Source organism: Erinaceus europaeus, chromosome 1 (assembly GCF_950295315.1).
Source record: "Erinaceus europaeus chromosome 1, mEriEur2.1, whole genome shotgun sequence".
In the NCBI taxonomy this organism is placed as follows: Eukaryota; Metazoa; Chordata; class Mammalia; order Eulipotyphla; family Erinaceidae; genus Erinaceus; species Erinaceus europaeus.
Window position 1 is genome coordinate 11,196,324 of NC_080162.1, and position 121,896 is coordinate 11,318,219.

The 121,896-nt window shown below is 41.7% G+C and overlaps 1 protein-coding gene across 9 annotated transcripts; it reads right to left on the reverse strand.

The window, feature by feature from the left end:
- Positions 1 to 29,125: 29,125 nt before the first annotated feature.
- SLC16A9 (solute carrier family 16 member 9) lies at positions 29,126 to 99,822 on the reverse strand. Of its 9 annotated transcripts, none has more exons than XM_007517388.3 (6): positions 99,562 to 99,822; positions 71,593 to 71,822; positions 54,608 to 54,751; positions 43,335 to 43,430; positions 32,060 to 32,959; positions 29,126 to 31,273 (listed from the first exon to the last, which is right to left on the reverse strand). In XM_007517388.3, the coding sequence occupies exons 2-6, from the start codon at positions 71,786 to 71,788 to the stop codon at positions 31,095 to 31,097; spliced, it is 1,515 nt and encodes a 504-aa protein (XP_007517450.1). In that variant the 5' UTR covers positions 71,789 to 71,822; positions 99,562 to 99,822; the 3' UTR covers positions 29,126 to 31,094. The 9 variants fall into 9 exon arrangements, with proteins under 9 accessions (XP_007517450.1, XP_016041169.1, XP_016041170.1 ...); XM_016185683.2 differs by lacking the exon at positions 99,562 to 99,822 and adding an exon at positions 95,973 to 96,144; XM_016185684.2 differs by lacking the exon at positions 99,562 to 99,822 and adding an exon at positions 89,427 to 89,465.
- Between the last annotated feature and the right edge of the window lie 22,074 nt (positions 99,823 to 121,896).

Here is a 121,896-nt window from a genome sequence, read left to right on the forward strand (position 1 = left end):
TCACAGCGGTAGACAGAGACAGAGACAGAGACTCAGGGGCACACGGCTGGGCCGAGAAGCTGCAGTTTAATCTTTATTCACGAGCAGGCAAATCACCACACCATGTGCTTCCCCATCCTTCTCCTTCAGCGGCTGCTGCTGGAACCCTGGACCTCCTTAGCATGGGGGCAGGGAGAAAGAGGGGCGCGAAACTAGCAGGGGCCAAACCAATTCTCCTGGTGGGGAAACCGACAATTCCCGACTCACTGGCACACCCTTGGACACTTTGCACAAAACTAGCAGTTTCCCTGTATGCTGCTGGGTTTCTGAAAGACTGACTGCAGCCAGCTGCCTTGGGACTCTAGGCCATACCCCCGCCCCCATGCTAGGTAATGCCCACAGAGAAAAAAAAAATGCCCGTTGAGGCAAGTAACGCCCCCCAGAGGCAAAAAAAGGTCCCCCTCAGGCTTTCCCTTGGCAGCACACTGGTTCTTGTTGCCCACTTACATGTTCCTCCATGTTTGTGCCAGTTTCTTTTTTGAAAATGCCTGTACGATATAGGTTTCTATTCACCCCACACCCCTGATACTGTGGTCATTTAGTTAAAAAGAAAAGGGGGAATATGTTGGTATTCTTCATATTGGTTTGGCCCCCTTCCCCCACCTCTGGGAGATTGTGGTTTAGCCCTGCTAGTTTCCTGGGGCCCGCTTGTCCCCGCCCCAGAACCCCTACGGATTGGCAGACTTGTTGCGGCGACCGCAAGAGAAGGATGCAGGACAGATCTGTGTGGTGATTAGTTTGGTTTAGTTTATGAATCGTTGTTCGTGAATAAAGAAATACAGCTTCCCGGCCCAGCCGTGTGTCCCCAAGTCTCTGTCTTCCGCCATGAAGCTAGCCCGGCCTGCTGGCACCCTGAACGTTAATGACAATTTTTCAATTTATAAAATAAAAAATATTGCTTCCCCAGAGCCCTGCCCCACTAGGGAAAGAGAGAGACAGACTGGTAGTATGTATTGACCTGTCAACGCCCATGTTCTTGGGGAAGCAATTACAGAAGCCAGACCTTCCACCTTCTGCATCCTACAATGACCCTGGGTCCATACTCCCAGAGGGATAAAGAATAGGAAAGCTATCAGGGAATGGGAGGGGATACAGAGTTCTGGTGGTGGGAATTGTGTGGAGTTGTACCCCTCTTATCTTATGGTTTAGTCAATGTTTCCTTTTTATAAATAAAAAATAAAATAAAATATATCGACAAGAACATAAGATAAGGGTGCTCCACAGTTTTCTTTTTTAATTTTTTTATTTATAAAATGGAAACACTGACAAGACCATAGGATAAGAGGGGTACAATTCTACACAATTCCCACCACCAGAACTCTGTATCCCCTCCCCTCCCTTGATAGCTTCCCTATTCTTTATCCCTCTGGGAGTATGGACCCAGAGTCATTTCGGGGAGCAGAAGGTGGAAGGTCTGGCTTCTGTAATTGCTTCTCTGCTTAATATCGGTGTTGGTAGGTTGATCCACACTCCCAGCCTGTCTCTCTCTTTTCCTAGTAGGGTGGGGCTCTGGGGAAGTGGGGCTCCAGGCAGGACACATGGTGGGGTTATCTGCCCAAGGAAGTCAGGTTGGCATCGTGGTAGCGTCTGGAGCCTGCTGGCTAAAAAAAGAGTTGATATATAAAGCCAAACAAATTGTTGACTAATCATGAACCTAAAGGCTGAAAAATTGCACATGAAGGCTTTGGGGTCTTCCACTTTGAAGATAGCTAATAGGCCTATTTTAGTTATATTCCAAAGGGCCTATAACTATACTAGTTTTTCCTGAGCCTCACATCTGATATGCAGGTGGACCCAAGTTATTGTCTGGGGAGATGATGTCATGGCTGGAAAAAGGAACAGAAAGCTGGATCAGGGAAGAGAGTAGCTCCCAAATATGGGAAAACATGACCTACTAAGTATAACATATTCACCATCTGAATGTTATAGAAAATTTCAACTATAGATAATAAAAATATGAAAATTAAAGTGGTTGCACATGATTTTATTTGAATCTCTCAAACCTTTTTTGTTTGTTTGTTTGTTTGTTTGTTTGGCTTGTTTTTCCCATAGTAACATTGGGTGAAGAAAAATAGTTTTGAAATATTTAAGTAAGCAGAAGATTTTAGTCCAACGTGATGATGATCTGTTCACTTTAATTTCCACACACTCTGTTTATTAGAAAGAGCCAGCGCCAATCATGCTCTTAATTCCTGAGCTTCTTGTGTCTAGAGTAAATTAACTGCAAGTTATTTCTCTGGAAAATTTCCCCTGAGGCTGGTGGTGTGAGAGTGAGGGAACTGGTACCTTCTCATGCTTTGGTGGCTGTAGGCTTTAAGGTCAATCTGAACCTTTAAGAAAAGGCACAAGAGGCAGCTTATTTAGATGAAATTTTCTGATGGAAAATTTAGCTCCCTGTCAATTATCTTCAGCTTCTGGAGCACTGAGACTTATTATTTAGAAGACTTAATGTTTTGTATGTTAATATAATTTAATATGTTGTAATATGTATATATTTAAACTAACTTCTTTTTAAGTTACATATAAATTATTTTATTTTGTGTATTTATTTAACCAGACCACTGCTTAGCTCTGGTAGTGTGGGGGGATTCAGCCTGAGACCTTGGAGCTTTGGGAATGAAAGTCTGTTTGCATAACCACTATACTGTCTCACCTATCTTTATGTTTTTTAACTGATAATTTTTGTATATAGATAGCAAGAGTGGCAGTGAGGAAGAGATGGGGGAGAGAGAAAGGAGGAGAGAGAGAGAGAGAATGACCACAGAAGGACCAAAGCATCCTTCAGCGCATTGTGGACCGAGTTCAAACCTAGACTCATGAGCATGGTTAAGAAGTTCATGACTACATCCAAATGAACTACATTGGCCCCGCCCCCTTTTATTAAACTGATTTAACATTGGTTTATACAACTGTAAAATTTCAGAGAATATAGCTTTATACATCTGCAGGTAGGTAAGACTCACTATACTGATCACCAAGGCATAGATAGATAGATAGATAGATAGATAGATAGATAGATAGATAGATAGGATAGATAGATAGACAGACAGACAGACAGACAGGATAGACAGATATAATCATTAAATAACCTATGAGAAAATGCCAGGAGCCATTTCTCTGCTTTGATAGATGATTAGCTTTGAAACAATGGAAGCCCTCGAGACAAGTTTCATTTCCCCCTGGGCAGGCCATTTTCCCCTCAGGTAGACCATTTATCAGAAACAGTGACACAACACATAGTTGTGGTAGCAAACATGATTTCATCCATTGTATGTTGCAAGGAACGTTCCCCCTTTGAAGATTGCTCCCCCTCCTCCTCCTCTAGCACTTCCCCCCTCCTTCCCCAAAGCCTTATAATGCCTGTGTTCACAATAAAATTTAGAGCTTGATCAGAAACTTGACTTGCTCTCGTTCTTCGCGTCTCTTGTCCCTATCATTTCAGGTCTCATTGGGTTGCTAGCCCCTGCTCACCGCCCTGCTGGCCGGGGCAAGAAAATAAAACACACTAGAGTCTATTGCTTTCACGTGTACTACTTAAATTATGTATGCATCATTTCAAAATACTAAGCTAAAGAAGCTGAGAAACAATTTACTTGTGAAGGTGAGGGATGCTCCAAGCCTGTGGTATCTCTCCCTCTCCCTGTTGTTCCATCTCTTTCTGTCTATTAGAATGAAAAAGCTGGTCTGAGAGCAGTGAAATTGCACATGCACAAGACTTTGGTTTCAAAAAAAGAGAAAGAGAAAGAAAGGAAAGAAAATGAAGGGGGGATGGAAGGAGCGACAAAGAGAGAGAGAGAAAGGAGAAAAGGAAAAATGAAACAAAATAAAAATAAAAATTTCTTAAATAATACATTTCTTATTTTTTATTTATAAAAAGGAAACACTGACAAAACCAAAGGATAATAGGGGTGCAACTCTGCACAATTCCCACCACCAGAACTCCATATCCCATCCCCTCCCTCATAGCTTTCCTAGTCTTTATCCCTCTGGGAGTATGGACCCAGGGTCATTATGAGGTGCAGAAAGTGGACGGTCTGGCTTCTGTAACTGCTTCCCCGCTGGACATGGGCTTTGACAGTTTGATCCATACTCCCAGTCTGTCTTTCTCTTTCCCTAATGGGGCAGGGCTCTGGGGAAGTGGGGCTTCATGACACATTGGTGGGGTTGTCTGTCCAGGGAAGTCTGGTTTGCATTATGGTAGCATCTGCAACCTGTCGGCTGAAAAGAGAGTTAGCATACAAAGTCAAACAAGTTGCTGACTAATCATGAACCTAAAGGCCAGGTCCCATGAGACAGGGCATGTGTTCACCTGCGTCCATAAATTAGGGCAAAATATATGCTTGAAAACAAACAAGCACAATAGTCTGCAATGTGTCAGTATACACAGTGTCAGTATACACCTAAAAAGATGCCTTAAAGTTGCTAATGAAATAGTGTCTACTTAGACTTAGATACCCTCCTCAACTACTTCATATTACACTTCCCTCAGTCACTCCAAAGCTAACCTTATGAAATTAAGGACTACAAAAGCTGAATAAAGAGTGCCACCCCAGCATGCTTCACTTCATACTGTATCCAGAGACTTCAGGAGTAGAATGACAACCCTTCAGCTTCATTACTTGGGTGAGACCTTTCCTTTCATAGTATCCTCTAATTCCATTCCAGGTGGTCCACTCCCCAATGTTATACAGGTACAAACTACTATATTTTATTTTTTTTGTTACTGCATTTTATTGTTGACTGTAAACCAATAGTCTCCTCAATAAATAAAATTAAAAGGAGAGAGAGAGTCTGAATCTGGAGTAGGGCACCAAAGTAAAAAACGCTAGCGTGAGGAGAGTGAGGCTGGATGTTCTGCTTGGGGTGGGGCGCGGGGGGGAACAATGGACAACGACACATTCTTTTGGAGGTGGGAATGGTGTTTATGTACACTCCTATACTCCTATTCATTTGCAGTCATATAAATTTGTAAAACGGAGAGAGACCTGCAGCACTATTTTACCACATGTGAAGCTCCCCCCACCCTTTGCATGTGCTGACCGAGGGCTCGAAATTGGCTCCTTGAGCACTGTAATGTGTGTGCTTAGCCAGGTACACCCATGTTATTGTTTCTTTTTTAAAACAATATTTACTTTCCCTTTTGTTGCCCTTGTTGTTTTTTTTATTGTTGTTGTTATTGATGTTGTCGTTGTTGGATAGGACAGAGAGAAATGGAGAGAGGAGGGGAAGACAGAGAGGGAGAGAGAAAGACAGACACACCTGCAGACCTGCTTCACCACCTATGAAGTGACACCCCTGCAGGTGGGGAGCCGGGGGCTCGAACCAGGATCCTTATTCCGGTCCTTGTGTTTTGTGCCGCATGTGCTTAACCCGCTGCACTACCACCTGGCTCCCATGTTATTGTTTCTTAAGATCTATCGCTAAGCTGTAAGTGATTATCGAAGTGAGAGTTGATTATCAGACTTGTATCTGGAATCCAGCAACATAGGAGAGTTTCCTCTTCCCCCATTAATGAATTTACTCTACCATTTATTCCTATAAATATGAGCTTGTGGATTTTGTATTTGAGCTATGGCAATGTTCTCTTAGAGTGTTATAAAAGACCAGCTTCCGAGAAGAACAGGAGCAAGGTTCCAGGCACTGGCCGTGCTGCTGAAGTAATCAGTGCTGTCTATTGGAACCATCTGTTTGCGCATCCTACTCAATAGAGCCTCTGGGGAGGGATCTGCTGCAGTGGAGAACAGAGAGGACTAAAAGTTGAACGCTGAGCCCAGTCTTTCTCACATGTCTGAGTTATGGTCTCTGCCTGGAATACTCATTTAAGAAATAAGAATAAAATGATAAGTCAATGAAAGGATGAGTGTCTGAATCTCTCAAGAGGACTATTTGAGGGGGCAGGAAACGCAGTAGAGAAAATTCTCCTTGGGAGACACTGATTTTTTTCATAGAACTCTTCCCCTTACTTTCCAGAATCATAGTATTGCTGACTTCCCCAGCAAAGAAGAAGAAGACATATGTTTGCCTTTGTAATTGAACTATCATGCTGACCTAAGGATCCTATGGGAAAAAGAAAAAAAATTCCTTTAAATTTTTAGTTGACTACCCCATGACCACCACGCAAATATATATTTCTTGAACCTTGGGAGGACGTTTTTAGAAAAGCAAAGGACTCTTTTCGTTTTTAATTATCTTTATTTATGTATTTATTGGCTAGAGACAGCCAGAAATCTAGAGGGAGGGAATGATAGAGAGGGAGAAAGACAGAAAGACCCTGGCAACGCTGCTTCACCATCCCAGGGTTGGTTTTCCCCCTGCAGGTAAGGACCAGGGGCTTAAATGTGGGTCCTTGTAATCTATGCACTCAACCAGGTGTGCCACCACCCGGCCCTGCAAAAGGACTCTTCTAGAGAAGGGGATTAAGACTATCAACTGGAACAACTCTTGCTTGACTGCATCTTCTCCCTTCGCACAGAGAAGAAATGTCAGTACAGGCTCAGTCAGCGATGCTGTGAGGCAGCACTGAGCAGTGTGCTGATCCAACAAGGAATACATAAATATGATAATACTTGATGAAGTGATGAAAAAGAAGAAAGACATTCTGGATCATGTGCTAGGAGGCCTGTGTTCTTGTCCCTGAATACCTTCATATTCACTTTCTGATTCGAAGCCTCAGTTTTTCTTGGGCAGGATAGAGAAAACCTATTCATTCTATTAAAAGCAAAACCATTCAATAAATTTTGTACTAGAGGGAGGGGGTAGGTAGCATAATGGTTATACAAAGAGACTCTCATGACTGAGGCTCCAAAGTCCCAGGTTCAATCCCCTGCACCACCTTAAGCAAGAGCTGAGCAGTGCTTTGGTAAATAAATAAAATAAAGAGAGGTGGGCAGTAGTGCAGGGGTTTAAACGCATGTGGCACAAAGTGCAAGGACCCGTGGAAGAATCCCGGTTCAAATCCCCGGCTCCCTGCCTGCAGGGGAGTCACTTCGCAAGCGGTGAAGCAGGTCTGCAGGTATCTGTCTTTCTCTCCCCCGTCTTTTCCCTCTTCTCTCCATTTCTCTCTGTCCTATCCAACAATGATGACAACAAGAATATCTACAACAATTTAAAAAAGGGGGGCAACAAAAAGGAATAAAAAAGAAAGAAAAAAGAAAAAAAAGAAGAAAATCCTTTAAAAATTAAAATAAAATATTGTACTAGAAGTTCTTGGGGTGAAAATAAAATACTCCAGGAACCCTCCTGAAACCTTCCTTACTAAGTGAAAGCAGCCAGGTTGATTATAACAGCATGCCAGCCACAGAAAATGTGTAATTTATCCACAATTGCCCCTCAGATGAAAGAGGAAGTGAGCATAAACCAGAAGGCAAGTCCTCACAGATGTTTTTCCAGATGTTACCAGATCTCAGCATTGGATCGACCTTCCCGTGGTGCATCCCGTGAGTACCCATTCATTGGGGAAACTGACGATCCTTCCTAGCCGACTGAATCCACATGGATCCCAGTCACTTTCAAAGCCATTAACTGGCTACGGAAGAAGGGCAAACGCTAGAAGAAGAAGCAAAATTCAGAAGAAAACAGTGTGTGTTTGCCCCTCTCTCCCTCACTTCTTGCATTCCATATAATAATGTGAAAAAACAGCCTTTCAAAATGACCTGTTACGCACAGTGACAAGTATGTAGGCATTGCAGACAATATCACAGTAAAAACTTGTCAATGTTTTAAGAACTGCAAAAACAATACATTCTTGTAACAAAGTTAACACTCGAGCGAATGTTACTCCGGGGATCCTTCTTTTCTTTTTCTCTGAATTATTGCCGCCAAGGTTATCATCGGTATTTGGCACCCGCAGTATGAATCCACAGCTCCTACTGGCTATTTATTTGTTTATTGTCCCTCAACAAGTTATCTAATAATTGGGAGTCGGGTGGAAGTGCAGCGGGTTAAGCGCACATGGCGCAAAGCACAAGGACCAGCGTAAGGATCCCGGTTCCAGCCCCCAGCTCCCCACCTGCAGGGGAGTCGCTTCACAGGCAGTGAAGCAGGTCTGCAGGTGTCTGTCTTTCTCTCCCCCTCTCTGTCTTCCCCTCCTCTCTCCATTTCTCTCTGTCCTATCCAACAACGACGACAACAACAATAATAACTACAACAATAAAACATCAAGGCAACAAAAGGGAATAAATAATAAAAAAATTCTTTAAAAAAGTTATCTAATAATTTTTAACAAAAATGAATCTCAGGTCTTTGTATCAATACCTTCACTGTGGCTTCTAAATTACTATTTCTCACTTTGCTTCCTTCTTTGAATAGCTAGTGCCTCGCCTCCTTTGAACACAAGTGTCCCAGCTACTTCTGAATTCTCAGGGTATCATATCAAAGGTCTCTTTAATCTCCCTGCTAAAATGCTGGCATCTGAATATAAAAGCATACACATGGGGGCCAGGTGATGGTGCACCTGGTTGAGCGCACACACATTACAGTGCACAGGACCCAGGTTCAAGCCCCTGGTGCCCACCTGTAGGGGAAAGCTTTGCAAGTGGTGCAGCAGGGCTGCAGGTGTCTCTCTGTTTGTTTCCCTCTCTTTCACTTCTTCCCCTCTTGATTTCTGGCTGTTTCTACCCAATACATAAATAAAGATAATACAAAAAAAAAGGCATTCACACGTACCCCTGAGGTGGTGGAGAGGGTATCTTGGTCATAAAATAGTATCTCAGAAGAGCCACAGACCCTTTGGAATAGAACTAAAATATGCCTACTAGCTATCTACAAAACGGAGACACCCCCGAAACTCTTCATCTGCACTATTCCAGCCTTTAGGTTCATGATTAGTCAACAATTTGTTTGGCTTTATATGTTAACTCTCTTTTCAGACACCAGGTTCCAGATGTTAGCATGATGCCAATCAGACTTCCCTGGACAGACATACACACCAATGTGTGCTGGAGCTCTGATTCCTCAGAGCCCCACCCCAACAGGGAAAGAGAGAGACAGGCTGGGAGTGTAGATTGACCAGTCAACACCTATGTTCGGTGGGCAAGCAATTACAGAAGCCAGACCTTCCACCTTCTGCATCCCACAATGACCCTGGGTCCATACTCCCAGAGGGATAAAGAATAGGAAAGCTATCAGGAGAGGGGATGGGATATGGAGTTCTGGTGGTGGGAATTGTGTGGAGTTGTACACCTCTTATCCTATGGTTTAGTCAATGTTTCCTTTTTATAAGTAAAATTAAAAAAATAAAAAATAGAATAAAGTAGTGTCTCTCTGTTGGACAATAAAACTCTTTGCTTTTAACTTTTGTTTGCTTTTTTTGTTTATTGGGGTTTTCTATTGGTGGAGTTAATGCATTACAGTGCATTGACACATGCTCACAATTTCATTATGTACCAGACCCCCAGAGTTTTCTTTCTCTTCTTCCCCCTCCTTCCCCAGAGTCCTTTGCTTTGGTATAACACACCATGTCCACTCCTTGCTTCACTTTGTGCTCTCCCTCCCCATCCCTACTTTGTTAAGTTCCACAAAGAAGTGATATCATTTGATATTTATCCTTCTCTTCTTCTTTTTTTTTTTTTTTGGCTTATCTCACTCAACGTGATATCCTCAAGTTTTACCCAAGAAGATGCAAAGAAGACAACTTCATCATTTTTAACAGGTGAGTGGTATTCCATTGTGTATATATGCCACAATTTTTAGCCACTCATCTGATGTTGGACATCTGAGTTGCTTCCATGTTCTAGTGAGAGTAAACTATGCTGCTATGTGCATAGGTATACATAGATGTCTTCTGACAGGTGTTTGTTTCCTTTGGGTAAATCCCCACTCAGGAGAGGAATTTCTGGGTTGTAGGATAGGTCCATTCCTAGTGTCCCAATAAGTCTCCAGATTGCTTTTCCCAATGGTTGGACCATTTTGCCCACTGGTTTTTAAATGACTGAAGGAGAGTCTCTTCAATACATGGTGCCAGCAAAATTAGATGGAAGCATGCAAGCAGAAGAAGTTGAACCATCACTCATCCCTATGCACAAAATTCAACTCCAAGTGGATCCAGGACATGGACATTAGGCCGGAAACGATCAAATACATAGAAGGAAACATGGGCAGGATACTTCATGACCTTTGTTTCAAAAAAAAGGCTTGAAGGATTCAAACCCAATAGCAAAGAAAACAAAAGCAAAAATAAACATCAAACTGAAGAGCATCTACACAGCAAAGAGTACCACCACTCAAACAGAAAGACACCCACAAGATCTTTACAGCACACGAGATCTTTATACAACACACATCAGACAAAGGGCTAATAACCAAGATACATAAAGAGCTCAGTAAACTAAACACACACACACACACACACATACACACACACACACACACACACACACACACACACACACACACACACATCATGGGTAGGACATGGGTAGAAATGTCACTGGCAAAGAGATCCATAAAGCCAATAGATCTATGAGAAGGTGCTCAAAGTCACTGGTCATCAGAGAAATGCAAATAAAGACAACAATGAGATACCACTTTACACCTGTGAGAATGAGAATGTCAAACAGCAGAATGGATAGAAATGACAAATGTTGATGAGGATGTGGAGACAAAGGGACACATCCACACTGCTGGTGAAAGCGCACAACCCAGATGGCTCTCACTGAACCTGACCTTGCTGACACCCAGACCTGAAGTTTCCAGGATGAAGAACTGTGAGCAGTTAAGTTCTACTGTTTGGAACCCCTTGGATCTGTAGTAAAGTAGCCTGAACCACGATAAATGTTATGATGTAAGTATAACGTATCATCAGCGCCATCAGCATTATTGGCAGGGTTAGGAGCAGAGCGAAGTCAGTGGAGCAGCGTGCATCCCTGACTTTCAGCGTTATGTTGTGTTTTTATTTAGCTGGGACCTTGATTCTCATCAACAGTGAACCCCTGGGAAGTGCCAGACCTTGCTTACGACCTTTATATATTATTAAGCCATTTGGCTCAAAAGAAGAAAGTGAGACACAGCGACCTCACCCACAAATATTCTGACCAAGTTACACAACTAAGGGATTTGGACTTGAAGTGTTGGTAAAGATAGGTAAACAAGTCCCCTTAGTTTCTCCCACAGCTTTACTGAGATAGACCTAGAAGGAGGCAGGTGGTGCTGCACCCGGTTAAACACACATCACACTAAGTGCCGGGATCTGCTCAATAATCAGGGTTCGAGTCCTGCACTCCTCACTCTCATGGGGGATGCTTCACAAGGGGTGAAGCAGGTCTGCAGAGGTCTATTTTTCTCTCTCCCTCTCTATCTCCCCCTTCTCTCTCAGTTTCTCTCTTTCCTGTCCAATAAAGTAGAAAAAAAATGGCCACCTGGAGCAGTGGATTCATAATACTGGCACGGAGCCTCAATGATAACCCTGGAAGGGAAAAAAAATAGGACTGGCCAATAAAATTGTATATATTTAAGATGGACAGCGTCAAATAATAATTTGATGTGGGCATGCTTTATTCAACAATCACCATATTCAAGCTAAGGTTCTGATATGAGGAGACTGGAAGTCCCAGGATTTTGACTCTGTTCATCACAATTCCATTTCCACAAAACCCTGATGACTTGTTTTTTTAGTAGAAAATTTATGGACTGAAGCAAACAATCATTATGAGTGATAAATTAGTAATAAGATCCTATCAATGACTAACACTGTGACCACAAGAAAACCAGTAGGTCTTTCTTAATAAGATAAGAAGTGGAGCCCAGGCAGTAACACCCCAGCTTAAGCACATGAGGTGCAAAGCACAAGGACCAGAGCAAGAATCCAGGTTCGAGCCCCTGGCTCCCCACCTGCAGGGGAGTCGCTTCACAAGCGGTGAAGCAGGTCTGCAGGTGTCTGTCTTTCTCTCCCCCTCTCTGTCTTCCCCTGCAGAGAATATATATTCCCCTCCCCTCTCAATTTCTCTCCTATTCAAAAAAAAAAAAAAATGGCCTCCAGGAGCAGTGGATTCGTAGTACAGACACCAAGCCCCAGCGATAATCCTGGAGGCAAAAAGAAAGAAAGAAAGAAAGAAAGAGAGAGAGAGAAAGAGAGAGAGAGAGAGGAAAGAAAGAAGGAAGGAAGGAAGGAAGGAAGGAAGGAAGGAAGGAAGGAAGGAAGGAAGGAAGGAAAAGTTCAAACCTTCCTAGCAGAAGCAATTGACAAAAAGTGAGTAGAGGTAGATACTAACAGAGAAACATGAGAGGTTGAACCCTGTCTATCATCTTCTAACGTTCTTTGTTTTCAACCTGTGCTACTCAAACCAATATATGTGAGGATATGGATCAACTGCTGTTAAGGTTGGAGAGCCAAGAAGTAGATGCAATTTCCAGGGTGTATCTATCCCCAATGGCCAGAAACTTAATTCCTAACTTTGAGCAACTGAAACCATTAGCTCCGCATTTGACCCTAACAGCAGATGGAGGTGCCAAGTTCTTTGGCTGAGCCAAGTCATCTGTGAAATGTGGACACAGTTCAATTTAAATAATAGAACAGTAGCAGGCTAGATTTATGATTCTGCATGGTTCTTTGCTTGGTTCAAATTGGACCCACTCCACTGCCTGATTTCTCAGCAGGGAATGTATTCTGCAGAAGATGTTCCATATTCAGTAACAAATCTAATTTTCTCTCAAGCTGAAGGAAACAACAAAAGCCAGATGGTCCTTCTTGACAGTTAATTATGCTCAACGATTCCAAGATGGCTGCGGCCTACTTCTGGATTTTTTTTTCTTCACCACAAGGTGGTGCTGAAGCACAAGAAATGTTTGGGAAACTTGTGGGTGTTACCTGCTGAGAAGTGGAAACTGGGAAGGCAAAGCTATCATCTCAGGTAGTGGATTAAAAAGGAAAATGGAGGCCTAGGAAGGGCCTAGCAAGGAAGGCCTCAGCACAGTACATTCCCACGTATTTTTTTAAATTATTTGTTTATTTATTTATTCCCTTTTGTTGCCATTGTTGTTTTATTGTTGTAGTTACTATTGCTGATATTGTTGATGTTGTTGGATAGGACAGAGAGAAATACAGAGAGGAGGGGAAGACAGAGAGGGGGAAAGAAAGAGATACCTGCAGACCTGCTTCACTGCTTGTGAAGCGACTCCCTTGCAGGTGGGGAGCCGGGGGCTTGAAAATTCCCAAGTATTTTAGTAGGTCCAAAAGTAATTCTAGTAGATTTGAGTTTCCAGTGCTCTAGACTGCAAATAAATCAGGTCTGAAAAGTCAGTGACATTTAAGACAGCAATTAAGTCGTGCTTTCATTTGGGAATAAAGCCAGCACTAGACAATAGGTCGGACAATTAAGGTGATTAACCTCAAGGCTGAAAGAGCCTCTCTGTCCTCTTCTTCCTCCCCTCCCTGTAAATTTTACAGCTGATTAGAACTATGTATTTACAGATGGGCTAAGCAGTGAAGGGAACCTTGGGAAGACCCTGACAAGAAATTCTAGACATCTGAGAGGACACCTCCTTCAAAACCCAGCAGGCAGAAAGGGAGAGAAAGAGAACAGTTTGTTGACAATGGCTATTGATTGCTTTCTTATTATGATTTTTATTTATTTTATGAAGAGAGAAAAAGAGAGAGAGAGAGAGAGAGAGGCTGAGATTGAGAAACAGAGGCCAGAGCACCACTTGATCATATGTGGAGCCAGTGATGAATCCAAGATGACACACACACACTTACTGAGCCATCTCTCTGGCCACAAGAGAGCACTTTCTCAACTGAGATGGGCTGTAAACCAGCTCGTGCTCTGGATTTCAAAAGATGTCTAGAATATTGCCTCAATCACTCTGTGTTCACATGGTGGCATTTTGGAGCCATGAGTGAAATAAACGCTGAAATTAATTTCTCCCATTTTACTTTTTATTTGATGTCTCATTTTTAAATCATGCAACTTGCATTCTACTTCCATTGGGTACTATGCTCCAAAAGCGAAGCAAAAGTAGAACCATATTGCTTGTGAAAAAACGCCTGCACCAGTAGGATGACAGTGCTGCCTTAACCCCCAGACCCTCTTGGTGTCCCTATTGCCTGGACTGCTCAGTCCCTCAGTCCTCCAGTGCCCTCTCCACAGCCAGCTCACAGATTGTCCCTTTGTCCTGTGTCCATCCCAATGCCCCATAGAGTAAGCCTGAACCCATGAGAGTTAGTATGTAGATTAATTCTGTCTGCTGATTTGATCCTTCCAAAGTAGCCACACTGCCATGGCTATTGGTGAAAAGCACAACTTTGCAGTGATTCTAACAATTGTCAAATATTTTTTTGCATGCATATTAGTGTCTACCATGACAGTAATTAACATGTATCCTAATTGTATGTCAGTCTCCCCAAACAGAAAATGATGTCATGGTGACAGGACAAATCGTAACCATCTTTTCACTTCCTGTTTCCAGAATAGCAGTCATATCACAAATGAAGGGGACATGAAAGATTTCTAAGTGGCATCAGGAGGGCACATAGTAGACCAGCAGGTCAGCCTTTCCCAGAGGAACCTGACTTATTCCAAAGAGAAACTGAATTCAGTTTTCTCCTTGGAGGTCAAGCTAGTTGAGAAGGGCAAGGAGCAGCAAATCCCTGAAGGGTGTATACCGTGAAGAAAGCTAAATCTAGAGTTTACTGTTTTGTCACAAACCCTCATGACATTAAAAGCTGGCCGCTTTCACACGGTGCTTCCAAGTCTCAAACAGGCTTGTCAGATCTCCACTTATTCTGCTTCTTATTTTCATGTCCGTGACTCAGAAGTTCAGGGTTCTTGGTAGGAAAGTTTTCACTTCTCAGACTGTAACTCATATAATCCTTTCAACAAAAGTACTTGAAAATGAAGCAATTTTCACTCAGCATTGGGAGAAAAGCTGACATCACCACTCTGGCTCACCCGTGAGGGATCCTTTGTAGCTTGAAGGAATAGGCATTGGATTACTTCTGCACCTGGGGGAGATCTGAGTGTGTCACTCTATCTAATAAAGTGAGAGCTGTGACACCACACACACACACACACACACACACACACACACACACACACACACACACGCCTGTACAGCCATAATAAGGATCTTATTGATGCAGAAAATAAACTCTCTAAATCACAACTGTAAAAGAGCTTGACTACCTAAATGTGTAGACTTAGTATGCATCCTGGCTCCCAGGTGTCTCTGTGAGATCGAGAAGCCAGTGCAGTAACTTATGAGTCCATTCTGACAAAAGCAGAGCGGTCTTACTCAAGTTCAAGACCAGCTTCCAATGCTCTGGGGGAAGCTTAGGTGCTTTGTGTCTTTCTCTCTCCCTCTGTCTTTCCCTGTGTCTCTCTGTCTTTCCTCCTTCCTTCCTTCCTTCCTTCCTTTCTCTCTTTTCTTTATTCTGCCAACTTTTTTTTTCTGTGTTATCTCTGGGGCTCAGCATCTACATGATGATTCTACTATTCCAAGTGGCCACATTTTTCTTTCTTTTTTAGCTAATAAATTGACAGAGAGAAAGGGAGGGAGAAAGAGAAAGTCATTCCTGCAGTGCTGCTCATGAAAGCTCCACTCAGGAAGCTCCCCCTCTGCAGGCGGGAACTGGAAACTTGAACGGGGGTCCTTGCACATGTCACCGTGTACACTGCTGATGAGCCGCTACCCAGTTTCTCCCCATGTCTCTCTCTTCATGAAAAAAGGGGTGTCAGGCAGTAGCGCAGCAGGATAAGTGCACAGGGGGTGAAGCACAAGGACCAGCCTAAGGATCCTAGTTGGAGCTGCAGCGGAGTCGCTTCACAGGCGGTGAAGCAGGTCTGCAGGTGTCTATCTTTCTCTCCCCCTCTCTGTCTCTCTTCCTCTCTCAATTTCTCTCTGTCCTATCCAATAACATCAATGGCAATAATAACAATAACAACAACAACAAGGGCAACAAAATGAGAGAAAAAAAAGACCTCCAGGAGCATTGGGTTTGTAATAACCCCACTAATAACCCTGAAGGCAAAAAAAAAAAAGTCAATATAGTGTTCACTAGAAAAGAATGTGGTATTTCCCAAGAATAGAGCACTAATAATGACCAACCTCACACCTACCTCTTCTGGAGTGACCAGAAGAAGGGTCCAGACTCCGAGCTAAGGGGATTCCTGATCTTGCTTTCTTCATCATTCCAGGCAGAATACACTATTATCACTGACTTTCATTTTGCAGATGAAAAGACTGACATTCAAGAGGATGTTAAGAAATTTGCTTAAAGACACCCTCACCTGGGTTGTCCTGGAGCCTCACGTCTCCAGAGCCCTATCCCATTGGGGAAAGACAGAAACAGACTGGGTGAATGGACTGACCTGCCAATGCCCATGTTACAGCAGAGAAGCAATTACAAAGCCAGAACTTCTTCCTTCTACACCTCCAAAAAATATTTTGGTTTGTACTCCCAGAGGGGGAGAAATGTTAGAGGAGGATGCCAGGATCTGGAGAGAGAAGAGGAAAAAAGGACATACCAAAGCAGTAACACGTGTAGGTATGACTCAGGAAGGAAGAAAAGGCAGTACCACAGGGGGGGTAAAAAAAAAAGTATATATATGTATATATATATATATATATATATATATATATATATATATATATATATATATACACATACACAGAGAGATAGTTATAGAAATAATAGTCGATCCATATCTGTAACATTGCAGTTTCCAATGGATGGAATGGGGACGCAGAACTCCAGTGGTGGAAATGGTGTGGATGTATACCTCTGTCATTCCATAATTTTGTAAATCAGTATTAAATCACTAATAAAAAAGAAAGAAACTTGCTTAATATTACACTGCAGATAGATGTTGTAGGAGTCTACAGTCTAGATTCTACTCTTGCTACATGGGAGAGACTGATTACCTAGGAAAGGGCTGTGAAAAACATAAGCCTGGCAGAAGAATCATGAGCACCAGAACCTCACAGCTAACACCTGGTGAACATTTTATAGACTCAAGGGGCTGACTTTGTGGGTTGATGTGGTGAGTATGATACCTGCGAATTGTTGAGTAGGGAAGGACACAGTTAAAAAGTATAGAGACAAAGAAAATTCATGGAAGTACTACTTTTTTTTTAAGTGAAGGAATTAATGATTTACAGTAGACAGTAAATACATGTGTTTTCTGCAAAAACCTAGCCCCCCATACTCCCTCACCATTGTGCACTAAGCCCTGAAAGCCCACCCTACCCTGTCTCAGGCCTTTACTTCAGTGCAGTATATCAAACTCAATCCAAGATCTGCTTTTGTTTCCCTTTCTCTTCTTATTTCTCAACTTCTGTGTGTGAGATTATCCCATATTCACCCTTCTCTTTCTGGCTTATTTCACCTAACATAATTCCTTCAAGCTTCTTGCAAGATGAGGTGAAGAAAGTAACTTCATCTTTTTTTTTTTTGCCACCTGATTTTATTTGGGTTTTCTCACCAGCACACATTGTTTCTTAGCTTATTAAAAACATTTTTTTATTTATAAAATGGACATAGTGACAAGACCATAGGATGGGGGGGGTACAATTCCACACAATTCCCACCATCAGAACTCCATATCCCATCCCCTCTCACGACCCTTGAAAGCTTACCTATTCTTTATCCCTCTGGGAGTATAGACTCAAGATCATTTTTAATAGCTGAAATAGTATTCCACTGTGTATATAGGCCACAACTTTCTTAGCCATGTATCTGTTGTTGGACACCTAGGTTATTTCCAGGCTTTGTCTATTACGCATTGTGCTGCTATGAACATGGGTATAAACAAACCTTTTGGGACAGATATGTCAGGTTCCCAGAAATCAGTCCCATTCACTATAGCAGCAAAAACAGCAACATTTCTAAAAAATAACCTAACAAAAGAAGTGAAAGATTTGTATACTGAAAATTACAAGTCACTATTCAAGAGAATAGTGATGATTCATGACAAAGATACAAAGAGGGGCCGGGTGGTGGTGCAAGAACCCATGTTCGAGCCCCTGTCCCCCGCCTGCTACAAGCAGGTTTGTGGATGTCTATCTTTCTCTCTTCCTTCTCTCTCTTCTGTCCCCTCTTAATTCTTCTCTGTCCTGTGAAATAAAATAGAAAGAGAAAAATGGAAAAAATAACCACTGAGAACAGTGGAGTCACAGTGCTAGCACCTAGCCCCAGTGATAACCCTGGAAGCAATAATAATAAATACATTTTAAAAGATAAAAAGAATAAAAAGATATTTCATGTTCAGCAACTGGAAGAATTGACATCATCAAAATGAATCTTCTACCCAGAATCATACAGAAATTTATTATAATCCCCATCAAGTTCTCACCAATTTTTTAAGAGAATGTAACAAAAGCTATGGATGTTTATCTGGAAGCAGAAAATACCTAGAATTACCAAAACAGATTTGAGGGGAAAAAAAAAGAAGAAGAGAACTGGGGGCATCATGCCCCCAGATCTCAAACTATACTACAGGACAATTATAATCAAAACTGCATGGTACTGGAACAGAAATAGACACACTGACCAGTGAAATAGAACTGACAGCCTAGAAATAAGCCCCTTCACCCATGGACTGGCATCCAGTGGGTTTGTTCATTGAGAGACAATGGAAGAGAGTTGGAAAGTAAGAGAGAGAAAAACTCTTCTGCTTTGGCCCAGCATGCCTGGTTCATTCCTCCACACCCGAAGCTCATAAATGCAGCCTTACTAGTCCCCAGTACCTCAGCTTGATGATCTTCAAACAGTTCTTAGAAGGGGCTCCCTGAAAACTTACTGGGATGGAGAGGTATATACAGATGGTTTAGCGGGAAATACTCATGGGAAAGACAACCGTAGGAATCAGAACTGGCTAGGAGAAACTATTGTGAAATGCAGCTCAGTGAAACCTCCACTGATAGATACTCCAGGGAGCTCAGAAGCTGAGATGGTGCTTCAGAAATGCCCCAGGTTAAGAGAGAGGACTGGACTTCTGAATCCCTCTCAGGTGGTCATTGGTCATGGTCAACCCCAGAAGGGAGTGTCACCTGAGTCAAACTATCAACTGTAGGGATTGGAGATCACCTAGTGAAAGTCAGCTAGCATTTCCCTACATGAAGATTCCTAGCTTCATCTGCTCGGTTTATCTTCCTTTGGGTTCCTGTTTATTTTAATTTTAATTTAATTTATTTTAATTTTTTTTTGTTTTGTTTGTCTCCAGGGTTATGGCTGGGGTTTGGTGCCTGCACTACGAATCCACTGCTTCCGGAGGCTATTTTTTCCACTTTTGTTGCCCTTTTTGCTTATCATTGTTGCTGTTATTATTGTTATTGTTGTTATTGCTGTCATTGTTTTGGATAAGACAGAAAACATTGTTGGATAAGACAGAAATCAAGAGAGCAGGGGAGACAGGAGGAGAGAAAGATAGATACCTGCAGACCTGCTTCACCACATGTGAAGGGACCCCCTCCCCCTGCAGGTGGGAAGCCCGGGGCTCGAACAGGGATCCTTATGCCAGTCCTTGCACTTTGTGCCATGTGCACTTAACCGGGTTCCTATTTATTAAATAATCTGTTCTGCGTTATCTCTTACCACCTTTCAGTCACCAATTGCAGACACTACTATGATTCCATCCTGACTTCCCTGGGCAGACGACCTCAACAATGTGTCCCTGGAATTTCACCTCCCCAGAGCCCCACCCCACTAGGGAAAGAGAGAGACAGGCTGGGAGTATGGATCCACCTGCCAATGTCCATGTCCAGCAGAGAAGCAATTACAGAAACCAGACCTTCCACCTTGAGCACCCCATAAAGGATTTTGGTCCATACTCCCAGAGGGATAAAGAATAGGGAAACTTCTAATGGAGGGGGTGGGACATGGAACTCTGGTGGCTGGCGAGAACTGTATGGAATTGTGTTCCTTTTATCTTACAATCTTATAAATCACTAATGAAAATGTAGAAACAAAAAGTTAATAGGCACATTCATCTCCCCATCTCTGAAAACAGGCAGGATGCAAGAACTTCCCAGGGTGCTGGGAGAGTGACTTTAAGTTCATTTCTTTCTTTTCCTTTTTTCTAGAACACTGCTAAATCCAAATTTACGGAGGAAATCAAAGGGATCAAACCAAACGTGCCTCAGGAATGAGAGACATTTCGCATAACTGCCATGCTATTTTACCATCCCAATTTTGTTGTTGTTGTTTGCTTGTTGTTGTTTGCTTGTCCACCATGGTTATTGATGGAATTTGCTGCCTGCACAACTCTAATGCTTCTAGTGGCCTTTCTTTTTTCTTTTTTTTTTCATATATATGAATGAGAGAAACAGAGGAATTGACAGGGAAAGGGGGGGTCAGGAGGGAGGGATGGAAGAAGTGAGAGAGAGAGAGAGAGAGAGAGAAGGACCTACATCACTGCTTTACCATTTGTGACATTTCCCCTACAAGTAAAGACCAGGGACTTGAACCTGGGTCCCCAAACACTGTAGCATCTACGCTTTACTGGATGCACCACCAGCTGGCCCCTTTCTTTCTTGTTCTGATAGACAGAAATAGAAAGGGAGAGAGAAAAGAGATGCCTGCAGGATTGTTCTACTGTTTAGGAAGCTTCACACACACACACACACACACACACACACACACACACACACACACACGAGGACTGAGAGATTAAACCTAGATCCTCATGCAAAGTCACATGTTGTCTCTATCACCTAGTCCCCTGTTAATTTCCTGACTCACCGGATTCCCCAGTTTCCTCATGTTTCCTATAATAAAAGTATATCTGTCAGCAAAAAAGAAAAAGTCCAAGTATCTGCCTTGTGAGCTTTATAATGTACAATCAAACAGAATTCCTCTGAGTGAACAGCTGTGTAAGCCTCTGATCAATTGTCTTTAGCTATCACCTGATTAAAAGTGCTAACATATCATGGGGAATAAATTATAGATTATCAATGACATATTAGAGAGACACCAACCTCTACTGGTCAACCACAGTGCATTAACAAGAGGGCTATCCTGGAGGCAAATACTTCCATTTGTTTTATTTTGTAGTTATTATTTATTGTTGTTACTGATGTCATCTTTGTTGGATAGGACAGAGAGAAATGGAGAGAGAAGACAGAGGGGGAGAGAAAGACAGACACTTGCAGACCTGCTTTCCCACTTGTGAAGTGACTCCCCTGCAGGTGGGGAGCTGGGGGCTCGAACCAGGATCCTTATGCAGGTCCTTGCACTTTGCGCCCCCTGAGCTTAATCAGATGTGCTACCACCCGACTCCCGAGGCAAATATTTTCTGTACCAAATCGTGTACTGTTCAGTGGCAGCTAATCCAGCTACAGCTTCATGGCTCATTAAACACGGACATCACTCAACAAGCCACCACGGTCCTGTTCCTCAGAAGCTCAAACACTTTCCAATGACTAGATTTCCTGTTGTACTTACCTACAGGGAAAAGGTGACAACCAAGGAAACTGGAAAATCTAGTTTTCTTGGCGATTGTATTTCTCCTACACATTGATAAATTGGCATTTGGCTCCTATATTCATGCTTTTGAAGTTATTAGCATTCATCAGAAATGAATTAAATTAAATGCTAATTGAATGGAGACAATGCTGAGGAATCATCCCAGCTCCACAGATTTCTGCAAGAGCTGAGGCTTCTGTTCAAATGAGCTCCAGACCCAGACGCACTTATGATGGTGTGCTCAATATAATTGTATTGAATAAACACACAACTTAACAAGTAAGGTTTTAAAAGTGGTTCTGAGAGAGGCAGGCTGGGAGTACAGATGGACCTCTCAATGTCCATGTTCAGCGGGGAAGCAATTACAGAAGCCAGACCTTCCACCTTCTACATTCCACAAGGACCTTGGGTCTATACTCCCAGAGGGATAAAGAATGGAAAAGCTATCAGGGGAGGGGATGGGATATAGAGGTCTGGTGGTGGGAAATGTGTGGAATTGTACCCCTTCTATCCTACGGTTTTGTTAAAGTCTCCTTTTAAAAATAAATAAATAAACAAACAAATAAAGTGGTTTCAGCAGATATACTAAATTTAAGATCAATCCCTTCCTTCTATTTTAACATGAACTCCTTAGGGTCAGCACCTTTCTTATTTATTCTTATCAAAATCTGTTGACTATCATTTAGGGAAAAAAATAATAAAATGTTAACTATATATAATTTATATTAAAACATTTGCAAGAAGAAACAAGATACTTTAAGACAAAGAATTCATGTATTTAAAAGTGACTAATAGGCCTTATCCTGTTTGGGATGGGATCCTAAAGAAACTGGCACTCCCTCAAGAGTAAATCTCAAAGCTGTGCTGACAAGTCACCGAGGTTTGTTCTCTGAGCTGAAGCCAATTAGTGTTGAATCAACAAGTCAAAGAACTTTGCTTTCTGACCTTCTCAAGTCCACTTTCTTTCCTCATTATTTTGTGGCTAATAGTGGGCTACAAGTAGATTGCAAGATTGCAGGGTAGAGCTGCACACCACACCCACCACGGAAGGTCTGTGTCCCCACACTCCCACCTCCCAATGATAACCCCAGAGTTCTCACAGAGTCTTAGAAGCAGTTTGCCTGCTTCTGTTCTGCTTGTCTGTTCTGCGATTTTAGGTTCTCTGGATTCCATATATAAGTGAAACCATCTGGTGGTTACCCTTTTTGTTCCTTACTTTGCTAAGCATGATCATGTCCAGTTCCATTCATCTTGTCCCAAAAGACACAGTATCATCTGTTTTGACTGTGGCAGAGAATTCCATGAAATGTATATCCCATAACTCCTTGAGCCAGTCTTGTGTCAATGGGCCTGCTTCCACATTTTGACAAGAGTGAATATTGCAACTATGAACATAAGTTCATATATCTCTTCCAATTAGTGTTTGCATGTACTTTGGATGAATGCCTGAAAGTGCTGTCGCTTTATCGTAAGGTAATGAATTCTATTTCTATTTAAGGGTTTTCCATGCAGTCTTCCAAAGGGGCAACACCTTTGCATTGCCACCAGCAGTGTAGCCAAGCACCCTTCTCTCCATCTTTGATGTGAATATTTCCCCAATATCTGATCTAATATCCAGATCCTTGACCCATTTCTTTCTTGATTTTGGTATATGGTGTGTTAGGTGGCCGTCTAGTTTCACTGTTCTACATGTGGTTATCTAATTTTCTCAGCACCATCTGTTGAAGAGACTTTCTTTATCCCCCTTGAATTATTTTGGCCCTATGTCATATATTAAGTATAAGTTGATGTGTGGATTTAGTTCTACTGATCCAAGTGTCTGTTTTTATTCCATTTCCATGCTGTTTTAAGTACTATTGCTCTGTAGTATAAACTGAAATTGGGGGGGGGGGGGGCGGGGAGACAGTGGCATACCTGGTTAAGTGCATGATACCATGCACAATGACCCAGGTTCAAGCCCTTGGTCCCCACCTGCAGGGGGACTGCTTCACTACTGCTGAAGTAGTGTCACGGGCCTCTCTCTCTCTCTCTCTTTTTCTCTCTCCCTCTCTCTCTCTCTCTCTCTCTCTCTCTCACACACACACACACACACACACACACTCTTTCTCTCTCTCCTCTCTCTATGCTCCCCTTCTCTCTCAACTTCTCTCTGTCCCATCAAACTGAATAAAGTTAAAAGAAAATCTAAAGAGGACAGGCAGTAAGTGCAGACATTACAGTGTGCAAGGACCCAGGTTCAAACCCCTAGTCCACACCTGCAGAGGAAAGCTTCACAAGTGGTAAAGCAGGGCTGCAGGTGTCTCTAACTCCCCCTCTCCCTCTCAATTTCTCTCCATCTCTATCCAGTAATAAATAAAATATATATATTTAAAAATAAAAGAAAGTCTAAAAAGATAAAACCTGAAGTTGAAGAACATGACACCATTCCCCCCACCTTTTTTCTCAGAAGTGCTTTTGCCTATTTGTGGTTGTTTGTGATTCTACACAAATTTTTGAACAAGATGTTCCTTTGCCTTGAAAAATGTCATTGAGATCTTGGTAGGGATTGCTTTGAAACTGTAGATTGCTTTTGGAAGAATGGCTGTAATTTTTTTTCCTCTCTCTCTCTTATTCCTGATTGTTTTTTATCATATATATATCTTTTTTCTTTGTGTGAGTCTAAACAATGGTTTGCCTACTTTTTTTTAAAGGACCAAATGACTAGTTTTTTATTTTTAAGATCTTTTTATGAGAAAAACAAACATCAGAGTACCACTCCATTCTGTTAGAAACAAGGGATCAAATCCAGGATCATATGCATGTGTGTCTTGTGATCTACTTGCTGAATGCAATGACTAATCTTTTTTTTAATTTTTCATTTATAAAAAGGAAACATTGACTAAACCATAGGATAAGAGGGGTACAACTCCACACAGTTCCCACCACCAGAACTCCATATCCCATCCCCTTCCCTGATAGCTTTCCTATTCTTTATCCCTCTGGGAGCATGGACCCAGGGTCATTGTGGGATGCAGAAGGTGGAAGGTCTGGCTTCTGTAATTGCTTCCCTGCTGAACATGGGCGTTGACTGGTCCATCCATACTCCCAGCCTGTCTCTCTCCTTCCCTAGTGGGGAAGGGCTTTGGGGAAGCAGAGCTCCAGGACACATTGATGGGTTCGTCTGTCCAGGGAAGTCTGGTTGGCATCATGCTAGCATCTGGAACCTGGTGGTTGAAAAGAGAGTTAACATACAAAACCAAACAAATTGTTGAACAATCATGGACCTAAAGGCTGGAATAGTGCAGATAAAGAGTTGGGGGGGTCCTCCATTTTGTAGATAGCTAGTAGGCATATTTTAGTTATATTTCAAAGGGCCTGTAGCTATACTAATGTTTTTTTGTGTTGTTGTTTATTTGTTTATTTTTTTTGCCTGAACCTGAAATCTGACATGCAGGTGGATCCTAATTATTGTCTGGGGAGATGATGTCATGGCTGGAAAAAGGACCAGAAAGCTGGATCAGGGAAGAGAGTAGCTCCCTAATAAAGGAAAGGGGTATAAGTATTGTTGACTGTAAACCCCATCAATTTGATGTGATCTGGGGCCCAGGTTTACCTATCTTATTTATCCTTTCAGAGAACCAGCTCTTCGTTACACTCATATTTTGAATCATCTTTCTGGTTTCTATTTCATTAATTTCTACTCTGATTTTGACTATTTCCTTCCTCCTATTGACTTTCAGGTCTCTTGCTGCTTTTCTGAATAGTTGGCTAAGATGTGATGTAGTGCACTTGAGATCTTTGCTGTTTGTTAATATGAGTCTGTTTCGCTGTACATTTCCCTCTTAGGACAGTTTTGCCACATCCCAAAGGTTCTGCTAATTGGTCTCTTTATTTTTGTTGTTCTCCAAATAATTTTTAACTTCTCTTTTGATTTTTTCATTAGCAGAGGTATTATCCAGAAGTATATTGTTTAGTCTCCATATTTTATTTGTATTTCCTTTTTCTTTCTGTGGCTGATTTCTAACCTCATAGTCTCATGGTCAGAGAAGATAGTTTTTTATGATTTCAATATTCACATACTTATGAATGCTGTTAATCCTTGAGAATGTTCCACGTGCAATTGAAAAGAATGTATATTCTTTTTGTGGCAGTGAAAGGTTCTGGATATACCTGTTAAGTTCATTTCATCTGTGACTTCATTGAAAGCTTCTACTTCCTTGTCGATTCTTGTCCCAATAGTCTATCTCTTGCTGTGAGTGGTGTGTTAAGATCTCTTACTATTGTTGTGTTGCTGTCAATGTCTCCCTTGAGGTCAGCAACTATTCATTTGACATATTTGGGTACACTCATTTTGGGAGTGTATATATTAACAATGGTATTAGTACGTCTTCCTGTTGGCTTGATCCTCTGACTAATATGTAATGTTCTTCTCTTGTCTCTTACCATTTTCTTTACCTAAGTCTATTTTACCTGAGAGCAGAATAGTTATTCTTGCCCTTTTGTCTGCATTATTGGCTTGAAATATCTTGCTCCAATTTACCATTTGGAGCTTTATTTGTCTTTAATGTGTGTATTTTCTGGAACCATAGAAGTGATGAATTTTGCTTTTTTATTAATATATATTTACTGCATAGAGACAGAGAGAAATTAAGAAGAGGGGATACAGAGGAAGAGAGGTACCTGCAGCCCTGAACGTGGGGGCCAAGAACTTGAACCTAGGACTTTGAGCACTTTAATGTGTGCACTCAACCAGGTGTGCCACCGCCAGGACCCTTTTTAATCCATTCAGTCATTCTGAATCTCTTGATTGGTGAATTTAAGCCATTCCTGTTTAGGGTGATTATTGATAAATGTGGTTTATTTATAGCCATTCTGATTTCTGCTTTGAGATAGTTTTACATTCTTGTTGACTCTCTTCCTGTTTGCTTCTCTTGCTACTTTGTGTAGATAATTTTACATGATTATCTTGTTTGACACCCGTTTCTGAACTACATTCAAAGTATCTTTCACACCCTGCAGCATTTGAAGTTTCTTTTTTCCCCCATATTTTTTAACTCTTAGGTGAAATGAACTCTGTGTTCTTGAATTTAACTCTGCATGCTAAGTTTAGTTTCTTGAACTGTTTCATAATGTGTTTTCAGAATTCTATTTCTGTCTTTTTTTTCCAGATCTGTATCTGTCTGACCATTTGCAATTTCAGACATTAGTGTTTGGATACTGTTTCAGTAAGGATGGTTTCTGATGTTGAGCCAACTAGCAGTGCTGTGGCTATGGTGTTGGTTTCCTTGTTTATATACTGCGGCAGGGGGAAGAAGGAGAGATTCACCTGTCACCAGGCTGGCTTAGTGCCGAGAATGTCAATATAGAGTCTTGATGCTGTAGGTCCACTCTCTGGGGAGTAAACGTACGGCAGAATTTCTTTCTCCTGAGTGCTCACAGAACAAGTACAATTTGTTTTCTTAGCTCTGTTCTGGGGCCTAAATATCCTACCCAACTTTAGTGTGCAGTTCAATATACTGTTCTCCTGAGTTCACAGGTTAAATACTCAGACATTCCCCACCTTCTTGCTGTCAACATTGTGTTCTGCTGGGAAATCGTGCAGATGCAGTCACATCTGCCATGTTGTCCCCTCAGGCTACAGCTAGTTCCCGCAAGAGTTTGGACATTCTCAGAGCGCCTGTTCACCATGTTGTGCCCTCAGGGCATTGTCTACTCCCCAAAGTAGTTGCAGTGCTTTGGTTACTCCTCCCCCTTCCCATTCTCACGAGAGTTATTATCCTACCCTGGAGTGCTATGGTTATTTCTCTCCCTTCCCATTCTCATGAAAGCTACTCCCATAAAAGCCCTTCTTCTTCCGCAACTCTCTCTTGCCAGCCCTTCACTTCAGTGGTTAGACACAGGGAAGGTTGCTGTGTGAGGCGGCCATTTTTGCTACCTCCACGTGGCCCAACCTGCTTCTCTGTCACCCAACTCTGAGGTGCCAGCGCAAATAAAGATTTGTGTTCCCTCTTCGCTCCGGATCTCCTCTCTCTCTTCTCCACGGCGCAGCTCAACAGTGCTCAGCTATGTAACTACTCAAATGGTGCCAGCTGCTACTAATGATGGCTTCTTAAGTCCTGTGAGTCTGTCCCTCACCCTTTTTCTATCCACTAGCTGCACATTCTTTCACCCACTTGTAGCTAAGTAAGATTCTTAATAAGTCTCCATTGTCATTTGTTTTCAGGTGATTTTAAGTAGTTGATTTTAAATAGTTGACCAGAGGAGTGAGATGTGGCAGCTGCTACTCCATGGCCATGTCTCAGAAAGTTGGCTGGGATTTATTTTTCTACCCAGTTTCCAGGGCCTGAGAAGACCACAGGGCTTCAGTCCTTGTGAGCAGTTCAGTTTCCTATTACGCCTGAGAACAGCTTCTTAAGTCCTGAGAGTCTCTCGCTCACCCTTTTTTCCATCCACTGGCTGCATATCTGCACCCTCTTGTGGCTAGCTGAGTTTCTACAGTTCCCAGTTGTAATTTGATTAGTTTCCAGGTAATTTTGTTGTTGTTGTTATTGTTGTTGTTGCTTTAACTAACTTATTAGGGGAGTGGCACACAGCAGCTGCTATTCCATGGCCACGCTTCTGGGCATCTCTCAGCCCTACTTTCTAAGCAGCTAAGGTGAAGAGTTCCTAAGAAAAAAAAATAATAATAATAAAGTAAAATTACTCATATTCCTTCAATTTACAAAGTGGGTTTCATTTGATTTGTAGGATAACACGTGTTTTATTTGTGTGTCTGCTTTTGAATGCCAATTCCAAAAAAAATAATAAATTGCTGAGTCATGAAATCCCTAAGATATAAGATTTTGACAAAACCTGCTTGGGAAATGGCAAGAACTATGACATTTATACAAGACAGGGATAACACAAGACTCATTTCTTTAAATTATGTTTTGGGGATTGTTCCTCATGGGGCTTTTTATAAGAATTGGTGGTTGAATGTTCTTCCCTGATGACATATTTACCCGAGAGAAAATTAGATCACCAACTGCCTCCTAGGAGGCTCATCAAAGAGGAGGTGGTTCCCTAATCAACTTACTTCCCAGCTTTTTCCAACTCGTAGTTTTGGCACTCAAGAAGTAGCTTTTGAGTCACAAAAGAAAAATTATTTTCTAAATCAATCTATTATTGTTGTGATTTAAAATGCTAATCCTTCAAAAATGAGCAAGGCTTGAATCCTTATTGATATAATCCTGATTTCTCTAGGAAAGACAGAACTTTATGACAACCTTTCCATCTAGGTCCCATATTGTAGGAGTCAAAGAGTTTACTGGAAATCTTTCTCATTTTGCATTAGGGAATTATTTGTATAACAGGCTATCAGTATCATGGCAAGCATTATTTCTTGTCACATTAAATGAAGATTGAGATTGTCATCTCACAGGACTAATATGAGAATTTCAAACTGTTGTGTGCTTAGAAAACATTCAGAAACACTAGTGATTTGTGAAACTAGTATCAAGAAAATGTCCGTTTTCCTCAAAAGGAATCTGTGAGATAATGTATTAGCTCTGTTGAAATCAATGATGCAAGTAGTTCAGTAAAATGCCTTGTGAGAATGCTGATGTTGGGTCACTAAACACTGAAGCTTGAAAAGAACATCAGCTCATGTAGACACTGTCACTGTAATCTGTACGGTGAGGGTGGGACTGGCGAAGACAAGAGAAAACAACCAGATTGATACAAAACAGACAAAAAAATATTTTATTGTAATTTGAAGTTGATTACTTAAGACAATGGATAATGGACATACCGGATGACATTAGTAGACATAGTGACGATTCATGCGGACTGTTATCCATGTTGAAAAATATGAAATAGAAAAATGTTAAAACTTTTTTTCCAGGTTATTGCATTCCCTGAAATGATGATTAGCAACAACAAAAAAAGGAAATTAAATAGAAAAATGTTTTAATGTCATCTGTTTTATTTACTTACCATGATAGTGACTATAAAGAATGAGGTACAGAAAAGCTTTTCAGAATTCTAAGTATGGAGCAGAAATCCACAGTGTCTTGGAGACCCATTATTGCATGACTGAACAGGATTAGCTCAGGGAAGAAAACCCCTATACTCCAGGTTTACTCCATAGACGAGCACTATTTGCCTACCTCACTGAGGTGTTGTGGGGATGCATCTTTATAAAGTGCTTTAGGCGCCTTCAAAGAAAGGCAACATAAAAGTATAAAATAATCTTATATATTTCAAAAGAAATGAAAAGAAAAATTTGGCACAGTGGGAAGGGTGCCTCCTATTTAAAGAATTATACTTAGTTATTTATAAAATGCCCTTGCTTCAAAGGTTTATCTTTTTTATTTTTAATTTCAGAGAATAAGTCTTTCTTCACTATGGATTTTAAACATCATTTTATATATAGACTATGCTACCAGAATCATTTGAGTATGTTAAAAATATAGGTACGTGGCCCTTATTACAGAATTATGATTTCTTAAGAGTGGTACTCAATCAACTATATTTTTAAAAGGATCTCTAAGAGATTCTGACATAGAGCAGTTTCAATAATGTTTCTTTAGAGAAAGAAAAAAAGTTGACTTAATAAATATTATTTTCCTTCCTAGAACATTTTTCCTCAGCCTGAATGAAATTGCATCAGGGTTTCAAATATGTATTGTCCATTCTCCTTCCCATGTCCCAGACAGACTCGGCACAACACACACACACACACACACACACACACACACACACACACACACACACACACACACACACCACTATTTTCTAGTTCTGCCTTTGACTAAAATTTTGGTAGTAATAAAATCTGACGGTAGCAAAGAAATGCTTCATTGAAAATATCTGCAAGGACTTGCAATTCACTCCCTCCTGTACTCCGGAGTGAGTGGACATTTCCCATTAACCAGAACGGAATGATTGAAATGCACCATTTCCAAACTGATCAGCACTTCCTGGGAAATATCAACTCAGTGGATGCTGACAATCAACAAAGTCAATGAAATTATAACAGCCGGTCGTGAAGATGCTACGGCAATCTCCTCCATTGCTGGGAGACTATCAACATCTCAGCAACACCCAAGGCGTTGAAAAGAGTTGTTGTATACAGTAGGCACCAAACTTGTGGGTACTTCATCAAGCTGGAAAGAATAATGAAAACTGGAGACCTCGATTGAAAATGTCTTGGAAAAAAATGATCAGTTTGTTCCACTGAAGTTCAGAATGCTGTCTGAATAATCAGTATCATTTCCTGAGTGGCTTCGAGTGTATTTACTACTAGTCTAACATGGAGAAGAGAGTGGTGTGTTCCCTAGAGGACTTCACACATAGCTCATCATGTGGCTTTCTTCAGTTTTTAAATAGAAGGAGCTCCCTCTGGGTGCCTTGCAATGGAACTAATGAAGTCTGCTAAGAAACTGTATTTCTTTACACACAGAAAGGCTTCTGAGATTGGCCAAAACTTTCACAATATAAAGAGCTCGTGAATAATCCAAAATCAGAATAGTCCCACTTCTCAGAGAAAGAATAACAATACAGGAGATAGAGGCTGCATATACAGTACATAGAGAGTAGGCGATGTTAAAAAATAATAATAATAATAAAAACTCATTCAGAGTCAGCCACAGTAAAAATTTTGCTATGAGGAAACAGTCTTGCATTGCCTTCCAATATTTTTCTAAACATTAGAGGCAACTTTGTACAGAAAGGTTGCTGGAGCTGGCTTGGGGAGTTTCTTGTTGCATGTACTCCAGGAGGGCAAGGCTGCCAGAAGCAGAATCAATCCTCCCAGCAGGACACAGAAACCGCTAAAATAAAAGGCAATGTCGTAGGTCTGAGTCCAGTCATAAAACCAACCTAAAAAAGAGTCAGAGAAAAATGATACAAAGTCACTTCATTTGATAGAAATCAGAGCAGTATAAACCACAAACTCTCCTTTCTGTATGTACAGATAGAAGCAGGAAAAGCATTACCCTATCTCCCTCCTTCCTTCCTTTGTTCCTTCCTTCCTCCATCCTTCCCTCCTTCCTTCCTTTTTTTTTTTTTTTTCCCTTCACGGTTATCATTGGAATTTGGTGCCTGCACTATGAATCCACAACTCCTGGCAGTCATTTTCCCCCCATCCCCCACCCCCATTTTATAGGATAGGACAGAGAGAAATAGGGAGGGGAGAGGAAGACAGAAAGGAGGATAGGACAGAGAGAAATTGAAAGGGGAGAGGAAGACACAGGAGAGAGAGACATCTGCAGATACGCTTCACTGCCAGCAAAGCTTCTGCCCTTCAGGTGGGGAGCAGGGGCTCAAATCTGGACCCTTGTATGGGTCCTTGTGCTTAGTACTACGTGCACTTAGCCAGGTGTGCAATGCCCCCCCAGCCCCCATCTACTTTCAAAGTGGTATATTGAGAGGGGAATCTCTCATGTTATTTTAGACAAGAATAAAGAGACATTGCATCTCTTCAATACAAATCCTTGAGCAAGTACAGAGAATTTTGGAATCCTACCAATGTGATTTTGAATTTACTGTTGCCATTCAAGAGTACTTCTGTATAAATCTACTTCATTATTATAATCTAAATTTCTCTATAGGGAGACAGTTTACAAAGGATAGTGAAATAGGTTGACACTGAGATAAATAACTTACCGACAATTGGTGGTCCAAGGCTATTCCCAAGTCCAGCAAAGAACATTAATATCCCATAAGCATGAGCTAATCTTTCAATTCCCACAGTCTTAGTGGTCACATATGGGAAAATGGACCAATTACCAGTAAGAAGCCCTATGATCCCAGAAAGTACTGATAATGTGACATAACTTTTGGCAAATGGAATTGCACACAAAGCCAGGCCCATGGTGATTAAGGTAGCAACATAAAGATATAAGGTATTAATCCACTCGAAGTCAGCCAGTATCCCTAAAAGGAGTTTGCCAATCGCTGTCATAATGCCGATAATTGAAATAAGAGGCATGATAAATTCCTCCTCTTTCACGTTCGAGCTGCGTGCTACATCCTCCATAAGTAGCGAAGGTGGAAAGCCTCCGATGTCAAAAAGAAAGATAGCAACAAAAAGTGCTGAAAATACTTTGTTTTTAAAGAGAGTCACAGTTTCTCCACAGTAGTTTTTACATAATTGCCACTTCCACTTGGCAAGCTGTTTGCAAAAATATGTTTGCTCTGCAACTTTCTTTCTGTATGTTTCAGTCTCTCTTGTGTGCGCCATGTCTGGGTTTTTATGCTTCCCGTCATCAGGGGCTAAAGGGCTCTTGTTCATCTCCTCGCTACTGTTTCTCCTTTCGAGCATGTTCGTGTTTTCTTCCAGGTTCTTTTCTTTTTCACTGTAAACGGAGTACCTATCTGGTATATTTTCCAGAGCTGTTTTTCCAGGCAAAGGATAATCAGAGACCTGAAGGGGTCTCATCAGACTTCCACAGGCTAATATATTTAAAGCCAAGGCACCCACAATCAGCAGGCATCCATCCAATCCATAGAACTCAATTAGCAGTCTCTGGAGAGCAGCGTATATAAAAAGTCCAACGCTTGAACCTAAAGCAGAAATGAGAGGTGTTCAGACTTAATCTTTTATAATGTGGGGTGCAGAGGACAAGCATGATTCATAGCACACCGGCATTTTTTTGTGAGTAGCCCCTTAAATCACAAGAACATTAAGGATCATGGTAACAAGAAGAAGATAGCAATTTGTTTTAAAACAAATGTGACTCTTTTTTTTTGAAAAATTATTTATGGTTCAGACAGTGTGAAGCATGTTATGTTGTATCATCTTTTTTCATTCTTTTTTAAAAAAAATTTTCCCTTTTGTTGCCCTTGTTGTTTATAGTCGTTGTTATTATTATTGTTATTGCTGTCATTGTTGGAAAGGACAGAGAGAAATGGAGAGAGGAGGGGAAGACAGAGAGGGGGAGAGAAAGACAAATACCTGCAGACTTGCTTCACCGCCTGTGAAGCGACATCCTGCCCCACCCCGCCCCTGCAGGTGGGGAGCCCAGGGCTGGAACCCAGATCCTGATGCTAGTCCGTGCGCTTTCCACCATGTGTGCTTAAGCCACTGTGCCACCGCCTGGCTCCCATCTTCTTTCATTCTTATGATAAGCTTATTGAGTAGGACCTATTGCTATTTCCAACCCACACAGGGAATGACCAAGGGCTAAAAGATTGAGAAAAGTGCCACAGATGGCAAAATATAGATGCTATCAATAAGTTTCAGAGTCTGACACTGAGAGATGGATATATTTTAGTTTAAGCATAATTCTAATGATTTTATGGTTCAAATCTATTGCTGAGTCACTAGGATGAATAATTCATATTCATAAGCCAATAAGAAAGTAGAATTTGATAGATATTTAAATAACTAATATGCCTGGTTTGAATAACCACGCATCACTAAACACCCATTTTAGCACAGATTACACTTAGCACTCTGGAATGGCTAGTGATATAATCTCAATTAATTTGCAATATTCTAAAATTATTCAGATTTGAACTTTAACTGAGTATTTAATTTTTTAAATATAATTGGAAAGAGCCATGTGACATAAGCAGACCTCCTTTTTTCAATCGTCTAAATAGGCAATTCTTGCTTCTTAAATGGCCCAGATTAAATTAAATCTGAAGCCCACAGGATGCCAGGCTTATAGAGAAAACCCATTTTATCTTATTTTTATTGATTGAATATTGATTTACAAACCTGTCAGATAACAGAGGTAGAATTCCATCTAGTTCCCATTCCCAGAGTTCTGTGTCCCATCCCCCCCCCCCCCTACCAAGGGAAACTAGTAGTTTTCCCAAGGTTATTGGATATGAGCTGATTTTATAACTTTCCTATATAGATGTATGTATATATATATACTTTTTTCTTCTCATTTTCTTTTTAATGGCTTTCACTTTCTTTCTTTCTTTTCTCTTCTCTCAGAGAAGCAAAAAATTGCCTGGCTTCCTCTGTTGTTTTCCAGGTTTGTTACCCGTTTGCGGATGGTACAAAAACTAAAGATTCTTTTTTTTTTTCTGCCTCCAGGGTTATCGCTGGGGCTCAGTGCCTGCTCCATGAGTCCACTGCTCCTGGAGGCCATTTTTTTCCCCTTTTGTTGCCCTTGTTGTGGTTATTATTGCTGTGGTTGATGTCATTGTTGTTGGATAGGACAGAGAGAAATGGAGAGAGATGGGGAAGACAGAGAGGGGGAGAGAAAGACACCTGCAGACCTGCTTCACCATCTGTGAAGTGACACCCCTGAAGGTGGGGAGCCGGGGGCTTGAACTGGGATCCTCACGCTGGTCCTTAGGCTTTGAGCCATGTGCACTTAACCCGCTGTGCTACCACCCGACCCCCAAAACCAAGATTCTTAGTGATGAACACTTCAGGCCCTTGTGGAATGAGGGTACAGAGCCTTCTGGTTTATGTCGATCATTTATGTGCCCGGGAAGTATGGACCAAATATTCTTTTTGGAGTGCAAAAGGTTGCCGGGCTAGTTTCGCAGGTGGGAGAGAGATGACCAGGGACTCATGGCTGAGCTGGGAATGCAGTTCAACCTTTATTGATGAGCGGGAATGCAGTGCAATCTATCTAATCTCTCTTCATTAGAAAATCCTGTCCTTTATATCAAGCTTCCATCTAACCAGTGGGGATTAAACCAATGTCCTGTAGGCAGGGTGGGTCTCAGGTAAAGCAGTGATTATGTAAACAGACCACAGCATTAAGCAATGCAAGCAAACCTAATGTGATGATTTAAACAGAAGGGGTCTTAGAAGCAGAATTAGAAGCAGACCTAAGAAAGTGGGGGTTTTGCCTTCTAGAATTGCTTCTATGCTGGACATGGACATTGGCAGGTCAATCCATACCTCCAGCCTAGAGAAAACCCGTTTTATTAAAAAAAAATAATAATAAAAAAAAAACATTTTACAAGGGCCAGGCAGTGGTGCACTTGGTTGAACACACATGTTACAATGCACAAGAACCTGGGTTTGAGCCCATGGTCCCCACTACAGAGGGAAAGCTCTGTGAGTGGTGAAGCAGGGCTGCAGGTGTCTCTCTGTCTCTCTCCCTATCACCCCCTTCCATCTCGATTTCCGGCTGTCTCTATCCAATAAATAAATAAAGATAAAAATAAATAAATAAACAAACACTTTAAGACACTTATTTAATTTAAAAGATAAAGGCACCACTCTGGCAACGTGGGGAGTCAAACTGTGGACCTCACACATGCCATTCCTATACTCTATATGCTGAATCATCTCCCTGGCCAAAAATTCTTCAGATTATCAGATGGCTCTATCTTAGAATGATAAAACCTTTTTCCTTAGAACAATGGTTATTCTTAATGTTTTAAAAGTTAATTCTATTTCCAAAGGAAAAATATCTTTCCGTGCAAATGCTAATAACTATAGTTTATATGACAGCACCAATAGTATCTTTTTAATGTTTATTTGTTTTGTTTCATTTTATTTTGACACCAGACATATCAGAGGGACTTTGTGCCTGCAGGATAAGTTCACCAATTCTAGCCACTATTTATTTATTTGTTTGTTTGTTTATTTATTTATTTATTTATTTCATTCTCTCTCTTTCTTTTTGATAGAGAATGAGAGGCAAAGAAAGGTAAAGAGGGGAAGGGAGACAGTGAGAAGGCGAGACATACAAAGTGCTACTCTACAGGTCTTGAAGGTCCCCCTCCAGGTGGGGCCTGAAGTTTTGAAACTTCTTTGAGCATGGTAACATGTATGCTCTCCCTGGTGTGTCAGCACTGGATCCACTAAGTTTATTTATTTTTCACTGAGAAGAGAGAGAGAGAGAATAAGAATGAGCAAATCACCTTGGCATGGCATATGCAATATCAGTGATCAAACTTGGTACCTCACACTCATAGGTCTGAGGCTCTACCATCAGCACCAGCACTTAGACCTCAAAGTAATATCTTTATATGCCTTCATTTATATATATATACAAACTATGGAGTGGTTAATGGTTTACAGTACAGTTATTGACACATGGGTACAATTTTTCATCTCTCCATGATACACTGTCTGCAGAAGTATCTCACCCCCAACTCAGACCCTTTTCTACCACCCTGCATCTTACAGGAGAGTATTCTTTTGCTGACAATTTAGATGTCATCATAGTGGACAAATTTAATCCTTCATCTTTTTTATTGTTGTTAACAAGCATCATTAACCCAGGGCAGTTTTTCAGATAGAAGCGGAAAGACAGAGGGAGAAAGAGACCAAAGCACCATAGCTTCCTCTGGTGTGCCGGGCATCCAGGCTCAGAGTCTGAGCACCTGCACATGTGTCAGTCAGAGCCGGCGCACTGTCTCCTAGTACCCTGCATCTCTGCCAAAGTGGGTCATACTTTCAAAAGCTAAAAGCACTTTGGGAAATAAACTGGGAGAACAAAATAGGAAGAATATTTCATTGCACTGCATTAACATCCATTCACTTTAAGTCATATATATTTTTTTAGGCACAAAGATCAATAAAATAGAACCATAAATAAATAATAATAATAATAGCCCATAAACAAACTCACCCATATCTGAACAGTTAATTTATGGCAAAGATACCAAGAACACACAGTAGAGAAAGAGAACTATGTACAATGAATCGTTTTGTGAAAACTGGACATTAAAAACTTGGGATAGTATTCTAAAACCCCCCACCTCTCCAGAGCCCAGCCCCACTAGGGAAAGATAGAAACAAGACGGGGGTATGGATCCACCTGCCAATGTCCATGTCCAGCGGAGAAGCAATTAAAGATGCCAGACCTCTCACTTTCTGCACCCCCAAAATAATTATGATTTATACTCCTAGTGGGGGTGGAAATGATAAGAGGAAGATGGCCAGAGGTCTCTGAACTCCAACTCCCTCAGGAACTAGAGGGAGAGGAGGGGAAAGGGAGAGACCTTTTCGGATGTAGTAATAGGCATATGAGTGACTTGGACAAGAAGAGAAGACGGGACCATGAAAAAGAGACAGAACTGCCGCAGCTTCCAATGGAGAGATTGAGGGTCCAGAATTCTGACAGTGGGAATGGTGGGAATATACCCACATTAGCTTGTGGTTTTGCAAATCAATATTAAATCACTAATAACAATAAATAAGAAGAGAGAAAAATCAGAATAATATCTCACACTGTACACAAAAATTAATTCTTTTTTAAAAAATTTTTTCAAAACATTTATTTATTTATTCCCTTTTGTTGCCCTTGTTTTTATTGTTGCAGTTACTATTGTTGTTATTGATGTCATTGTTGTTGGATAGGACAGAGAGAAATGGAGAGAGGAGGGAAAGACAGAGAGGGGGAGAGAAAGACAGACACCTGCAGACCTGCTTCACCGCTTGTGAAGCGACTCCCCTGCAGGTGGGGAGCCGGGGACTCCAACCAGGATCCTTCCACTGGTCCTTGCGTTTTGTGCCATGTGCACTTAACCCGCTGTGCTACCGCCTGACTCTCCACAAAAATTAATTCTAAATGGAGTGAAAACTTGGAAGTAAGGCCTAAGGCCACTCAATATAGAGACTAAAGCATATGCACTGCACTTTAAGCACTGATCTCAGCAATGTCTTTGGGAATTCAGCTCTGATGATGAGGGAAACAAAACCAAAAATAAATGATAAGACGCCATCCTACATCAAACTAAAAAGCGTCTGCACAGATTCTTGTTTCTCCCTAATCCTGCCTCCCCTAACTCTCTGTGCCTTGAAACTCAAAGTCACTTGAATTTGCCTCTATTTAAATAGACTTTCCACAGTCATTTCATTTGTGATGCAAGAGCACATCTCTCAGCATGCAATGCCTGACCTCTTCAGCACAACCAAATTCGCCCATTAAGAGAGATGTTTACAATGGTTAACATTTTTTGAATTCTTCCCTATAGACAATCTCCTTTTAGATTCCCAGTAACCTAATATGATGAGTAAGTACTATTCTCTTAGTCTTTTAAAAAATTTTTATTATCTTTATTTATTGGATAGAGACAACCAGAAATCGAAAGGGAAGAGAACGACAGAGAGGGAAAGAGAGAGAGAAAGAGAGAGAGAGAGAGACCTACAGCACTGTTTTACCACTTATAAATCATTCTCCCTGTAGGTGGGGACCAGGGGCTCGAACCTGGGCCTTGCTCATTGTAACATGTGCGCTCAACCAGGTGCACCACCACCACCAGGCCCCATGGTACTATTCTGTCCCCATCTCATAGCTCAAAAAACTGAAACTTGATTTAGCAATGAGCCAAATGAGCAAGTAACATGCTCATTTCCACTTAACTAGTGAGTGGCACGGGCAGGATTCCAAACCAAGTAGTCTGGCCACAGGGTCTATGCTAGAGACTCAGTTAAAGAACCCTGAAAAATAAACAGTGTTCAGAATAAACTTTAGTTTGCTTTTCATAACATTTTCTTCTGCCTTATCATTCATAACTTTCTGTCTTTCTTTTGCAATACTACCTGTTCTTGAAGGCAATACAAAGCCTTAAAAAACAGAATGTTAACCAGGTGTCATTAAGTGAAGTTCATTTTCATGAAGTTCTTTTTATAATTTCTTCTAATAGCTACCTAGACTATAGGTGCTAAAGCTGTTATGCCTACTTCCATGTGCCCCACCATATTTGAGAGAGAGCCTCCTGGATTCTCTACACTGAATTCCAACTGCTGGATTCTTCATCTGCTGTTTTCAAACTTTCTTCTCCAAAAAGCCATCTTCTCAAGCCTCTGGTCCTGCCAGTTCCTTTACCATGAGTCATGTTTATCAACTAGCAAAGCTTTAGTCTTTAGAGCACTGTGGGCAAGAATCCAACTGCAGTAATTCAATCTGTACATAGTTTATCACATGAGGTTCGTCTGGGGGACAAAAATATTAGTTTGGATCCTTTTGTCATTTAAGTTGATCAGTTTATCTGAAAGTCTACTTTCTGGGAATGCCTATCCATTAACAAGTAGCATTTGTAAACTTAAAAATATATTTTTTAAAAAGTTCAGATTATCTCCTAACATAATTCACAAAAGACTGACCACAAATATTTTAGTAAGCCCCTAAATATCTGAGATAGAGATAGAGAGAGAGAGAGAAAGAGAGAGAACAAAACAACTTCATCTGAAAAATGAAACAAGACTCAAAAATATCATAAAGGGCTCAGAACATTTATATTTACAATTCTCTTTAGTGACTACCTCTTGATTACTAAAGAAATAGCATGAGCAAACAGTCTGTCATTCATACATGGACATATGCCACTGAGATGTCAGTGCTTGAGAAAAGTGAGTTCAGGGCAGGGCAGTAGCACACCAGGTTAAGCACACATAGTACTAAGCACCAGCATCCACTCAAGGATCCCAGTTTGAGCCCCTGGCTCCTGGCTCCCCACCTGCAGAGGGGTCACTTCACAAGTGGTGAAGCAGGTCTGCATGTGTCTGTCTTTATTTCACCTTCTCTGTCTTCCCCTCCTGTTGCCATGTTTCATATTGGTTTGGCCCCCTTCCCCCCAACTCTGAGAGAAATGGTTTGGTCCTTGCTAGTTTCATGCCCCTCTTTCTCCCCGCCCCCTATGCTAAGGACGTCCAGAGTCCCAGCAGCAGCCGCGGAGGAAGAATGATAGGGAAGCACCTGGTGTGGTGATTTGCCCATTCGTGAATAAAGATTAAACTGCAGCTTCTCAGCCCAGCCCTGTGTCTCCGAGTCTCTGTCTCTGTCTACCGCCGCGACGCTAGCCCGGCCTGCTGGAGCCCCTGAAACATAACAACAAATGGCGCCCAACATGGGGCTGACCTGCGCATCTCTCAGATAAGTGAAGACAATTTGGCTACCTATGCACTATGGCCTTCTCTTCTGCTTGTGAAGAAATCTCCAAAGGCCTCTGCCCTTTCTTCACGAGACTGTTTTGCTGTTTCTGGAACATTTATCTCTGGACCAGTCTGTGGTTTCTGCCCAACGCCAGCCCGCAGGAGCCCAACGCCAGCCCGCAGGAGCCCAACGCCAGCCCACATGAGCCGGCTTTCCGCCGCGTGGCGCGGGGCATTGGGCATGGGCTCCCTCCATGCTGCTCAGCTGCTGGGAGCAGGGCAGGGCCATGGGGCAGGGCCGTGGTGGCCTATCATGGCCGCCACACCGGGGAACCTCAGCCCGCACCTTCTGCACGGCTGGCCCGCCCGCCCTCGTGCTATGAAGTCTGGACAGATCCCAGACCACCCGGAGACCGCAGGCTCCCTGCCGAAACTGGGCCCCCTGGCCGAGATCTCCAGCTTGGGTCTGAAGGCAGACAAGCTAGAATATGCAGAGATTTGTGCAGAGATCACAACCTACAATTCCTAGAAGTGAAGTTGACCAAGAGGCCACCACTGGACAACACACTCCCCAAACAGCTAAGACAGTACAGATCTGAATTCGTGTTTAAAATGACATGTCTTTGTAACAAAAGTTTCTCTCCTTGTGTATTAAAGACCATGTTTACGTGTGTGTTTAAAGTTTGGTAACATTAACTTTAAGGTTAAAAATGTAACTTTAAGGCTAAATTCGTACCAAAGATAAATGAAAAAGGTTTTCAACGTAATTCTCATAAAGATAAAATTAACTTACATTTAAAGTCTGAGGTAAAAATTAGTTAACAATCAATATATTTTAACTAAGTTGGTCTTAAAAAAAAAAACCTGGGCACACCTAGGGTGTGTCTCCATCTTAAATGGGTGTAACAAAAGGTTAAAAAGACGTTGTTGATATGTAAAAGTCTCAAATTCCTTCTCAATTAGAAACGTTAGATTGTGCTATGGTTATGCTAATAATTCTCATGCCTGAGGCATTTTTCTTTCTATGGTCCATGTTTGCCTTTCCACATTTTATTGTTTCAACTTTAAATAGTCTTAGAATCATGCTAGAAGGGACTTCCAATTGTGATAGAGTTATCAATTGTGGTAAACTTCTAACCTGCTACAAGTTTTCTTTCATAAGTAAGTGAATTGCAGCTGTCAAGTTCTCTACAGAAAAGCAGAATTCCGATGGCTGACATTCCCCATTGAGACAGACGTACAATTCACCCCTTGGCAATTATTCAGTGGACATCTGCTTTGGACTTCTGTCGGACTCACTGATACACCTTGGACACTTTGCACAAAACTAGCAGCTTCCATTTATGCTGCTGGGTTTCTCAAAGACTGACTGCAGCCATGCCTTGGGACTCTATGCCTCACCCTCCCCCCATGCTAGAAAATGCCCGTCGAGGCAAGTACGCCCCCAAGTGGCAGGAAATGTTTATTTTTTAAGCTGATAAAGTTTTGCCCAGAGGCAAAAACGCCCCCCTCAGGCCTTCCCTTGGCAGCACACTGGTTCTTGTTACTCGCTTACATGTTTCTCCATGTTTGTGCCAGTTTCTTTTTTGAAAATGCCTGTACGATATAGGTTTCTGTTCACCCCACACCCCTGATACTGTGGTCATTTAGTTAAAAAGAAAAGGGGGAATTGTTGGTATTCTTCATGTTGGTTTGGCCCCCTTCCCCCCAACTCTGAGAGAAATGGTTTGGTCCTTGCTAGTTTCACGCCCCTTTTTCTCCCCGCCCCGTATGCTAAGGATGTCCAGAGTCCCAGCAGCAGCCGCGGAGGAAGAATGATGGAGAAGCACATGGTGTGGTGATTTGCCTGTTCGTGAATAAAGATTAAACTGCAGCTTCTCAGCACAGCCCTGTGTCTTCGAGTCTCTATCTCTGTCTACCACCACGACGCTGGCCCGGCCTGCTGGAGCCTCTGAACTATAACAACACCCTCCCCTCTCAATTTCTCTCAGTACAAAATATTTCCCCAAAATATTGGGGGAAAAATGGCCATAGGAGCAGTGGATTTGTAGTGTAGGCATCCAGCTCTAGCAATAACCCTGGAGGCAAAAAAAAAAAAAAAGAAAGAAAGAAAGAAGGAAGGAAGGAAGGAAGGAAGGAAAGGGAGGGAGGGAGGAAGGAAGGAAAGAAAAGTAAGTTCCATGTGACCTTAAGAGCCCCCATTTCCTTGTCTTCCCATCTCTCTCAGCAGTGAGGTTATTTTAAGAGCTCTGATTCTTTTAGCAAGATTCTCATCAGGGTTTGACTTCCAATTCATAAGGCCAGTAAGTTTTCTTTTCCTATTTTATATTGAACATCTAATATCCTCAATTTTTATTTTTATTATTATTATTATTTTGCCTGCAGGGTTATTGCTGGGGCTCAGTGCCTGCACTATGAGCCCACTGCTCCTGGAGGCTACCTTTCCCCTTCTGTTGCCTTGTTGTTTATTGTTGTTATTATTATTATCTTGTTGTTGTTGCTGCTGCTGTTGTTGGATAGGACAGAGAGAAATGGAGAGAGGAAGGGAAGTAGAGAGGGGGAGAGAAAGACAGACACCTGCAGACCTGCTTCACCGCTTGTGACGTGGCCCATCTGTAGAGGGGGAGTGGGGCTTGAACTGGTATCCTTACGCTGGTCCTTGGCTTTGCGCCATGTGCACTTAACCCACTGCACTACTGCCCAACTCCTACTCAATTTTATATATGTATCTTTGGTTAGGTTACATCCACCCCATTTATGGTAGAAAAACAAACTTCCTTTTAAGATTAGGGTAAAAAGAACAGTGTTACCAGAGGGACAGCCAAGAGTTGACTGATTAAACATATCTGTACTTGGTAACTTTGATTAGAAGGTAGGGTAGTGACAATACTGTACTCAGTTAGAAAGGTACCTGCTTGGGTTAGGTGGTGGTGCACCTGGTTGAGCACAGGTGTTGCAGTGCACAAGGACCCAGGTTCGAGCCCCGGTCCCCACCTGCAGGGCAAAAGCTTCACGAGTGGTGAAACAGGACTGCAGGTGTCTCTCCCTCTGTATGTGCCCCTCCCGCTCGATTTCTGGCTGTCTCTATCCAATGAATAAAGATAACAGAATTTTTTTTTAAAAAAAGAAAGGTACCTGTTGAAATCAGGCCTAGTGCAAGGCCTCGGCGGCTGTCAAAATATTGGCAGGTAATAGTCACTGTTGCAGTGTATAATAAACCACATCCAAGACCTAAATATAAAAAAGTTACATACATTAAGAAAAATTGGATTCATCTAACACAGAAAAAGAAAACAGAATAGCAATGAAGACCAACAATGAGAGTTCTCTCCAAAAGGACACTTGTACTCAGGAGCTAGAACTGTTGAGACTATGAACTCCTAGATAACTTCTATTTTGCAGCTAACAGAAGCACATATGGCTAGCTTTGGTTCTCACTCCACACCTACCCTAAGGCCAAAGTCAAATAAAAAGCATTGAGTTTTTGATATATGAACGGAGAATACACATTTAAATGAAGACATTATGAGGGGACATAGAAAATGCTTTAAGTTGCCCAACAAACAGCAAAATTCCATCAGACCTGCCTATTAGATATTTCTACCTCTACTTTAAATCCTAGAGCTCAGTTCATACTTCAGCTTCTAATTTGTTTCAATCTACATCTGCACTTATTCAGCCTTCAGGTTCATGATTAGTCAATACTTTGTTTGGCTTTATATATTAACTCTTCTTTCTGCCACCAGGTTCCAGATGCTACTGTGATGCCAAACGGAATTCCCTGGGCAGATGACCCCACCAGCGGGTCCTGGAGCCCTGTTTCCACAGAGCCCCACCCCACAAGGGAAAGAGAGAGACAGGCTGGGAGTATGGATGGACCTGTCAGCAACCATGTTCAGCAGGGAAGCAATTACAGAAGCCAGACCTTCCACCTTCTGCATCCCATAATGACCTTGGGTCCATACTCCCAGAGGGCTAAAGAATAGGAAAGTTATCAGGGAAGGGGATGGAATATGGAGATCTGGTGGTGGGAATTGTGTGGAGTTGTACCCCTCTTATCCTATGGTTTTGTAAATGTTTCCTTTTTATAAATTAAAAAAAAAAAAGTGTCCTGGAGCTTGCTTCCCCAGAACCCCACCCTACTAGTGAAAGAGTGAGGCAGGTTGGGAGTATGGATCAACCTGTCAACGCCCATGTTCAGCAGGGCAGCAATTACAGAAGCCAGACCTTCCACTTTCTGCACCCCATAATGACCTTCAGTCCATACTCCCAGAGGGATAAAGAATTGGAAAGCTATCAGGGGAGGGGATGGGATATGGAGTTCTGGTGATGGGAATAGTGTGAAGTTCTACCTCTCTTATCCTATGGTTTTTGTTTCCTTTTTATAAATAAAATTATAAATAAAATAAAGTAAACCCATATTGTGAAAAAATATGTATTTTTTTCAATCTTTTTCATTCAAAGTGATTTTGTCAGTGCTAATAGCTTACACATCCCCAGGCTACAAAACAATGGCCCTGAAGCAAGTTCTCTGTAATTCACCAGTCAGCCTATGATGATAAACTTTATATCTGAGCACTTATCTTTCAGAGATGTCTTCTTATATAAAAGTAAAATGCCTAACAAAGAGAGTTTTCAAAGTTAACCCAATTACCAAATAATGTGATGATAACAATAACTATTCATTGTCTTTTTGAACCCTAAGACAGCAGGAACCTCACATTTCCACTATAGAGTCTATATTTCCCCCAGTCCTGGAACCTTAGGGTGGGGCACACTTTCTTGCATGCTTCTCCCAATTCAAATCAAATAATATTGCATCCACCAATCGCAACCTAATCAACGCAATGAGTGCCACCACAGCTTGCTTCACTTCAGACTGTGTCCAGAGACTTCACGTGTGGAATGACAACCCTTCAGCTTCATCACTCGGGTGAGACCTTTCCTTTCATAGTATTCTCTAATTCCATTCCAAGTGGTTCACTTCCTAACAAAGTCCCAAAACCTAGATATAGTCCAGGTCCCCTGAGATAGAGTATATGTTCACATGTTTCCATAAACTAGGGCAAAATATATACCTGAAAGCAAAAGTACATAGTAGTCTGCAGTGAGTACCTCCAAACACTTCATCTGCACTATTCCAGTCTTTAGGTCCATAATTGTTCAACAATTTGTTTGGCTTTGTATGTTAACTCTCTTTTTAGCCACCAGGTTCCAGATACCAGCAGGATGCCTACCAGACATCCTTCCTTTCTGTCTTACCCTCCTCTCTCCATTTCTCTCTGTCCTATCCAACAAGGAATGACATCAACAACAAAAATTATAGCCACAACAAGGCTACAACAACAATGACAACAAAAGGGGGAAAAATGGCCTCCAGGAGCAGTGGATTCATGGTGCTGGCACTGAGCCCCAGCAATAACCCTGGAGACAAAACAATAGAGAACCCTTTTGTATGATGTAAAGGGGGACTACAATCTCATTAATTAACAAGATGATCTGGGTTGATTTATATAGCTGCTATTATTACATTTAGAGCACATCAAAACACACTGTAAAAATAGTTTCTTAATAATCAATTTTGGATGCCAAAGAAATACGACCCTTTACTAAGGCTATGTATTGGAAGGGAAGTTAATTTGCTTTTCTATGACTTGGTTGTCAGAACTATATCATATGTTGTTAAGTATCAGAGATGGGACAGGAGGTGGATTCATGCTGATGTCAGTGCTAAGTTGAAATAGTAACTTTCAGACTAAAAGTAAAATAAAAGAAAAATTTTGAAAAATGATTTCCAGATTAGCTCACATTTTTTAAATGTGGTAGAAATTGTTGGGCTGCATCGTAGGTGAGAGAGAAGGGATCCGAAGCTGAGAGGGAACACAAATCTTTATTCATGCAGACACCTCAGAGTTGGGTGAGAACGCAGCGGTTCAGGCCACATGGAACTGGCAAAATGGCCGCCTCCCACTATGCGCAACACCCTTCCCTGTGTCAGGTCACTGAGGTGAAAAGTGGGCAAAAAGATCGGACCACAGCAGCAGCAGCAGGCTTTATAGGATAAAAACCGGAAGTGGAAGTCTGCCGGGCTAGCTTCGCGGGCGGGAGAGAGAGACGACCAGGGACTCATGGCTGAGTGGTACGTAGTTCAGTCTTTATTCATGTGGAACGCAGTGCAATCTAAACTATCTCTAATCACAATCCTGTCCTTATATATCCTGAGGCGAAAGTGTCAGGTCTGAAGAGGATGTACGTAGGATAGGGGGTGGGGAGAAGGAAAAAGCGTGCAAAACAATGAGGATTAAACCAGTGCCCTGGAGGCAGGGCGGTGCTTAGTTAACAGTGGTTATGTAACTAGAATACAGTGTTAAGCAGGGGGAGATTAAACCAATGAAACAGAAGGGGTTTTAGAAGCAGAATTAGAAGCAGACCAACAGAAGTCGGGACAGGATTGGTCAGGAAAGGCACTCCGAGAATATAGTTTAAACTCTCACGAGAATCGACAGTATCCTTAGGGGACAACATGGTGGATGTGACTGCATCTGCTCAATTTCCCAACAAGAAATATAAAATTGCATTTGTTCTGCTTTAAGCATTTATTCAGGGGTGCTTATGGTTAAAAAAAATATAACATTTAGCTCACTGTCTCCACTTCTTAATTGTATACTTCAATATTAAGTCAGCTTACGCTGTTGTTTAAACAGATGATCAGAACCCTTCATTTTTTTTATATCTGAAGTACCACACCCAATGAACAATAACTCCCGCTTTAGCTCGAGCCATTTTACCAGTCCCTGGTAATGCCAATTCTTATGAATTTGACTACTTGAGATACATCATATAAGTGGGATCATACAATGTTTATCCTTGGCAACTAGCTCATTTTGCTTAACACTATGCCCCCAAGATTCACCCACACTGCCGCAGAACTGGCTTTATTTAGAGCTGGCAAAGTAGCTCACTGGGGATACTGTGCTGCTTTGACTTCTGTGTGTGACACAGGTTTGAGCTCAGCCTCCCCTGCAATGAGGTCCCTCCCTCTCCCTCTCTGCCTGTGTCTCTGTCAGCACCTTCTTTTACAAATTGAAAGAGTATTCTACTATGTGTGTATTTCACATTTGTTTATTCCTTCCTCTGCTGATCAAGATTTGGGTTATTTCCACAGTTTGGTTAATAACGCATTTACGAAGATATGTGTACACGTTTCTTCAAGAATTTGCTTTCAAGTCCTTTGGTTAAATACCCAGAGAAGGGATTGCTGAGAAGTTCTATTTTATTTTTTAGAATTTTAAAAAATATTTTATTTATTTATTAATGAGAGGGATAGGAGAGAGAGAGAGAGAGAGAGAGAGAGAGAGAGAACCAGACATCACTCTGGTACATGTGCTGCCAGGGATTGAACTCAGGACCTCATGCTTGAGAGTCCAACATTTTATCCACCACACCACCTCCTGGACCACACTTAATTTTTTTTTTTTTTTTAATGAAACCTTCACCTCCATCCAGTCTCCCAAGGTGGTCACACCATTTTATCTAGAATGCTCACAACTCCTCAAAGAATTTCTGTATTGAAAGTTTTGTCCTCGTGGCCCTGTTAAGTAGGTAAGTCAGAGATTACTATCCTTACCTTGAAAGAAGGAAAACATTACATTTGGATGAGACAATTTTTTGTTTATATGGACGAACAGAATTGAGAAGGTTAAGGGATTAATAAGCTTAATAGCTTGGAAATAAAATAACGGTTGCACGACACCTTGACTTTCTGCTCCATTGTGCGTGCGTGTGTGTGCGTGTGCATGTGTGTTTACAGAGCAGGGACTCTGAATCAAAGATACAGGGTAGGTAATGGACCCCTTACTATCTACATCTGGCGAAGAAACAAATTGATTCTGGAGTCAGGCACAGCAGGTTAAGTGCGGTACAAAGTGCAAGGACCGGTTAGGATCCCGGTTCGAGCCCCCAGCTCACCACCTGCAGGGGAGTCGCTCCACAGGTGGTAAGTCAAGTCTGCTGGTGTCTCTCTGTCTCTCTTTCTCTCTATCTCCCCCTTCTCTCTCAATTTCTCTCTGTCTCTGCCCAATAACACATAAATTTTAAAAAATTTTAAAAAAGAAGCAAACTGATTCAACATAACTGTACGCAAAATGTATATCAACATGACATTTGGTTCCATACTGCAATTGACCTTTAAAAAACCACTGCTTATTGAATTTTGGCATCTTCTCAAAGAAAACAATAACCTGAGAAGACTGCTGAAAACTTCACCCTTTTCCAACTACATTTTTTCATATACTTCAATTTTAAAATATTGCACAGGAAGGTTGAGCCTAGAGCAGACATGATAATCCAGATATACTCTATGAATCCAGAAATTCAAGAAGCTTGCCAACGTAGAGGACAATACTGTACTTCTCATCAGAATGGTGAGCACATGCTTGCTTTGGAAAACAGAGCTCTTTACATCATATATATTATTTACATTTACATGTACTCAGTTTACTATCATTATTTTTTTTAATTTTTTTAGCAATTCAGTATTGATTTACAAAATTACATATCAACAGGGGTATAATTTCACAGGGTTCCTACCACCAGAGTTCTGAATCCCAAGTCCCCCATTGCAAACCACCAAAGTTTTCCCAGGGTTGCAGACATGGACTAACCGTCTATACAACTGTCTGTCTATGTATATAACTGCCCCCTTTTTCCTTCCAAATCCAGTCCTCTCTTCCCCTCCAAGCCATACATAACCCTATTACTACATCCAAAGATCTTTCCCCTTTCCGTCCTCTCTCTCTGGGACCTGGTGGGCTGGATTTCAGAGTCCTCTTATCCTCTTCCTCTTGTCACTTAAATAATTATAAACACTGGAAATTGTCTCAGCTTTAATAAAGTATAATCCAGATAACAAACATTCCTTCAAGTCCTACGTAAGAGAGGATAAAAGTCTAAGAAAAATCTGGAAACCACAGTCAACACATAGCTTGGTCTCTACTATTTTTGATCAGACTCATACTAGTGAAAAGCATCCTTCAAACTCCACTGTCACATAGTAATTTTTAAACTAGGGGCCAGATGGGGGCACACTCGGTTAATCCCACATGTTACAGTGTGCAAGGACCAGGATTGAAGTCCCCAGTCCCCACCTGCAGGAGGAGAAGCTTTGTGAGTGATGAGTGTTAGAGGCTTCTCTCTTTTTCTCCCCCTCTCTATAGCTCCCCCTTTCCTTTCAATTTCTCTCTTTCTCTATCCAACAAATAAAAAGAATTTTTAAACTAAATAGTTACACTGACAATTTAAGTTATAAACATGGGTAAATATAATTGTTTCCCTTGAAACACTCTATCGGCGTGGTGAAAACTGCATGTACATGTATATGTATATGTATATGTATATGTATATGTATATGTATATGTATATGTATATGTATACACACATATATAGCTGTTTTGTTTGTTTGTTTTACTTAGGACAGAAATTAGAGCTTATTTTAACAAATGTTGAAGACTTCCTTCCAGTGGCCAGAATGGTAGCCCAGTGGTAGAATGCAGGACTTGGCATCCTTTAGATACTGAGTTCAATCAACTAAAATTATATATGCTGGAGTGATGCTCTGGTTCTCTCTCCCTCTCTCTCTCTCTCTCTCTCTCTTTCATTCTCTACCTCTGTGGCAAAAGAAACTTGTTTTGAAAGATATTTTTTTAATTTAAGCATAATTCGTGTAATATGATAGCATCATTACAAAGACAGAATTAAAGTTATGTGACTTGAATATATATAAAGGGCCAGGCAGCGGCATGCCCAGTAGAGTGCAGATGTTACCATGCAAAACGACTGAGGTTCATGTCCCTGGTCTGCACCTTTGGTGGGGGGGAGCTGCATAAGGGGTGAAACAATAATGCAGGTACCCTCTCTTTTCTCTCTCTCTCTCCCCGACTCCATCCATGTCTCTATCAATAAAACAAACAAAAAAAGAAAATATCTAAATGGTTATGCATTATAGGATGTTGTTTTGTACATTTTTTAATTGCCTCAATTAATTCAACTGATATAAGAATTAGATAAGCCATTTGGGGGTGGGGGTTATGCAAAGAGACACTCATGCCTGAGGCTCCAAAGTCCCAGGTTCAATCTCCTGCATAGATTTTAACACAGAGCTTGTGGTAAAAGAGAGAGAGAGAGAGAGAGAGAAGTAAATGTCCATAGTGCAATAAAAATTTAAAAAGAAAAAAATATTTAAAAAAATTAAAAAGAAAAGAAAAAAACTTCAAACACATATTGAATATTCTTTTTTAAAAATAGCACTAAAAATAATAGTTATATTAATATTTATTGCATTATCTCATTAATCTACAAAATATGATAGATGACATCATTATGATCATTTTAAAAAGTAAAAAAAAAATAGAATGTAAGTAATTTCTCTAGTCACATGGCTTACAATTAGATATGGTTAATCCACCTGGAAGGACCCAGTGCTCGCCTGTGCTGATTTCTCCTTCCTTCTACCATTCTTTCTGTGTTAGAAGACCATGTAATTTACTCCAGACAAATGAAAGAGGTTAGGATTACAGTTCTGCACAGAACTGGCATTTAATTAATGTCATCATTAGAATGAAGCTTTCTTGGTTTCTCTAAAGAAACTCAGAATAGGAAAAGAGTAAGTTTGGACTGTGTACTAATTTTCTGCCACTTCCTTTTCAATTGACTACTCTCCCTCAAATGGCAACAGAATAAAAGGGTCATTGTTCATTATTATCCTGATTATTTATCCCAATATCCCATGAGTCTACTGAAGAAATAAAACCACAGAGAATTCAACCATCATATCAGATGCTGGTCGCCTGCTACAATAAGGTGATTTACAGTATTTATAAGTTAGACACAAATTTATTAGAGTGGGCATTTGCTTTATTGAACTCAAACCCAATTCAATTCTTATTTACTTTGTCTTTATTGTTCTTGACTTCATTTCTTCCTCACAAGAACTAATGTGCAGTAACTTCCTTGATTTGCCATCACAGGTGACGGAAGATTTATGGAGAAGTAGATGGTCCACATGTCCCACCCCAAATCCTAGTCCTCTTCCCAGGAGTCACTTTCTCCTAGCCACACAGATCCAGACCATCTTGCTAAATCAAAATTGCATGCAGGCTTCAAATTTAATCTACTTTCTTACCCAGAAGTCATTAACTGGAGATGTCAGGATTCTAGGAGGATGGCAACAAGAACTATGATAAATATCTGGGTAATGAAACCCTGAATCTTTATCCAAAGAGAACTATGGGCACCTCTGTATGTAACTGTACATAGAAGTAATACATAGGGAGATACATGTTAAGCATGGTTGTACAGAGGGTCATGAACTGGCATTATGAACTAGGAAGCTAAAGCATCTCACCAGAACACAATCGTACGGGGACTAGGTGACACATGGCCCGAGTCTGACTCATGGTGCATGTAGTCAATTTACAAACCCATCCAAAGGTCGTTATATAAATGCCTGAAATTTATATAGTTAGCCCATGCCTAAACAGCTGTTGACGTAACTCCAGACAATGTTTCTTGACCAGTGAAATGAAAGGGATGATCATAAGGGAAACTGAGTGTAAAGCCCTGTAATGCCACCGCCTTCACCAGTCAAAAGAGCAAATCAGGATCAAGTCTAAATCCTAACCACCTGACAGTGGCAGAAGTCTGACTATTTAAGATAACGAAGTCTATGAGGGAGGGGCACAGATGTAACTATCAGTGTGCGGGCATAGTACTTGCATGCCTGATGCCCCAGGTTTGATCTCTAGCACCACATATACCAGGCTGACTAATGCTAAGGTCTCTCTCATAAAAATAAATTAGTATTTTTACAATTAAATAAACGGCATAAAATAACTACAGGATTTTGGAAACTAGGACACGGCGGGCTTTACATAATTTTTCCTTTTTTTTCCCTGTGTACCCATACATAAGCCTTATAATACATCAAATGTATATAAATCTTAGCTACTAGAAGCTACCTCTTTCTTTTAAAAATGGATTTATTTAGTCTCTAGATAAATGCAAATACTGTATTACCATTTTTCATCACTGAAGTCAGTGACAACTTCAGGTAGATAGTCACAAACACTACACAGAGATTATTCAGTGAGGACTTTAAATACATTGTCACAAAAACTATACCAATATTTGTCTTGAGATCATTGCTAACTTGCTAAGAGTAAAAAAAATTAAATGTTATTTCAGAGTACAGTGAAAATGCCTAAATCATACCAAGGCATATTAATTCACTTTTCTTTTTTTTAATTTTTATTTATAAAATGGAAATATTGATGAGACCCTATTGATGAAATAGGATAAAGGGGGTATATTTCCACACAGTTCCCACCCCTAGAGCTCCATATTCCACCCCCTCCCCTGATAGCTTTCCTATTCTTCATCCTTCTGGGAGCATGGACCCAGGGTCATTGTGGGATGCAGAAGGTGGAAGGTCTGGCTTCTATAATTGCTTCCCCGCTGAACATGGGCGTTGACAGGTGGATCCATACTCCCAGCCTGTCTCTCTCTTTCCCTAGTAGGGAAGGGCTCTGGGGAGGCGGGTACACATGATACCAAGACACATGGTAGGGCCCTCACTTTTCTAGATAGAAAGAAGTTTGAACTAAAAGCAATGATCCGCTGTTCAAATATATGCAGATACTTATATTGCTATTGTTATTTTAGACCGTGACTGAAGGAAAGCTCAAATTTTAACAGAGATAAATCTATTTGCATCTATAGGTTCTGATTATAATAAATATTACAGGAAGTATAAAATATCAAACATATATTCTTATTGTTTAAAGCACTAACAAGTGACCTCCTTATTTAGATTAAGACTGGATTTGTTTTTATTTAATATAAACTTCATTAGTGATTTAATTGTGGTTTGTAAGAGTATAAGAAGAGATAGATATTGTTCTACACCACACTGACCACCAAATTTCTTTCTTTTCTCTTTTTTTTTTTAAATATATTTTATTTATTTTATTTTTGAGAAAAACGCAGAGAGAAAGAAACAGAGGGAGAGAGAGAGAGAAACACCAGAGCACTGTTCAGCTCTGGTTTATGGTGGTGCAGGGGATTGAACCTGGGATTTAGAAGCCTCAGGCTTGAGAGTCTGTTTGCATAACCATTATGCTACCTCCCCCACCCACCAAATTTCTTTCTGTCGAGATAGTTTGGCAGCTCCTTTTTTTGCACCAACCATCCTTACCACTCATTTCCCTTCACTCATGCCACATCATTTTTAAAAACTGAAGAATTAACAGCAGTAAGATTGACTTGTTCTATGTTTGCTGTGACTTTGTCATTTGGGGCCTGGCGACAGAGACTGTAGAGAAGCGAAATGTTTAGCAGAGCCCTGCTCCACTGCCCAGTCTGAAAGGGACCACTTGCCAAGAAGTGACAGATGTTAGCGACATCTAAGTTTTTTTTTTTTCTTTTCTCCTTTCTGTTTTTCTTTTTATTATTATTTTATTTCTTTATTGAGGGATTCATAGTTTACAGTTCACAGTAAAATACAGTAGTTTATACATGGTTTATACATGTGTAACATTTCTCAGTTTTCCACATAACAATTCAAACATCTAAGTGTTATGTCATCCTCCTTTCTCTCTGTCTCTCTCTATCTCTCTCTCTCTCTCTATCTCTCTCTCTGTCTCTCTCTCTCTTTTGGTGCTATAGACCTAAGTACTGAAATTTTTTTTAAAATTGCTGTCTTGCAGGAAAACATAATGTTAACTTGGGGGTAGAGCGGTAGCACACCAGGTTAAGCGCACATAGTGTGAAATGCAAGGACCCGCGTAAGGATCCTGGTTCGAGCCCCGGCTCTCCACCTGCAGGGGAGTCACTTCACAGACAGTGAAGCAGGTCTGCAGGTGTCTATCTTTCTCTCCCCATCTCTGTTTTCCCCTCCTCTCTCCATTTCTCTCTGTCCTATCAAACAACAATAGAAAAAGGATGACCTCGAGGAGGCAATGAGCCCCAGCAATAACCCTGGAGGCAAGAGGGGAGGGGAGGGGAGGGGAGGGGAGGGGAGGGGAGGGGAGGGGAGGGGAGGGGAGGGGAGAGGAGAGGAGAGGAGAGGAGAGGAGAGGAGAGGAGAGGAGAGGAGAGGAGAGGAGAGGAGAGGAGAGGAGAGGAGAGGAGAGGAGAGGAGAGGAGAGGAGAGGAGAGGAGAGAAACATACTTAAGTATCTAAATACGATCAGTGGGGTAGACGTTTTACTATTGTAACAGTTTTTGGCAAAGTGGTCATCGAAAGTTTTTCTGAACATTTTTCTCCTTATATTAGCTAAATAGTAAAAGAATATGGATGAAATGATGTTTAGCTCAAGAAACTTAGACAAGTTATAGTCATCCTTTTTCCTTACCTACAACAATGCCATAGGAAAAAAACAGGAAGTAGATATTGGGGGCAAAACTGCTCAACATCAGCCCTCCAGCCACCATAAAGCCACTGAAGATAGTCACAGGCCTTGCTCCGAACGATGAGACGCAAAGGCTGCACACAGGACCTAAAACAACAAATCAAACTTTCACTTAATTAACAGCAACTGCCTTCCCGCACTCACGTATCTGCAACCTTCAAATGTTGAAAGTCAGTTTGTTCCGTCATAACAAAAAAAAATAAATAAGCATCTACTATGCATTTCAATTTTTTTTACTCTTTATTTATTTGATAGAGATAGCCAGAAATTGAGAGGAAGGGGGAGACAAAGAGACACCGGCAGCACTGCTTCACCACTTGTGAAGCTTCCCCCCTAGCCCCCGCAGTTGGGGACCAGGAGCTCGAACCCGGGTCCTTGCGCACTGTCACAGGCGTGCTCAACCAGGTGTGCCACCACCCAGCCCCATACTATGCATTTCCTAGAGGTTGGAAACTACATGAAAGATGTACACAAACATCCGTGGAGTAAAAGACACCTACCATCAAAAGTACACATTGTCAAATACCAATTTGGAAAAACAAACAAACAAACAAAACCAGGATAAGCTAGTTTACAGTTAGAAGTGAGGAGAGGGAGTCGGGCGGTAGCGAAGCAGGTTAAGCACACGTGGCAGCAAAGTGCAAGGACCGCCATAAGGAACCTGGTTCGAGCCCCCAGCTCCCCACCTGCAGGGGAGTCGCTTCACAGGCGGTGAAGCAGGTCTGCAGGTGTCTGTCTTTCTCTCCCTCTGTCTGTCATCCTCTCCTCTGTCCATTTTTCTCTGTCCTATCCAATAACATTAATAACAATAATAATTACAACAATAAAAAACAACAAGGGCAACAAAAAGGGGATAAATAAATAAAGTTTTTGTTTGTTTGTTTGTTTGTTTTTTAAAGTGAGGATAGAGGTCATCTTTGGTAAGGATTTATGGCCAGAATAGGATGCAGCCCAACTAGCCACAGTTCTGTAGTTCAGTTCATATTCTGTTGTTTGATGTGAAAGCATTTTTCTGTGAGTTGTTTGCAGAAGATTAATCAAGTCATCCTTTCGTAATATGGACACTTTGCTGTACATATTTTGTTTTAAAGGCAGCTCTATAGGTAGCATGTGGGACTTACAGGCTAGGAGCTTCTGGTTCAATTCTTAGAATGTAGCAGAGTAGTTCCCTGACTGGTCTCTCCCCCTCCCTCTCTCTCCTTCGCCCTCTTTCTCCTCCCTCTCCCTCTCTCCTTTCAGTGTCTCCTCTCTCTTTACCTCCCCTCAACCCTCCTTTATCCTCCCCCACCCCTCCCCTCACCTCCTTCCTCACTCTCTTCTGTGTCTTATATGAAGTAAATAAAATAAATCTTAAAAAAAAAAGTAACGGGTGTGCTTAGCAACCTCAAACAGAGAAACAGTGTAACTATGCAGCCTCACTAGTATTAAGTAGCAGAATCAGAATCTGACCATCCCAGGCACATTTTTCCAATACCAGGGAATCTCTCGTAAGACCATATTTGAAGGAGTCAGGCAGGAGTGCACCCCATCAAGTGCATGTTACCATGTGCAAGGATTCTGGTTTAAGCCTACGGTCTCCACCTGCAGGTGGGAAAATTTATGAGTGGCGAAACAGTGCTGCAGGTGTCTCTCTTTTTCTCTCCTTCTATTCCCCCCCAATTTCTCTCGGTCCTATCAAATAAAAAAAGTGAAAAGTGTCCACTGATAGCAGTGAATTCACTGTGTAGACACCAAGCTTGAGGATTAATCCTGGTAGATTAAAAAAAAAAAACCGAAAAACAACAACAATAAAAAAAATGCAGAGGGATACAGAACTCTGGTGACGGGAATTATACCCCTCTAATCCTATGGTCTTGCAGATCATTATTAAAACAATTTTTTAAAAAGTGCATATTTGAGACCACTGAGATACCACAAAAGTCACAATGCCAGCAGTTTCCTGCATTCTCCTAGTCATGAATTAGAGAGGCGCTTTAAGCCTTTTTGTGTGAGTGAGTACTGAAGAGAAGACTCATCTATGAAAAACAGAGGCATATTCTGTGCCAGAATTCTAAGGGGACAATTCATTTGAAAGATCCAATCACCATCCACTTGTTGAGTTGTTTGTAAACCTAGTAAGAAATACTTTCATAGACTTTAAAAATAGGCGTGGCTTTAAGAGTCATATTTCATAAATGAGTATCTCGTGACCTTTCTCTATTTACCAGTTCGCATTGAAACCAAGAGCCAGTCTTTACAGATTTAGCAAGCACAGTGGGCATTGAAACACAGAGTTTACTACTATGTACTTGAAGATTTCATCTTCAAACTAGAAATTTCAATCAGTGCACCTTAACAATGTGTCAACTTCACAAGAAAGCCCCAGTTTGGAAAGTTGGGGTGTGGAGTAGTATTTTTTTTCATAGCATCCACAACCATAACTAGTTTATAAAATACACAATATTATTGTCAGCTATATGATAAATTCTTTTCAATTTTTATTGATTCAATAGAGACAGAGAAATCTAGAGAGATAGAGAAGGAGCAAAGAGAGACACCTGCAGCACTATTTCCCCCCATAGGTAGGGAGGCCCTTCCCTATATACTGTAGCAGGTGCACTCAACCAGGTAGACCACTGCCTGACTCCAATAAATTCGTTCTGAAAAATGATTGGCATTTGTTAGTCATAGTTTGTTATAAGATTGTAAGATGACAATGTATAGTTCCACATCATACCGACCAACAGAGTTCTGTATCCACACGCTCAATCCTCCCAAAGATGCCCACCATAATTCTCACAAGTCTTTCAAACAGTTTGCTTGCTCTTGTTTTGTATGGGTTTTTCTTTCCTTTTCTTTTCTTTTTTCACAAATTCATGTAAATCACATCTCTAGATTCCACATATGAGTGGAAACCATCTGGCGGCTGTCTTTCATATCTTTACTTATTTCGCTAAGCAGTTCCATCCATTTTGTCTCAAAGGACATAATACCATCTTTTGTATCACAGAGTACTAGTCCATGGAATATATATCACATGACTTTTCTTTTCTTTTTTTTAAAATTTATTTTATTTATTTATTCCCTTTTGTTGCCCTTGTTGTTTTATTGTTGTAGTTATTATTGTTGTTGTCATTGTTGGATAGGACAGAGAGAAATGGAGACAGGAGGGGAAGACAGAGAGGAGGAGAGAAAGACAGACACCTGCAGACCTGCTTCACCGCCTGTGAAGCGACTCCCCTGCAGGTGGGGAGTCGGGGTTCGAACCGGGATCCTTATGCCGGTCCTTGTGCTTTGCGCCACCTGCGCTTAGTCCACTGCGCTACAGCCCGACTCCCTTCACATGACTTTTCTAACCAGTCATGTGTGGATGGGCATTTAGGCTGCTTCTGCTCTTTGGTCACGGTGAATAATGCAGCTATGAACATAGGGTCCCTTTGAATTAGTGTTTGCATGCCCTTCGGATAAATGCCCAAGAGAGGTATTGCTAGATCACAAGGTCATTCCATCTTCATTTGTTCAATTCTCTGCACAGTCTTCCAGGGGCCTGCGCCGGTCTGCATTCCCACCAGCAGTGTAGCAATACCAGGGTTGGCTGTTCTCCAACAGCTGTTCTTTCCTGGTTTGCTGGTGTCAGCCATTCTCTCAACTGCGAGATGACATCTCAGAGTAGTTTGCATTTGCGTTTCTCTAACGATAAGTGAGGTGGAGCATTTCTTCATGGGTCTGTGGGCCATGTGCATCTCTTCTTAAGGAAGTTGCCTGTTCAGTTTGTTTGTGTTTTTCTTTTCTAACCCACTCTTTTATTGGGTTGTTTTTGCTGCTTCTGTAGATCCATACCAATTCTTTTTCTCTCATATTCTTCTTTTTTATTTATTTATATTTATAAAAAGGAAACATTGACAAAACCATCAGATAAGAGAGGTACAACGCCACACAATTCCCACCACCAGAACTCCATTACCCATCCCTTCCCATGAAAGCTTTCCTATTCTTCAACCCTCTGGGAGTATGGACTTAGGGTCATTGTGGGATGCAGAAGGTGGAAGGCCTGGCTTCTGTAAATGCTTCCCCATTGAACCTGGGTGCTGACAGGTCGATCCACACTCCCAGCAATTCTGTATAGATGTGGGGCCAGGAGGTGGCACACACAGTTCAGCACTTATAATCGACAATTCTCTACGGATGTTTTCTATCAGTTGTTTGTCTGATGTGTGATGTGTAAATATCTTATCTAAGTAAATTTGTTCCCTGGCTATCCTTGTGTAGTGTGCTTTCAATGTATAGAAGCTTTTTAGTTTCATTTAATCCCAGAGAGGCATAAAGAATAGGAAGCTTCCAATGGAAGGGATGGGGCATGGAACTCTGGTGGTGGGAATTGTATGGAATTGTACCTCTGTTATCTTACAATCTTATTAATCACTAATATTAATATTAAATCATATTAAATATAATTAATATTAAATAATATTAATTATTAAATCACTAATAAAAAAGATATTCTCGGGAGTCGGGCTGTAGAGCAGAGGGTTAAGCGCAGGTGGCGCAAAGCACAAGGACCAGCATAAGGATCCCGGTTCGAGCCCCGGCTCCCCACCTGCAGGGGAGTCGCTTCACAGGCGGTGAAGCAGGTCTGCAGGTGTCTATCTTTCTCTCCCCCTCCCTGTCTTCCCCTCCTGTCTCCATTTCTCTCTGTCCTATCCAACAACGACAACAACAATAATAACTACAACAATAAAACAACAAGGGCAACAAAGGGAATAAATAAATAAAACTTTTTTAAAAAGATATTCTCTCTGCTATATTGACTTGGCAACATTTCTGGGGGCACAATTCTGACATATCTATTCAAAAGAATTAAGAGCTGTAACCCTAGGAACCACATGAAAAGTGAATGGATTGGCAACCCCTCAGATATAAACTTAAACAAAAAAAAATTAGAGTAATTTGTCAATATCCATCTGCAAATTAGAATTCTTGATTTTTTTTTTTTCAGCCAATAAGGGGAACGAAAATAAAGGAAATGAAAATGAAAACTCTAACTGAAAAAGTATCTTTTGTTATGATCATGAGTGAATTAGAAAAAGAGAAGAATAAATTGTTCTAAGGAATTCTGAACAGTGTATAAGTAATGAAACTTTCCTTCAGTCCTTAAGAACAATTTGGTAGTAAACAACACAGTTACATGTCTGCAAATTACCAAGGCGCAGAATATACTCCTTAACATTACGAAGTGTATTAGTAACCAAATATGTAATCATTGTCCTTCCTTCTCTATGTACCAAGTGTCTCCGTAGGGTAGCACTGAACAATGGAGCCACACGTTGGAATTTCAAACTTCTTAACCATTATATTAAAAACCTTAAAAGGAGCAGCGTAGAATGTTCCCAGCTGTGACCATGGGCTGTGAGCTGAGGCTGACAGGGACAAGAGGTCACACAGGCTCCTGTGCTAAATATGAATAGATATGGGCCCTCGGTCAGATTGATGGGGTTAACAGTTAATGGTACTTATATACTCTCCTCATATTTGGGAGCTATTCTCTGCCCTAATCCAGATTTCTAGCCCCGTCCTCAACTCTGACACCATCTTCCCAGACAGTATTTTTAGTCTACCTGCAAGGCAACTAACTGTCAGGCTCAGGCAAAAATTACTAAAGCCACAGGCCCCTTGGAACATACCTAAAATAGACTTCTTAGCTTCTTCCCACAAGACCCCTAATTCATCTTCTCTATTCCTGCCTTTGAGTCCCTGTTTATTAAACAATTTGTTCTGCCTTATATCTAACTGCCTTTCGGCCACCAAGTTGCAGACACTACCATGATGCCGTCCTGACTTCCCTGGGCAGACAGACGACCTCATCGATGTGTCCTGAAGTCTCATCTCCCCTGAGCCCTACCCCACTAGGGAAAGACAGAAACAGGCTGGGGGTATGGATCCACCTGCCAATGCCCATGTCCCCTGGAGAAGCAGTTACGGAAGCCAGACCTTCCACCTTCTGTAACCCATCAAGAATTTTGGTCCATACTCCCAGAAAGATAAAGAATAGGGAAATTTCCAATGGAGAGGATGGGACATAGAAATCTGGTGGTGGGAATTATATGGAATTGTACCCCTCTTATCTTACAATCCTGTTAATCAGTATTAAATCATTAATAAAAAAATACAAACCTCAAAAAGAAGGATTGTGAGGTAGCTAACCTGACAGAGGATATGCCTTATCCCACATAAGGCCCTGATTTGAGGCCTAGAACCATCTGAGAGTACTACAAAGAATACTGAATGAATGGTGGAGTGGTTCTGTTATAGCTCCTGTCTGTATCTCTCCCTTTCTTTCCTTTCGCTCCCTCTAAAAATAAAGACTAGAAAATTGGGCCACGAAGGCCTTGTAATATTCACAAGATCCTGAGTTCATTAAGGATAGACAAAAAAAATTATAAAATTGATTTTTATAATATATTTTATTTATCCTAATATATCCAAATTGTTATCATTTCAATACGATTAATGAGATTGTATGGTTTTATTTTGTATTGTCTTTGAAATCTAGTCTGCATTTGTAACATTTATAGTACAACTAAAACTAGTCACGTTTCAAATGCTTAATAATCTTTTGGCTATTGGACAGCATAGCCTTGGAGTCTTTTATCACAGGTGATAAAGACACAAAGAAGACCACACAGTCTAGGACTCAGAGCAGAAGGAAAAACAGATATATATATATATATATATATATATATATATATATATATATATATATATATATATATATCAAGAGTTCAATTAAAGCTGAAATCTATAGACAAAATATTCCAAAAGGAAGTTTTCAATCCCGACTCAGCTGCATGAAATGACAAAAATCTCTTTTTGTGCCTCATAGAGGCAACTAAAGGAGTCGGGTTAAACGAGATAAGTCAGAAAGACTAAACTAGATGATCTCATTCAGAGTGAGACCTAGACTAGTTGTTGCCTATTTGAGCAAATCAAAGACTCTGAAGTGGGGAGACATCCAGGGTTAGGAGAACACGGAAGACCCAGTGCATCACGGCCGAGGAAAACTTCAGTTGGTGGTGGGAGTAGTATGCAGACGCCTATCATGGGAAAATAAAAAATAGTACTTGGCGGTGGTGCATCTGGTTAAGCACACATAGTACTAAGCGCAGGGGCCCATGTATGGATCCCGGTTCGAGCCCCCGACTCCCCGCCTGCAGAGGGGATGCTTCACGAGTGGTGAAGCAGGTCTGCAGGTATCTGTCTTTTCTCTCCGTCGCTATTTCCCATCCTCTATCAATTTCTTTCTGTCCTATCCAATCAAATGGGAGGAATAATGCTGCCAAGAGCACTGAATTGGTAGTGCCAGCACCAAGCACCGGCGATAATTACGAAGGCAAAAAAAAAAGAAAAGAAAGAAATAGTACTTGGGTGACAACTGTTGTTTCCCCCAGCAAAGTTAACTACTTTTTTCTTTTGCTAAGTTGTCAGTCATGTGCTGGAATTTCCGAAGGGACATGCAGTGTGATTATGTTGACCAAAGGGATGAGAATACACTGGAGGCAGAGGAAACCGAAGCATAAGTGTATTTTTTGTTTGTTTGTTTTTGTAGGTTGTAATTATGATGATATACATTTCGGGAGAAATGGGAGAAATGTACTCCCTTTGAAACATATATCAACTTGCATGTACTTCTCTCTCCTAGAAAATTTCAAAGCCCCAGTAGCAGTAGAGTAGTCGTGCCCGCTGTGCTAAAGCCGTGAATAAACTGACAGTGCAGTGAGAGGTAAGACACAGCAGGAACAAGGCCATGTGTGGCTGGGCAACAGGGTTTCCTGGCAGAGCAGAGTGACTTAGCCTGTCAGTCCTAACCCCCATCTACATACAGAGTCCAGACTGTGGGCTTCTCCAAAATACTAGAGGCCCTCCTCATTATTCCTTGCTGAAACTGTGAATTCCACATTCATCTTCCTAAGAAAAAGAAAGGCAGAGAGAGAGAGATCTCAATACAAAGCTTCCTCCAGTGTCCAGTGCAGTAAGAGCCAAGTCTGACCTTGGGTAGTACACTATTCCGTTGAGCTATCTTGCTAGTGCAGAAACAGAATTTCTCAAAGCCTAGATTGCATGCACACAAACTGTCTTTCTTTGTTGGTTGGCTTTGTGATGATGTAGAGATGGTAAGAAGTTTAGTCATGACTTGTGATTAATCTCAAGATATCTTGGAACTGTCTAGCGTGTTGAGATCCAGCCAATTTAACAGAGTCCTTGTGGGAGGAAGAAATTCACCTTTCCTTGAAGGACTTAACAGTGCTTAGAGATAAAAGTCATTACAAAGAATATCAAATCCAGCACTGCCGGCCCTCACAACCTATCCAGTAAACTGGTTTGGCTACAATGGCTCAGCATTATTTCTCTCCCATAGATGTTTTTTTATATAGTCCCTGACTCAATGCCCATTTGAAGGCATTTAAAGGAATTAAAGACAAAAATGGGGGTGGTGCTGTTAAATCTGGTTTAAGTATAAAGGTGCACACACGCACACACACACACACAAAAAAAAATTCCCTGCTGCTTCAGCATCTCCTTTGCACAAAAACGAGCTCCACCCTTCTTAAAAGGCACTGTAGGCCATCTTAATGCAAGGCAATGAAAGCCCTCAGGTACTTCCATTCTTACTGTATGTAACAATTTCAACTAGAGAAACAGAAGCAGCAGAATATATATGGAGAGGGGGGGAGGGGGAGGGGAAGAGGGAGAGGGAGAGGGAGAGGGAGAGGGAGAGGGAGAGGGAGAGGGAGAGGGAGACGGAGAGGGAGAGGGAGAGAAGGGCTAATCTGGACTGGTGGTGGTGAACTTGCTTGTTTGAGTGCTCAAATTACTATGCACAGGAACCAGGGTTTGAGTGCCATGCCCTATCTACAAAGGGCCTGGCCACAGGCAGTGAAGCAGTTCTTCAGGGGTCTATTTTTAGCCCTTGTTTTTTTTTATTGTTGTTGTAGTTGTTATTGTTTATTATTGTCATTGTTAGATAGGACCGAGAGAAATGCAGAGAGGAGGGGAAGACAGGGGGGGAGAAAAAGGCCCCTGCAGAATTACTTCACCACCTGTGAAGCAACACCCCTGCAAGTGGGGAGCTGGGGCCTCCAACCAGGATCCTTATGCTGGTCCTTGGGGCTTCACACCACGTGCGCTTAGCCCACCGCGCTATAGGCCCAACTCCCTTTGTGCTTCTTCTTGTTTCCTAATGTGTGCTTGTATGGCTATGAACTTCCCTCTTAGGACTGCTTTAGCTGTGTCCCAAATACTTTGATAGCTGGTGTCTTCATTTCATTTTCATTGAACTCTTGAAACATTTTGATTTCTTCCTTGATTTCCTCTTTAACCCAGGAGTTGTTAAGTAGTGTACTACTGACCTTCCACATTTTCGGACTATTACTAATCTTTTGTTTATTGTTAAGTGTTTAATTCCACTGTGGTCTGAGAAGATGCTTGGGATGATTTCAATGCTCTTGAATTTGCTGATGCTGTCTTTGTGGCCCAACATATGGTCTTATCCTTGAAAATAACCCATGTGAACTTCAATAGAATGTGTATTCCAGTCTCTTGGAATGAATGACTCTGAAAATGTCCTAGTTTATCTGTCTCCTCATTTAGCTCCCTCATTTCTTTATTGACTTTCTAACTGGATGATCTGTCAAGTTGAGAGAGTGGGGTGTTGCTGTGTTGCTGTTAATATATATATATATATATATATATATTTAAATTTATTTATTGGAGAATTAATGTTTTACATTCGACAGTAAATACAATAGTTTGTACATGCATAACATTTCTCAGTTTTCCACATAACAGTAGAAGCCCCGCTAGGTCCTCTATCATCCTTTTGGACCTGTACTCTTCCCCACACCCACCCCAGAGTCTTTTACTTTGGTGCAATGCTGTTAATATATTGCTGTAGCTCTTTCAATAGATGTTTGATGTATTTAGATGGATTCTCACTGGGTGCACAGATGTTAACTGTTAAGTTCTCTTGGTTGACTGATCCTCTGAGCATTAAGTAGTGTCCATCCCTATCTTTTTAAATTTTATTTATTTTAAAGTTTATCATGTCAGACATGAGAATAGCTGTTCCTGCTCTTTTGGCCATTGGTTTGTATGACAGTTTTCCATGAGTCTGTGTTTATCTTGTTGAGTTAGGTGGGTTTCCTGTAGACAGCATATTGTTGGGTTGTATTTTCTGCTCCATCTTTCTACTGTGTGCCTTTTAATAGGTGAATTCAGACCATTGACATTTATTGATATCAAATATTGAAGACATTTTAACACCATCATTGTACATTTTTAGAGTGTTCTGATATATGGAATATTTATGGTAGTCTGACTGTTTATAGGAGAACATTCAGAAATTCTTTCAGGGCAGGCTTGGTGATAGTTGATTCTTTCAACTGTTGCTTGTCTGAGAAGGTTTTTATGCTTCAATCTAGTCTGAATAACAGTCTAACAGGACACAGAGGTCTTGGTTGAAAGCCTTCTCATTGAGCACTTGGTAGATATCTTGCCATTCTCATTTTGTAGTGTTTGTGTGGAGAAGTCTGTTGCTAACCTTATGGGTCTTCCTCTGTAGGTGACTCTTTGTGTTTCTCTTGCAGCCTTCAGGATCCTTTCTTTATTCGTATTCCTTCCCATTCTAAATAGGATGTGTCTTGGTGTCTTTATGTCTGAGTTAATTCTATTTGGGACCCTCTGGGCTTCTTGAACTTTTACGTCTTTTATGTTGTCTATACTAGAGAAGTTCTCAGCTACTATGTCCTGTAGAATGTTTTCTTCCTCTCCCTCTCTTTCTTCCTGATAAGCCAATAATGTGTGTATTATTTCTTTTGAAGTCATCCCATAGGTTTCTGTTGTTGTTTTCAGTATCTCTTAATCTCTTTTTGAGATCTCTTACTTCTTTTTTAGTTGTCTCTAATTCATCCTCGATCTTGCTAATGCTATTTTCAGCTTCATTGATTCTATTCTCTCACCCCTCTACTGTTCTCTGGAGTTCATCTATTTTGTTATCATGTTCTGATGCTATTGTAGCTTGTTCAGTTAACTATGTTCTTAGCTCAGCTATTTCAGCTTTCAAGCTCTCTAATAACCTTGAGATAATTAGTGTTTTTTTTCCCAGAGTCTCATTTGTTGTTTCTGCATTTCTGACGACAATTCTTTCAAATTCTTTACTCACTCCTATGATTATTTCCTTAACTAGTGTTTCTATGTTGACCTCATTATTTTGTGCTTCAACCTCTGGGGGGCTTTTACCTGGATTCTTGTCCTGGTTCATTTTTCCAATATTTCTCCTTGTTGTTTTAACCATTCTATATAGTATGTTATGAGGTCCCTCTCTAAGTGCCTTTCAAATTACTGATCACTCTTGCCTGGATTGATTTGTGTCTAAGTAAGGTACTTAAAGAGTTCACAGTTGTGGAAATTAACAGTTGTTTAAATATTATTTCAATCCCTGAGTTGGAGCACAATGGCTGTTAAAGCCTCTTCTTCTTTTTCTACACTTTAGGCTATGGAAGCCTCAGGGCTTTTGGACTATAAGTAGACTTCTTGGCTTAATCCCTCACTCTTGACCAAGAGATAAAGCAGGGTGGGGGAGAAATATTACAGTGGTTATGCAAAGAGACTTTCACACCACAAGAATCCAAAGCTCCGGGCTCAATTCAGCTTCTCTACCAAGCTAGGCAGCACTGCTAGGCTCTGTGAGTTTCTAAACAAGACCCGTTTATAGTCTGTAGGTTCTTAGGCAATTATTCACCATGTTCTCATCAGGAGAACAATGTGGGAAGGCTTCCACTATACAGCTCCACCTCTAGGCCACCAGGGTATAGATCCTCTCCTGAGTTTCCTGGTCAGTTCTCTGTCCTCTGATGTCAGCACAGGGCCTCCACCCTGCTGCTCCAGCCTCTGAGGGCAGCAGCAATGGAAACTCACAGTTGTATTTGGTGTATCCTAGAGGAGTCCTCTCCTCCCTTCAGCAAACTTTCTGCTGGAAAAACAGACTGGAGGTGGTGCCTCAACCAGTAAACTGACGGACCCCCCATCTCCTTCCTATTTTATCGGACAGGACAGAGAGAAATTGAGAGAGGAGGGCAAGACAGAGAGGGAGAGAGAGAGACATCCGCAGACCTTCTTCACCTAGTGAAGCACCTGCCCCCTGCAGATGGGGAGTGGGGGCTCCAACCCCGATCCTGTGCATGGTAATACATGCACTTATCCAAGTGCACAACTACCTGCCCCCTCCTCAAATACTTTCTAAGAGAAATAATTAAGAGGTTAGCTTATGTGAAGTGTAAAGTTACAGGTTGGTTGTCTTCAGTAAGAATTCTCCGCAATCTCTCTGTCAAAAATTAGGTCATAAATATCCCTTTTGTACTGGAAGTATCTATTGAGATGACTTGAGTCTGTATAACAAATCTTTCCTTACTATACAAACTGTCTTCCTATTTATTGCCTACAGCCTCCCCTCCTCCCTCTCCAAAAAGAAACTCCCTTTACTTTTCATCTAGTTGTTTCTCAATACTTGATCACATTTCTGAAAATGGGGCTTAAGTTCTTGGGTCTATCTCTTTGGATTATCATTTCTTTTCTGTGAAGTCATGCCAAATAAACCTTTTTCTTAAAAAGATGCATTAAAAATGCATCCTTTTCATTATTCTAATATACTAGTATGAGATACTGTCCCGAATGTCAGTGTGTCAGAGCCATAGGTGGGATCCTAACTTCCAAATGCTTGGTGCAATATTAGGAAGTCCCAGCCCTCCCTGCTCTCTGTAATTCCAGAAGCATCCTTGTCTTTTATCCTGACGGGTCTCCTTGTGTTGCAGATTCTATAGTTTGTTTAAAACTGCTTAGAAGAACAATTCTACTTGGAGTGAGGTTCTCCAGTAAAGACCATCTCAATTTCTCTACATAAAGATCAAATAAGGTTAACACTTCTGTCACCTCCAACTTAGAGGTGATAAAACAGGTTTAACAGGTTAGGAAATCCAGAGCACTGGTGTTACTCTTCCTCTTAGAAAGTGCTTCATCTTGGCTGGGTCACAGGAAGAAAGTAACACCCACCTCCTTCATTGTGTTATGAGAATTAACTCAAACCAACAGAGTAAGACTGATTCTACTGAGTCAGGCACACAAAGCCATGCATACACTGAGTGGACAATGAAAACATTAAGTAAGTTCACGGGGCAAATATGTGGGGAAAAATTGAGTTTGCTTCTTTCTTGGCACATGCATTGCATCTGCTGTGCCTTGCCTACTCCAGAGGTCAGATCAAAGAGCAGGCCAAGGAGGGGCCACGTTGTGATGCACCTGGTTAAGTGCTCACATCACAGTGTGCAAGGACCTAGGTTTGAGCCCCTGTTCCCCACCTGAAGGAGGAAAGGTTCATAAGTGGTGAAGGAGGGCTACAGGTGTGTCTCTCTGTCTCTTTCTCTATCTCCCCCTCTCCTCTCAATTTCTGTCTCTATTCAATAAGTAAATAAATAATATTTTTTAAAAAGAGCAGGTCAAGGAAGACACACATTCATGTCTTCTCTGGACAAAACTGGGTAAATAAAACAACTCAGATATCTTAGATATCATATCTGAATCACACTGATCATCAGAATCACCTGGGGAGCAAGCTAAAAATGCAGACTTCTGAGACCACACCCACCAAAGGGAAGGAAATCACCTTTTTCGAAGACAATCCCTCTCTCTCTCTCTCTCTCTCTCTCTCTCTCTCTCTCTCATCTATCACCTACCTCTCTCTTTCCTTATAAGCAGAGCTGGCTTTATGAAACTGTGTCCTACAATGTTGCAGAGGACTCAGTTTTTAGAAGGGTCAAATATTTGACTTACTGGTCTCCTGTTGCTATCCTTATAGTCTTTAAAAAAATTTTTTTATTCAGGACTTTGAATTTTCATTTTTGTACAGGCTCTGTCAGTTATGTACCTGGCCCCACTTAAAGTGGACTGCTCTTAGGCTTTGAGACAGTGACCATCTGTTTTTGATCATGGACAGAAGTTAGATCTTCAGTTCAGTCCTCAGAGTTCGGGGCACCGTTCTGATCACCAGTACACCATCCATCCTTAATGTGATCTCATCTTTCTAGAACCCACACTCACTGGCCAGACATCATGAAAAGAAGTTTTGTCTTCCTAGTACGTATATGCCAAGATAGCATTTCAGTCATTTTTTCACACTTCTTGGAAGGCAAGGTAGCTACATTCCTCCTTAACTTTGTATTTCCTAATACAAACATATAAATAAGGTTTAAAATAATAAATGGAGATTATTACAGGGAAACATTAAAACATTCTCTCCTCTTGTGGGGACAAAGGAACCCTCCTGCACTGCTGGTGGGAATGTAAATTGGTCCAACTCCTAGGGAGAGAGGTCCAGAGAACTCTCAGAAGGCTAGAAGTTGACCTACCCTATGACCCTGCAATTGCTCTCCTGAGGATATATCCTAAGGAACCAAACATACCCATCCAAAAAAGATCTGTGTACACCTATGTTCACAACAGCACAATTTGTGATAGCCAAAACCTGGAAGCAACCCAGGTGTTCAACAACAGATGAGTGGCTGAGTAAGTTGTGGTCTATATACACAATGGAATACTACTCAGCTATTTATGGTGACTTCACCTTCTTCACCTAATCTTGGATGGAGCTTGAAGGAATCCTATTAAGTGAGATCAGTGAGAAAAAAAGAAGAATATGAGATGATTCTGCTCACAGAAGTTGAAAAATAAGAACAGAAGAGAAAGCACAAAGCAGAACTTGGACTGAAGCTGGTATACTGCGCCAAAGTAAAGGACTCTGGGGCAGAGGGGAGTGTTCAGACCCTGGAATATGATGATGGAGGAGGACCTAGGTGGGGGTTTATAGTGTTTTGTGAAAAACTGAGACAATTTACCTATGTACTGACTACTATATTTTACTGTCAACTGTCAACCATTAATCTCCCCCAATAAAGAAAAAAAAAACATTCTCTTCATATCAATCCATTTCTAGAGATCAATATAGTTAAATCCACTTATTAGTATCCATTATTCTCTACTTTGATAGTTTTATAATCAATCACATTTTTAAAAGTTCTTGGAAACAAATCTTGGACCAACTTTTCCTGTTTCTCTTGAACTTCTGATGCCAGTATTATTTCCATTTGTTTAGTTATGTTTAATCATCTTATCTGACACAGCCAGATGACCCAGCATTGTTGTTCACGTCTTGTTTTTAGTTAAACAGTTGGCAACAACTGTTTTGATTTATTTTGTTTCAAGAAGCAAAGAGTCCAGGCAATGGTACATCTGGTATTTTATAATACACAAGGACCCTGGCATAAGCCCTTAGCCATCACCAGTAAGGGGGCAAGCTTCTCAAGTGTCTCCCTCTCTATCTTCTCCTCCTCTCCTCTCAATTCCACTCTGTCTCTACCCAAAATCAGTAAGTAAACAAACAAATATTGTTTTCAAGAAAGATGCTTCCTTCAGTGATCAGAAAAAGCAACATATTTAGTACCTTACAAGTCACCACTTTGCTTTGTTTTATTTCTGCTGTAAGGATGAAGACTGTGATTTGCTCATTAAAGCCTGTCAAGTTGATTATACACACAAGAAGAGACCCAAAGACTAGGTCTCCATCTGAGTGTATCTGATTTTAAAGTTCCAAGTAAATTAGACTGCTAATCATTAATGATTATTGCAGAGTTCACAGGATGAAATTGAAATATATGCTTTAAAGTATAGATGTTTAATAGCTCAGAGGAAAGCAGATGTTTTTCTATCTTTTTTTCTTAAAGATGATAGAAATCTTGAAAGCCACCATATACTTGCTTGCTCAACCTCCCCCTCCCTCCTCCCCCTTCCTTTGAAGTGCCTGTAATTTACCCTGAGGTACCTGTAAATTACCCCCGGGGAACTATGCATTGTGAAGCTTGTGATCAAGCCTTGTGTGTTAATTCTTCATTTGTGATCAAATAGTTTGCAGGTCAACATGCATTGTGTTGCTTTGTGCTTGGGTTAATGATGACCTTGACCTTCTACTTGAGCAGTGGGTATATGTACTTGCTTTCTCTCTCAAATAAATAAATTACCCTCCAATGGTTCCCCCCCAAAAAAAAAAAAGAGTTAGTGATTATGATGATAATAATGTTGGTTTCCAAATAACATTACAGACTAATCTAATTAAACTTTTATGGGTTAGAAAAAAAAGATGATAGAAATCGTGATTACATCATATGTAGACATTTACCCAGATTATTACTTTGGAAATATTATATGTGGAAGTCACACAGAGAATATTTCATGTTTTATACATGGCACTATATTCCAATCCTTAGTAGTAAGTATCATTTGGTATAATGGAATATCTTTTGCCATCACAGATATTTTCATATGAATGTAATACAACTCCAAATGGCCTGGCCTCTTGACTACAAAATCTCTGTATCAGTCAGGAGAAATTATGAATCACACAAGAACTGCGCAGAGTACTGTTGAACATAACTTGTTTCTTTGGTCCCTAGCTTTCATTGTTAGTATCAGGAGCCCTCCTCTTATTTCCTCATGTCTTTCTTACTCCTAGAAGTAGGTGTGTCATCAGACTGAGGTCCATAAGCACAGGAAGGCCTGTTTACAGTTCATCTTATCATTTCAAGCATCTGGTGCACGGCTTGGGACACAGTAAAAGAAATGAATCCATGAATGAATGGCATGGAATTTCTGTTTAATTTTTTTCTAGAGGCGAGAATTTCTGTGTTTTCACACAGGCTTACAAAAAAGAACAATTCTAGAACTCCAAGGCAGCTGGAAAAATCCATCACAATTTTTTTTAAGTGCATCCTATGCCTTGCACAGTGTTAATGATGCAGTGAATATAATGAAATGGTCAGTGAACAAAGAGAAGCATAAATGTGTCCACTTACTTGCAAGCAAGCCCACTCCACTTGCAAGGGATCCAACCCAGGCTGTTTGCCCTTTTCCTTCACCAAAGGTACCCAGCCATTCTATGTATAAAACGCCAACAGCCAACGGAGATCCGTAACACAAGAACTGTGTCAAGAAAGAGACAAGCACGATCACCCAGCCCCATCCACCATCAGGGGACTTTTTAAATTCCATCGTAAGGTGGAATCAAGGTACTTCTCTGTAGGTCCTAAACAAAACAAAGAGAAAAAGTATATTTAGAGGGCACAATAATGTGGGGTGAAAAAAATCTTTCCACCTCAATTAAAACCAAAATGTGCTCTAGCAGTCATTTGAAAATGTATCAGATATATACAAAGCTATCAAGTTAGCATTTGTTTTGATTTATGGCTCTACGTGTGTGTGTGTGTGTGTGTGTGTGTGTGTGTGTGTGTGTAATCCCATTTATTTATTTATATTAAATATTCATCTATCTATTTATTTATTTTTATTTATGCTGAGAGAAAATGTGAGAGGAAGAAGAGATAACAAAACATTACTAAATTCGGGAATAAGATAATGCCAGTGATTAAAACTGAAGCTTTCGTCTCAGGCATGTAATTTTTTTTTCTCAGTGAAGTATTTTTTTATTCAATTAGTGATTTAATAATGATTAACAAGATTGTAGGATAAGAGGAGTACAATTCCACACAATTCCTATCACCAGAGTTCCATATCCCATCCCCATCGATTGGAAGCTTTCCTATTCTTTATCCCTCTGGGAGTATGGACCCAGGGTCATTATGGGGTGAAGAAGGTGGAAGGTCTGGCTTCTGTAATTGCTTCTCTGCTGGATACGGTCAATGGCAGATCGATCCATACCCCCAGCCTGTGTCTATCATTGCCTAGTGGGGCAGGGTTCTGGGGAGGTGGGGTTCCAGGATGGCCCCAACGTTTATTTAATTATTAAAAGACAGGATGAAAAGGCTCCTTCTAAAATGTGTGCCCACTTGTCAGGTGCCCATGCCTCCCCAGACAGGAAATAACTGTTTTTGCTTTGGTAGCAACTGGTGGACGGGGGTGTAGGGAGGGGAGATGTGGATTTTCAGGGCAGAGAATTGGGACTGCTCTCTTCAGAAGGAGAATGGACAGCAGAGGAGGAAGACAGGCTGCAAGCAGTATTGAGGAGATTTCTGAAGTTGAGTGACTATACACAGGTGTCCTTTGCTGTATACAGAGTTGGCACTTCACACTCCTGTACCGATCGCTCAGTGGCTTCAGATCACCCAGGAAGGCATTGTGACCTCAGTTAACCACGGTGAAGGAAGCTGGAGGAAGACTGTTTGCCTGCAGTACAATTAGTCCCAGGGAAAGGCGTCTTTCATTCCTGAAGGTGGGGGCTATCACAGAATTCCATCACACATCTACAAACAAATCCAAGCAAACAATCTTGGACTTGCTGCTTTATTGACAAAAGGGAGCATAGTCAACATATAGGACATTCTGTTCCGATAGCTGGTTTTATTCTCTTAACAGCCTTAGAGATTTTTTCTTTCCCTGTCAATAACATAAGCAATATCCTTTGTCCTTTTTTGTCAATGCATCGTGTCTCACCATATGGTTGTATAATTATTTATCCACTTCTTAAATAGGCAAATCACATATATATATTTGCCTCCAGGGTTATTGCTGGGGCTCAGTGCCTGCACCATGAATCCACTGCTCCTGGAGGCCTTCCCCCCCCCCTTTGTTGCCCTTGTTGTTGTAGCCTTGTTGTAGTTATTATTGTTGATGTTGTTCATTGTTGGCTAGGACAGAGAGAAATGGAGAGAGGAGGGGTAGACAGAGAGGGGGAGAGAAAGACAGACACCTGCAGACCTGCTTCACCGCCTGTGAAGCGACTCCCCTGCAGGTGGGGAGCCGGGGGCTTGAACCGGGATCCTCACGTGGGTCCTTGCGCTTTGCACCACGTGAGGATCTACCGCCCGGCCCCTGGCAAAGCGTATTTTTAAAAAAGAAGAAAAAAATGGCAACCGGCATGTAACATTCACCTACCCATTTCCTCACCCAATCTCTTGATCATCTACAGGTCAGCAATGCTTCTTGCTCACGTTATATCCAAAAGCATGTCATGCAAACTAAGCTCTCCATAGTCTCTGATCTCCTCTCATTTTTTTTTTTACACAGAAATGGCAGGTTGTATAGATCGGTATGTGCCTTCTCCATTTTCCTTTTGGCAAACATCTTGAAGTCCTTGCACAAGAAGGCATATTAAGCTTCTTCACTCTTTCCCTACTCCTACAAAAGTTTCAGTGGAGGGCTTTCTCTAAATTCCATCCACTGTGGTTCACAATAAAAACCAATGCTACAGTGAATGATTTTAAACATACATACATCATTCTGCATACCTGCTTAGTAAAATGCCAGAGAGGAATTGCTGAACTGGAAGGGTATGTACACTTGTCACTATAATTAAGATGACCAAATTTACTTCAAAGAACTCAGCCAACTTGTGTTAGGCCTAGCAACCTGAGACATATTATGACACTGTTGAATTTCAGCCAGTTTTCTGGCTCTCAAGTTGTATTGTATTATAGTTTTAGCCTGCATTCCTCATATTTTTCTGACTGTATTGTTTCATAGGTGGAAAGTCCTTTTGTAGTTCCTATCTAGCTTTTGGGCAAATGGTACTGTATTCTTGAATTTTCCTATGATGCACTATTGATCTGCATACTCAGGTACCATGCCAACGGAGTTTAAATACTTAGTACTTTTAAAGGATTATTGAGGCCAGGCGGTGGCAAAACTGGTTGAGCACACACAGTACAGTGCATAAGGACCCTGGTTCAAGCCCCTGGTCCCCATCTGCAGGGGGGAAGCTTCATGAGTGGTGAAGCAGGGCTGCAGTTGTCTGTCTCTGTCTCTTTCCCTCTCTATCTCCCCCAAAACTCTCAATTTCTGTCTCTCTCCAATAATAAACAAATAAAAATATTTTTTATCCCCACCTGCAGGGGAGTCGCTTCACAAGCAGTGAAGCAAGTTTGCTGGTGTCTATCTTTCTCTCCCCCTTCTCTGTCTTCCCCTCCTCTATCCATTTCTCTCTGTCCTACCTAACAATGATGACATCAATAACAACAACAACAATTAGAATAATAATAAAAACAAGGGCAACAAAAGGGAATAAATATTATATATGTATATTTAAAAATAAAAATGTATTTAAAGCATTTTATGTTTATACTAATAGATGTCACTAGTTGTGTAGAAAGCAGTAGTCTAATACAGAGTTTCTCAGAACACATGATTGTATTAGTGAAGTGCTCAGAACTTCCAAACAAAGAAACCTTTTGAAGTAATTGGATATGCCCCTTCCTCAGAAGGTGACTCTCTTCAGTGCCTACTCTATTGTATAATTAAACTATGTCATTTTGTCTCCTCTGATGTCAACTTAGTACCTTGCAACTCCTGTTTAGAATCCCTTTTAAAGCAGAGTTGTAGTTCTCTAAACTAAATATTATATGAAAGTAGTAAGTCAAACACCTAGTCAGAATAAAAGGTCATGTTTAAAAGGGGAGGAGGCACAGCTAGAGATGCACCAGAGTCAAGAACAAAGCCAGGGTGGGGGGTGGGGAATGTGGATGGAGTGAAGATGACCTTCCTTGCTAAAAACCTTTGCTCTGCTTTACCTTGACTTGCTTTACTTTGTCTTGGGTAACATTTCAACATAGTGGGCAGGAGCCAGAAAGATTTATCTCATGGTAAATTGTTGAGAAAGCTAATCTCTGAAATGCAAAACTCCCATGTAGAATCGCCAAGGTCTGGAAGGTCAAGTTTTTTTATCACTTTGAGTACGTGTCTACCTTGTAGTTGTCTCATAGTTTAATACATGCAATTCCAACTAAACATGGCTGAAAATATCACTTCAATTTCCCTGTTTTCTTTCAGGGTAATACTTTCTCTCATTGCTTCCTTTATTGGCATCTTGTCTGCTGCTTGTCAGATCTTCTATGCTTCACTCCCACCCCTCACCTTTGTAGTAGTACTCAATTTCTTCCAAAGAGGTTGAGTCTTCCTTATGAGAAGATGGTAAGAACATTCTATGTCACATGTGGTTTCTTTGGGGCCAAAAGTTAAACTTAGGACTATATTCTATGGCCATAGAATATAGGATTTATAGATATGTCATAATCCTTTTTTTTTTCTCTTTCAAGGAAATGAGTGCTATGATCTTTTTTTTCCAAAGAACTCACATGTTCCTTAGCCTCTAGGATTCTGTAACTCAGTTCAGAAGACCAGACGTGTGTCCAGGACAGTATATGCTGAGTGCCAAAGAGGTCAACAAATATTAAATGTTTTCAACTTAGTGGAAAAGAAAAAAAGGCGAGTGTGCAAGTAGAAGCCCTTGTGAACTAGATCACTTCTAAAGAACAATGGAGAGACTCATGTCAGGGTGATAAAGTGAGTGGCATGACTGTGGACGCAGAACTGGGACAGGTCTGAAAGACTAGATGGAACGCGAAGAGGGTGGATCTTCCAGGGCTCACAGGCAAAAACAGCTCACAGCTGAAATGTAGGGAGAAAATGTTTCAAGGAACCTGTGCCTACATCCCCAAGATAGGATTCCATTTACACTTTACCTAATAAATCTTGCTATCAATATCCCAGCATCTTATCAGAGTGGTAGTTTCTTTCCTCAAAATAAATGAGATCTGGGCCCATCGAGATTATTCACTAGGTAGGGTGTGTGCCTTGCTACACAGCAGCCCAGGTTCTGGCCCTTCCCCCACCACAGAGGGGGAAGCACCATTAGAAGCACCAGGGGAAGCTAAGGCCCTTTACACTTTTTTCTTCCTGTTTCTCTCTTTCTCTGTATATAATTAAAGAAGATTGGCCCAGGAGCAGTGAAATCATGTAAGACCAAGTCTCCAGCTCAGGGAAAACAAAAAAAAAGTTTCTAAGGTGGCATTTTTTTTTCTTTCCTCCCTGCCTTCTATTATTTTATTTATTTTATTTTACTTTTTGATCAATAATGCTTTAAATGATTATAACATCACAGGGTCTAGTTTCACACTGCACCCACCATCAAAGTTCAGTGTCCTCATCCTCCTCACAATAGCCAAGAAGGTGTTATTTTATTTGAACTGTGTTCCATGAGAACATTCAAAATTGTGAGGCATTATTCTTAACTATTTAAAATACACTGCTAGCAAGCACATAGACTGTACTGATAGTGTAACCTAGTATATATAATATTCAAGAGTTTGGAATCTTCCAAGCAAGGGATTAACAAACCCAGAACATCACAGGCAGTTCAAAACTCGAAGTCATTTTGAGAGACCGTTTGTAGAACAAGCAATTTAGGCATGACGCTCCCTCCACTGGCTGTCACACACATAAACATTGATCGACAATATAAATGTGTGTCTTATCGTCAACAGAGAATTGGACACATTTTACAGATTTTAGATTTTCCTTGCACTAGGGAGGGCAGCATGAAACAAAAGTAAAGTTTTATGTGCTAATTCAACAAAATTAGATTATCATTAGCATAAAGAATAGCATAATTCCTAAAGCTCGAATTTGTTTTATTAAAGAAAAAAAGTGTTGGGGGGGGGGCTGGCGGTCGCACAGCGGGTTAAGTGCACAGGGTAAGGATTCAGGTTCGAGTCCCTGGCTCCCCACCTGCAAGGTGGGTCGCTTCATAAGCGGTGAAGCAGGTCCGCCGGTGTCTTTCTCTCTCCCGCCTCTGTTTCCCCTCCTGTTGGTCTGCTTCTAATTCTGCGTCTAAGACCCCTTCTGTTTTGATCATCACGTTAGGTTTGCTTCCATTGCTTAAAGCTGTGGTCTGTTTACATAATCAGTTTTGTTTGAGACCCACACTGGTTTAATCCCCACTGGTTCATGCTTTTTCCACTCCGCCTCCTCTCCTAGTCACATCCTGTTTTTCACCGTTTAATCCCCACAGGTTCTCACGCTTTTACCTTCTCCCCACCCCCTATCCTACGTATTTCCTCTTCCGACCTGACACTTCCGCCTCAGGGGATATAAAGGATAGGATTTTCTAATGAAGAGAGATTAGATAGATTGCACTGCATCCCCGCTCATCAATAAAGACTGAACTGCATTCGCAGCTCAGCCATGAGTCCCTGGTCATCTGTCTCCCGCCCACAAAGCTAGCCTGGCACCCTCCTCTCTCAATTTCTCTCTGTCGTATACAACAACAACAACAACATCAATGGCAAAAAATAACAATAAGGGCAACAAAATGGGAAAAAAATGGCCTCTAGGAGCAGTGGATTTGCAGTGCAGGCACCAAGCCCCAGCAATAACCCTGGAGAAGAGAAGAGAAGAGAAGAGAAGAGAAGAGAAGAGAAGAGAAGAGAAGAGAAGAGAAGAGAAGAGAAGAGAAGAGAAGAGAAGAGAAGAGAAATAAAGTACTGAGCAAATTCTAAGTTGTTTCCTTTGAGGGGAATATGACTATTAGTGAAAGTCTATATCTTCACTACTCATGCTAACGGTGTAAGTATGTAAGTTTTGGTGTGTTCCATTACATTTAGTTCTGTTCTAAAAATGACAAACCTTTGTTACTGCCTCAACAACACTTACTGAAAATGTTCATTCCCCTAGACATAGGATGTAAGGAGTTGCATATCTGAAATTCAAGGACATATAATATTGATCCAGAAGCTTTGTCCCTGAAAGGCACATGTACATACTATAATATTTGCTCGTCAAATAGTGATTTATAACTGTTTGATCTTCCTTTAGTTGGTGTTTCCATCATGTCAGACTCTTTTCAGGATGCATCTATAAATTTATTTTTTTATTTTTTTATTAGTGATTGGATATTGACCAATAAGATTGTTAGATATAAATTTCATTATGGAATCCTAGAGATACTTATCACTTGAGTAATAAAGTTTAAAAAAATACTTTTGAATCTCAAACACTCTCAGAGTATCTGTTGTTGGTGTACAGGAGCGGCTAGCACAATGGTTATGCAAAAAACTTATTTTTATTTCATTATTAATTTTTTATTCTTTTGTTTTAACACCATTCCCACCACCAAATGTCTATGTCCCTCATCCCCTCTACCCACACCCCCGACTCCAGGTAAAGCTGAACATCTACCCTTACCCTCCATCCAGAGATCTTTACTTTGGTGAAAATACTCTCATGCATTAGAAGCAAAAACCACAGATTCAGTCCCTTGCACCACCCTAAGAAAAGCTGAGCACAACTCTTATAAATACTTGTGCTGGGCTAGCATGGAGGTGCCTCTTCTCAGGCACGTACTCTCTGGGTTGGAGAGAATGCGACTGGAACCAGCCTGGGCTGCTACTCACTCAGTGACATGAGAGAGATAACCCAGGGACAGAACTGGTGGTGGCGAGGCGATTCAATTCTTTATTGATCAGAGAGCCAAGGCTTTTAAGAGTCGGACCCAGCAGTGGCAAGTCGGAAACGGAAAAGGCTTGACATGGTTTGAAAAGAGACAGAGAAAGGCAAAAGGGGCTGGGAAAGGTAGGAACTTCCTTAGCAACTGTTGCCAGGGTTTTAACTGGTAGGATTAATAATACCCTGCAGGCAGGGAGGGTCTTGAGGGTAGAAAGAAGATAGATCAAAGGAATGGAATGGGTGGGGATCTTTCAGGCAAAACAATGATTATGTAGATAATAAGGGAGCAGGCCATAGTATCAGGAATGCAGGGTGCTTTGTGAGGCAGGGAGTCTAAGAAGAGGAGGCAAACCTTGGGGGGTTTTGTCCCTCCTCGCTCAACCTCTCAGTAGAGAGAGAGAGACTGACAGGATAGATATACCTCTCAGGTCAAGCCCTGCCAAGCTCAACCACATCCTCACAATTTCCCTACATACCTGGTACTAACAATTTTACTTCTTTTTCAAAGAGCAACAGCCATCTATTAGTAGAGTATAAATAACTAAGGCAAACAAATGTTATAGATAGCACAGCTAACTCTCAGTCTCATGGAAGCTTTATTTAATTTCATTAAGAGTGTAGGATCATGTATTATTGGCTAAAAAAAATAATGTTTGGGATCAGGTGATGGATGGCTCACCCGGTAGAGGGCACATGTTCTCATTCAGGAGGACCCAAGTTCAACCCCACACCCCTTCATCTCCATTTGCAGGAAGGACCCTTCACCAATGGTAAAACAATGCTCCAAGAGGTGACTCACTCAGTAGGGCATAAGGCATGTTCTGTGTGAGGCCCCAGGCTCCAGTTCCTGTTCTGTATGTGAGCACCAGAGATGGTACAGGGGACAGCCATGAATGGGGAGCACTGCAACAGTAGCCCTCTTTTCTCTGTGTCTGTTTCTTCCTCTGCCCTTCCTCTCTCTCAACGAAAAAAAAAGTAGGAAATATTGGGCAGAGGATGTTTACTCAGTCAACCAGGGCCTTGGGTCCATTTCCCAGTGACTCATAAGAACAAAAGTAAGAAAATGAAGAACTGAAAGGTTCATATTTTGCTGGCAGAGACAAAAGACTACAGACATACTGAAAAACTATAGTGACAAAGGGCACAAAGTTTCTTTCTGTGGTGAGGAAAAGATTTTTTTAATTCTTCTAAATGTTTTAAAAGGAGACTCTGGTACAGTTTGTGCAACTTAAACAAAATCCATTAAGCTAGCTACATTAAAAGAGGAAATTTTACGTGTGAATCACATCTCAATAAAACTTTTGAAAATAAGACACAACCAGGAGCTACTTGAAACTGTGTGAGTTCTGATTTCAATATTAACAACAAGTTTCGTAAAGAGCAGCAGCAGACCTGGTATTTGTAGTTTTGTTTTCCGTACTATGGCATTTGTACCTCCAGACATACGCCAGTCAGTCCCTACAACGGAAGTGAAGGGAAAACAATTCTTGAAAAATATTCTTTGGAAATTCTTATAAAGATGTAGGTTTGGGGAAAAAAAAGATCGCTCATTGGATATGCTAATAAAAATGAAGATAGGCAAAGAAACAGTTTGGAAATTGTAAGATAATAAAAGCACATACACTTTAACACAACAATGATGCTCCGAATTGAAATGAAAGCTCACTGCATGTAAAGAAGGCGGTAAACATGCAGGAGTCATCACGTTCTCTCTAGCTCCTGAGCCGGCTTCTCCCATGGCTACTATCCACTTCTACTTTCACTTTCTTATTTCTTCAGTGGCTTCATTCTACCAAGTTTGCCAGAGCCAAATGTACAACATCTCTGATCAGCAGTAAGAGAAATGTCAACACTTTTATACCTGAACTTTGACCATTTACGAGTAGCATGAAGCTTTAGAATGACACAAGCTCCTTAGGAAAAGAGATAGAAAATTTCAGACCCCACCAATGTGTCCTGGAGCTCCGCTTCCCCACAGCCCTGCCCCACTAGGGAAAGAGAGAGGCAGGCTGGGAGTATGGATCAACCTGTCAACCCCCATGTTCAGCGGGGAAGCAATTGCAGAAGCCAGACCTTCCACCTTCTGCATCCCACAATGACCTTGGGTCCATACTCCCAGAGGGATAAAGAATAGGAAAGCTATCAGCAGAGGGGTTGGTATACAGAGGTCTGGTGGTGGGAATTGTGCGAAGCTATAGCCCTCTTATCCTATGGTTTTGTCAATGTTTCCTTTTTATAAATAATTTTTTTTAAAAAAAGAACATTTTAGGTGAATTTGCTCTATTTCTTATTGAGATACGTTGATATATATATATGCAAACATAGTCACAATTAGCATTAGCCCCAGCAGCTCATAGGAATGATATGACTCTATGGGAAGTTATGATGCTGGGCATGTATTATAATACATATATTGTAAGCCTCCCTTGGGTAGAGAAGAAAGCATGAAATAAAACTATCATAGTAAAAGCTACCTCTCTCTCTCTCCACCTGGAGTAAAACAAATGGAAAAAATAAAACGTTGTCCCAGAAGCAGTACAATTACTTATTAATAAGGCTCAGGTACACCCCCCACCAAAAAAAAAAAAACTTACAGTACTAGTACAATACTGTCATTTTGAATGACTTTTCATTATCAGTAGAGTTTATGAGTTCTCTTCTAAAACAGACATAAATTTAGCTATAGGACAGTAATGGTGAGGATTGAATTGCTATGTGGAAAACTGTGAAATGTTACACATGTACAAACTACTGTGCTTTACTGTGGACTGTAAACCATTAATTCCCCCAATAAAGAAAGAATAATGATGAGGAAGTGAATATATATGACTCTCAAGCAGGAGGTCCTGAGTTTGATCCTTAGAAATGCCAGAATGATTCTCTGGTTCCCTCTTCCTCTTCCTCCTCATTCTCCTCGTTCTTCTCTCTCTCTCTCATTAATGAATAAATAAATCTTAAAGCTGTGACAACAAGCTGATCTGGAAATCAAATGAACAATATCTATATGAGGTCTTTCATAAGTGTAAAACTCCCTCCTCCCCACCAATGTACACATACACACACACACATACACTCTCCAACACACACACACACACACATACACACAGATTTTCAACCTATAAACAGGTTTGACTAGGCAAGAAATTCAGGATATTATATGTCATTCATTTTATTTATATTGTAACTCCTCAAACAAAGGAGATGCTCTGTTGTCTTCTCGGGTACAGAATGACGACACATCATAAAATAACCTAGATAATAAAAACAAAACAGACGTTTGAGAATTCTGAAGTAAACAACAGTGGCCACGACAAAAGGTATTTAATTTTCTATAAAAGGCGAGGAAAGCAGGACGATACTTTCAGAGATCATTTCTATTGTTTGTTAAAATGTGAGGAGTACATAATGGTGTCTAAAGTTATGATACAAAATGTTAAAGGTGGGTCCAAGCAGTGGCGCACCTGGTTAAGCACACGCATTACAGTGCGCAAGGACCCAGGTTCAAGTCCCTGGCCCCCACCTGCAGAGGAGAAGCTTCACGAGTGGTGAAGCAGGGCTGCAGGGGTCTCTCGGTCTCTCTCCCTCTCTACATCTTTCCTTCCCTCTCTTAATTTCTCTCTGTATCTATCCAGTAACAAATCAATAAAGAATAAAGGCGGTATTTTTTAAAAGATGCGAAATGTGGTCACATTCATTGATCTGCTGATTGTTGTTTTAATTTTAACAAGTAGGAGAAAGTGGTATGTGAGAGTGTATTAAGCATCCCCACATACAAACACAGAGAGAGAGAGAGAAGAAAGGAGGGAGGGAGGGAGGAAGAGCCAATTTCTAGTAATGTCTAAATTAACCAGAAAATGATAGACGTGGTTTGGGAGGTGGTGCAGTGGATAAAGTACTGAACTCACAGCATGTAGTTTGATCACATGCACCAGAGTAATGTCTGCTTTTCTTTTCCCCTCTCTTCTCCTGTCTCATCAATAAATAAAATATTTAGTAAGAAGGGTAGTTATAAGACAACTAAGTAGTGCAGCCTCTGTGGAGATACAGTGGGTAAAGTGTTGGACTTACAAAGTGAGATCCTGAGTTCAATTCCTACCGTCACATGCGCCAGAGTAATGCTCTGATTGTCTATCACTAATAAATAAATACATATATATCCAAAATAAGAAGAAAAATAATTTCTTCAAAGAACTCAAACTTTACAAAAGAGCCAGAAATCGGAGAGCATTAGCTCTTGTGTTTTATCAGCACACTGGAGCGTAGAAAGCAACTAACGGCCTTCTCTGTCTTCATTTGGGAATCCTGGCTCGGCCTCCACGGACAGACATGCTGCTCTCACCAGCACTTGGAGTGCGGCAAAAGCCCAGAATGTGTTGGCTGATCTCCTGTTGGAGATGGAGCACAGTTTCACCCTTGCAGGTCCAGAGAGAGCAAGCTTACACCAGTGGCAGGCAGAGAGAAACTGCTTTCCTTGTCTTCCAAATGGTCGAGCACCGTATAAGGCCTCAAGTAAAAAACCACTCACTCACCTATTAAACCAAGCTTCTGCTGAGCAGCAGCCCAGGAAAGACCCAGGGAACAACAGCTCCGACAATGTCCAGGCCGTCACTGCCAAAATGATTGTTCCATCTTTCTGATCCAAGTCACATGGCCCGACCAGCCTACAGTCCCCTACAGAGCAGGCATGAGCTTACAATGATTATAATGCTGAGAAGGACAGTGATAACTATAGTTAAGACTGTCAGCACGATGATGAAAATACCCATTTTTTCAAACAGGCAAAACAGATGTTTAGTTTGGGGAAGGTTGTTGGAGAAAGGCGGGGGTCTTTAGGGAATGTTGTACTGTGATCCCCAGTACAATCTCCACTTGTCTATTATGTCAGTAGTTACTGTTTCATACAAGTGCACACAGGGATATCTAGCAACAATGAAGGCAACTATTCTGGAAAAATGATCAAAGTAAGAGCACAAACTTAGATGCCATGTAAACTGAGTGCACAATTCAGCTCTGATGCTGACAGAGGGTGGCCGTCAGCACATTGCTGAACTCTCTCTGGGCTTCACTTTCTTCATCTGTGTAGTGGGGGGAATGACAGTAGCATTTCACCCATCAAACTGTTGTGATGGTTACATGAGTGAGTATATGTGAAGCAATAATCCCTGGGACACAATATTGTCATTGGAAATTATCATTGCTTTTGCCCTTTTGCCCTTTTAAATACTGTTGATTGCTAGGATCTTTTCCCCCTTGACAAACAGAGCTCCCTTTAACGTCTGACATAGTCATTTCTATAGTTACAGCAGCCCTGACTATTCATGAACCTCCTTCTCCCCAATCACAACCGCATTTTCACTACTGGATACTTGATGAAAGTTTTCATTATCTCAGACTCACCTGCACTGAACACACACACACACACAAATAGATATGGAAATGGCATATTTCAGTGACTCTTCGGATAAAAGAAAGAAAAAGACAACGACTTTAAAGGGGGAATCTCAGTGAGTTAATGACAATGACATACTATTCTTGAGTCACCAAGACACAACAAAGAAGTAGGAAAGCCCAAACAAGTTTGGCTTTCACTTGCTATCTTTTGTTCTTCTTTTATTCTCAGTAGCGCCTTTTACCAGAGACCTCCACAGAATGACCAAAGCACTGTCTAGCAGACTAGAGGTGAGAATTATAATCATTCTGTGGTCTGGGAGGGGATGCAGTGGGTAAAGCACTGGACTCTCAGACATGAGAATTAATCATCAAAGTTGATCACGGCTGCAAGCCACCTGTTAAAACCAGTCACTCTGTCTCCCAGATTCTACACTAAGTCTAGTTTTCTTTATGTGTTCTACTCTTTCTCCGTTTCAGGGATCCGTTATTTATTCCAAATAACTTCCTTTCTAAACTAGTCTTCAAGAAAAAGTGGTAGCTCTACACAGATCAAAAGGACAGGAAAGGAAAAACACAAAGCAAACTTTAACTGGGCCAGCGTCTGCTGCAAAGCAAGTAACTCAGGGAAAATAAGGAGTTGGGAGGCATTGAAGAGGGCCCTGAGGCCTCAGTGCCTAACGATGGAAAAGCTCCTAAGGTGGGAGTGAGAATGATCTGCAGGTCTCTATAATGGGAGATGAGAAACTGTACTGTAAACCATTAACTTCACAGTAAAATGGGGGGAAAAGCAAAGAATCCTTTTTTTTTCCTCCAGGGTTATCGCTGGGGTTCAGTGCCTGCCTGAGAATCCACTGCTCCTAGAGGCCATTTTTGTTGCCCTTGGTGTTACTGAATAGGACAGAGAAAAATTGAGAGATGAGGGGAAGACAGAGAGGGAGAGAGAAAAAGATAGATACCTGCAGACCAGCCTCACCCCATGTGAATCGACCCTTAGCTACAGCTGGGGAGCCGGAGCTCAAACCGGGATCCTTGCACCAGTCCCAGAGCTTAGCGCCATGTGCACTTAACCCGCTGCGCTACCACCCAACCCCACCCCACCCCCATTTAAAATTCGATCTTTGCAAGCAGATTTCTAATCATCAAAGCATACACTAAAGCCTTCAGTGGATTTCAAACCCAGCTGCACAGTATCATCAATCACCTTGGGAGCTTAAAATTGACCAATGCCTGGGTTGGCTCTAAACCAATGAAAACGGTATTTCTAGAATGGAAACCAGCTTGTTCATGGATTCCAGCTGATGCCACTGTTAAACAAACGGAGTAGACAGCCGCACTATGAGCCATCTAAGTGTACAGGTATAAAAATGTAAACTCCTTTGGCTAAATTAAACAATTTTTACCCATTTCAATCACGGCTATAGAAAACTAGTCCTAGTGTCCCAAAATCCCAATGACGTCACCCTTTCTCAGGAAGTCACTAAACAGTGGTAGTAAACACTTTTCCTGAGGACAGAATGTACTACTTCTTCTTCTAGCGTTTGCCCTTCTTCCGTAGCCAGTCAACAGCGTCAGGTTGAGCCTGATGTAAAGTTTCGAGACCTCCTTTGAATCTGGAGAGGTGGCAGTCGTTGACTATGTGGGTCATAGTCTGTCTGTAGCCACAGGGGCAGTTCGGGTCGTCTCTGGCTCCCCAGCAGTGGAACTACTGAGCTATATCATGGAGTACCTTTTAATTACCATTGTCTATTAACATTTTCCATGTATCAGACATAATGCCAAAGACTTTCAAGCATTATTGCTTTTATATATATATGAAACTCTACTAGGTTGGGTTTAAGAATACTCACAAGAGTCTACAGAATTTTTTTAAATATATTTTTTATTTTATAAAAGAAAGGAAGAGAGAGAGAGACCGAGACCAGAGCACTGCTCAGCTCTGGTTTATGGTGGTACTGGGGATTGAACCTAGGATGTAAGAGCCTCAGGCATGAACGTCTTTTGTATAACCACTATGCTATCTTCCTAGCCCCTAGATTTACTGCTGGATTCTATTTAAGTATCTCTCCACATAACTTGAAAATGTATCACCTTGAAGATTACTGAATGTCTGATTGGGGTGGGAGGGAGTTTTCAACTACTTTAAATGGATACTCTTTAATATGACTGACTTGCTGGCATTGTTTAGAGGCCTACAGTGGGCAAATTGTTGAGTAAATAACACTGACAATACACTTACCACTTCAAGGATCTTTGAGAACAACACACAGAATATTATGGTTCTTGATCTTTGACCTTCAGTGTTTTTTTAGTGTTTTTTGATTCAGGATGGAAATAGAAATTGACTAGGAGGGAGTAAGCATTGGTGGCACAAAGTGCAAGGACCAGAGTAAGGATCCCGGTTCCAGCCCTGGCTCCCCACCTGCAGGGGAGTCACTTCACAAGCGGTGAAGCAGGTCTGTCTGCAGGTGTCTGTCTTTCTCTCTCCCTCTCTGTCTTCCCCATTGCTCTCCATTTCTCTCTGTCCTATCCAACATAACCACATCAATAGCAACAATAATAACTACAACAATAAAAAAGGGCAATAAAAGGGAATAAAATATTTAAAAAATTGACTAGGAAAGGGAGAGAGAGACAGAGAGAGACAGAGAGAGAGAGAGGCCCTGCTTCTCCACGTCTACAGCATTCTCTCTGCAGGTAGAGACCAGGGGCCTGAACCCTGGTCCTTCCACACTGTGCCATGTGTGCTCAACCAAGTGAACCACCACCCAGCCCTGACTTTTAGTCTTAAAAGTCCTACCAAAGTCATTTCTATTCAATGTATAAAAGTTTCTTCATGGTCATATCATCCAAAAAAAAGGGCACTAGGCGCTAGTAGTGAACTTATAGTCAATATTAATAACACCTTTCTTCGTGCTTCCAATATATTTCGCTTAGGCCACTGCTTCCTTACTTTATTCTATTACGCATAAATTGTAACTGATCACCTGTCATTTCACTGCAGTAAAAAGTCCTGGGTCAGATACATCTTTTTTTTTAACTTTTTTTATATTTATTTTATTTATTTATTCCCTTTTGTTGCCCTTGTTGTTTTATTGTTGCAGTTATTGGATAGGACAGAAAGAAATGGAGAGAGGGAGGGGAAGACAGAGAGGGAGAGAGAAAGATAGATACCTGCAGACCTGCTTCACCGCCTGTGAAGCGACTCCCCTGCAGGTGGGGAGCCGGGGTTCGAACCGGGATCCTTATGCCGGTCCTTGTGCTTTGCGCCACCTGCGCTTAACCCGCTGCACTACAGCCCGACTCCCGGTCAGGTACATCTTATATTCCTGTGTTCTTTCTACATCTCTGTAGTCGACACTGACTGCTGAATTTAACAAAGAAGAGTATTAACCCGTAGTTTGTGAACTAATACCAAGTAGAGTTTCAGAGCGTTGCTAGCCAAACTCTCAATGCATCATGGAATCATAGTGGGTTTTAAGCAGTCTTTTTTGAAACTGAAACTCATCGTATAGTAAAATAGAAAAAGCATGGAAATTATAATAGCACTTTTTGCATGGTAGTAAGGGGCACATGATATTGTGAAAACTCTGCTTCAGAGTTGATGTGTGCTGGGCTGTGGAGTTGTGGTGTAAAACACATCTGCAGGGGAGTCGCTTCACAAGCGGTGAAGCAGGTCTGCAGGTGTCTATCTTTCTTTCCCCGTCTCCATCTTCCCCTCCCCTCTCCATTTCTCTTTGTACTATGCAACAACAACAACATCAATAACAACAATAACAACTACAACAATAAAACAACAAGGGCAGGGGTCCGGAGGTAGCGCAGCGGGTTAAGCACACGTGGTGCAAAGCGTAAGGACCCGCGGAAAGATCTGGGTTCTAGCCTGCCGCTCCCCACCTGCAGGGGAGTCGCTTCACAGGCGGTGAAGCAGGTCTGCAGGTGTCTGTCTTTCTCTCCCTCTCTCTGTCTTCCCCTCCTCTCTCCATTTCTCTCTGTCCTATACAACAATGACATCAATAACCACAACAATGTTAAACAAGGGCAACAAAAGGGAAAATATATAAATAAATAGTACACAAACTGGGGGCAGGAGGTAGCACAGTGGGTTAAGCACACATGGCATGAAGCATAAGTACCGGCGTAAGGATCTCAGTTCAAGCCCCCCGGCTCCCCACCTGCAGGGGAGTCACTTCACAAGTGGTGAAGCAGGTCTGCAGGTGTCTGTCTTTCTCTCCCTCTCTCTGTCTTCCCCTCCTCTCTCCATTTCTTTCTGTCCTATCCAACAACGAACGACAACAGCAACAATAATAACCACAACAAGGGCAACAAAAGGAGGATAAAATAGTCTCCAGGAGCAGTGGATTCATGGTGCAGGCACTGAGCCCCAGCAAAAATCCCAGAGGCAAAAAAAAAAAAGGGCAACAAAACGGAATAAATAAATATTTTTTTTAAAAATAAAATAAAAAGGGGGTCGGGCGGTGGCGCAGTGGGTTAAGCGCACGTGGCGCAAAGCACAGGGACCGGAGTAAGGAAACCGGTTCGAGCCCCCGGCTCCCCACCTGCAGGGGAGTCGCTTCACAGGCGGTGAAGCAGGTCTGCAGGTGTCTGTCTTTCTCTCCCCTCTCTGTCTTCCCCTCCTCTCTCCATTTCTCTCTGTCCTGTCCAACAACAAAGCAACGTCAACAATGGCAATAATAACCGCAACGAGGCTGCAACAACTAGGGCAACAAAAAGGGGGAAAAATGGCCTCCAGGAGCGGTGGATTCATGGTGCAGGCACCGAGCCCAGCAATAACCCTGGAGGAAAAAAAATAATAATAAAATAAAATAAAATACATCTTATTGTGGGCCATATTCAAAAACACTATAAGGACACAGGTCAGCTTATTTAAACATGCTCAAGGCCCCAGAAGCCACAGGTTCAGTCCCTAGAGCACCCCCTTAGGTCAAAAGTGCTCTGGTCTTCTACCTCCTATTTTTTACCCCTCCCTCCACCCATCCCTCCATCCTTCATTAAAAAAAAATAGGGCCAGGGGTAGTTAGCATAATGGTTATGCAAAGAGACTCACCAGCCAGAGGCTCCAAAGTCCCAGGTTCAATCCCCAGCACCACCATATATCAGAGCTGAGCAGTGCTTTAGTAAAAAAAAAAAAAAAATAGACAAATAACTTTTTTAAAAAACACTACAAGTCACTGGTCTAGAACTTGATTAATTTCTACTGGGTTGATAGATGCCTCTGTTATTATCTGTGTAACTTTAGGTGAGTTGGCAATCCTCTTAGTGTCTTCATCTACTAAACAGGCATAGTAAGACCTCCTTTCTCAGGATTTTCTTTTCTTTTCTTTTTTATTTATAAAATGGAAACATTGGCAATACCATAGAATAAGAGAGGTACATTTCCACATATAGCCTATCCTTCCTCAGGATTTATAAGGAATACAGGAAACAACCTCTAGGAATCACTAGGTGCAGTCTTGGCATAGAGGGAATGTTTATAGTCATTATTATTATTATTATTGCAGCTGATAACTTTTTTCTTAGAACATTTCAGAGTATTTTCGCTGCTTCCTTTTTTCCGTGTCCTAATTAATCCTTAGTTTAGTGTTCTCTAGCTTTCATGAATCCAAAGAAAAATGTTCCTACTATGGTGTCCTTAATCTCCTTAACTCTGGGTCAGTACACCACCACGGCCCTCAGTCTTGACGCTATTTCCCTCCCTATAATTTGCAGATCTTGCCCCCTTTATCCTTCCTGGGCCCACTGTCGGATATATGAGAAGAGAGTGGAGCGTGCAGTCTCTATCCTCCGAACAGACTTCTCTTCAGAACCCCCAATCCACATTTCTCATCAATTTCTCAGGTCCCTTACACTCAGCAGTTACATAATTTCACCTCCTGAATTTCATTTAGAAAACTAATATCACCACACACACTTCCCTTTGTCCAAGAAGAAAGAACTTTTTAAAATAAATATATTTTTAATATTTATTTATTTATTCCCTTGTGTTGCTCGTTTCTTTTTATTGTTGTTTTTATTGTTGTTGTAGTTATTATTGTTGTTGTTGTTGATGCTGTCGTTGTTGGATAGAACAGAGAGAAATGGACAGAGGAGGGGAAGACAGAGGGGGAGAGAAAGAGTGACACCTGCAGACCTGCTTCACCGCCTGTGAATCGACTCTCCCTCAGGTAGGGAGCCAGAGGTTTGAACTGGGATCCTTCCTCAGGTCCTTGCACTTTGCCCCACATGCACTTAAGCTGCTGCTCTACCGCCCGACTCCCAGAAGCACTATTTTTATTCCCTCCCTGCTCCTCCATCTCGGTGTCCTGTGTCAACCAGAAACAAGGTCCTTCAGATGAAAAAAAAAAACAAAACAATTCTAGAATAGGGTTCTTTGCCCATCTTCTGTGAAGTGTTTGCACTCTGGAGAGCAAATACTAGTGGATCCCCAACTTACCCTCTCTCCTTGCTACAGTTCACACGTCTCTCCTTGCCCCAACTATCCTTGCAAAGTGCGTGGTCATCTCAACTGCTCCTTCCAACCTTTCAACTCTTTCTGTGGCTCCTCACCACCCATGGTTTAGCCATCAACAGAGCACAAGTTTTTGTTTAATCTATTAGCATAAGCACATAAGAAAATCAAAATGAGGGAGCCTGGGCGGTGGCGCAGAGGGATAAGCACACATGGCACGAAGTGCAAGGACTGGCACAAGGACCCAGGTTCGAACCCCTGGCTCCTCACCTGCAGGGGAGTCGCTTCACAGGCAGTGAAGCAGGTCTGCAGGTGTTTATCTTTCTCTCCCCATCTTCTAGACTTTTCTCTGTCCTATCCAACAACAATGACAGCAATAACAACAACAACGATAATAAACAAGGGCAAAGAAAGGGAAAAAAAATTTTTTTAAAGAAAATCTAAATGAGTGTTCCTGCTCCTGTGGAAATGAATATCCTCTGCCACTAGCTAGTTTACAAAAAGCTATAAACAAACAAACAAAAATGGCTTTACAAATTCATGTTTTGTCCAGCATGACATTAGGTATTTAAATGACTAAATTACCTAGATAGTAACCTGATGTTTTTTTCTTCTAAAGATCTACTATGAGTGGTCCAGGAGGTAGCACAGTGGAGAAAGCATTGGATTCTCAACCATGAGGTCCTGAGTTCAATCCCCAGCAGCATGTGTACCAGAGTGATGTCTGGTTCTCTCTCGGCCTATCATTCTCATGAATAAATAAATAAATTCTTAAAAAATTTTTGACAATGATTCAGCCCCAATCACATGTCCCAACAATGTCCCACAAACCTGCCCACCCCCAGTCACAGTCACTGGATTCAACACTCAAATTCTGTCCTTTCTCTGTTTCATGCTTTTGACTCTCCAGTTCCCAACAGCTAGCAGAGGCAGTTCTAGCATCCTTTTCCCACTTGCCTACTGAAAAAAACTTATTTTTCCTTCAAGACAGCTTCTCTGGCTCTTATTTCTTGAAGTCATTTTTGGAAGTCTCTAAGAATCATTCCTCTCCAAAAAGAAAAAGAAAAAAACAAAAACTAGTATAACCATATGCCCTTTAGAATTTAACTAAAATATGCCTACTAGCTATCTACAGAACAGAGTGCCCCCCCACCCCCCACCGCCAACTCTTCACCTGCACTATTCCAGCCTTTAGGTCCATGATTGGTCAACAATTTGTTTGGCTTTGTATGTTAACTCTCTCTCTCTTCAGCCACCAAGTTCCGGATGGTAGCAGGACACCAACCAGACTTCCCTGGACAGACGACCCCACCAATGTGTCCTGGAGCTCCGATTCCCCAGACCTCTTCCCCACTAGGGAAAGAGAGAGACAGGCTGGGAGTATGGATCAACCTGTCAATGCCCATGTTCATCAAGGAAGCAATTACAGAAGCCAGACCTTCCACCTTCTGCATCCCACAATGACCTTGGGTCCATACTCCCAGAGGGTTAAAGAATAGGAAAGCTATCAGGGGAGGGGATGGGATATAGAGTTCGGGTGGTGGGAACTGTGCAAAGCTGTACCCCTCTTATCCTATGGCTCTGTCAATGTTTCCTTTTTATAAATAAAAAAATTTTTTAAAAAGAATCATTCCTCTCTTCAAGGATCCAGGTCCAAGCCCCCTGCTCCCCATCTGCAAGGGGGGGAGAATTCATGAGCAGTGAAGCAGGTCTGCAGGTGTCTGTCTTTTTCTGTCCCTCTCTACCTCCCCACTCCCCTCAATTTCTCTCTGTCCTATTGAATAAAAAGGGAAAAATATATTTCCTCTCTGAAGGCCTCACACCTACTCAGCCAAGCTGTATATTATACCAGTCATCACAATGTGCTGTTACTGATCAAGTATTTAATTCACAAGTCTATCCTGCATTCTTAGTACTAAGAATTATGCTGGGCACGTAGAAAAAGGTCAACAAACCTTTACGAAATGAATGCACAGAATATTGATTCACCGAAATCTTCTCACTAAAAAGACTAGAAAATAGAGAGATAGTTATAAAGTCAACCCACACCTGTGACCTTGGGAGAATTACTGCCGTTTCCAATGGAGGGAATGGGGCACAGAACTCTGGTGGTGGGAACAGTGTGGAAGTATACCCCTGGTATCATATAATCTTCGAAAGCAGTATTCAATCACCAATAATAATAAATAAATGACATACGGAGATTAGTGAAATATATTTCATTTAAGCACATGAACTGAGTGTATCTAGAAAGGTTTATGAGGCACAGGAGTTGTGTGTCTGTCTCCGTGGAGTCTAGAGTTTCAATCACTGAATTTAAACCATTAGCCAAGTATCAGTAAAATAAATAAACAGCCATAACAAAAGGACTTTTCAAAGTTAACAAATAATGTGATGATAACATTAACTATCCATTGTCTTTTGGAACCCTAAGACAGCAGGAACCTCACATCTCCACTATAGAGCCCCTACTTCCCCCAGTCCTGGAACCCTTGGATAGGGCCCACTTTCCCGTATGCCTCTCCCAATCCATATCAAATAATATTGCATCCACCGATCACAACCTAACCAAAGCAACGATTGCCACCTCAACATGCTTCACCTCAGACTGTGTCCAGAGACTTCACGTGTGGAATGACAACCCTTCAGCTTCATTACTCGGGTGAGACCTTTCCTTTTATAGTACACTCTAATTTCATCTCAGGTAGTTCACTTTCTAACAAAGTCCCATAACCTAGATATACACCAGTTTCTGTGAGAGAGAGAGAGCTTATGTGCACACGTATCCATAAACTACTGCAAAATATATACCTGAAAGCAGAAGTACACTAGAGTTTGCAGTGAGTACCTCCCTAACACTTCCTCTCCACTATTCCAAGCTTGGGATCCATGATTGCTCAACAAATTGTTTGGCTTCATATGTTAACTCTCTTTTCAATCACCAGGTTCCAGATGCCACCAGGATGCTGGCCAGGCTTCCCTGGATTGAAGACCCCACCAATGTGTCCTGGAGCTCAGCTTCCCCAGAGACACACCTTACTAGGGAAAGAGAGAGGCAGACTGGGAGTATGGACCGACCAGTCAACGCCCATGTTCAGCGGGGAAGCAATTACAGAAGCCAGACCTTCTACCTTCTGCAACCCTCAACGACCCTGGGTCCATGCTCCCAGAGGGCTAGAGAATGGGAAAGCTATCATGGGAGGGGGTGGGTTATGGAGATTGGGTGGTGGGAATTGTGTGGAGTTGTACCCCTCCTACCTTATGTTTTTGTTCATTAATCCTTTCTTAAATAAAAAATAATAATAATAATAAAATAAAAAATAAATAAACAGAATTTTTAAATCCAAATATGTAGACAATGCCATATGGAAAATACCATAGGGTGTTTTTCAATGACTAGCTAAGTTACCTGAGTCTTTTGAATTTAGTTTTAATTTTCCAGTGTACTCTCTGGAGTGAAGGGGAGAGCAGAGCAGCTGGACCATCACTGAAGCCAGAACAAGGACAAACTGTGAGTCAGAACTGTCACTCCAAGTGCCCTGTTTATCTCTCTCATCACAATAGCAGACAGTGATGTCTCTGAACATGCCATTCTTGTTTTATTTATGTGGCTGCTTCCTTTCCACTGTTCATATCTACTCTGAATTTCTCAGTATCAGCCCCACTTGCCTCTAAAGTAACTCACGGAAGTAAAGCTAGAAAGACATCCTAAAATTTCACCGTTCAGCTCTCTGAGAATCATGCTGATTAAAAATAACTTGCCCTGCCCCACCAGGAAAAGATAGAGAGAAGCTGGGAATATGAACCCACCTGTCAATGCCCATGTCCAGTGAAGAAGCAACTACAGTAGCCAGACCTTCTACCTTCTGCATACCATCATGGTCTTGGGTCCATACTCCCAGAGAGATAAAGAATAAACTACATACCCCCAATACTTCATCTGCACTATTACAGTCTTTAGGTCCATGATTGTTCAACAATTTGTTTGGCTTTGTATGTTAACTCTCTTTTCAGCCACCAGGTTCCAGATGATGACCAGACTTCCCTGGACAGACAACTCCATCAATGTGTCCTGGAGCGCCACTTCCCCAGAGCCCCACCCTACTAGGGAAAGAGAGAGGCAGACTGGGAATATGAATTGACCAGTCAACACCCACGTTCAGAGGGGAAGCAATTACAGAAGCCAGACCTTCCACCCTCTGCAACCCACAATGACCCTGGATCCATACTCCCAGAGAGATAGAGAATGGGAAGGCTATCAGGGGAGGGGGTGGGATGTGGAGATTGGGTTATGGGAATTGTGCGGAATTGTACCCCTCTTATTCTATGGTTTTATTAATGTCTCCTTTCTTAAATAAATAAAATAAAATAAGAATAAACTACAGAAGCCAGACCTACCTTCTGCACACCATCATGGTCTTGGGTCCATACTCCCACAGGGATAAAGAATGGGCAAGCTTCCTATGGAGGGGAGGGGATACAGAACTCTGGTGGCGGGAATAGTGTGGAATTGTTCCCCTCTTATTCTATGGTCTTGTTGATTATTATTAAATCAATAAAAACAATAGTAATTTGGAACTGGGGGCCAAGAGGTAGCTTACTTAATAGAGTTCACATTTTGCCATTGTGCAAGAACCTGGGTTCAAGTCTCCATCAACCACACTAGGTGCACCATGCACAAAGAGATGCTTCAGAGGTGGGGAAGTTGCAGTACTGTGGTATCTCCCAAATCCCTGCTTCTCTCTCCCTGTGTGGTGTAAGGGTGTGGGGAGGGAGAAAGGGGCTTCACTGGGAGCAGCAGAATCCCATAGGCACAAAGACCTGGGAAACAAAATAATAGTAATAATAATGAATTTGAATAATACGCAAATTCATTACTTTGACTTTCATTTCATCCATAAGTATGCTATAAAAGGCTGGGAAAGTAGATTCTTTAGATAACATACTTGCTTTTATCATGGGCATGACCCAATTTCAAGGCCTAGACCCCACAACTCTGAGGTGCTGCAGTGTCTTTCTCTCTGTATCTTGATCTTTGTCTCTTGTCTCTGTATTGCTCTCTGAAAGAGTTGACCTGGTGCAGTGAATGCCGCTGCCACACAGTGACTAAAAGGTACAACTCACAAAAATTCACTATGCACTTACCTATACTGCCAAGTCAGCTCCCGATAGCTCTCTTTAAGAAGAGGGAGAGTTCATTATGAGTGAAATCTTTCCAGATGAAAAATTGTGCTTTCTGTACCTGAATTCCGTAAATTAAGCCTGAAAACAATAGCTGTCCAAGAGGAAATCAAGACTGACATTCCTACTGGTTATTATCTCACACTGGTGTGAGAGGTAAAAGCAGAAAGAAGAATGTTCAGATACATAATGCTGGGCCCTGGAATTAAACCACATTAGCCTTGAGAGAACCAATTAATAGACATCGTTTTCTGCTAAAGCCTCTGAATCATGTCACCACAAGGCCATGGGAAAAGGACACACTTTGATCTCAAAGGCATAATAAATCTAATAGATGTATCTGAGTCCAGCATTTCCCAAAGAGCTCCAACACCACCACAGATTACATCCCATGAGCACTAGAGTATGTTTTAGCAAAGGGGAGAAGTGGACTAGAGATTCAATAGATGGAGTCTTACCACGAGCTTTATGAAAGACTGGGAGCCTGAATGAACCTTGGAAATCCTCTTGTAAAATGGTAGTATGCAAGCCAAATCTGACCTCTACAACCCTATAGCTGCTTTGTATAACCAGATCCATTCCTTTCAAACGAATGAATGCAACGTCCATCGTTTAAATCTGAAATTTTTTTTCACATAAAGTCTAGATTCTCTTGAGGAGAAAAAAAAAAAAAAGCAGATTGGACAACAAGAGATCCTTGTTTCTGATATCATTAGCTGGAGTGGAGTAACACTGGATTTCACTAACTGGGCCTCTTATCACTAGTTCCTTCCCTGACACAGGACCAAGGTTGATTCGCATTTACTTTCACCCAAGTTGTGATCTCTCTCTCTCTCTCTCTCTCTCTCTCAGAGGAACCTCATGAAATTGCCAGTACTGATCATATCAATACCTCAATTTCACCATCTCTATGAGGAAACAGGGTTAGAGATTTCATGCTAGAGAGACCAGTATCTTAGTGTCAAATCAACTATATATGATCATCTATTTCCAAGACTTGCCCTCAGGCCTTGAAAAGGAAATAGAATTTATAAACTGTTCAGACTTTGCAAAGATCTGAAAACATCCGGCGGAGATTAGACAGAATAAAATAGAGGTGATAGGAGGGTCAGGCACTTGGCTACAGACTGGCATCAGCACCTTCCTCTGCTCCCTTCACTCTCATCATTCTAGTAATGCAGGAAGTCTCTTATCTTTACTCTGGCCCACAAAGCTTGACTCCAGTAGTGCTCTAGTGAAAAAATCCTACAGTGATGTTATCTGTCTAACTGCTGTATTCTTTTGCTTATGTGTGTATGCTTTTCATTATTTGTACATGGTCTATAGAGTTCAATCTGTTGTCTGAATACACGCGGTAGTGTTTTGTGCACAAACTCGTATATCCACTATATGACTTTCAGAACAAAAATCAAGCCACATGAATACACAGAATATGGAAATGCAGTGTCCAGTGCGTGGGAGTGGGGTGGGGGTATGATGCAGTAAGAGTATTTAAAATTGCCGATTTTCCAGATAACCTGCAAATTCTGGTCTCTGTACTAAATACTGTCACATTCACTAATATGATTCTCAGTTCACGTGACAGCTCTTCTCAATAAAGTTAAGAGCTTCTTCTGACGGGTCCTTAAAAATACAAGATCACATACAAGGGTTTTTTTTTGTTTGTTTGTTTGTTTGTTTGTTTTCCTCCTCTAGGGTTATTGCTGGGCTCGGTGCCTGCACCATGAATCCACCGCTCCTGGAGGCCATTTTTTTCCCCCTTTTGTTGCCCTTGTTGTAGCTTCGTTGCGGTTATTATTATTGCCCTTGTTGACGCAATTCGTTGTTGCATAGGACAGAGAGAAATGGAGAGAGGAGGGGAAGACAGAGAAAGAGGGGAGAGAAAGATAGACACCTGCAGACCTGCTTCACCGCCTGTGAAGCGACTCCCCTGCAGGTGGGGAGCCGGGGGCTCCAACCGGGATCCTTATGCTGGTCCCTGCACTTTGCGCCACATGCGCTTAACCCACTGCGCCACCGCCCAACCCCCCACATACAAGTTTGGAAGTGTAGTAAAGCATTGGGAAACCTAGGTTTGTAGGGGAGAGTGTTTTGCAGAGAAGTTTGATGTGGAGATGAGAACTTGTACCCAGGTGTCATGACTGCTCTGTAAATCACTAACCACCCCATGCAAATTAGTTAAAAAAAAAAAACATTCAAAATCAAATGAAGAAAGAAAGTGTGATTATTGAATATGTAAGTTTGATCAGAATGGTGGCTCCTACAACCCATCCCTGTTATTTGCACTGCATGCTCCTCAAAACAAACAATAACTGAGTAATGACCTGTCTGCTAGTCCTTTCATTTCAGATCCACTCTGGCTTCCTCAGTCCCCTGAACCAAGCAGAACCATTTCTCAAAGGTGAATCCAACTCAGATCTAAGGATATTAGCACACATGGAATGAGCAGAATGTGCTAAAACTGGGACTACTATGGGGCAGGGGGTCCACCTGCAATCTGATCTGATATCCCAAATAATCAAGCATTTTTTTTCTTTAAAATACACCTAAACTAACCATACCCTAGGAAACAGATCAATAAACTTGCTATAGTGTATACTTAATATGTGAATAATAACTAAGATATTTATTGGAACTGCGATCTAAACTTCCAGGATAAGTTGACTTGCACTGAATAGGTCTGGCATTCCAAGAAAAAAACAGTGATTTTTTTTTTTTTGATGACCAACTGTTTAAATAATAATCACCTGTCCCCAAAAGCCTCTGTGTGCTGCTGACTGCAGAATGGGTCTTAGGGGAGAGCCAAAGATGAGAATTTAAAGCATTAAGTCCTTCCTAGTTCCAGTTTGGTACCTCTGCAAGGAAGAAGCAAAGGCTGGGGAACTGAGGTGGCCAGGGGTGAACTGGGTGGTGCTGAACTTGGATAGATCAAGCAGAATCCGCCCTCCCTTGCAGGCGCCCCCCCCCCCCGCCCCCGCACAGCAGCAGCCCTGAAGCCCCGACCCCAACCCTCTTGGGGGGCACCTGCGTACAGCAATTTCCAATTGTGGCATTTGGACACCTCGATAATTCCTGAGAAAAAGGAACGCATCTGGGTCTCCCTTCCACAAACACCTTCTGCTGGGTCACCAAAGTAATCCCCAAAGCTGGGTTTTTGTTTGTTAGTTTGTTTGTTTGTTTTTTGGGTTTGTTTGTTGTTGTTTTTTTTTTGGTGGGGGAGATGCCTCGGGCAAATATTCACCCCCACCCTCCTTGTGGGAACCCTGTCCACCCTTCCAAGACCCTGCCAATTTCTCTCTCTCTCTCTTTCTCTCTCTCTCCTCCATGCAAAATACCACCTTCCGATTATTTATTCCTGGGAGGGAGGGAACTTGCCCACCGCAGAGAATCGCCCCCCATCCAAACGGGGGTGTCCACACGAAGCTTGGGGGCCAGCGCACCCACTCCCCCGGACGCAGCGGAAACCAGAAGCCGCTTCCCGGGAGCTGGGCGGCGGGTGACAGCGCGGTGGTCGCCGCCCTCCGGACCCTCCCTGCCAGCGCCCGAGCTTTACCTGGGTCGCCGGCCTCGGAGCGGGGCTCCCGGGCGCTGCGCAGGGCGGGCGGGCGGGCAGGCCGGCCAGGTGGAGCGGTGGGGACGGCGGCCGCCGATCTGCCCTGCGGCCCGGGCCGGCCGGGCGGCTATTTATCCCGGGCCGGCCTCGCGGGAGGATTGGGCAGCCGGTCCCGCTACGCGCCCCGCAGCCGCCGCCCTCTGGCCCCGCCGTGCCCTGCGGCGCCCGCGGCCACGTGGAGCGCTGGGCCCCCTCCCCTCCTCTCCCCTCCCCTGCCCTCCTCCGCCCCCACGCCCGCGGCACACGCCCCCTCCCTTCCTTCCTTCCCCCTTTCTCTCCTCTCGGCCGGCTCTAGGGCCAGTCTGAACCGGTTGTGACTGCGCGGAGCGGGAGGGGCGAGGGGAGGAGATGGAGGCGGAAAAGCGGGCGGTAGGGGCGCTGCGCCTTTTCTCGCAGCTCCGCGCCGGGCCGGGCCGGGTCGGAGTCGGTGCAGCGCGGGGAGCGCAGTGCGGAGGCCGCGGGCGGGCTCCGGACGGGCAGGAGATCGGGCGGGCTCCGGGCGGGCTGCGGGCTCTGGGCGGGCGGGGAGGTCGGGCTGGCTCCGGGCGGGCGGGCGGGCGGGCAAGAGATCGGGCGGACCCCGGGCGCGCACTCCCGCATCCCCGCCGGCCGCCCATCGCCTGATGCGCGCCCCGCTGCCGGTGCGCCCTGGTCTCCCAAGCTCCCGGGGCAGCCCGGCGCCCCTCTGGCCCAGGAGCTGTGTGCCCAGCTGGCAAGCCTCCTCGGACACACAGTCACCAGAACTTTGTGCAGTCGGAGCTCGTGGGTAGTGAGGAGAGAGGATGCCGAGTGCTGGCCATGTTCCTCTTCACGCTGCACACCGCGGCTGGCGGAGAGGCAGGCAGGTGCAGCGCTCTGATAATAAATACACTGCTGTGTTTGGTTGCAAGGTTAATAGGCACGAGCACTGAGAGGGACGTGTGCACCCCCCCCCCCAACACACACACACACACAAAGTCTCTGCTGCAAAGGGGGAGATAGCATAATGGTTATGCACAGACATTCTCATGCCTGAGACTTCAAAGTCCCAGGTTCGGTCCCCTGCACCACCATAAGCCAGAGTTGAGCAATGCGCTGGTAAAAATGATAACAGTAAATCATAAAACAGACACAACAGAAAGTCTCTGCAGTAGGCTGGGGGGCAATCCGTGCATTCCACCTAAGATGACAGGAACTTTTGGTGTCCAAGTGTGTAGAGGGTACATAGTGCTTCTCAAAAAGAACACCATACCTTCTATAAGCTTCTCAAAAGACTCCCACCACCATATGTCTGTTTCTTATCTTGACTTAGACCACCACCTCCATATATATTAGAAAGAGTTGCAATCTGAAGACAAGATTAAGCTGCCCAGGTTTCTGGGCAGTGATTTCCTTATCTATGAAATAAGAATATAGTGCCATAGGCTTTATCTTCATCACCCAACCAGTGAGAGCTGAGCATGTAATGAAAGGTACGCAACCTGGCCACACTTAGCATGGTTTCCTACAGATACTGTGATGGATAACCCTCCCTCCCTGTCCTCCATTATTATTCAGTTCTACCCTAAAATGTACTGACTTTCAGGTTATAAGAGAAAGAATGGCCAATGCTAGCTGAAAGTATTTTGTTTATAAATTTTTTTAAAAAGGTGGTATCAGAGAACTGTGACCCAGGTCAAAATCCCAGTAATGGGAGTCGGGCGATGTATCATAGTGGGTTAAGCGCACATGGCGCAAAGTGCAAGGACCGGCATAAGGATCTGGGTTCGAGCCCAGACTCCCCACCTGCAGGGGAGTTGCTTCACAAGCAGTGAAGTGGGTCTGCCGGTGTCTGTCTTTCTCTCCCCCTCTGTCTTCCCCTCCTCTCTCCATTTCTCTCTGTCCTATCCTTGACGACATCAATAACAACAACAATAGCTACAGCAAGAAAACAAGGGCAACAAAAGGGAATAAATAAATGAATAAATAAATAAAATCCCAGCAACACAGACAAGTGCCATGGCTCCAGGAGCAAGCATCTCTGGTGCTGTGGGGAGTGTGTGTGTGTGTTTCTGTGTATGTCTCTGTCTGCATCTGTCCAAATGAAAAAGAGAAAAAAGACGGGACGAGGGTGGGGGGTGACCTAGAAACCATTTCTAAGAGTAAATTTGTCAAAGTGATACCATCAGCATCATCAAGATTTTATTTCTGAGGAGAGAAAATATAGTAGGAGAGATCTTTGAATTCTTTAATTTTTAGATTTGTCTCCCCCCTTCTCTTTTTTAAGTTGAGGAAATAAGGTTTATAAGACTATGCTTGTCTCAAGGATACAAATTCACATTTCCCCTAAACTTGTGGTGGTAAACCTCAGGGGCCAAAGTTGTATCTCCTTTCCCTGTAGGGCACTGGACTTCCTTCTTCCTTTAAGCTCCTTCCCCCTAAGGAACCTCCAGCCAGAGGATACCCAAGGGCATGTTTATGTTTCCCCTGTCTTTTCCATTGCTTGATATATATATATATATATATATATATATATATATATATATATATAATCTTTATTTGTTGGGTAAAGACAGTCAAAAATTGAGAGGGAAGGGCAGTGAAAGAGAGGGAGAGAGACAGAGAGACACTTGCAACACTGCTTCACCACTCATAAAGCCTTCCCCCTGCAGGTGAGGACCAGGGGCTTGAACCTGGGTCCTGCACACTGTAACATGTGCGCTCAACCAGGTGCACCACCACCTGGCCCCCATTGCTTTATTTTTAAAATCCCATATGTGAGAGAGGTCATTTGGCATTTGGCTTATTTCACTTAGCATAATGTTTTCCAGTTCCATCCATGTTATAGGAAAAGATTTCATCTTTTCTCCAAGCTGAATAGTATTCCACAGTGTATTTATACTGCAACTTCCTCTTTTCTCTTAGAGACAGAGAGAGAAATCGAGAGGAAAGGGAGGTATGGGGGGGGGTTTGACCATGTACTGTAACATGTGCACTCTACCAGGTGAGCTGATGTGGAAACCCTGTCCTGCAGGTGCTTCCTTATCCACTTTGCCGTCATCAGACGCTTGGGTCATTTCCGAACTTGGCTACTGTAAATAATGCAGCATGAAAATAGATATGCATTTATCTTTTCAGATTCATCATATTGTGTTCTTTGAATGTATATCCATGAGAGAAATTGCTGGATCATATAACGGATCAGTTTTAATTTTTTTTTTTTTTTGCCTCCAGGGTTATGGTTGGGGCTTGGTGCCTGCACTACAAATCCACTGCTCCTGGAGGCTATTTTTTCCTTTTTGTTGCCCTTGTTGTTTTATTGTTTTTGTAGTTATCATTGTTGTTATAGATGCCGTTGTTGTGGCATAGGACAGAGAGAAATCAAGAGGGGGAGACAGAGAGGGGGAGAGAAAGACAGATACCTTCAGACTTGTCTCACTGCCTGTGAAGCGACTCCCCTGCAGGTGGGGAGCTGGGGGCTCGAACTGCGATCCTTACATAGGTCCTTGTGCTTTGCGCCAAGTGTGCTTAACCTACTGCACTACTGCCTGACTCCCTCGTTTTAAATTTTTTTGAGAAATATCCATGCTGTTTTCCATAGAATCGAGACCAGTTTACATCTACCCAACAGCGATGTATTAGGGTCTCCACTTCTCCCCACCCTAATGAGCATTTGCCATTTCTGGCCTTTTTATTGTTAGGCCATCCTCATAGGTATTAGGTGTTATCTATTTATAACAGATAGGTTTGTAGTTACTCATGTATGGTCACTTTGGAATAATGTATTAACATATTCACTGATAACTATAAATTTTTCCATTCAATAAAGTAAAATTTACAAATCTTTTTCTTTTGTTCAAATACCCTTTAGTCACCAGGGCATATGTTTTGATTGATTATTGGTCAAGCCAAACAATGTGTAATATATTTTATTTGAGAGGCAAGGAAATCCTGCCTTAAAATATTTCTATGCAACTGATACCCCAGACGTCCCAGGTTCAAGCTCCAAAATCACCGTGATCCAGAACTTGACTAGGGCCTGAATCTTAGTCTCAGTCTGTGTCTCTTTCATTAAAACAATGGTTTTATTTTCATAAATTGAAAATAAATAATGTTTTGTTGTCCTCGGGGCTTCACTGCTCCAGCTGAATTTTTTTCTTGGAGACAGAGAGAGAGAGGAGAGAGAGAGAGAGAGAGGAGATAGCACAACAGCAAAGCTTTCTCTAGAGCTGTACGGGGCTAGGTCGTGCATGTGACAAAGCAAACGCACTATCCAGGTAAGCTATCTTACTGGCCCTAAAATACCTTTTTAACTGCTTTACACTATTGCCATGACCCTACTCTCATCTCCACATTCCCCATATGTTTTTTGAGAGAGGACATGACTAGAATGCTTTTGTCTACTTAGGTCAGTCGGTGCCTATCAGCTGAAAATTGAAAATGAACTCCCTAGTTTTAGTGTGAGACTGAATCCTAGATGTCAGATGCTCGAATTGAGCATGAAACCAGATGCGTAGTATAATCAATGAAGTGGGCCGATGGCAGCCTCGAGCACTGAAGGCACGCAGAATCTGGCTCTAAAGGCAATGGTCACTTGATTTAGGAAATAGTTGCCAGGTTGGAATGCAAAAAAAAAAAAGGACAACCTTTGTGAAAGTTCATTGTTCAGTCACACCTCAGCAGAGCATTTAGACCTGGGAAAGAACTCAGAGAACTAGTACAATCTTGATGTTTTACCTATGAATGGAATTTGACCCAGAGAAGCTTAGGGATGTTTTCCTGAAAACACACACACACACACACACACACACACACACACACACACACACACACACCCTGGGCTAAGGTGAGAATGAAATTGACTAGCAGAAATAAAATAAAGACCAAATATTTCCCTGCCTTGGGAGTTTTCATTCCCAGTGACCTGAAGACACAAGATCTGCTTGCTAGATGGTCAGATAAGTTCTGTGTTACTGGTTGTATAACTTTGTGCAACCCTGATCCTTTAATGTTTTCTCAGACCTAGAAGTTGACATATTCTCAGTGACATAGAGTGCTAGACAAACAAGGCATTAAATAAGTTGGATTTAAATTTGGATTCTGAATGAAACCTAAGGAAATGCATTTAAACCAACGTTGGAACAAAAGAACAGGCCCTGAATGAAGTTCTGTCTTTGCCTTGTATTACTATTGTTATTGTTGTTGTTGTTGTTACTACTATTACAGACCCTACGAAAAATATCTTTGTTATTTGTGAAGTATTTTAAACTTCCTCCTTCTTACTCTCAGTCCTTTGGAAAATACAGTAGAGAGGCCAGATGGGCCATGGCTCCCTTGGTAAAGCATATGTGTCGCAGTATTCAAGAACTGAGGTCCGAGCTCTCAGTTCCCACCTACAGGGGAAAGCTTCACAAGTGGTGAAGCAATGCTGCATATATTTCTCTTGCTGTCTCCTTCTCTACCTCTCTCTTTCCTGCCCTCTCAATTTCTCTCTGTCTCTAGCCAATAAATAAATAAAATAAAATATTTTTTAAAAGAAAAGACGACTGAACTCACCTAGTACTGCACAGCTCAAGTCCCCACATCAAGGAAGTAGAAATACAGAGCAGAGGAGGTTTTCAGTCAGCTTGAAGAGGTTATTTGCACTGGTTCCGACTTACTCTGCGAGGGCAGATTTCTGTCCTTCTCTTGTTTATAGATGACAGATAGCTGCAAAGATGCTGTACTTTGAAATAAAAATTGCTAATGAAAACATAATTGAGATGCTTTCATAGCAGTTAGCAAAGACATATAAATGTTATTCTATTGAGACATTAGATCTATGGGTCCAAGGCCCCAGGTTCAATCTCCAGCACTGCCATAAACCAGAGCTAAGCAGTGCACCGTCTCTTACTCTGTCTCTCTCTGCCTGTCTCTCTCTTCTCTTCCTTATGAAAGTAAATAAATAAATCTTTAAGAATAAGTAGGGGCCAGGTGGTGGTGCACCTGGTTAAGTGCACACACTGCACTGTGCAAGGGCCGAGGTTCAAACCCCTGGTCCCCACATGCAGGGAGAAAGCTTCATGAGTGGTGAAGCAGGGCTGCAGGTGTCTCTCTGTCTCTCTCCCTTTCTATCTCTCCTCCCCCTCTCAATTTCTCTCTGTCTCCATACAATAATAAATAAAAATATAAAAAATAAAATTAAAATAATAATAAAGCATCTCAGTCTCATAGTCTGATACAAGATCAAAAAGTAGCAGTGAACAAATCATTCCCTCTTTGATTTATAGAATGTTTGTTTTCAGTGACATATTTCAAACGTTAAAATCAATCTACTTAATATTTATAATGATAAGTAAAAATAAAACAATAGGGGAGTCGGGTGGTAGTGCAGTGGGTTAAGCGCAGGTGGCGCAAAGCTCAAGGACTGGTGTAAGGATCCCAGTTTGAGCCCCCAGCTCCCCACCTGCAGGGGAGTCACTTCACAGGCAGTGAAGCAGGTCTGCAGGTGTCTATCTTTCTCTCCCCCTCTCTGTCTTCCCCTCCTTTCTCCATTTCTCTCTGTCCTATCCAACAATGACAGCATCAATAACAATAATAACTACAACAATAAAACAATAGCTACAGCAATAAAACAAGGGAAACAAAAGGGAATAAATAAACATTAGAAAATAGTAATAATTAAAATAAAATAAAACAATAGTAATTTTTTCAGACAGAAACAGACAGAAGGAAAGACAACATGGCACTAAGATTCCCCCAGTGCAGCGGAGTCTAGACTGGAACGTGGGTCTTGCACAGGGAAAGGCACTTACCTGCCCAGGTCAGCTATCTTGACTGCCCGTAGGTGCTCATTTAATCATTTTGTGTTCTCGGTCCCTGTATAGAGTGATTGCTCCTCGATCGGCTTTCTCATTCTTTTAATTTCAGACATAGAAACACCTGCAAATCTTGAAATAGAGGAGTTTTTTCTGTGCTGTCACACTCTTCGTGGTACAGGGCTTGATCCTGGGTCTTCCACATGGCGAACTTAGTACCCTACCAGGTGAGTCATCTCGCAGCTCCTCTGAATCGGACCTGAAAAGAATATATCATATTTTCAGGGCCAGGTGGTGGTGTACCAGGTTGGGCACACATGTTACAATGTGCAAGGATCTGAGTCCCGATCCCCTCCTGCCAGGGGAAAGCTTTGCAAGTCGTGAAGCAGTGTTGAAGATGTCTTTCTGTCTTTCTCCATCTCTGTCTCCCTCTTCACTCTTGATTTCTGACTATCTCTCCTCAATAATAAAAATAATAAATTTTTTTTCTAAAAATGAATATATCATATCTGTACTTGCGCTTCTCCAAAACATTATTTGATCCTCTATTTACTCTTACTCTGGTCTTAGTATCTGCTTTAAATGATTTTCAGTCTTAGGAGAAGGGAGCAGAATGATGAGATACACTTAATTGGGTTCCTGGTAATTGTCAAGAATTATGCTATTTCAATCACCCCTCAAAGCAATCTCATCGTTAAGCGTTGCTATCTCCATTTTGTAGGAAGGGAAACGAGTTCAGAGTTCCTTGCTGAGTCATTCAACTGGCAAGTGACAGACAGAATTTGGACTCTGATCTAGCTAACAACCAAACCTGTGTTCTCTCCATTCCCTTAGGAAAGTGGTTCAAGGCTGGTAAAAGGTAGCATTGAGGACTAACATCTCATGCGAACTATCTTATTGAACATTCACTAGAAACAAAGAAGCAGATGCTATTAAGATCTATTAAGATCGCCCATGTTTTGCCACTGAAGAAAGTAAGCTAGAGGAAAGTTAGATAATTTGCTTCCGATCATGTAGTTAGTGAGAAAGTGGGGAAGACTAGGGTTCAAATTCAAACATCCAGTCTGTAGAGAAACACATTCTGAACCACTACTGTATACTTTCATGAAAGTAGAAGTCACCAACGTAAAAACTTAATTAGCATATATGTCTTCTTGTTTTGGGTGTGGATTTTCCACTTCATAACTTTCTACTTTGCATTACTCCATCAAATGCACCAGTTTTCCAAAGTACTAAATATACCAAAGCAAAGGACTGTGGGAAGGAAGCGAGAGGGGTTGGGTTGGAAGGATTTTGTGGTCTTGCTGTGCCGGGCTAGCTTCACAAGTGGGAGACAGACGACCAGGGACTCATGGCTGAGCTGTACACAGTATCTCTTTATTCATGCAGAACGCAGCACAATCTAAGCCAACCTAAGCTAAACTAAACTAAAAACTCACAATACTGTCCTTATATATACTTACCAAGTAGGGTGTAAACAGGATGTGATATAGAGAGGGTGGAGCAAAAAGAGATTGGTGAAAATCAGGGTGTGACAAGGAGAGGGGGCGGAGCAGGCGAGAATTCTACCACTGAACCACCAATGCCCTGGAGGGAGGGTAGTGCTTAGTTAACAGTGGTTTATGTAAATAGACTGCAGCTTTAAGTGGGATCAAACCAATGCCATACAGGCATGCCGGTACTTAGTTAACAGTGGTTATGTAAACAGAATACAGTGTAAGCAGGGGGGATTAAACCGAATGAAACAGAAGGGGTTTTTAGAAGCATACCAGCACTGCTGCATGATGGGGGGAAAAGACCTAATTTGCAGACACCTATTACAGGAAGATGAGAGATTAAATCTATGCAACAACTGTACCATGATCTGTTAAACCCATCATAAAAAAATAAATGCATAAATAAAATAGTGTATAAAGTTCATGTGGTCTGTAATATGTTATCGTCCTTTTCACAGTGATACTGTTAACTCATGAGTACAGGTACCAGATCTATTCTGTGTACCCACAGATTACTGTAGTGGCAGCAGATCAGAACTTCCCTCAATGGTCATTTGTTGAAAGAATGCAAGATTGAATACTGCCGGGCTGGCATGGGGCATCTTCCCGGGCACATGCTTTCTAGGTTGGAGAGAACTCAACCAGAGCCAGCTTGGGCTGCTACTCACTCAGCGATACTGGAGAGAGAGTCTTGAACTCATGGTGGAGTGGTAATGCAATGTTTTTATTGATCAGAGAAACAACGCTTTTTATAGGATAGAACCGGAAGTGGCAAGTCAGAAATGGAAATGGCTAGGAAAGGGGGTTGAGAAAGGCAAAAGCAGACTGGGAAGGTAGAAGCTTCCTTAGCAACTGTTGCAAGGGTTTCAACTGGTGGGATTAATGTTTCCCTGCAGGCAGGGAGGGTCTCAAGCAGGGAGAACTAGCTTAGTGCCCAGCAGAATACATGCATGCATAGATTTACTGGAGCAGACTCTTAAAAATCCTCGGTTTCGGGGGTCGGGTGGTGGCACAGTGGGTTAAGCACACGTGGCGCAAAGCGCAGGGACCGGAGTAAGGATCCCGGTTCGAGCCCCCGGCTCCCCACCTGCAGGGGAGTCGCTTCACGGGCGGTGAAGCAGGTCTGCAGGTGTCTATCTTTCTCTCCCCCTCTCTCTGTCTTCCCCTCCTCTCTCCATTTCTCTCTGTTCTATCCAACAACAAAGCAATGTCAACAATGGCAATAATAACCACGAGGCTGCAACAACTAGGGCAACAAAAAGGGGGGGAAAATGGCCTCCAGGAGCAGTGGATTCATGGTGCAGGCACCGAGCCCAGCAATAACCCTGGAGGAGAAAGAAAAAAAATCCTCGGTTTCCAGGACCTGGTGGTTGAGCACCTGGTTGAGCCCACATGTGACAATGCACAAGGAGCTGGGTTCAAATTCCTGCCCCCCGCCCCCCACAGGAGGAAAGTTTGACAAGTGGTGAAGCAGGTCTGCAGGTGTCTCTTTGTCTCTCTCCCTCTCTATTTCCCCCTTCCTCTCAATGTGCGTTGTCTCTATCAAATAAATAAAAGATAATAAACATTTAAAAAATAGGAAGAAAATCCTCAATTTTGTTACTCTGTCAAATTGTTTTCTAATAAAAGCATTGTCTTTATTGACCCTATCAGAGAAATGTTACTTTTCTACCCACTTTACATGGGAAATTAACCCCATAAGGTTACGTTAGTTGCACTAAGTCAGACAGTACCAGACTGGTAGGTATAAAAATCATGCACATACAGTTTGAGCCCTAGGTTCTTCAATAACTATGTTATATGGCTTCTGTTTGTTAGTTCAGTTTCGTCTGTGTATTCAACACAATGATTGGCGCTTAATAGTAAGTGTATCAAAGGACAGAAGGGGAAAAAAACCCTCTTGGGTCAGGACAGTTTAAGGTCAATCTGCACATTGTAATGCAGTCATGGGATGGTGTGTGACACAAATTCAACACCTATTATCTATGATTTAATCATATTAGATAACATATTACCAGAGGAGGATGTATCCCCAAAGGTAGACTGCAAATTTCAAATGTATCAGTGGCTTCCGTTTCTTCTTGTAAAAAAAAAAAAAAAAGATGGGAAAAATGAATGCTATTTTCAAATAGATATAAGACCACTGAACTGAATCTTTTCCTGAAACTGACAATTTTTAATGTCTTCTGCTAAAGTGTCTGACTTAGAGATAACACATAACAAAGTTTCAGATCACTCCAAATAATTTAACTGTGAAAATTGTTAAATTTTAGCTTTCTTCTCATCTTCATTGCATGATATAGGAAAAAAATATGATATGTACTCTATTTAAAGGGTCCGTAAAACTCAAAAATAAGGGGTAATCCAAATGCTTTGTCCCACAATTTCAGCATTATTTTCAATTTGGTAAATGTTGTCACTTTAGCTCCATTCAATAAGCTTCAAGTTTATTTTGCTGGGTATGATTTAGAAGATGGTATGTATCCCAAGGATAGGCCTGGAGGGAAAAGTATTCAGTCAAATGTGTTTTCACAAGTGTGAACATAGACTGAAGTCAATGCAGATAGAGTCAGTTAAGCAGGATAAATGAATCAGTCTACACTCATTTCAGCACAGACTATATTCATAGGAAAAGTGATACTGACTTCTATCCCTACCACTCACCATATTGTGGAACTTCTTAACATTTTCCGTTCATGTACTTGGGAGTAGTTCCAACCATAGGTGAAGAAATGACCAGCTGTAAAAATGAAATACGTCTAAGGTCTTTTGTTTTAGTTAAAGATGAATGTGGGTCCTTCCCAGCAGAATTCAATATCCATTTGCATTTAGTACAATAATATTTGATATTATCATTTAACGTAACTGACAGTTGATATTAATCTAATATAATAACAACTGAAATTTCTAAGACTTACATGGCATAATGTTGAGGTATAAACAGGAAACAGGATTTATTTCAGATAGTCAAGTGAAGGAATCTCAAAGGGAAATATTTTATAGTGATGTGGTAGAGTTAGCAAAATTTTTTAAGCAAAAATAACAGAAAATATGCTTCTGCAACTGGAAATAGTATGAAGTTCTTTTGTAGGGCATATGCATTCTGGTTTCCATAATATAACTATAGACTGGTGAGTTCATGAAACAGAAACAAAAGGAAGGGAAATTACAATACAGATGTGATGAGTAGTGGTCCTGCAGAAAAAAAAAATGAAAGTTTCACTGCATGTAGGTTTGTCCTCAGCAAAAGAATGACAAATGGGTGGTCCAGGAGATGGCACAGTGGATAAAGCACTGGACTCTCAAGCATGAGGTCCCAAGTTCAATCCCCAGCAGCACATGTATCAGAGAGATGTCTGGTTCATTCTCTCTTTCCTCCTTTCTCATAAATAAATAAATAAATAAATAAACAAATAAATAATCTCTTTTTAAAAACTCATAGTTGGTTATTGGGCTGTGAGGACTATAAAATGAAGGGTCAAGATTCTTTGGCATCAACAAACAATATTGATCAAACCCCAGATGTACAGCTAGTTCAGACAGAGGCGTGCCAACAAACCCATTATCCTCAACCAAATCCATCACTCCATTAGAGAAAAATTCATTGTACTTCTAAATCTAGACTGGTGTGAACCACAGTACAAGCACTTGCATGAATCACAGAGATTCTGGCACCCACCCGCTGGAGACTAAATGAACTCTCAGCATCCTGTACAGTGATAAATGTAGGCATTTTCTTCCACTACACCTGGTCCTCTGAACATTCTTAGAGACACAAATAGGCTGATCTGGAATATTTTATCACTCTTAGAATTCTTTATGCCTTCTTAGCTAGTGAGTGGTTCTTATGAAACTATTGAATCTGAACCAGAGTTTTGGAAGTGGAATAGATCCTGGGGCTTAGCAGATAAAACCTCACACTCAATATATCATTTCATCTACTGATTTTCTCAAATGACAAATAAAAGACCCAAGCTGTTGGACAGTAAGAAGTAGAAAGATCAGAGACTATACCAGAAGTCCAATCTGCCTATTAGATCTGCAATCTTGACAAGTGAGGTTCCTTATTCCTGTACCTGTTTCCTCATCTGTAAAATGGGGAAGAAAAATACCCAACCCAACTCTCAGTTGTGAATGTCTAGTGAATTAAATGGGATAAAAATGCTTAATATAGCCGTATACCTAGTAAATGCTATATGAGTGCTTATTTCATTCATGTTTCTGATCGTACTTCTGTCCTAGTTAGAGGAGAAAATGCTATTCATTGAAAAACTCACAAAAATATGCATAATTATCACATATTTTGTCTGTTAAGAATATCTCATCAAGGGGCCAGGTGATGGTGTACCTGGTTGAGCACACATGTTACAATGCACACAAAGACCCAGTTCAAGCCCCCAGTCCCCACCTGCAGGGGAAAACCTTTGCAAGTGGTGAAGCAGTGCTTCAAGTATCACTCTGTCTCTCTTCCTCTCTATCTCCCCCTTCCCTCTTGGTTTCTGGCTGTCTCTATCTAATAAATAAATAAATAAATATATACAATACAATACAATACAATATACTTTAAAAAAAAAAAAAGAATATCTCATCAAGACCTATATCTGGGTTCTTGTGGCAGGCAGGTATGACAAAAAAACCAGGAAATCCAAAGTCTAAGAATCAGACTTTTAAACAAGTAAACTTGAATAATTCCTTCCTCAGGTGTCACCCTCAACTTCATCACACACGTGTTTCTACAGCTTGGATTCATCTTCTGTTAACTGAAGGGTTGGGTTCTAACTTCGATGTAATTTTTGGAAAGACTGTTAGTTCAACTTTTCTTTGGCTAGGCAAGATTATTTCTCAACAGATCTCTAGCCAAAAATATTATAAAATACAACCAAAAGAAAAAAAATCTAGACATAAACATTGCTTCAGAGTGGGGAAAAGAAATATCCAATGGAACCCCTGTGGTACTGACAGCTAGAATCTACAGTAATCTTGACTCACTTAATACAAGCCAAATCACGTACCTTACAAGAAGTGGCCCTGCCTCGGGAAATAAGCAGTGAGAATCATTTGTAGTACGCTATCTTCCCCCAGCCACACAACTAGTAAAGTGAACCAACTACAGTAAGAATCAGTGATGAGATTATCCAGCACCTCAGATATACTTGCCTTAAAGTAGATACCCAATAAAAATTAATTAAGTAAAATTTCATTTATTTAATGTGGAAATTGAATCTTTATTATCTGGCTTATGGCATTTGAAGGAAATATGAGGAATTTCTTATGTAATTAACTTTTGACCTGAAATGGGTAATAAGAAGCCCAAATAATGAGTTGTAACTTCTAGACAGTGTAAAATTGAAACTTAGAGATTTTTGCTGGTGGGACTTGTATGGGTCTATACACCTATTATCCTGTAATCTTATAAATCATTATTAAATCAACATGTCAAGGAAAAAAACCAAATTGAAACTTAGAGTAATAGATGGAATTTGAAAAATTCAAATCAAATTTATATGAAGAGATAATGTTTTTCATATTAGCCTTTATTGAATAACCTGCCTGTGAATTATTTGAAAACCTGAGGACTGTCACAATAAGAAATTAAAATTTCATGTCAATAAAAGCAAGACCAAAAATCATGTGATCACATCAACAGGTGCAAAGAAAATTCAACATTAACCTCCCAATAAATAAAAAAATAAAATTTTTGTTAATTATAGATGTGAAACACCCACTGTGTGAAATAGGCAGCTTATTAACAGGATAAAGATCACATTCCATATGACCAAATGAGCCACTAATAGGTGTTTACATCTATGAGAGATTGCTGGTCCCTGTTTCAGGCGCCAGATGCCGGGCTAGCTTCGCGGGTGGGAGAGAGACGGCCAGGGACTCATGGCTGAGCTGGGAACGCAGTTCAATCTTTATTGACAAGTGGGATGCAGTACAACAATCTAATCTCTATTCATTAGAAAATACTGTCCTTTATATCTCCTGAGGCGGAAGTCTCAGGAAGAGGAAGTACGTAGGATAGGGCTTGGGGAGAAGGAAAAAGCATTGGAACCAGTGGGGATTAAACCAATGAAAACAATGATTATGTAAATAGACCACAGCGTTAAGCAATACAAGCAAACCTAAGGTGATGATCAAAACAGACGGTCTTATAAGCAGAATTTAGAAGCATACCGACAAGAGATGAAAACACGTACTCTCTCTCTCTCTCTCTCTCACACACACACACACATACACACACACACCATACTTAAAGGTTCAGGTTCTGGAGCATCATGGCAAGGGAGGACCTGGTGGGGGTTGAATTGTTATGAGAATTGGAAAGTGTTATGCAAGTATGAACTATTGTATTTTACTGTCAACTGTACACCATTAAGTCCCCAATAAGAATTTTTTAAAAGGTACTTGAATGTTTACAGCAATGTGATTCAGAATAGCTCCCCCAAATGGAACCCATGTAACTATCCATAGAGTAATGAAACAGATCAATGAAATGTGATATACCAGGAATCAGGCAATAGCACAGCGGGTTAAGCACATGTGGCATGAAGCACAAGGACCTATGTAAGAATCCCGGTTCAAACCCTGGCTCCCCACCTATGGGGTAATCGCTTCATAGGAGGTGAAGAAGGTCTTCAGGTGTCTATCTTTGTCTCCTCCTCTCTGTCTTCCCTTCCTCTCTCCATTTCTCTCTGTCCTATCCAACAACAACAATAATAACTACAACAATTAAAAAAAAACAAGGGCAACAAAAGGGAAAATAAATGTAAAAAAAATTTTTTTAAACATGATATACCATGCCAGGGAATGCAAAGATTTCATGAAAGAGGGCATAAAGGTTGCATTTTGTATAATTCCATTTATGTGACATTCCCAGAATGGACAACTATAGAGAGATAGAAAGTAGATTATTACTGCTGGGGTTGGCAGAGGTGGGTGCTTGCAGGAGGATAGATGGGAAATGAGGAGTAATTACTATTCTAACAAGAACAGGGATTTTTTTCAGGTGATGAAAACTTTTTAAAAATAGATTTTGGTGATAGTTGCACAATTCAGTACTGTCAGGGAATTGTGCAGATGTGGTCGAACATTGGCAGGACTCACAAACCACTATATTTCCATGTAAGCATTATTTACAGATCCCCACCATGATATCCCCTCAGGGTGTTGCTAATTCAGTTGAAACCACTGCAACAGTTGCTAAGGATGCTTCCGCCTTCCCAACATGCCCTTTGCCTCTCTCCACCCCTTTCTTAGCCAATCCCGTACAAACTTGCCACTTCCAGAATCCTCCCATAAAAGCCGCTAGTATTTCCACTTTCGTCCTCATTGCTCTGCTCTCTTCTGCGACCAGACCTGGAGAAGGGCTGTTGGGCATAGCAGGAGGAGGCCATTTTGCTAGCTCCACGTGGCCCGAACCGCTGTGCTCTCACCCAACTCTGGGACATCCACGTGAATAAAGATTTGAGTTCCTGAACTGCCACAAAATTCCTGATCTGTTCTCTCTCCCCTGTGACGCAACCCGACACAGTACATATATCAAAACTATTGAATTATGCCCTTTAAATAAGTCCTGAAGTAATTATACTATGATATGTATCATATATCAATGCAGTTGTTATTTTTATAAAAGCAAAACCACAGAAAAGGTTAAGGAGATAGTATCATGGTTATACAAAAACATTTCTATCAGGTTCCAGGCTGGTTCAGTCCCCAGAACCATCATGAGCCGGCGCTGAGCAGTGCACTCTGGTCTTTATTTCTTGCTTGCTTGCTTTCTCTCTGTATTTTCATCCTTCTTCCATGTATTTCTCCCAAATAAAAATATTTTTTAAAATAACTACAGGAGAACCCAATTAGCCTGGGTTTTCAAGAGTTGTCCTAAAAAATAGGTCTTAAATGCAGCTAGTAGATTCAACTACCATTTTAAAAACTTAAGAACTAGACATGTTCTGTCAGAAATAACCCAAGAAAAATTATCCCCCTAGAAAGAGAATTCCTTAGTTAAGATAAGTTGAGATTTGTACTAGTACAAAATATTTGAGATTCTGACATTCTTCATAAATCCCACTACAAGGAAACTTCCTAAGCATCAAGGATATAACACAAAGGTCAGAACTGTTGCATAGGAACTAATTTTTATCAGTCCTTAAAAAATACACTCCTGGGGCTGGATGGTGGCACATCACGATGCCCAAGGTTCAAGTCCTCGATCCCCAGTGGGGAAAACTTTGTAAGTGGTGAAGCAGTGCTGCAGGTGTCTCTCTGTTTCTCTCCCTTTCTACCATCCCCTTCTTCTCAATGTCTGGCTGTCTCTATCCAGTAAAGATAATAACATTAAAAAAAAAAAAAGCACTCCCCACTTGTTCTCTATATTGATCTTCCTGCTGTTTCACTGAATTCTAGATAAGTACTTCAGCACCTTGTATCTGCTGTCCTCTGGATATGAAGCTGATGTCTCTACCTCACTATCATCAGCCAAGTCCTGTTCCAATATCAGCTTCTGATATTGAGTATATATTGAGTACCAATGGAGTATAGAAAGTAAGGAATTAACTACACAGGGTGTGAATGTGGGAGATAGACCATCCAAAGTCAGCTCCAGGACCACAGTATTTCACAGTGGATAGTCAGTGAGCATCTGACAAACATTTATGGGGTAAATTATCACCACAGTCTTTTTTATTTTTTTAATATACATAATGTTTATTTATAAAATGGAAATACTGACAAGACCATGGGATAAGAAGAATACAACTCCACACAATTCCCACTACCAGAACTCCGAATCCCATCCCCTCCCCTGATAGCTTTCCTGTTCTTTATCTCTCTGGGAGTTTGGACCCAGGGTCATTATGCGATGCAGACAGTGGGAGGTCTGGCTTCTGTAAGTGTTTCCCCGCTGAACATGGGCGTTGGCAGGTCGATCCATACTCCCATCCTGTCTCTTTCTTTCCCTAGTGGGGCGGGGTTTTGGAGAAGCAAGGCTCCAGGACACGTGATGGGGTCGTCTGCCCTGGGAAGTCAGGTTGACAACATGGTAGCATCTGGAATCTGAAGGCTGAAAAAGAGTTTTGGAAAAAGCAAGTAGGTCTATTTTGGGTATATTCCAAGGGGCCCATGATTTTACTAGTTTTTGCCTAAGCAGGTGGACCCAGGCTATTGTCTGGGGAGATGGTGGTCATGGTTGGAAAAAGGGCTAGAAAGCTTTCTAGCCGTGTGTGTGTGTGTATCTTTATCGGGGGTTTAATGGTTTACAATCAGAAGTAAAATACAATACTTTGTACATGCATAACATTTCCCAGTTTTCCACATAACAGTTCAACCCCCACTAAGTCCTCCTTTGCCATCATGTTCTAGGACCTGAACCTCCGCCCAGTCTTTTACTTTCATGCAATATACCAACTCCAGTCCAAGTTCTGCTTAGCATTTTCCCGTTTCCCCTTCTACTCTTGTTTTTCCTCTCTCTCTCTCTCTTTCTCTCTTTTGGCTCCAGAGTTATCACTGGGGCTCAGTGCCTGCCCTAAAAATCCACTGCTCCTGGCGGCCGTTTTTTTTTCATTGTTGTTGCTGCTGTTGTTATTGTTGTGGTGGTTGTTATTGGACGGGACAGAGAGAAATTGAGAGAAGAGGGGAAGACAGAGAGGTGGAGAGAAAGATAGACACCTGCAGATCCACTTCACCGCTTGCGAAGCAACCCCCCTACAGGTGGGGAGCCAGGGGCTCCAACCGGGATCCTTATGCCTTGGGTACACTTCACCCAGCGCACTATCGTCCGCTCGTCTGCCCCCCCCAACTCCTGTCTATGAGTGAGAGATCATCCCATATTCATCCTCCTGTTTCTGACTTATCTCACATAACACTCCATGATCTTAATCATTATCAGCTTTGCAAGCAGCACCCGGAAGAGCCATTCTCTGCCTTTTTGATGAGAGCACGCCAGTGCGGGAGCTCAGGAAGCTTAGTTTGTAGAGAAAGTCGGTAGCCACCTCTTGGCAGGCTGAACAGCCAGCTGATCGCCTAGGACTTCCCCGGCTCTCACATTAATCTTCTGTTGCCAGGAGCCTCAGGTCAGATGGCAGTGCGCACTTAAAAATCTTTCCTACCGGTTTATAAATAAGTCTGGGCCCGGAGCTGATCGCAGACTGGCCTACATGGCAACCGGCCTTCAGCTCATACAGTAGAAACTGTTCCGGGAAGGTCAGGAAGCAACCAGAATAACAAGCTGCAAACATTGAAGACCCTCTCTCACATCTTGACACAGGCTTCTTCAGAAGAAATGTATCCCAATCATTCTTCAAGGTTAAGAATTGCTTATTCTGGGAGTCAGGCTGTAGCGCAACGAGTTAAGCGCAGGTGGCACAAAGCACAAGGACCGGCCTAAGGATCCTGGTTCAAGCCCCGGCTCCCCACCTGCAGGGGAGTCGCTTCACAGGCGGTGAAGCAGGTCTGCAGGTGTCTATCTTTCTCTCCTCCTCTCTGTCTTCCCCTCCTCTCTCCATTTCTCTCTGTCCTATCCAACAACGACGACAACAACAACAAAGGGAATAAATAAAATATTAAAAAAAAAAAAAAGAATTGCTTATTCTGTGATCTGGGAGGTGGCACAGTGGATAAAGCACTGGACTCTCAAGAATGAGGTCCTGAGTTCAATCCCTGGCAGCATATGCACCAGAGTGATATCTGGTCCTTTCCTTTTCTCCTCCTATCTTGCTGATAAATAAATAAAGTCTTTCAAAAAATTTTAAAAGAATTGCTCATTCCTTAGAGTGGGGGGAGGGGTTTGATAGCATAACGGTTATACAGAGACTCTCATGCCTGAGGCTCTGAAGTCCTAGGTTCAATCCCCAGTACCTCCATAAGCCAGAACTGAGCAGTGCTCTGGTAAAAAAAAAAAAAAAAAAAAAGTCATTCCTTTCATTTTTAACATTTATTTATTGCATGTATTTTGAGAGAGAAACTAGAGCACTCTTGCTATACACAATTCCAGGGATGGGACCTTATAGCTCAGACTTGCCAAGAAAGCTCCAATGAACTACTTTCCCAGCCATAAGAATTTCCATGTCACTCAGAATGACAGGCTGATTTTTCTTGTAAGTCATTCATTCATGTGTCTATAGTCACTAGGTGCTCAAAGTGTGCTTGCTCCTTAAAACATCTCGCTATTAGGTTACTATTTGAATTACTATTTGAAATTTCTCAACTATTTAAAAAGTCAAGGTGGGGTCCAAGCAGTGGCACACACACACACTGCACAAAGATCTGGGTTCAAGTCCCCACTCCCCACCTGCAGGGAGGACACTTCATGAGTGGTGAAGCACGTCTACAGGTATCTGTCTGTCTCTCTCCCTCTCTCTCTCGCCTTCCCTATCAGTTTCTCTCTGTCCTGTGAAATGAAATGAAATAAAGTGAAGTGAAGTGAAGTGAAGTGAAATGAAATGAAATGAAATGAAATGAAATGAAAGAAAAGGGGAAAATGGTTAAGATGACCACAAAGAGCCATGGATTCATAGCGCCAGCACCAGGCCCCAGTGATAACGCTGGTGGCAATCATTTGTTGGGTTTTTTTATATTTAAAAGTCAAGGTGAAGGTCAGGAGATAGCTCACTCAGCAGAGTGTACACCTTACCACACATGAGGACCTGAGTATAGTCCTCAGCCCCCATGTAGCTCACTAGCCAGGAAGTGATGTCTCTCCTTCTCTGTGTCTCTCACACTCTATCTGTCTGGAAAAGAAGAGAAAGTGAGTTCATTGGGAGTGGTGGGATAGGGAAGGCATCAAGTGCCTGAAAAGCCCTGGTGAGGAAAAAATAAATAAATACATAAATATACAAAAACGAATTCATAACCCCAGGGAGACAGTTCACCTAGCAAGGCAGTTGCTTCCCCCTACACACAAACCAAATCTGAGGCCCTCTGACCTCACGTGGCTGTGCCCGGACAAGGGGAAGCGTCAGGGTTGTGGTGCTCTGCCCTCTCTCCCTCTGTCTGAAAATGTCACCCCAGAGCAGTGAATCCTGAAAAATGACAACGATTTGACATTAGGTCGGTTTTTATAGATGGTACTTAAATTTTGCTGTATGTGTAATTCAGATTAATGATTCTAAACTCCTTTTTATATCCCCTCCTGTCTTCATCTGAATACTAGCACAAAATTATGGAGCTCAATGACTGGAAGGATCATAACTATGAAGTTTTAGAAGACAGAAAATGGGGGCTGTGTAGTGGTAGACTCGTGTGCAATGTCCTGGGCTCAAGCCCTCATTCCCTGAAGCAGGGAAGCTTCACATCTGGTAAACTAGAGCCGCAGGTCTCTCTCTCTGTCTTTATCTCCCCCTTCCCTCTCAGTTTCTCTCTGTATCTAAAATAAAGAAATAAAAATTTTAAAAAGTAGAAGTCAGGTGGTGGTACACCTGGTTGAGCACACATGCTACCATGTGTAAGGACCAGGGTTTGAGCCTCCAGTTCCCACTTGCAGGGGGGAAGCTTTGCAAGTGGTGAAGCAGTGCTGCAGGTGTCTTTTTCTTTCTCTCTCTAGGTCCCTCTATCCTATTTATAGCTGTCTCTATCCAATGAATAAAGATATTTAAAAAAAAAGAAAGAACAGAAAGGAAATTTTTAAAAAAGAAAAAAAAGAGAGAACAATTTTTGCAAAGTGGTAGTTGACACCCTGCATAGTCTTATAAGATGTTTAGGACACATGCAACAAGTCACCTTTATTTCTTGAATCCTCAGGTGCAGGGCTGTGGCATTCATTCCACCATAGTGCAAACCTCTTGCCTTCCACATGAGGAGTCAATGAGACAATCCACTTCTTTGGGCCGGGATGAAGCACAGACAGTAACTGATGGTTAAGAGGACAGATTTAGAGGCAGAGGGCTTTGAACTGAGGACCTTAGTTTTCACACTTTATGGCTAACATCAAACTGGATGTCCTGCATGAAACTGGGCATTTAATTCCTCTCAGTCTCCCTGTCCTATCGATAAAACAGAAATATCTCATGTATTTGATAGCACAGATCAAATTGCATATGCATGCAAAAACACCGAACAGTGCATTCCAACTCTAGGTATTGCCATATATAAATAATACATATTCTAGAAAACACTTCTTGACCTCGTCTTAAATTGAGAATAACTTCCTTAAAGGACCATAGCACTTGGAAGAATTCAAGATTTTTTTAGTTGATACTAAAAGAGATCACTAAATTAACAGCATGCTAATTCCATGTGAGCTCTCTCATAGCCAAACAATTCATGTCCATTAGGATCAGGATAAGAATACCATGTAACCTGGTTTTGTCAATGTTTCCTTTTTATAAATTAAAAATAATTTTTACAAAAGAATTCCATGTAATCCACTTGGAGGGTGAGTTGTATCCTAGGCAAATACACCCTAGAAAAAAATATATTACATAACCAGGACTATATTACACAAATACAGTCTGAATATTATTGCCACTTATGATAGTCTTTTCTCTTTTCTTTTTCATGGTCATATTTGACTTTTATTTTACATAAGGCCTAAATATCAAAATAGTGTGGAGACACCTCATATATTACTATTATTTTAAGAAAACAGGGGAACAATTCCATACAGTCCCCACCACCAGAGTTGCGTGTCCCATTCCCTGCATTGGAAACTTCCCTATTCTTTTCTTCCCCCTTTTGTTGCCCTTGTTGTTTTAGTGTTATAGTTATTGTTGTTGTTGTTATTGATGTCGTTGTTGGATAGGACAGAGAGAAATGGAGAGAGGAGGGGAAGACAGAAAGGGGGAGAGAAAGACAGACACCTGCAGACCTGCTTCACCGCTTGTGAAGCGACTCCCCTGCAGATGGGGAGCCGGGGACTTGAACCGGGATCCTTAAGCTGGTCCTTGCGCTTTGCACCATGTGCGCTTAACCCGCTGCTACCGCCCGACTCTCGGAAACTTTCCTGATCTAACTCACAGTTTCCTTCTTATTGTTTGCCGTACACCTTACAACAAGTCAGAACCCTCTCAAGGACCCTGTTACAGTCT

Excerpts from the sequence above, each read along its gene's own strand:
- SLC16A9 (XM_007517388.3), bottom strand. The coding sequence starts at position 71,788 with ATGGAATTTAAAAAGTCCCCTGATGGTGGATGGGGCTGGGTGATCGTG. Across the intron at positions 43,431-54,607 it reads TTCCTATGGCATTGTTGTAG|GTCTTGGATGTGGTTTATTA; the intron begins GTAAGGAAAAAG and ends TTTTATATTTAG. Across the intron at positions 31,274-32,059 it reads CCTTGGACCACCAATTGTCG|GTTGGTTTTATGACTGGACT; the intron begins GTAAGTTATTTA and ends ACTCTTTTTTAG.